At 36.5% G+C, this 121,896-nt stretch overlaps 6 protein-coding genes and 1 pseudogene across 8 annotated transcripts; 5 read left to right on the top strand and 2 right to left on the bottom strand.

The window, feature by feature from the left end:
* Window positions 1-269: 269 nt before the first annotated feature.
* On the bottom strand, window positions 270-37,771 carry LOC109069885 (chondroitin sulfate N-acetylgalactosaminyltransferase 1-like). Its single transcript, XM_042764809.1, has 8 exons — window positions 37,336-37,771; window positions 23,059-24,502; window positions 17,160-17,376; window positions 14,689-14,790; window positions 7,135-7,313; window positions 4,308-4,402; window positions 3,696-3,777; window positions 270-2,377 (listed from the first exon to the last, which is right to left on the bottom strand). Exons 2-8 carry the CDS (start codon window positions 23,834-23,836, stop codon window positions 2,088-2,090), a joined length of 1,743 nt encoding a protein of 580 aa, XP_042620743.1. The 5' UTR covers window positions 23,837-24,502; window positions 37,336-37,771; the 3' UTR covers window positions 270-2,087.
* Window positions 37,772-41,287: 3,516 nt separating this feature from the next.
* On the top strand, window positions 41,288-44,266 carry LOC109078349 (voltage-gated hydrogen channel 1). The gene is made up of 6 exons (XM_042764808.1): window positions 41,288-41,436; window positions 42,467-42,674; window positions 42,758-42,862; window positions 42,993-43,224; window positions 43,537-43,649; window positions 43,734-44,266. Exons 2-6 carry the CDS (start codon window positions 42,495-42,497, stop codon window positions 43,788-43,790), a joined length of 687 nt encoding a protein of 228 aa, XP_042620742.1. The 5' UTR covers window positions 41,288-41,436; window positions 42,467-42,494; the 3' UTR covers window positions 43,791-44,266.
* A 223-nt stretch (window positions 44,267-44,489) lies between these two features.
* LOC109097808 lies at window positions 44,490-47,941 on the bottom strand (annotated as a pseudogene).
* Window positions 47,937-61,238, top strand: LOC109097529 (protein phosphatase PTC7 homolog). Its single transcript, XM_042764807.1, has 6 exons — window positions 47,937-48,444; window positions 52,427-52,606; window positions 54,997-55,195; window positions 57,691-57,814; window positions 58,663-58,792; window positions 58,905-61,238. The coding sequence occupies exons 1-6, from the start codon at window positions 48,243-48,245 to the stop codon at window positions 58,961-58,963; spliced, it is 894 nt and encodes a 297-aa protein (XP_042620741.1). The 5' UTR covers window positions 47,937-48,242; the 3' UTR covers window positions 58,964-61,238.
* Window positions 61,239-66,812: 5,574 nt separating this feature from the next.
* Window positions 66,813-83,591, top strand: LOC109097800 (TBC1 domain family member 10A-like). Of its 3 annotated transcripts, none has more exons than XM_042764805.1 (11): window positions 66,813-66,955; window positions 67,483-67,650; window positions 74,729-74,825; window positions 75,402-75,509; window positions 75,938-75,967; window positions 76,455-76,561; window positions 76,645-76,759; window positions 77,473-77,538; window positions 79,721-79,910; window positions 80,234-80,388; window positions 80,766-83,591. In XM_042764805.1, exons 2-11 carry the CDS (start codon window positions 67,484-67,486, stop codon window positions 81,171-81,173), a joined length of 1,443 nt encoding a protein of 480 aa, XP_042620739.1. In that variant the 5' UTR covers window positions 66,813-66,955; window position 67,483; the 3' UTR covers window positions 81,174-83,591. The 3 variants fall into 3 exon arrangements, with proteins under 3 accessions (XP_042620739.1, XP_042620740.1, XP_018966969.1); XM_042764806.1 differs by having other exon boundaries at window positions 66,824-66,955; window positions 67,373-67,650; XM_019111424.2 differs by lacking the exon at window positions 75,938-75,967 and having other exon boundaries at window positions 66,827-67,650.
* A 12,934-nt stretch (window positions 83,592-96,525) lies between these two features.
* Window positions 96,526-98,630, top strand: LOC109097801 (apelin receptor b). Its single transcript, XM_019111425.2, has one exon. The coding sequence runs from the start codon at window positions 96,603-96,605 to the stop codon at window positions 97,680-97,682; it is 1,080 nt and encodes a 359-aa protein (XP_018966970.1). The 5' UTR covers window positions 96,526-96,602; the 3' UTR covers window positions 97,683-98,630.
* Window positions 98,631-102,412: 3,782 nt separating this feature from the next.
* Window positions 102,413-104,940, top strand: LOC109097806 (natural killer cells antigen CD94-like). Its single transcript, XM_042765731.1, has 4 exons — window positions 102,413-102,689; window positions 103,736-103,945; window positions 104,104-104,249; window positions 104,506-104,940. The coding sequence occupies exons 1-4, from the start codon at window positions 102,512-102,514 to the stop codon at window positions 104,605-104,607; spliced, it is 636 nt and encodes a 211-aa protein (XP_042621665.1). The 5' UTR covers window positions 102,413-102,511; the 3' UTR covers window positions 104,608-104,940.
* Window positions 104,941-121,896: the final 16,956 nt, after the last annotated feature.

The following is a 121,896-nucleotide window of genomic DNA, read 5'->3' as shown; positions in this document are numbered from 1 at the left end:
TTTCAAATTTTCAAAAATCACAATACACATCATCACATGGCAAGCCAAATAGATACAAAATAGTAGAGTTCATGACGGTTTAAATTAATTATGCAATACTGCCATCTAGAGCTAATATCTGGACATAGTTTTCAATGGTGTTATTAGTAAATAATGACGTGTGTGAATCAGAGTCAGAGTTTTTTTTTTTTTTTTTTTTTTGATTTTTGTTCTAAAAATATATATGTGTTTTTTTTTTTAATATATATGAGAGAGTTTTTGTGAAAATTTTTTTTTTTTAAAGAACATATAACCATACACGCTTCGAGGTTTTGGGTTGAAAAAGGTCATACTTAAAAATAATAATAATAATAAATAAATCTTGTCCCCCAGTAAATAATTATTTTAAACTACTGTACACAGCACTAGGGACTTTGCACGCTGAAGTCTTTGATATATTTGACGGGCTTGTATTCTGCCTGAACTTCAATAGAATTCAGCTAAATCTGAAGATTATAAATTGTGCACAAATATAAGTATTTGGAAGTGTCACTTAAATAAACCCTCTAACAAATACTGTTAATCTTCAGTACGCATACTCTTTGATGCTCGTAAAATCTTTGTCATACAAAATATCACTCAGATATTACAATACAATGACAGTGTCTTTGAAATCAAAATTTGATAATTAGAATTTAATTTACTTTTAAAACTAGTACATTTGTTTAGTATATTTGTATATAATTATTGAAGTACCTCTGTAAAACCGTCAGCTGACTGACCATTTTAATAAATGGCACCACAAGGTGGCACCACAACATTAATAAATCAAGAGTAACATGAAATGAATTGCAGTTCTTTGAACCACTCGTCACATGAACTCTACATAACATGCATTAGCCCTCAATCTTCTTCTCACTCATCGGTTCACAATTAAGAATTTATGTACCCACATTATACATTAATAGTATTTTTCTCACTTGCATTCTAAAAAAAAAAGTGTCTCATGTAAATGTCATCTGTAGCAGTTTATCAGTGTAACCCACTGCCTGCATTGTGCTGCATCTCTGTAATACTGTGATCATACTGTATCACTCCAAAGAGACTTGAAGGTCCTTAACTGCGCACCCACACATGACTATCTTGTCTTGAGGGAATGTCTGTCAGCTGCTCTGTTCCTGTGGCATCTCTTGGTTATCTCAGTGTTTGGGTTTGCATATGTGTGTGCGTCAGTTTTGCTCTTCACTGAAGGTAGTACTGTATAATTCCTTCACGTCTCCTCTCATGCATAACTTAAATTAATTCTGTCATCATTTACTCGCCCTGGTGTCATGCTGAACCAAATGATTGTTTCCTCTTTGGAACATAAAAGGAGAACTTCTGAAAAATGTACAGGATGCTCTTTTCCGTGTGATTTACAATCATTCTAATATGATGATTTGGTTTTCCGTTTTTAGCAATTATTATTGGTGCTCAATTATTAATAATGTTTCTTATGATTATTAATGTTGAAAGCAGTTTTTGCTGCTTAATATTTTTTTGTCAGGACTTTTTAATGAATAAAAAGTTCAATGAACAGCATTTATTTGAAATATAAATCTTTTGTAACCTTATAAATGTATTTTACTGTATTTTTATCAAATAAATAGAGCCTTGGTGAGCACAAAAGACTTCTTTTAAAAACATTTTAAAAATCTGAATTAGTTCAAACATTTGGATGGCAGTGTTATTATATTTATACTATGTTTCAAGACTTCTAAAGCAATACAACAGAAACAGGCAGAAGAAGTAAAAACCACAGATTAGTCTGAATCATGAGCGAATCATTCATACTTGTTCTGCGATGTGATTCAATAAAAAGATTCAATTCTTTAAAACTTCTCATGAACACAATTTTGGGCTTCATGTGGACCACTTTTCTAGTGATTTTATGGTGCTTTTTGCATCTTTTTTAAAGCTTCAGTCAATATTCACTGTAAAAACAGCAAAAAGAACAACCAGAGCTCTGCCAGAGAACAAATGTCATGAGGCTTAGTAAATAAGGACAGAATGTTCCATTTTTGGGTGGACAGTCCCTTTAAGAGCATATATACAAGCGATAACGTCCATCAAGATTTTTTAGCTCCGCTTCGCTGTTTCTGTTTGCGGAGGTGCGCCTCAATCTCGTGTCTGAAGAGCAGCATGCCCAGCTGGCCGTGCGAGGCCTCATTCATGGCTTTGGACTGCATGCACATCTTGTACTGGTCTGGAGGCAGTTCGTCAGCACAGTGCTTCTCGTGCCACAGGTGGAAGAGACCGCGTGACGGGGCGCGCACCACCAGCAGGTTACTGTGGAGGTACTTCCTGTACAGGTGGACGTCCTCGCCACCCCAGCCTTTAATGTCCACATCGAAACCACCTGTAAGAGCAGGAGACAGTCAAAATGTGTGTAATGACCATGAGCATTGTGAAATTTCATGGATCCCTCATTCAGTACAGAGGTGGAGCTCAAGCTTTTAAAGCCAGTTTTTCTCAAGATACTGAAATCATTATTAAATTCTATTAAAATAATTTGTTAATCAAAATGTTCAGTATGCACTGTAAAAAAAAAGGTTGTCAGGTTACCTCAAGATGTGATTAATCACTTTTTGTTATATTTATTTCAATGACTTAACCTGTAACATAAAGCTACAGTTCAACCAAAAACGTTTTTCTGACTTTCTTCTGATGAACACAAATGAAGAGAATATATCAACTGTTTTTGCCCATATCTTATTTTTTTTCTTATATCACTTATATTTTGAAGATCATTTTTGTTCCTGTTGACTTCCATTATGCTCTTTGACCATTAAATGGAAGTCAATGGGAACCAAACTGTTTGGTTACTAACATCCTTCAAAATATCTTCTTTTGTTTTCCAGAAAGAAAGTCATAAAGGTTTGGAATAACATGAGGTTGAGTAGATGAGGGCAGATTTCTAATTTTGGAGTGAACTATCCCTAATATCTTGTTAATTCAGCACCATGTCAGGCAAAAACACCTCCTATTTATTTAAGGCAACAACAGCACATTTAAAATTTGACCACTGTATTTCCTTTGCACCTACACTACTGGCCAAAAGTCAGTAATATTTTTATTTATTTATTTATTTTATTTTCTGATCAAATAAATGCAGCCTGCGTGATCATAAGAGACAAAAATCTTACTGATGCCAAGCAGTGTATAACATGATATAGCTTTCTTAATGGAGTTTTGTTTAATTGTCAAAGTGAAGTATTGACTTTTCTTAATGGAGCATATTGAGCATATGGATTTTTGCCATCGGTCTGCTGAAATCTCCATGGTGATGTGTTTCCAGAAACGCATATACTCTACTAAACTAATCTACTCTATTGAAGTATCAGTATCAGGCCTTGTTGTAGTATCACGTGACGTTACACATGTCTAGACAGGTGATCGGTTAAGTCATGGGAACTTCTGGATTCTCACAGGTGGGACTGCACTATCATTTGATGATTCATGCTAGTCAAGTGTTTTACATTCAAAATGACCTTAAGCTGGATATTCAGATATGATTATAGATCCAATTCAGAATACATGAGCAACTTGGTCCTTTATTTCTAAAACAATGCTACCAACAATGCTGCCCACATCTACATCAGTTTGTCAAGCTGTATAAATGAATACTGTATAAATTCATGTCATTTCAGTCAACAGCTGCTAGAGGGGAGGTTTACCTATATTGATGAAATCGGATCTGTACTGGCAGGTCATTCCAAAGCCAAAGTCCCTCCAAAAGCCTGTGTCTTTCTTAATGATCTGTAAAAGAATTAATCCTGATTAATAACACAAAAAAACTATTTTATAGTCTCATTCGTGGTTAAAAATTAACACTTGCCAAGCACCAAATGTGTGTGAAATTGCTTTTGGCGAGTAAATAAACCTGCCAGTTGCCAGTGACTACATAACAAACTGAAAAAAATAATACTGATGTGATAAAAGCATTTAAAATTAGTGTTATTATATTAATGAAAAATAAACATTTTCATTAACTCAAAGGATAAAAACTAACACAACTGGAAAAACTGTTTTTGTAATAAAAATATTGCTTAATATAGAGTCATGACCAGTAATAAATATTTATTCCAATAGATTTTGGCAGGTGTGGCCCCTGGTCTCAAATCAGCTTTCCACTTTATCAGTACATTTAATCAGGCTCTTTATTATCTATGCGTTCAGAATATCAATGCCAAATGACTGAGATGATTTTGTTCCATCACAATTCGGCAGCTAATCACATCAAACTTGATGAAGCATTTTAATTTCCTCATGAAAATGAGTTGCATTACCAGCTGCTGTTCCACAGGGGGGATGTGATCATGACTGCCGTAGATCACAGCTGGGTTGTACTGGCTGAAGAGAACGGGGTAAAACACTTTCTTTCCTAAGACAAGGTGATCACACAGCTGCTTATGATACGAGCACAGCATATATTCCTCATTTAAACACTTCATTAGATGGTCATTCAAAAGCTTGGGGTCGGTAAGATTTTTATGTTTTTGAAATAAGTCTCTTATGTTCATCAAAGCTGCATTTATTTGATCAAAAATACAGTAAAAACAGTAATGTTGTGAAATGTCATTACAGTTTAAAAACAGATTTGTATTTAAATGTTTTAAATAGAGCTGTTGATTTAAGTTAGTGAGATTAATTATGGGAAAAATAACACGTTAAAGTGATTAACGCATTTAATGCCCCCCTGCCCAGACCGGTATGACATATTATTGCATGCAGCTGCTGACGGACAAGAAGAGGGGGATGATGTAGCCTATGAGTGTTATGATCACCAGCTGGAGTGCCCATGAGCTCCTCCAGAGGGCACTCTACCCCAGACTGTTGTCACTCCCTCACTGACTACATTCCCCATAATCCTTTGCCTGGACTCTTGATCACTGATTGCAATCACCTGTGTCTTGTTACCGCCATCATTATCATCCTGTTTAAAGCCTTATTCCTTGTTTTCTGATTGTTTGCTGCCTGCCCTGACCTTCGTCTGTTTATTGGATTACTCTTTTGTCTCGCCCTGGATTGTACCTGTTTGCTGTTATGACCCTGCCTGTTTGACCACTCTTTGAATAAAGCCTGCACTTGGATCCACTACTGCATTGTCACGCCTCCCAACGTTACACAGAGAATGGGTTTACATGCCCTAAAATACAAGATTTGAGGGCAAAAAATGTCCCTGAATTGATATCATATGATATAGCAATGTCACATTTGCAAGAGTGCGGGTTTGCCCTGAAAAGCATGAATGCAAATGTTATGCTTATAAATATAATATTTTATAAATACGAATTTAATATTGTGTGACGTTTTAGACACAATATTGTTTATTTTTGCTCAATTTTGCCAAACAAAGCCTCAGCAGAACTGTTGAGTTTCTCCAAACCATACACATTACTGAATGAATCCATAATTTTGAACAAATCAAGCAAATCAATGAATTAGTGAGCAATCCATAAAGACACCCTGCGTCTCAATGTTCATACTATCAATCCTAAATAGTATTGAGATTAGAATAAGTGTGTCCCAAAGCATAGTATGTTGAAAAGTGTATGCCAAAAGTCCCCGGATGGTCTACTATTTCAGGTCGATTTTTGAAGTGTGGATCTTACTAATAATCTAAGACTAATAATCAACATTTAACCTGATAAAAAATATTTATTTATTGTTATCCATGTTATATTTAATCTGCAACAGCAATGTGAACTTTTATAAACATCCATTTGGTCGTTAACTTTTAAATGCATCATTATACAGAAAATATGAACTCGAGTTCTCCGCATGAAAGACCTGCGACTGGCAGATCAACAAGCTACTTCTTTTCTCTCCAGTACAGTAGGAAGTTAAATTAAATGAAATGTGGAGGATGTTAACTGTGACGAGATGATTGACAGGCCAGTGTACAGTGACAGAGTGCGTGTAACGGTGCGACAGAGCCGTCCTTTAAAGACGTAATTGTATGACGTGATAGTATGTCCCAAAGCTTGCCTATACTCTTCTACTACGCACTCAAAAGTGTGTACTTTTACTTCACTAAAAGAGCACATACTTTAAGGGCGTAGTATAAGTAGACACATTGAGATGCAGCAATAGTCTCTTGCTGAATTTCTGAATGAATGAGTTGAATGAATGACTCTCTCATTAAGACGCTGACTTGCCTTCAACTAGTGGCGGTTTTAGTTTTTTTACTGAAAACACTGTAGCCTTAATTTTTTAAGTTTATGTTTAATAAATTCAATGTTCAATCAACATTTTTTAAAGCTATTTTTATAATGTCTATTCAATGCTTTTCTCATTTAGCACAACAATGACTTTAAAGTATCTTTTTCTCAGCCAAAATTGATGTGTGATTAGTATGCGAATAATTTGATTAATTATTCAGAGATCATGTAATAGATTAGATTAAACACTGTAATAACTTGACAGCCCTAGTTTTAAAATGTAATTTATTTTACGATGCAAAGCTAAATTTCCAACATCTTTTTTCAGTGTCACATGATCCTTCAGAAACCATTCTAATTATAAATGAAAGAAATGTTTTTAATATCGCATTTGATCAATTTAATGTGCCCTTGGTGAATAAAAGAATTCATTACTTTAAAAGATTCTTACAGACCACAAACTTTTGAATGGCAGCACATACGAACAAAAAGTAATTGGACATTTAAGGCACACTTAATGTATTATATAGCACAATATCAGAGCAAGTGTCAATTATTTTAAATAATGGTAGCACAAGTGCACTATTCAAGCAAAAATTTCACAATGAGAAGGTTTTTAATCATAGAACAGAGTATTTGAACACCTAAACAACATGCTTGTCAGTTGTTGCTGATGATGTTGATAGTTGGTTCTCTACAAACTGTGGTTAGTCTATTAGGCCACACTTGGAGAAGTAACTTCATACATCTACTGTACAAAAACCAGTTTAAAAGTCAGTGTAGAAGTGGTTACGAAAAAGGAAGTTCTTTCTGAGAAACGCTCTAGCTGCGTATGAGTCAGATGCCAATTGGTTCAATATTTTGTTTCTAATGCAAAGCCATTGTGCAAATGGGCAAATTGGCTCAGCTGTGTATGGATACATACAGTATAGCGACTCCTCTCTTCTCTCACCTGGCTGGGCATTCAGACGGCATGTGTTCAGGAAGTCGGCTGTGAAGAAGATGTCCACGTCACAGAAGAAGAGCAGCACATTGCCTCCCTTCCAAGCACGAGCGCCCACATCCAGCCCTCGACCCCGAGAAAACTCCTCATTCAGCTGAATCAGAGTGAAGTTATGGAAATTCAGCTCCCTGAAACCAGACACATGAAAAATCACAGGACGTTATGTCATCGAAAACAACTAAGAATGGAACAAACAATAATACATTACTCTTCAAACACATCTATGTGATATAACTGCTGTTATGATAATGCAGAAAAAATTGTTAAATAGCTTGGCACAGTTGTTTATTATTATTAATTTGAAAAATGGTTATGAAATTACTGCATAATGCGATGTGTAATAAAAAAAAACAGATAAAACACCTGTAAAAAATCAATATGGAAAAATCCTTCATATGAACAGAACACCGGCAGATATGGGCATAAATACATAAAATGTTATTAAAATAAAATACAAAATACTGTGTGGAAAAATGTATTTAAATACAAATACAGTATTTTGTATTTTGAAAATACACAAAATACATGAAAAAAAAAATGGCCAAACATGTTGGCATCCCTATAGGCTGGAAATCCATCTGAACCTATTCTGAATGAAAATAATAATAAATAATAATAATAATAATAAACATTTAGATCTGACATCTGCTTAGAAACTTGTTTCCATTTTACATACCTCATCCCATCCCCAGGAAATACAAAACTACAGAACAAAAAAAAAAAAAAAAACCTTTTTTTTACTATCTACTGTTTTATGGAAAAATGATTCAATTGTGACAGCAGAGTAAGATGTGCTGTGACTGATGGCGGGTGCAGATTTTACAGCATGACCCATATCAGTTCTCATGGATAGAGAAGATAACAGGCATCCTCAGAAAGAGCTGAGTGTATGTGACTATCAATACAATCAGCCACACACACACACACACACACACACACACACACACACACACACACACACACACACACACACACACACACACACACACACACACACACACACACACACAGAAAGATGATTACAATGTAATGTGCTGGTCTGGAGCCAAGATGATATATAAAAGCACAATGCAACCACACAAAGTGCAGATAATACCTGCTATTAAAGAGCTACTTCCTTTAAATTAGTGAATCACTAACAGAGCACCACCACACTCAAACACTCCAGTCTGCAATAGAGAGATGATCCATACATCAAGGTTGTTGGTATTTATATATAGGTATATATATATATATATATATATATATATATATATAAACCGACTTAATTAAGATATTACACAAAAATGATAGTAACATGAAATAATTGGAGCCACAAGCATTCTGTCACTGCTCTTATTGGCCCAATACAAAATATAGGCCAGCATGTATGACAAAAAATAAAAAAGCATCTACTTTCTCTGACCGAGATTCATAGACCACAAAAACATCGCTGCAACCCATGGGAGTTTTATCACACTGAATAAATACATTCAAAAGCAGACATTGTTAACATACCCAGCCCAAAAATGTTCAAGAGCCACTAGTCGATGCAGATTTAGAGCAGTTACAAATAGTAGGCAAACAAGATTTGATTTAAGACACATTAGCGGAACGGATTTGGAACTGAGCCTGAGGTGTTTCATCATGCATGCATGTGATATTCAGTTTGCCATCGGCCAGAAAAACATTCTAAATATTTCTTTCTGTGAAACAGACTTGTTTTCAAAGGCTGGAAAATGTCTAGGATACTTTTCATTCCATCAGTCGAGTCATTGCAGTTTTCTATTTTACTTCAGCATTTCATATTGGGCTAATTATAATCAGACTATAGATGTAACCCCACTTTTGCAAATCTAGAATGAATATAATGATATATATGTATATATGTGTGTGTGTGTGTGTGTGTGTTCTATATATACTTTGCATGCCCCCAAAACACTACATTTATTAATATTATAATAATATAAATTCTGGAGATAAATTTGTCCCCAAGCTATATCTACATTAATCCACACACAGTTACTGGCATGTCTGATCAGATCAGTGTGATGTTTAATGGTGGTTATATCATAAGGAGTACTTAGACTGCTAAATTTATGCATGGTGTCATCATCAATATTCATGTCAACCAGGTTTGTATAATGCAGTGTTACTTACACTCTCTTCTCTTCCCCTTCTCAAATGAACACAAATTATTAATGTGCATCGATTCACTTTCCCCAGCAGATATGAATATCACATCTACCTACTTTGCTCTGTGAGGACTGACGCTGATGGTCTTGCAGTAAAGCATCTAAGGATTCTTGAAGAAGTAGTTCACACAAAACTGAAATTCTGCTGAAAACTCTCATGACAACCATTATGTAGATGAGTTTATTTCTTCATGTGAAAAGATTTGGAGAAATTATGCAATGTAACTTGTAATGGAGTAATTTTCACTATATAGGGTATCTGTACTTTTACTCAAGTATGTTTTTCAGGAACTTTTCAAACCTGTTTCATGGCTCTGTGCATAATATCAGTTCATAAGCTGATCAATCAGTGTCATCATGCAGGATCTTGCTTTGGACGATGTGCATTTAATGCCCTGGGTAATATGTTCATGTCTAAAATTACATATTGTACATACAGTCCATCAAGAGGACTTTTTATTTTATTTTATTTTTTAGTGTAATCCGACAAGAATGTCCAGTTGTGTCAGTGTGTACCAAGATATGTAAAGTTTGGACTTTGTGTTGGGTAGATATCCGTCAATAACTCATGATTACTTATACTCCCGAAAGATGTAGCATATTATGTCTTTGAAACAATTTGACAAATCTGTATCTGACTATTAGGAGGCCTTCAAAAATGGTCATTGGTTAAAATGTCTACTGTAATATAATGAGATTATTAACTTTTAATTTGTTGAAAATGTTATCACCCTCAGGCCATCCAAGATGTAGATGAGTTATATCAGCTGTTTGGACTCTCATTCTGACGGCACCCATTGATGAGCAAGTGATGTAATGCTACATTTCTCCAAATTTGTTCCCATGAAGAAACAAACTCATCTGCATCTTGGATGGCCTGAGGGTGACTGAATCATTGAAATCAATGAAACAAATGCTTAAGTAGAAATAACTCAACACACAGCACTTTTTAATTGTTTGCAGTGATTAAGAGACACTCACACTGACAGTGATTTGCAGTGACAACTCAACCTGTTGTTGGTGCTGGTGATTTGAAGCTACAAAAGCAAAACTGACTTTTGGACCCTTGATTGTTCAGCTATGTGACAAACTCAAGCTCAACTTTATGCAAATGAACAGTCGGCCAAATCAGCATTAAGTTTCAGCAGCTGTCAGATTCAGCAGAGGAGTGTGTGCAAAATGATGTTAATATCAACTGTGAGCAATTTTCCTCTTCTCATTAATTTTTCTCTGCCTACATACAGGGACATAAATCACAAAAATTATGTGTGGAAAATTGTGTCAAAACTTGTGGGCATTCCAAGTGGGTTTGATTCATGGTAATTCAACAAGATAATTCGTCTTGTTGTTTATGACATGATGCATAATCTACTGCAGCAATACATTTACAAATGCTTTTCCCATTTAGAATGCTATTTTCTTCTGCAAGAAACTTATTAGTTGACAAAACAAAATTTAATTATTAACCAGCAAACTGAATTTGCTGATCAGATGTTTGATGGCTTTTACTAGTTGTGCATGCATATATATATATATATATATATATATATATATATATATATATATATATATATATATATATATATATATATACTATATATGTTATATATCACTAAAACTGACAAAATGGCTAAACCTTTAACTAAAATGAAAATGAAAACAGAAAATATAAAATCAAAAACTGATTCAAAATATGAATAAAAATAATATATAGTACAATAGTATATAGTATAGTATAATATATCAATGATACAAAAAATACTCTGTTCACTGCCAGATTCTATTATTATTATTATTGTTATTATTATTATTATTATTATTATTATTATTATTAAATCGTGGTTACAGTGCCATACAATGGAAGGCAATGAAATGTAAAGCTTTTATTTTTGTTAAAGCACTTCAAATTTAAAACAAATATATATAAATAAAAATAAATATTAATGATTATATTTTATGGTAATTATGGAATAATATAAAAATAACTTAACTTGTATGAATTCCTTTAAGAAATGAAGATATAATGTTTTATTAACAAGGTTCAGGAGGAGCGCATCAGATACTTAGCCAAATTAGCACAGGTGGAGCGCACTCAAGTTAATCAACACCATGGTATAATTACAACTGACTTACCTCTCTTAGGGCCCGTTCACACCAAGGACGATAACTATAAAGATAACGATAAAGATATAGTTCTAAAAATCGTTTTCAGTATTAAAGAACAGCAGCGTCCACACCACAACTATAACGATAAAGACAAAGAAAAACGATATCGTTGGAATCACTTTCAAAACGATTTTTTCCAGCTGATGAACGATAAAAAATTGACAGCCCATCAGAATCCATCCTGTTGTAACGCGCTCGAGAATTTAAAGCGCCAGACGAGCGTGCGCTTAGAATAAACAGAAGATATTGTCGTTTGGTGTTGTGGATGATATTGTTGTTTTTTTTGTTGTTTTTTTTGTTGTTGTTCTTGGTGTGAATGGGCCTTTATTCATTGACTGTTTATCAGCATCCCTCCTCCGCCCCATCTCCTCACTTCAAGTTCATATTACACTTATACAGGCGGTACTCTAGGTTCAGGCTATACCCGAGCCCGGAGCCCTTCCCCAGACAGCACGCCAAATATGTATTACCATACTTCTGCTAAATATGGAGAGCTGGAATGAATAATCAGGAAATTGTGGAGATTCCACTTAGTGAAGTACAGAAAGAATTAAGCTCCCTTGATTTCTGGTCCACAGAGAAGCTAAAGAATTCCCAAAGAACAAACAAGAGCTGTGCTGATTATTTGCCCTCCACAGTCCTGGAAGCTACAGGGTCATGATTGCAACAAATCCTCTCCAAAAGTGTCCCTCTATGTGTGGGAACAACCTGGTCAGGCAAGATAGATCTGAAAACCAGTGAGTCCAGTCACATCTGAATGTCTCTGTGTAAGGGAAAAGCCATTTTCTCCTTGTGAATTGAGAGATATTTTATCTGCTGAAATGCAGAAAGGGTTTCCAGCATGACCCTGGCTGGATTCCACACAATCTACTGCTCCATTGATTTCATCTGCCTCTGAGCCACATCTGAAGAGGCCTGTTATTTTCACACTGGCTGGAGGTCAGAGTCACTGCAGTCTAACAGTGCAGATTCACTGACCTCCAATCAGTAATCATGAGAGCGCAGCTGAGCTTACTGTGTGCCAGTGAGACTGATGAGGACCAACAGTCACACAGTATTTGTCTGGGTATAGATTTTAAATATGTCTAATATATATATATATATATATAATTTTTATATATTTTTTCTATTGAATTATTATTAGTCAATTATTAGATATAACAAGTACTATTTCATATAATTTTAAATCTAAAATTAAACTGTAAATATTAATATAATATAACATGAGTTATTAACTACTTGTTTTATTATCATTATATAATATTTCATCTTTATATTATTTATTATTATTTATTAAAGAGTTGTACTATTATACTGTTGTATACACACACACACACACACACACACACACATATATATACATACGTACACAGATACAAACATTTTTATACTTTCTATATACATTTTTCTATTACTAATTTATTATGATTAGTACATCACTAGTTATTATAAGTAATATTTCATATTATTTTTATATATTATAATATACTAACATTTAGTTTAACACAACAGTTAACTTCTTGTTTATTAAATTCAGGAAATTATGGGACTGTATAAAAGCTATAGCAGACTTGCTATTAATTACTTATTAATTTAATATATTTATTTGACATCTCTTTATTTATCTATTTATTACAATATATTATATATTACATATATTTAACACCACTAACAAATTTATGCATGTATCTCATTTATGCATGTAACTCATTAGAAATTCAAGTTGCCTCTGTGCATTTGATTATTACTCAGTATATCATCATCATCTTTTATTAATAAAACTCGTTCAGCATTTTAATATATTCATGAAGATATGCATTTTAAGTTTGGTTGATCTGTAAATTAAAGGAATTATTTATGATGGTTTAAACTGATTTCTGTCTATGTAGAGTTTCTGATAGCATGTGTATTTGGTCAGTTTGAAGACCCACAGTTTGGACAAAACCCATAATTCAGCTCACATTTATTTTAAATATGCTGACGACACAGCATTGGTTGGTATTTTAAAGTCGGACATATCTTCTGTGAGTGGTTTTCAGAGGGAATTGCAGGGTTTCACTCAGTGGTGTTCTGAAAATTGTCTGCAAATAAATGTGAAGAAAACAAAAGAGATGGTTATAAATTTTAGCAAAAATAGAATGATAGTTCCCCCCTCTAATATAAATGGTGAATTAGTGGAGAGGGTCTCAACGTATAAATACTTGGGAGTTGAAATTGATTCTAAATTAACTTTTAATGAATGTGCACTGAACAAAATTAAGAAAATGCACCAGCGGATGTACTTCCTTGGGAAATTATATAATTTTAGATTAGAAAAAAACACATTCTTGTAATGTTTTATAAAAGCCTACTTCAGAGTGTTTTGTCCTTTGGCCTCATCTGTGTGTTTGGTAACATGCATGTTAAGGACAAAAAAAAATTGCAGCGCATGATCAAGATGGCCAGCAGGATCATCAGAATTGACCAGGTGTCGGTAGCTCAGCTGTACAATGAGCTTATTTCAAAAAAGACTGACCAAATCCTTAATGACCCTACTCACCCTCTATATCATAAATTTATGAGAAGTAATAGGTCAACTGGTAGAATTTTACAACAGAGAATTAGAACAGAAAGGTATAATAAATCATTTGTCCCCATAGCGATCAGATTGTATAATGATCATGCACATCGCAAGCTATCATAGTTTTAGTTATCTGATAATATTATACATTTTTAACGTTAAATGTTGGATTGTAATTTTCATTCTTGTAGTACTGTTATTTTTTGTATATATTGTGTTTTATGTGTTGTGTTTGTTTTTTGAAGAATATGTTGTGATAAAGGCGTGTAATGAATGAATGACCATATGAATTTCCCCTTGTGGGACAATAAAGTTCACCTTGACCTTGACCTTGATATTTGAATTTGAAATTGTTGGATGGAGGAACTTAAGACACCCCTTTGGTTCCTTTTTGTTTAACTGTGAATTTCTCAGTCTTAACCTTGGCCTTATCTGTTCCTTTGTGTGGGTACACACACTTCCGTGAGTACACACACACACACACACACACACACACACACACACACACACACACACACACACACACACACACGCACACAGACACACACACACACACACACACACACACACACACACACACACACATATATTAACTTGCCATACCTCGATGTGTTCTCCAAGGTTCCTTTGACTTCATTCATCTGGTCCTTTCCAAAGTATACCACGGTAAGGTGCACCCGGCCATCCTGCTTCACACACACCTCTCTGTAGACAAGTAGAGTGACAGAAACACACACACACACACACACACAAACACACACACACACACACACACTGAGGTCAGCACTCTCCAGCTGCAGCACTTGTGAAACATTTGTGAACTAACTGAGAAACAAACAAATATAGTAGAAAATAGATATATTTTCCCTCTAAATATCCATTGCACATTCTCATTGTCTCACCGTAACATTATTACTGTGATGCCAAATCAAAATAGTTTACATTACTGCAACTAAAGCTGCAAAGCATTGTGGGTAAAGTGGGCATCATAAAACTACAGGGTAGCATGATTATGACAATTATAAATCTCAGAATGCATTGCAGTGAGCTCAGTGGAGAGAAAAAAAATAAAGCAAGATGTAACAGAGCTATTGTACGACGGTGTATTGGTGCCACGTTACAAAAATTAACAAATCTGAGATTATGAGATTAAAGTCGTAATATTTCGAGAATAAAGTTGAAATTACGAGAATAAAGTCGAAATATTACGAGAATAAAGCTGAAATGTTTCGAGAATAAAGTCGAAATTACGAGAATAAAGTTGAAATACTTCAAGAATAAAGTCGAAATGTTTCGAGAATAAAGTCGAAATATTACAAGAGTAAAGTTGATATGTTTCGAGAAAAAAGTCGAAATATTACGAGAATAAAGTTGAAATGTTTCGAGAATAGTCAAAATTTTTTGCGAATAAAGTCGAAATATTACCAGAATAAAGTTCAAATGTTTCAAGAATAAAGTCAAAATGTTTCAAGAATAAAGTCGAAATATTACGAGAATAAATTTGACATTTTTTGAGAATAAAGTCAAAATATTACAAGAATAAAGTCTAAATGTTTTGAGAATAAAGTCGCAATGTTTCGAGAATAAAGATTTAAGTTCAAATATTTTGAGAGTATACTCGGATTGGGAGCACCAGGAGATATTCCAAAGTCTCAGCTTTCAAAATCTGACAGTTTTATAGCGAAATACAAACAATATAGGCTATTACAATAATGTGTGTTTTTCACACTCTTTAATGTGGCATGAAAGATCGAGCATGTGAGTCTTTCCGATTACAATAATGAGACATTATTTTCATTATAAATTAAGCTATAGGCTCATGCCTTCTGATGTTCCTTCACTTTTATATCTTGCTATAAACTTGAAATACATTTATAATTTGTATTTCATGATAAAACTGACAGAATTAGAAAGCTGAGCTGTGTTAAATTAAAGCAACAAAGCACAAAATGATTGCGATATAATAGTATTACGACTTTATTCTCATAATATTTTGACTTTATTCTCATAATATTTCAACTTTATTCTCATAAGTTCGACTTTATTCTCATAATTTTGACTTTATTCACAAAATATTATGACTTTAATCTCATAATTTTAGATTTTTAAAAGAAAAAAATTAATGTGGCACTAAAACGCCGTCGTACTATTGAGTCCTGGCCTTGAGAGAAGAATGTACTGATAAAGACACTGTGGCAGATTTTGACAGGACAAGATCACCCTACTACAGGTCACTGCGAGCGTAACACAAAGACTGCAGCTCGGGTGTGAAATTCCTGATCTGAAGCAGCCGCATTCTGATAGAAATGTTTGGAGCTGATGCTGAACAAGATGAGTGTCTTTTCATGTCCAACGCACAATAAAGGCACGGCTGGCTAGACTTCAGAGATGCTTCAGTTCTAAAGAGCCTGAGTGACATGGTGAATTTTATTGGTTAGTGGCAGTTTAGCGGTTTAGATTTGGTTTAATCCATGTGAGAATAAAAAACCTGAATGAGAAAGATACATCTTCCTGCCATTTTATTGATAATAAAAGTTTGGAAAGAAGCTTTTCAATGAGGTTTGGGTCTTTTTATTGATAACAGAAGCAAAATGCAAACTCCGTATGAAAATTAACTAAATATAAATTCAACAAATAAAGATGACAATTACATGATTTTAATTGACACTGACGACTGGAGTAATGAAGCTGAAAATTCAGCTTTGCCATCACAGGAATAAATTACATTTTGAAATATATTAACATAGAACACAGTTATTTTAAATTTCACAATATTACTGTTTTTACTGTATTTTTTGATCAAATAAATGCAAGCTTTGAGTTGCAGATACTGAAATATCCAATATACTATAATATCCAATACTGATATTTTCTTAACATATTCCAAAACTTGGCACATAAACGAAAATGATTTATAAACTGAGACATATTTATCATGACTGAGCCACAAAAGCACATGAAAAACTGTCATGGAAGACAGAAAGTTTGAACTGTGGAAAAGAAAAAAATAAGGGTGCAGAGCATGATAAACAACAGATAATAACAAAGAATAAGAAAAATGACAGTGGAGTCACCTGAAGTTGTGCATGAACTGTTTGAATTTGTCGGCTCTCTGGGACAGAGGCAGCACAATGTTAATGGCAACGTTGGCCGACTCCACCAGCTCACTTTTCACTTTCATGAGGGGGCCGAAGGGGCGGAAGAGAAGCAGCCTGCGAAACTCCTGCTTCTGCTCTCCGCGGAAGGTCAGCTCGTACAGCGTGCCCTTGTCCTTCTCAGTGCGCGCTATGCCTGCCGTGATGAGAAGACATTGAGAACAGTGAAGAAAAGAAACAGTTTACCCAAACACCCACATGGAAGCACACAAGCAAAGCAAAATTTCTAAGAAATCTAAAGCTCAAGGACAAACACTACAAAGATAAACACACAAACGTACAAAGACACAAGCATGAAGGAAGACAAACACACATCAAGACTATGAAGGCAGGCATTCAAAAGCCTGTCACAAACGTCTCGATGGAAAAACCCAGAGGAAAAAAACATTTTATTGCTCAGTGGTTAATGAGACGTGGAGTTCTCAGTTAGGTTGACATACAATAAGAGTAAAGTGTGATCAAATTAATGATCAATTAATTTATTAAATTTAAAATAAAATACAATTATTCAAATCTCTGACTTTTGATTATAAACTTTGGTTTCTTGGCAAAGTTGAGAACAGTGTGAGACATACAGTAGTTGGGTCCTGAAGTGAAAAGTGGGTCTCATTCACTAACAATTATGTGGATTATTTCATATTTGTATCCACAGGAGAACTTCTCACAAAAATGTACAATCTAATTCACAGCACATGTGTACTCACATGAATTTGCTGTTCACCTCGTTCTAATGTTAATGAATTTGGAGTTTTCTAAATGAGCGACTGTGTGCTGGAGGTTCGTCATTTGCATAAAACACGCCCAAACCATCTCCTTATAAGTGCTTTCTGAGCAATCTTTTGTCACTCTCAGCAAACACATGATGTTCTCTAAAGTCACGCTTTTCCTGAGAGCACATGCAGCAAATTCCTCAAGCAATAGCAAGTATGTGTGCTCAAACACAATAAACACCTTTTATACAAACCCAGATTACAGACTCATTATCCAGCTGTACTTATGCGTATCTGCATAGTTGTAGAGAGAAACCTCACAGCTCAAGCTACAACACAGCCTAACTTACTCTTTTACTGTATATGATGAAATATATGTATATAAAATTTCATCTTAACATGATTATAAGGCCACGCAGAGTCTGTGATTTTTGCGTATGTGTGGTTTCAGTTACTACATTTTATCATAAACTTAGAACAAATTTTAGTACGGAAGGTATTGGTGAACCGTGATTCATAAAAATGTTCATATTCAGATTTTACACACAAATTTGTGCATACAAATGCTTAGTAAATGAGACCCACTGTGGCCAATTTAATCTTTTCTATAATTACAGTCTATGAAAATTCATCATTTATAACCATCATACAAAATCAAGTGTTGTCATTTAGAGTAAAATAGAACTAAGTAGACTGATATGATATAACATGAAATATGAGATCTTTTTAATATCTTTGTTAGGGCTGCACAATAATGGTTAAATTGACAATCATGATTATTAAAATATATATATATATATATATATATATATATATATATATATATATATATATATATATATATATATATATATATATATATATATATATATAACTGTGACAATTGTTTTCATTTCTTTTCACATTTTATCAGAATTAATGAACTTTCATGTAAGCAAAATCAAGAAAATCAACTGATGTTTTATTTTACCTCAAGTTTCCTTATTTATTATATTTATCATATACATTAACATACTCTCTGAGAACCTTAAGAGGCTTCTCTAAAAAACTAAAGAAGTGAAATTCCTCATATTAGTTCCAATAATAATTCCAAATTATGTTAACCACTGCAAGATAAGGAAATTATCAAAGGAAAAAAAATCAAGATAAATAACCACAAGGCCATGTAACAGATAATAATGCTTAATTAATCTAGAGAAGCAGAAATTGTGATCACAATTAAAATACAATTAATAGCGCAGCCCTAATCTTAGTTGTTTCTCTTAGACAGCATGGATTGAATGGAAAACACAATATTGAACAGTCTCCTGCATCTCAGATTTCTTTTATGAGTAAAAGACAATAGCAAAATCTGCAATGAAAAGTCAGATTTCAGTTTGAACTCAACACATTTCTCATGAAATTCTTTGAAGAGCCTATGATCTGAGCTATGCTGAGACATGGAATTATGATAAGGGATTTCTCAGGAAACATCTGTGCAGATGTTTAGATGCCAGGAGCACCAGGTCATCTGAGGCTTGGGTAACATCCCTGGTTATAACTTAAAAGATACTAAAAGTATCTGGAAGGTGGTCAGGCATGGAGACCATGAAAAACAGGATTTCATTCAGTACTTTCATGCCTCTGGAAAAAAAGATAGAGATCTGTACTGTACAGCATCAAATGTGTATTGTTCAGGTCCCATATCAGTGTTTCGCTGGTGCTACAAAAGGCACAAAGACTAATATCAAACAGGAAGACACTCTCACGCACGGTTTGCATGAAACACTGCCATTTGCTTAAGGGTTGTTCATGTTGAGGAAACAAAAGAAAAACACACTTCACAGCTTCATACTTCATAGTACAGTGTGGAAACACTGCATCATGATCTACACTGGGAAATATGTGCATCTCGTTTCTCATAAATTTATGAGAAAGTTGCTATGGTGTTCTAAGCAGTGTTTACAATGTTTCTGTACAAGTTTGTCCAAATCGCTTACCCTAAGCAGAAACAGCAAACTAGGAAACTAGCAAACTAAAAATTATTCTCATGTCCAGCCCTTTCCATCCCACACATAAAATGCATTCATGGAAATAGCAGGGCCATTAGGGAAGCCATCTGAATCAATACAAGCTACTAACGGCAAAGACATCAAAGCGTAACCCGCAGGCTCGGCTCCACCTCACTGAAAAACTAGCTACGGTAAATTAGACGCAACAGTTCTTCGACACAACAAAATCACGTGAGTTACTGAACACTGGCCACAATAGCTCAGGGTAAAACTGCACTTTTAGTATGAACTGTGATCTTTTTTTCCTCTCTAAATTGGATTGTGTGACCACAAAATTGATCTGGTAAAGAAGCACTATGTACAGTTAGCCAACAGAGATACAGGATAATGAGAGATACATGTATCCCTTGAGGGACGGGGTGGGAGAGTTATTTTGTGGGAAGAAAAGATACACTTTCTGTAAACATTCCTGTTTGCTGAAGCACCGGTGTGTAATGGTCAAGCTTCCTGTGTTGTTTCAGGGTCGAATATTTTTAGAATGTCCAACAATATTATTCAGTGTCTTTTAGTGTTAGCAAGAAGGCTGGGAAAACTGACATTGTGTCTGGACACAGAGTCGTAAGTTATTACAGACATGGCCTTGGCTTTTTTTGAATTCTTCACAAGCTCTCCACTGTTGATGTGAAGTAAAGTAGGCTTTTTCGGTTATACGGTCGAAAAAGAGCTCAAGGGAGGCTTGAAATGAGAAGAAATGGTCTTCTATTTAAAGATGCACCAAATAACAAATAACCCAGGACCATTAGTTATTAGAAAGTGAGAAATACATATTATTTAGCACTCCTCCAAATATATTCCTGCTCAAAAGACCAGGATTACTGTCCAAAGATTTATGTTGTGTTTTGGAAGCTTGCTATGCTAGTAACCACAAGGTTGAATGTGTAGAGAGTTATAAATATCTTGGGACAACTATTGATAATAGATTGTGTTTTGATGTATATAAATAGGTATTATGTAAAAGGGGATGGCAACACCTATATTGCTTAAGAAAATTAAAATCATTCAATATAGGACATTGATGAAATTGCTCTATAAGTCCTTTTCCATTAGCTGCTGGTTTGGAAATCTCAGTGTGGAATTTACAGTTAGTAGGAAGATCATAGGTATAGAACAAAGAAGTTTGTCATTTTTGTACAACAGAAAAGTTTTGAGTCGGACTCGATCTGTGCTCCTGGACAGTGATCATTTCTTGTATCCGGAGTGCTCCTTTCAGGTTCTCACTATAGACTACCAAACATGAAAAGTAACTGATATATATATTTGTTTCTTCCCTGTGCAATTCGGTTGTTAAATGGTCCTAAAGGAAATTATGAGGGAAATGTATTTTATTTATATTTTTATGTATTCATGTTGAATGTATTGTATGTATCTGTTTTGCTGTATCCAAAGTGATCTTAATAAAGCCTGACTAGACAAACCAGCATAAGCTAGCATGAAAAATTCAGCAGTTGTTTGTAACGTTTAGATAAATCTCACTTTTTTTTCAGCTTAGCTAACTGTATTATTGCAGGCACCTAGTCTTGGAAAGTTTGTACATGCAAATTTCACCATTGCAAATTTCTAACATTTCAGTTTCCGGTGCTGGTAACAGTTATTTATGACTAAACAAAGTGCATAGCAACAGGAATAATGTATTTCCTGTAATGCCTCAGTAAACTACTGAGATGTGTCACTTTCTCTCCAGAGGAAATGGTAGAGATGAGACCACTCTGAACATGAAACAGCTGTGTACTGTATGTTTTCTAGTCATCGCAGGATATCCTGACTTTAGCGTGTTAACATACTGCTACAGAATGCTCTATTGTTGGTTCTGAGGATTGTATAACTCTTTCCACGTGGCTCAGAGATTATTTCGAGAGATTTTCTCTAAAAGTGTCAGACAAACTCCACAGTAAAGACTTAGGCTTTATTGATGGCCCAGAGAGGTGCAGAGTTTTCCTGTGGTTCCATAGAGGGGAAGTGTGTCACCTCTGCACTAGCAGCACTAAATGGAATAGCAAAGAATAATGTTTCCAAACAGGCTACCAAAAAACTCCTACCATCCTTTCCAACCCACTCACAACTTAAACCATGTAAGCAGTCACACTACATTCATGTTAACACATAATATTTACACCTTGTGGCTATACAGGGTAGCACTTTATTTTACGGCATCTCTGTTACATGTTGCGTTTAGTTGCTATAGTAATAACAATAAACTACGCATAATTACATTCAACTAACCCTATACCAATCCCTCATCCTAACCCTAACCATATAAGCACATGGATTTAATTATTATTGCTCAGTACATATAATAACACTGTAACAAAGACACCACAAAATGTAATTTCTATTGACAGATTGGCTGTATATAGACCTTAGTCATGTTAGTGGATGAAAACAAGACTGTGAGGGATAGACTTACAGTCTTTACAATGGCATGTATACCTACAATGGCACTTGTATAAAGCTCCTTGATATTGTAATTTTCACAACTCACGACTTTTAAAACTGTTTTATGGAGTTTTTGTCTACTGAAAGTTTTTCAGAAAGACTTTTCTTCAGCTGAACAATCGGTTTGTTGTTAAATAACAGTACAATCAATTGAACACGCTGTACTTCTATATCTCCCAGCCTCTTTTTCATTCCTGCCAAAACTTAAACATAGCGCTACCCTGACTAAGGTCTATTGAGCTTAACTTGAAGTGAACCTGGAATTAACCTATAAGTAGCTTCGGTAACACTTTATTTTTAGGACCAATTTTCAATATTAACTAGCATGCATATTAGTACTTATAAAGCGCATATTAATGCCTTATTCTGCATGACCATACTATAGATCCCTTAATCCTACCCCATACCCCATAAAATTTACAACTACTTTATTAATTATTAATAAAAAGCAAATTAGAGGAGTTTACTGCAGCAAACGTCATAGTTAATAATCAGTAAATAGTGAGAATAGGACCTTAAAATAACATGTGACTGTAGCTTCTGCATGGTTTACACTGGGTAGCACCAATTTTTTGCAGAGTAGATGAAGCAAACACAAGTTAACCGCATAACTGTTAATCTTACCTTCTATAAAGTCTGATGGTGTGTAGACTTTGCTAGGTTTTGTTTTGTCTCCACCTTGATTTGGTGCATTGAGGGCGTGCAGTGCGCTCTCCACCACCTCCCCCAGCTCATCCCTGCGGTCCTTCCTCACCGGCTTCTCCTCAGGGTGATGGGTCAACCCCATTTCCAGCTGGTAGACACGTTGTAAGGTGAAACTCTCAAAGGGCACTACAGCGTACTCGCTCGGAAGTCGAACGCCGGAGTGCACCTCTGCCCGGCTCAGCTGACTGCGTAGGAACTCCTGCAGGTCGCTGTGACTGTGTTCGTCAGCCACGTCACCCACAGTGCCCTCTCCAGCTGTCTTCTCCATAGAGTCCTGCATGCCTTTAAGTTGTTCGCGCCGTTCCTGGAGAGCCTCTTTAAGTTGAGCAATTTGTTTTTTCAAGCTAGTAATATGCTGCCGGTGCTGCTCTTCGCGCTCTTGGAGAAGGGCTTGGAACCCTTCCCGTCTGGCAGGGCCGATGGGGGCCCCTCCAACCCCACCTGGCCTGCTTGGACCTCCTGGCATAGCCATCCCTCCAGCCCTGGGCAGGGGTTGCCCAGCCATGGGCTCATCAGCATGGGGGCTGCAGGTGATGACATAAAGGAGGGAAAAACAACAGCACACCACCACTAACAGAACACCCACACGTGAGAGCCAGACCAGCAGACCCCTGCGCAGCATCACGACTGACAACCTCAACAACAAGTTGGGTAGGATGACGTAGTTCAATAAAGTTTGGGCATCACTGCGTACCATCAAAAACAAGACAAAAAGATCAGCCAAAGGCCGCCCATGCCAGAAACACTTGTTGAGTCTTTGATTAAAAAGAAGAAGAACTGTTTGTGTTTTGTCTGTCAACTAAAGTCTCATATTTCCCAGGTGTAGACCACAAAGCTAGTTTTGTTTAAAACTTTACTGTCGATTCCCATTTCACCCACTCTTTAAACTTCAGCCTGGCTCTTCATGCACATACTTTGTCATGGGTCAAGTTACGGCCACTTCCTCTTCTTCAGGGTCCTATTATTTCTCTGTTCAGACAAATGAACCATTGGACCATTTCAGTAGCAACATATCTCCATCTGGTGAAAATTGCTCATTCTTCTTGAAGTAAGCATGACAGACCCTTGGGAGAATGTCTGGAATGGATCCTCCATTCCTCAGTGCTCCCGGTGACCCAAAAGAGAAAACCATTCATTGAAGGTTTAGCCATTAGACGTCCATGGCTATGGTCCACAAAAACTAGTCTGGAGTCTGGTCATTTGCCATCCGTTTCTTTGAACTTCATTTAACGGTCCAATGTTGTTGAAAAGACCAATATGTTATTTCCCAAAGAGTTTTCAGGCCGTCTGTATGACTTCCTTAATCTATTCAGAGTCCTCTGCATGTTTCATCATGTGTTGCTTCTGATCTTCACAGGTCTATCTAGAAAAAGGAAGAGAAAATAAGATTAAACTGATTATTTTCTGAAGAACCAGATCCGTAGGCAGATGAAGGTCTCCTATATGTTAATAAGTCAGACTTCAAAGTACTTCAGTACTGATAGCTTGGTGTTATCATACCATTAAAAAGACAAAATAGAGCTATTACATGATGATGAGGTGAGGGCATAGGGTTCAAATCAGTCTATCTAGTTTGCAAACACAATGTGTTAATTTTAAAGTGACCTAAAGGTCTAAATTCAGGACCTACGCAGCCAAGCAAAGCATTTTGGGTCGGCTCCAGTGCAGGAGAACAGTGCTGTCACTGATGTGTGAAAATAAGAGATGTGTGGTAAAAGCAGTCTAATGGCCTGCCAACTCACACTGGGGATGAACAGCAGCACTGTAAATTTAAGCAAACACACACGAGAGGCCGGGCATTCATTGGCACACACACATGCAAACACACACACAGTCAAACAAATGTGTATCTGTGACCAAGGGAAAACACAGAAACACTGAATTAGCAAGCTGGAAAGCTGCGGTGGTAAAAGATACTAGGTGGAAAAAAAGAGCGTAAAGAGATGTAGGATTCTCTAAATAAGTGTGTGTGTGTGTGTGTGTGTGTAACTCACCACACAGTTAGGTCTTTATAGGTTAGTGGGAGGCTTGATTTAATGAAAGGATTAGTTATGTTACTGGTGAATACTGGACTGTATCAAGGAGAGTTGGCCACGGACCAGCACTGAGGAGGGGGATGTCTATTTATCTGAGACTGGCACTCAAATATGGACTGACTCAGTTATTCAAACTCTCCAACCATCCATCCATTAGTTTGCTCACTCACCTATTCATCCAATCACTTTTGCATTCATTCACTCACCGAATAACTCATCCATTCATTCACTTTCTCCATCAATCACTCATTCACTTATTCACTGATTCTTTGATTCATTCATTCTTTCACCGATTTACTAAATTAGTTAGGAGATTTTCCATTCCACCCTAAGTGCCCTGCGCAGTGGACTAAAATGGGTATTCCTTCATCTTAAGGGAGATTCTAATCTGAAGGGTGCATACCTGTTCAGTTCGAAGGACGCGACGAACATAATAAGGAATAAGGGAACATCGATACATCACTTTACAGGAAGCGGAGAGGGAAATTTACTCAATCTGCTGCTTCCAGCACTGCAAGAAGTCTGACTAAAATAAACCCAATGAAAAGGAGTGGAGACTTTTTAATGAGTTTAATTAGTCCCCAGGTGTGGGTTGTACATGACTGTTTGTCGGTATAAAATACAGGAGATGCAACAGTTACAAGGCAACTATATAAATCTAATATAAAAAGACACATCTAATAAACCCAAATACATTTATTTTCATATTACATGTCACAGCATTTACCATTCAGTTTAGGGCTTTTAAATTTGACATTTTATATTAATTGAAATTTTATAATTAATGTCCTGCATTAAAACGTTATTCATTCTTTCACTCACTGACTGATTCCTTTAATTACTGATTCATTCATTCTTTCACTCACTGACAGATTCATTTAATTACTGATTCATTCATTCTTTCACTCACTGACAGATTCATTTAATTACTGATTCATTCTTTCTTTCGCTCACTGAATGATTCATTTAATTACTGACACATTCATTCTTTCACTCACTGACTGATTCATTTAATTACTGACACATTCATTCATTCTTTCACTCACTGACTGATTCATTCAATTGCTGATTCATTCATTCTTTCACTCACTGACTGATTCATTTAATTACTGATTTATTCATTCTTTCACTCACTGACAGATTCATTTAATTACTGATTCATTCATTCTTTCACTCACTGACAGATTCATTTAATTACTGATTCATTCGTTCTTTCACTCACTGACTGATTCATTTAATTACTGACACATTCATTCATTTCTTTCACTCACTGACTGATTCATTCAAATATTGATTCATTCATTCTTTCACTCACTGACAGATTCATTTAATTACTGATTCATTCATTCTTTCACCTCACTGACAGATTCATTTAATTACTGATTCATTCATTCTTTCACTCACTGACAGATTCATTTAATTACTGATTCATTCGTTCTTTCACTCACTGACTGATTCATTTAATTACTGACACATTCATTCATTCTTTCACTCACTGACTGATTCATTCAAATATTGATTCATTCATTCTTTCACTCACTGACAGATTCATTTAATTACTGATTCATTCATTCTTTCACTCACTGACAGATTCATTTAATTACTGATTCATTCATTCTTTCACTCACTGACAGATTCATTTAATTACTGATTCATTCATTCTTTCACTCACTGACAGATTCATTTAATAACTTATTCATTCTTTCACTCACTGACTGATTCATTTAATTACTGACACATTCATTCTTTCTTTCATTCACTGACTGATTAATTCAATTCCCCATTCATTCATTTTTCACTCACAGTGATTCATTCAGTCACTTATTCATTCACTCTTTCATTCACACTGACTTAATTCATTCAATTGCTTATTTCACTCACCGATCGATTCACTCCAGCACTCAATCATCCGTCCATCCAATCACAAATTCATTAATTTGTTCATTCATTTCCTGACTTATTTACTCATTCACCCATTCTCTCTTTCGATCACTCACTTATTTACACACCTATTCACTTTCATTTATTCATCCACTTACTTATTCATTCATTTAGTCACATGCTCATTCATTCATTTATTCATTCAAACACTTACTCATCACTTTAAAATTTGTATTAATTTCCTTTGCCAACCTATTAAATATTATACATGACAGCAAGGATCCATCTGTTACTGCATAACAAGAGTAGATGACACTCAGCGACTGAATCTCTCTCAAGGTGGTGATACAAAATGACTAATCTTTTATTTTATTTTCGTCTCATTTAAGAACTCACACATGACTGAGGGAAAAGATGCCTCACACTGTGTTACGCTATTCCAGCTCACTTGTACAGCCGCCAGGATGAGCACAGCACGAGTCTGCCAGCAATTCATTCTCCCTGCTGTGAATATGCCATACAACACCAGAGCCAAGACCACGAACCAAACACACGGCTGAACAACACTGAGGAAAGTTACGGGGAGCTTGACAACCTTAAACAAATGAGAAAGAGAGACTTTAATTTGCTCTTCTGTAACAAAGTGTTGTTGTTTAGCTGTGATTAGCCTTTTTGTGAAGGGCTGTTCTTTAGACGTTGGCCTATTCTGTTTTTATGCCAGTAAAATTTTATCATCACGGATGGAAAATCCAGCTGTGTTTTGAAACATGCTGGCTGGTTTCTAACTGGTCTATGCTGGTCATTAGTTGACTGACCAGCCAACATACTCCAAAAACCAGCCTGAACTCCTTGAGCTAGTATGATAACTTTTTCCAAAACACACTAACCACCTAAACATGGATTTCCTAGCAGAAATAAAGTTTAACACTATTACATAAACAATATTTTGCAACAATGCTGTTAAAGCCTTGATGAAACTTTGGGAACAGGTCACTATAACTTCCTGACAACTCAAAGATCTTAATCAGATTAAATTTTCTTGCTCTTGAGTAATGGCCGGTTTGTGAACCAAATGCATTTACATTAGTTCAATTACTTTCACAAGCCCTGATCTGCAGAGTCAGCTGCAGTTATAATATCTGGCTGTGGTGAGCAGTCAGGAAATGGTGAGTGTGTTTTTCCTCCTTTTGCAATTTTCATTTTCGGAGGCTTTTGCTGACCCTTGTGCCTGGCTGCAGTAAGAGTCTCACACCCAGTGTTTTTCACACATCTAATATATAAATACTTCAGACTTTAACACAGAGACACTTTGCAAGCCTGTGTCTCACATATTCACATAATTATATGATGTTCCTGAATTAATTTTAATACTTTTCATTAAATGAATGAAATAACAAACTATCTTAGTATTTGAGAAACATTTGACTGCAAAATCAAAGTCATATGATGTGTGTTTGTCAAAGTCATTAAGCTTCACAAATATCAGATTTGACCTTTTTATTACAAGACAAAATTAACTCACGTCATGTGGTGTGACTCCCCAAAAATGAATTATATTGATGAAGTAATAATTTACATTATCCACAAAAAATACTTGAAAAATGTATTGAAAAACTTTTTTGAAAATATTGATTAAGATATGTATACATGCATTCAAGGTATAAGGAAAATATGTTACTCTTTTTTACTTGATGGTTACACCACGTGACAATTTTAGAGTCAATAAATTGAAAATGACTCGATACCATTTCATGTAATTTTCTTGAAAATGGCATAAAAGTTTTCAAAGCACATGAAACCAACCTATTAATTTTATATATACACACACACACACACACACACACACATACACACACACACACACACATACACTCACCTAAAGGATTATTAGGAACACCTGTTCAATTTCTCATTAATGCAATTATCTAATCAACCAATCACATGGCAGTTGCTTCAATGCATTTAGGGGTGTGGTCCTGGTCAAGACAATCTCCTGAACTCCAAACTGAATGTCAGAATGGGAAAGAAAGGTGATTTAAGCAATTTGGAGCGTGGCATGTTTGTTGGTGCCAGACGGGCCGGTCTGAGTATTTCACAATCTGCTCAGTTACTGGGATTTTCACGCACAACCATTTCTAGGGTTTACAAAGAATGGTGTGAAAAGGGAAAAACATCCAGTATGCGGCAGTCCTGTGGGCGAAAATGCCTTGTTGATGCTAGAGGTCAGAGGAGAATGGGCCGACTGATTCAAGCTGATAGAAGAGCAACTTTGACTGAAATTAACCACTCGTTACAACCGAGGTATGCAGCAAAGCATTTGTGAAGCCACAACATGCACAACCTTGAGGCGGATGGGCTACAACAGCAGAAGACCCCACCGGGTACCACTCATCTTCACTACAAATAGGAAAAAGAGGCTACAATTTGCACGAGCTCACCAAAATTGGACAGTTGAAGACTGGAAAAATGTTGCCTGGTCTGATGAGTCTCGATTTCTGTTGAGACATTCAGATGGCAGAGTCAGAATTTGGCGTAAACAGAATGAGAACATGGATCCATCATGCCTTGTTACCACTGTGCAGGCTGCTGGTGGTGGTGTAATGGTGTGGGGGATGTTTTCTTGGCACACTTTAGGCCCCTTAGTGCCAATTGGGCATCGTTTAAATGCCACGGCCTACCTGAGCATTGTTTCTGACCATGTCCATCCCTTTATGACCACCATGTACCCATCCTCTGATGGCTACTTCCAGCAGGATAATGCACCATGTCACAAAGCTCGAATCATTTGAAATTGGTTTCTTGAACATGACAATGAGTTCACTGTACTAAAATGGCCCCCACAGTCACCAGATCTCAACCCAATACAGCATCTTTAGGATGTGGTGGAACGGGAGCTTCGTGCCCTGGATGTGCATCCCACAAATCTCCATCAACTGCAAGATGCTATCCTATCAATATGGGCCAACATTTCCAAAGAATGCTTTCAGCACCTTGTTGAATCAATGCCACGTAGAATTAAGGCAGTTCTGAAGGCGAAAGGGGGTCAAACACAGTATTAGTATGGTGTTCCTAATAATCCTTTAGGTGAGTGTATATACATACATACATTACATTTCTAATACACATGGAACTAATTTCTGCCTTTTTTGCTGAAATTGAGTATCGACTATAATGTCTGCACTACTTTCCTGGCATGATGGTATGAAAATAGACTCTACTGTCAGACAAAAAGATGAAAGATAAAAGACAGAGAAGGAAATAAAGAAAACCCTCAACAGCCCTTCTCACAGTTGCCATTCATCACAGCAACTTCTCTCTTAATCAAACCACTTCCTGTCTCCACAGGGCATGGGTGCCTGACATGGGCTTCCTGTGGGTCTCTCATTAAATTAGACAGCACCAGCTGCATGTCCACATCCCTGTGCAAGTACAGCTCCCATCATCAAAGACAAGGCTGACGCAAAAAAAACCCCCAAAAAACAAGGATGAACATAAAAGAGCTTCACATTTTTTCTTCATAAATGAATGATCTAAAATCCTGATCCACCACTTTCCTTTAAACTGTCAGTGCTTATATAAATAATGGATGCTTCGGATTGTGTAACCGAGCAATACTGCAGAATCACAACAACTGGTGTAAAATAATTTATTGCAAGTCTATTCCACACACCAGTGCCTGTTTTTCATGATTCTTGTATCTGCTGTCCTCTTCTTCACCAATGAAAGAAGTCATCAGCAATCCCTGGAGGGTTGCAGAGATGTCTTTGAAGAGGAACTGTCTGAACCGGCTAATTTAACAATGTGGGATATCCAGATCGAGAAAAAGAGAGTCCACAAGCCAAGTCAAGCCCTGCTGTTTCACTGCTGTATTAGAGGGACGACTCCAGAGAAAGCAATTCCAGGTGTTGCTCATGTTCAGTTCACAGAAAACAGAGGGGGAAGAGAGGCTGAGGGGATGGAAGGAGAATAACGTGGAGAAACAGGGAATGTGGGAGAGTTAGAGAGAGGAACAGAGCAGAAGAGAGCGAAAGGCCTCTTTGATGTCCTTCTGGGCCTCAGGTGGTTCTCACTCCCCTTAATTAAGTTGGATATCCTCATGTGGGACCCAAATTGTGCCTACCATATAGCCTGCCTTTAAAATCAACAGGAAACAGTTTTCACAACCCATTTTATGACTGTTTGTGACACATGAGTGAAACAGTATGTTTAATGAGAAAAAAAGTAGTGTGGGGTTTTTTGATCAGGAATTGATTCCTTTGGACAATAGTGATTTAATTGGACAGTATAGCTTGTTCCAGTGGTTAAAAGAGCAAAACGGCTAACACTGTTATTCATGTAGTACCCAAATGCGTTTTTATAGGCTAGTTAAATTGTGTTGTTAGCTTAGCAACATGCTACGGAGCCTCACACATGACATGCGAGAAAAAATAAATAAATCGTGCACATGGCATGCAGGAAAAAATAGCAGGCTAAATTGTGCGCATGATTTAGCAAATCGAGGGAACGAAATAGTAATCATGTGCACAATTTAGCCTGCTATTTTTTCCTGCATCCCATGTGCAGGGCTCCATAACATGCTAATTCTAGACATGAGTCAAATAATTCTATTGCTTTCTAAGATTTTGTCATAATTGTAATTATTGTCAGGCATATTGTCATATAATTTGACTGTTTTACCCAATATTTTCTTGTTATGTTTTTTATAGTTATCGAGTATCTCATTATAAGCTTAGCAACATGCTAACTCCAAACTTAGTCTGAACTGAATTATTCCACCTTCTAACATACCACATTTTGGCTTGTAATGAGTGACTACAATGAGTTTTTGCACGTTTAAGTGTGTTCACATTGCTGACAAGTTTACCTGTTGTTGTTTATCCATGTTGTGTGTATGTATTATATGCTAAAACAGTCAAAATGTGTCATTAGAGAAGCACTAATTAGACATCACTGTTTCAGCCCATGATTATGGCCCTCCAAAACAATTTCATTCAAAAATTTTCAGTTCCCAGAATGCTATGCATCACTTCTTATGACACTTAGGCTACAAGTCATTTGAAACCAAACACAAATTTACATTTATGCATTTAGCAGATGCTTTTATCTAAAGCGACTTATAGTGCATTCAGGCCAACATTTTTTTTTTTTAAACCTAACATGTGTTCCCCTGGGAATCGAACCCACAACCTTTTGCATTGCTAACGCAATGCTCTACCACTGAGCCACAGGAACATGTAAAAATAGTAGACAAATAAAATAGTTCTAATCAAGAATTTGACTACTGGCTATTTTATCCAACATTTGTGTGCTATGTATTTTTATACTTATCAGAGTAGCGCATTATAAGCTTTACATCATGCTGATACAAAATTGTGGGTCAAATGTGATCAAGTGGTCAATTTGGAGATTTAATTTCACTAAGGATGCTGTCTTAAAAGGTGGCTATGTATGCAATAGAAATAAAGGAAGCTTTTTTAAATCATTCACAATAAGAGCAGGAATTTGAGTTAGGAATATAAATTTTGATTTAATTTTGAGTTAAACACAACCCCGTACTTAAACACGCCCCTTCTTACACAATCACCATTCATACTCCTTCTGTAACCAACACACAACAAATCACATCTCAAATTATGTCAGCACTTTAAGAACACACCATGGCCTTTCATTACAACAAAATATCTGCACCTCCTTCAATTTAAGATTTCCGAGATCCAGCTCCAGCTGCCTTTTCATTCAAGCCACTTCATATTTACTGAGTCAACCTCAGACAGAAAAAAATATGAACAATACGCCTTCAAGTCACTTACAGAGGAGGAAAATTAGAGGACACTTGTCTTCATTCCATTCAGTCATTCAGACCTCCTTTCCAAACAAGTGTTTTAATACAGCATATAATAGGTTGCGATAAACATAATAACCAATTTGTTCGCACAACAGATTTGATTTGGTGTATGGAAGAATGCATTGTAAAAAAAAATGTATTTAAATGTCCAGAATTAGTGCTGACAGATTATGGTTTACCATGTAGCCAGTAGCCACACACCATGTTTACCACATCTGAGCCACAATTGGAGGGCACTTATTCATAAAAAAATGTTCTCAACCCTGAAATCTTATAAAAACAAAAACAAATATGCTCTTGAACATATCTGGAATGGCAAATCCTGCCCATTTGTCCAACAAGTGTCCTTGTTTCAACCAGAGGACAGATCTGGCAATGGATCAATCCAGTCTAGCACTAGAGTCTAGATGTTAATAGAATTTACAATATAAACAATAGCTGTGTTCACAATTGCATACTGTCTTTTCATTTCTGCAGAACTTAATATTTATATTGTGCACCATCTGCAAATTTTCAATATGTATTGAATACTTGAATGGCCAAAATGTGTAGTATACAACTATGAGGAATACTCTATCCCATAATGCATTGCTCTTGACTTGACCCCCATTTCCTGCGTGATGAATGAACATAGTATAATTTGTGATTTTGTTATATTTCACTACTTGATAAGAATGCCAAAAGTTAAGACTAACTTGGATTAACATGCCATTTAACCATATTAATTTCCAAGATGACTCATTATGTCATGTGATTAACTTGTAGTAATTTAGAGGGACAGTTCACCCAAAAAAAGAAAAATCTGACATTGAATACCCTGCATATCATTTCAAACCTCTATGACTTTCTTTCTTCTGTGGAAAATAAAAGACGATTTTCTGAGAAATGTTTATTTATCTTTATATTTATTTTATTGATATATTTTTTGCCCATACAGTGAAAGTCAAGTGTGCTCCAAAGTTGTTTGGTTCCCAATATTTTTCAAAATATCTTCTTTTAGAAGAAAGTCAATGTCATACATAAATAATGACAGAATTTTCATTTTTGGGTAGACAGTCCTTTTAAATGTAACAAAATACCATCTGAACTAAAATGCTACATCAAAAAACAATTTCCAAAAGGCTTTCTTTCACATTAATAGACTATGAATGTTAGCTAAAAATAATATTTACGAATAATGCAGGGTAACGTGTCAGCCTGATTTTTTATTTTCTCCTCTGTATAAAAGCTTTGTGGCAAGCCTCAATTGACCCAATGCTTCTTTCAGCCCAAAACAACAGGACAGCTCATTGCCATAGAGATCACATAGTTGAGGACACCTTGTCACCATAGCAGTCCCCTCACCAGGATGGGAGGGCTGTGTTGACAGCTTTTTAACATGAGATGGAAACTAGATTCATCCTCTGGAAGCAAGAGAGCAAAACAACTGATATAAGCAGTGACTGATATAAGAGAACAGCAATTACAGATAAATATAATGGTCATTTTTTACATTTGAGAGCACATAGCACAAAATAAATTACTGTAAAAGGATTTCACCGCAAAATGAAATTTCGGTCATTATTTATTCACTCTCATTTCTCATTATTCACTCAAATATCTTTTTTTTTTTTGGTAGAACAAAAATGAGATATTTTAATGAATATTTTTGTCTATACTAGGTCTGCACAATATATTGAAATAAAAATGATATCAGGATATGGCAGCATTTATTTTTATTTATCGACAACCTGTCAAAATAATAAAAACTTAATGGTTTATGTTTGAAAATTAAGAAATTTTACAGTAAAATTTAAATTATTATTATTTTATTTAATTATTATTATTATAATATTCTCTATATCTCTAACCCCCCCCCCCCCCAGAATATTACAATAATCTCAATATTATAATAGATAATCACAATAAAATCATGAAAATTCTTATTTTATAGTCATACTGAATTGGTCAAAAACAATGGGAATGTGGCCTAGGAAAGAGATTTTTTTACTCTAAATGAGGTTTTAAAATACTGAAAGAGGTTTGAGTCGGTTCTTGTAAAAAGTAAACTCAAGTATGAACACCCAAATTTTCAAGTTGTTCCTAAACATTGCAGCCCTGAATGTATTTCACAATAAAATCTCAAAGAACTCAGAGAAAAAAAATATTTTTATAGCGTGTTATTATTATTATGTTTTTTATTATTTATTTATTTTTTGCAGATGCACTCTCCAAAGAAAGATCACTCCACTAACTCTAGAATTATTCATTCTTTCTAAAGATAGCTATTCAGGTAATCTTGTGAGCATTCCTGTATTATTTCATTTCGCAATATAAATTGTAAAAATAATCTCTGTTTGAACAAGTTACAAATACTCTTCCAATATTTGGAAAAACAGGCCTTTCTTCCCCAAACTCACACTACTGGCTGAGCCAGTCTTGTTATGTATGATTTCTTGGGTGCTAGTGGTGCAAAAATCACACTCTTTCACCTTCAGACTCCATTTAGATTAGAAGATTTATATAAGCCTTTGAATTTGCATGCCAGTATTGTCAGAGAATTAGCACTGATTTGTTTCAGTGCCGCATACTGTATAATAAACACCTACAGACTGCTGCAAGCGCTCCGGATATTCCAAACCCAGGATAGACCAGGAAATTGTTGAACATATTAATAAGCTTGAATGTGTGTGTGAAAGAAAGTGGGCATTAGTGCACAGAAAAAATGAAATAATCAGAGAGCAGACATTACTATTACAATCTCATCATCAGTAAGGCAAAGTGAGCAGAGACTGGAATTAAAAATAAGTTTTGCTTTAAAGCTGCCATTGTACAAGGAGTCTGAGGTCTACATGTAGTTACTTAACTCACCCAGTATCTATTACGAATGAAATGACTACTTTAATGTTACATGCCATGCTTTGAGCAATATCCATTATTCTGTTAGTGTAGAGGAAGCAGATTCAGTTTGGCAGACTTGGTCTTAATTTGCATTTCCTTTTTCAGAACAACTGATATAATCAAATCTTATTTAACCAGCTACTGTACTTTTTAGTGTTTTAAAATCATCTTTGGCAAAAAAGGCACTCAGTAACATAATTTTCCTTGCACGCACACACACACACACACGCACACACACACACACACACACACACTACAGTACAAAAGTTTGAGGTCTGTATGATTTTTTTGAATGAAACTGTTAATTTTATAGAGTGAAGATGCATTAAATTGTTTAAAAGTGTCCTTAAAGATAATAATAATAATAATGTTGTTTCGGTTCTGTTTGAATTTTTTATTCTTCAAAGAATTCTGATACAGGAGTATAACAATTTCCACTAATTATGCTTTTCAGCATTCATAATAATAACAAATGTTTCTTAAGCTGAAAATCAGCATATTAGAATGATTTCTGAAGGATCATGTGACACTGAAGACTGGAGTAATAATGCTGAAAATTCAGCTTTGATCACAGAAAAAATACATTTTAAAATATATTATCAGAAAACAGTTATTTTAAATTGTAATAATATTTCACAATATTGTTGTTGTCATTGTTTTGGTCAAATAAATGAAATATTTGAGAGCATAAAGGACTCCAAAAATATTTAAAAAAAAACACTTAGTGAGACCACACCTTTGAACAGTACTGTATGTACTTCAGGTGAGTTCCTGAGATAACAGAACGACATTCCAAGTCTTTTCAAATTTTCCTCCTTATCGCTCAGTTAACTCACCTGAACAAACTGATACTATACAAGTGCGCATTCAATATTTGAAAGTCAGTTTCTGTTTAGTCATATACACTTGGCTACAAAAAGCTGCACATTTCCACTGTTATTGCCCTGGAAGAAAGATCCAGTTCATTTACCAGACTATTGCTCCTACAGTGGAACATGTGTAGCACTATATGGGGTAAGTCCTCACAAATGGAACCTGCCATTAAACAGCCTTCAGAGACTTTACAGCTAAACTAAAACAGTTATGAAACACAAAACATGAAACAGCAAAAAATTACAAAAATAGATGTGAGACATGTGTGTGTCACTGTTGAACTTTTCTTCATTACAAAGGCTAGCTGACTTCGCTGAACTTAGCCTATGATTTAATTGTGTTGACTTGTTTACAAAATATGAAGATACTGTAATTTTAGTTCGCAGGACAGAATTAGAACAATAAATGCCAATGTAAGATGGTTTACATCAACTATTGAAACTAAAACCTCTACCACAGAAAACAAGCGTTTATTTAAGCAGACTTTGGACTCAAATATCTTAAGATACAATCCTTGTAACAACTTCATGTGTGAGAACTAGCCCCAAGTGTTCTCTCTCATACTGTATATAGAGGCTACCATTCAATAACTGTTCATAACAGTATTCAAGAATGCCTGAAAGGATGATTCTATGCATTTAGTCTGCATCTGATGCCATGCGTGTGAGGAACATGTCTTACCAGCATCATGAGATGAAGAGATGTCACAGCGTGTCTCAGTGTCCAGAGTCTCCAGAACAGCGCGCTCTGTGCTGGAACAGCATGCGGTGGCCAGTGCGCGGAGAAGCGGTGAAGCACGGTGCTTCTCTCCCGGCGAAACCGGATCCTGTGGTCCACCCCACCCCAGAGCTGCCTCCGCCTCCAGCGCGCACATAAAGACTGCGTTGTTACCTGCAGCCGAATGCGACACGCTCCTGACGCCACGCACGCTCCTCCGGGAGGAGAAACTTATTTATCTGAAGGATTTGTTCCGTGGAGCGCGAGTTTCTTCGTATTTGCTGTATCGGTTTATTCATTTCTGCCCTGTACTCTTTTATTGCGTCTGTTTATAAAGTAAACCCGGATAGCCCACGCGCAATTAAGCCAAATCACACGCGCGAGAGCGCTGCTGCACTGAATATAATCGTAATCGCAGCCTTGCTGATATTCAGTGATGTGTTTTTATATGGCAGTTCTATAAAAAGTACACTCTAAACAAAAACTTTTGTCAAATGGTGATATGTAGAACCATAAGAGGAACCCCATTCTCCTCCTCAGATTTTAGATATGTTACTCCACTCTCATACAGTAGCTATGTTTATTGAATGGGAATTTACTACAATTTTATGCTTTTCTGTAGTCAGAAAGTCTCATCTGGGGGGCCATGGAATATTTCCTTATGGGGGGCCTTGGGGGCAGAATGGTTGAGAACCACATTATCTTCGGGAAATACACTCAATCCTTTCCTCAATTAGACTAAGAGAACGTTAGAGAACCTTAAAAGAACTAAACGGGTTCTGTGTATGGCAGTAGTGCTATATAGCGCCTTAATCACCCCAAAGAACCACTGAAGAACCATATTTGTGTGTTTGTGTGTGTGTGTGTGCAAGTAGTAGTGAATGCAATTTCTGACAAGTTTAAAAAGTGTCAAGTTCTCATACACACCTATTGTTTCACCTTAGAAGGGTCGTATGGGTTACTGTTGTGTTCACTTTACATGTTTTTTGAAGCGTTAACTTCGAGGGACCCATCCACTTGCATTATATTGCTCATAATTTTCTTAAAATCTCCATTATATACATCTGGGACAGCATGAGGGTGAGTAAATGATGAGAGAAAGTTCATTTTTGGGTGGAGTGTCCCTTTAAGAAAGCTTCGTAATCACTCCACTCCAGGTTTTATATTCAATTAACTATAGCCTAATGGGACGCGTTATTATTTATTAAATGAATCAAGCAGCCTTATTCTATCAAGTAGCCTACTGAGTAACAGTTTTCTTCACAGTAACAGATTCACTGAGTTCAGGTGTCTGGACTGCTCTGTATGCGCCCTTTTCATGCCAGTTAACGAACAGCTGAAGCTATTCATCCATACTGCTGAGGTCTATTTTGGGTTTTACCCTGTTTGGATCAAGATGGTAGTGCTTTCTTGGACTAATAGATATAGGTCTGTAGATAGACCTATATTTATAAAGCAAATAGTTGGCAGCAAAATTTGTATGACCTTTGTTTTTGTAAATGCTACACTGATGGAAACAGTTCACAATTTTTCTCAAACCAATAGCTAAACAGCGCCTCCTACTGGCCAGCAAATGTGACACTTCCCTAAATACTTTCATCCACAAACTTTTAAGGTGTTTTGAGTTGCATTTAAATAAAAATATTTTTAATAAAAATAACGACATTTTATTTCAAATAACTGATCATTTCAATCACTTCTGGTATAAAATAAAGTAAAATAAAATGAGTGATATATTAAGCTATATTTTACGCTATAAAACAGAAAAAATAGACTATAATCGTGGTCTGTTAAAGGGATTATTTGGGTTGGTTTGAACATTACTTGACTGACATTTTTGGCATGCACCGAGTAATATACCACCAACAAACAACAAAGGCATATTTGCTCACTATGGTGTGCAAATCATGTGCACAATGCTGTTCCCATCCTTGAGATACAGAGGGAACTCAGGCTGTAAAGGGTTTCAAAGGTCAACCACAGAATTGGCTAATTTATGTTACTTGATCTCCAGCCAGTGTGTTTGTAACAGAATGTGAGCTATGGGAGCCGTGGCATTTCAGAGGCGAACACTGGTTGGTTAATCTGGTTAGTGCTGTAACTTGGTAACAAGCATGCTTGAACAGGAAAGCACAGGCCATTTAAGTCTGAATGAAAGTTTTTTTCAAAACATTTTCTTTGTGTTCAGTGGAATAAAACTGCAAACAGGTTTGGAACAAACAAAGACGTGCTCTAAATTAAATGAAGAATGTCTGGGACTATTTTTACGTCATCCCACGAATGTTACTTTGGATTTAAGCCATTTTCTCTCTATATTTGGTGCTTTGGGTCTATCTATCTATCTATCTATCTATCTATCTATCTATCTATCTATCTATCTATCTATCTATCTATCTATCTATCTATCTATCTATCTATCTATCTATCTATCTATCTATCTATCTATCTATCTATCTATCTATCTATCTATCTATCTGTCTGTCGTTCTGTCTTTCTGTCTATCTATCTATCTGTCTGTCTGTGTCTATCTCTCTATCTATCTATCTATCTATCTGTCTGTCTGTCTGTCTGTCTGTCTGTCTGTCTATCTATCTATCTATCTATCTATCTATTTTATTTTTTGTCTGTCTGTTTGTCTGTGTGTCTCTATCTATCTATCTATCTATCTATCTATCTATCTATCTATCTATCTATCTATCTATCTGTCTGTCTGTCTGTCTGTCTGTCTGTCTGTCTGTCTGTCTGTCTATCTATCTATCTATCTGTCTGTCTGTCCGTCTGTCTGTCTGTCTGTCTGTCTGTCTGTCTATCTGTCTCTCTATCTCTCTATCTATCTATCTATCTATCTATCTATCTATCTATCTATCTATCTATCTATCTATCTGTCTGTCTGTGTCTATCTCTCTATCTATCTATCTATATGTCTGTCTGTCTGTCTGTCTGTCTGTCTGTCTGTCTGTCTGTCTATCTGTCTGTCTGTCTGTCTGTCTGTCTGTCTGTCTGTCTGTCTATCTATCTATCTATCTATCTATCTATCTATCTATCTGTCTGTCTTTCTGTCTATCTATCTATCTGTCTGTCTGTGTCTATCTCTCTATCTATCTATCTATCTGTCTGTCTGTCTGTCTGTCTGTCTGTCTGTCTGTCTATCTATCTATCTATCTATCTATCTGTCTGTCTTTCTGTCTATCTATCTATCTGTCTGTCTGTGTCTATCTATCTATCTATCTATCTATCTATCTATCTATCTATCTGTCTGTCTGTCTGTCTGTCTGTCTGTCTGTATGTATGTATGTCTGTCTGTCTGTCTATCTATCTATCTATCTGTCTGTCTTTCTGTCTATCTATCTATCTGTCTGTCTGTGTCTATCTATCTATCTATCTATCTATCTATCTATCTATCTATCTATCTATCTATCTATCTATCTATCTATCTATCTATCTATCTATCTATCTATCTATCTGTCTGTCTGTCTGTCTGTCTGTCTGTATGTATGTCTGTCTGTCTGTCTATCTGCCTGTCTCTCTCTCTCTGACTAACTTGAAACCTTTCCATTTAGCTATCTAGTTTCCATGAAATCATCCTGCATGTTTAAATAATAGGGAAAAAAGGGAATCTTTTGACTACTTCTTCAGTTTATCTGGTCCCGTGCACATTCCTGTATTATGTCCAAGGATTTGGAAAAAATCTTCCATGTCACTTCCTTCAGGCTGCATCCTGTGCAGAGGATCACGTCCTTGACTGTAGAGGCGGAGTTTAGCACTCACTGCAGAACACAAGATCCAGGGGGCGTGGTCGGATCCACATCTAAGGGGTGGAGATTGGTAGGTTTAGGCGTGGAGCTCTGGGAGATGGGTGGGTTTAGGAATCAGAGGGTGGAGACGGGTAGGTTTAGGTGTATGTAAGGTGGGAGGAGTTGGATCTGGTTCCAACCACGCCCCCTAGATCTTCTGCAGTGAGGGCCATAGGGGCAAAGTTTTTCACAGAATTCGGATTGTTGCTCCCAAAAGCTGCGAACAAATGCTGAGTTCGCCTTTAGCAACACTGTTTCAGCAACACAACAGGTAAATATACATTTTGCGTCATTTTAACTTTTCGTACCTTTTAAACTGAGCGTGCATTAAAAAGATTCACTGAATAATGTGAAAAATGTTAATGTCACGGTCGAATTCATGTGAAATTAGAATTAAAATTACCAGATGCATTAGCAGTTTTCCTTAAAGTCAGTCAAATGCCTTACATTTAGTTCGATATTCGGAAAAGTGTGTGTAAAATTGCTGACATTTGAATGTTCAAATGCAGGAAATCACGAGTTAAGCTCAAGTCACGGATGAAGAGTCAGTGTTTTATGTTGCATGACACTGTCGCACGAAAGACAGAACAAAAAACGCTTTATACCTGAGTATTGTGTAGTGATGCTGCGCTTATGTTGTATTCATTGTTTTGCGTTGTTTCTTAAAGTAAGATCTCCGTTGAGGATTTTTTGTAGATGGTGGCACGCGAAACTTTTTCTACAAGGTCAAGATTTAAAGTGGCGATAGTGTCACTATTGTATTGAACTGTCTTTTCATACAACACATTTTAGATTTGATTAACTAACATGTGTTTTGCCTCTTCATTTTTATGAATTCTGTTATATTTATAATTTAAAAATTATAAATTAGAATTTTTTGATTGATCATTTTCATATTTCTGAATATTACCGTTTACATTTTTCATTAACTGATTTATAAAATACTGTTTAATACTGCCTTTTGCTGTTTAAATGCTGAACATGAAGGTGTAACTGGATCTTTAATAGCTGCAGGTTACATGTGACAACAATAGTCTGTGCCCTGCAGTGAACTGTATGTTTCTTGTTATAGTGTTATCGTTAAATAATAAGATCGTTATATATTTTTGGAACAAGGTTGCAGGGCATGTGTCTAAATACATAAATTACTTTTAATAAAACGCCCTGAGAAATATTCACTTGAGTAAGTGACAGCTAGCTGTCTTCATTATTGAAATTTGGCCATAATTTAACACATTCACAAATTCGAATACTTTATGTATGATTCAAATACAAATTAAAAATCTTTAATTTTCTGTTAGTGTTCAACTCATGTGAACCCCGAGAAAAATGTCCCGTTTTCTGAAGCATTTCACAGCGGTGGGTGACGAGCGAAACACCGCCGCACAGTGGCAGGACGCGGAACTGCACGATGCCAGTGAAGACTTGGAGAACGCCACAGGACAGCACCTGGGACAGGTCAGCTTCAGGGACTCCCTACGCCGCCTCTACAGTACAGAGAGGTTCCAGGTAAATGTTTAAACTCTTTATATGTATATATAATGTTGTTTACATGATTTAAAGTAATAATGGACTGTTATTTTCTTGATTAGATTCTTGTTGTTTGCTTGGTTGTCTTGGATGCCATTTTTGTTCTGTGTGAGTTGCTTATTGACTTGTCTATCATACAAGCAGATCATCACGGAATCGCTCCGCAGGTGAGTCGGCTTCAGATGCCTAGTCGGCAAAAAAACATGGATGTCATATTTCTGTTGACAGATGACACATTATATGTCAGCGATTATTCTGAAGTTATCCTCTATCCAAATGTTCCTGCAATTATTCCAGGTATTCCATTATCTCAGCCTCGCCCTTCTCACATTCTTCATGGTGGAGCTGTCTGGAAAAATCTATGCGTATCGTCTAGAACTCCTCCACCATAAGTTTGAAGTGTTTGATGGGATTGTGGTGGTGGTATCCTTCATCCTGGACATTGTATATATCTCAAAGGAAGATGCATTTGATGCCATGGGGCTTCTGATCTTGCTCAGGTTGTGGAGAGTGGCCAGGATCATAAATGGTATGGGAATTATTTTGACCCAGCAATACCCAGCAACTAAGTATTAGAAAAATTTTCCAGGATGTTTAACTCACCAAACTGCTGGTGTTAGGAATTATTGTTTCCATGACACTCACAATCTAACCGTGGGGGTTCACCAAGGTTCTGTACTTGGTCTATTTGACTTAAGTAATTACATGTTTATGTACATTATCACTAAATATCTCTATGGAAAATTCATGCAAGTTTTACTTCTGGAACCTGGCTGTTACATTATTCTCTAATGTCTAGTCTAATCATTTTATTTTCCTTTCTTACTTTGCTCTCTTATAGGTATCATAATGTCTGTGAAAAATCGTGCCCATCACAAAGTTCAGAAAATAAAAGAGATCAATGAAAACCTTGTTCATCAAATCAATGAACTTCAAGAGCGAAACACAAAAATGGTGAGTAGCTCTTCTTAAAAATCAGTCATGATTAATTAAATTAATTATTAAACTGATAGTGGTTTTAATTTAATCTTTCAACAGGACCAAGAAAACGCCAAGCTTCGTGTGCTCTTAAAACAGCATGGCATTGAGTTTTGATGCTCCAAGGTTATTCATTAAACACATCACAACATGAGACTGAGTTTAAGACTAATCATGTCTATTCATTCCATATGGAATGTAAAGAAGGTCAGATTACAGTGTGATGTGTTTATTGTCATTCAAAGCCAAGCTGATCTCGATCTCTGTCCCCTGGCAGATATTTAACAGCACACATAAAGGGAGATGGTTTTTAAAGCCAGTGACTCATGTAGGTCAAACTATAAAATAGGGAAATCTATAAAGTAAACAAGTTAAATATACTGGAATTTTAAACTTGCCTAAGTAGATTATAAGATGATTGATTTTTATTCTAAATCACTATTTTCCAAAATCATTATCAGTATTGTTGTTTTATCTAAGAACTGTACATTTAATGTTTTCTCATTATAAAAGTGAATGTTTATGAGCAACTGAAAGCTATGGAATAAATACTATTTTGTAAATGAGATATGAAATATAAACAGACGAACATATCTGCCTGGCTGATTAATTTGTTTATTAACAGTAGTGGCATTTCGCTCATGTAACAGATCCAAAATTAACAACAGATTTTACAACGGATAGTGCACGCTTTCTGTTCTTAAGTGTTTTAGTGAGTTTTGAGTAAATATTATTAAAAACAGTGTTCATTCCACAATTTGTGCATGTCTTTGTACTGAAATTGAATTCAGTATATTGTTTCATATACAACTATTGTTCCACATTAGCCCACTAGTAAGAAAATATTCTTTATTTTTAAAAATGTTAATCAGAGCATTTATATATATAGATAGATAGATAGATAGATAGATATAAAAGACAATAAGTATACACTATATACAACTTTAAGTGAGACACAACTTTCAAAGAAACATGGTTCCTGAAACAGTGGTACTCCTTTCATGTTGCTGCCGAAAAAGATACTGAAATATATAAATATAATATATAAATGGAAAGAAAAAGTCAGAGCATCAATTGTAGGAGGAACTTTGAATCCTGGACTGGCAAATGCAGACACATCAACAAATCTCACTGAGCTAGCTTGTGACAGACAAAAGACCATCTGCACTGGTAAGGAGGACCTAAACAAAGAAAGGTTCCAGTGTTAACTTCTGATCTAATTTCACATGAAATATGTAATGATTTGTGTTTACTAAATACAACTATTAAGTTATCGCTGTAAGTCAAAAACAATGTTCTGGTATTTTTAACTTCCCAACTTCTGGTGTTAGTAATGATTGTTTCCATGACGCTCACAACCTGAGCCTTGGGGTTCAGCAAGGTTCCGTACTTGGTCCATTTTCCTTCAAGATGGTAAGACAGTGGTATGTACAAGCCTGTGTGCCCTTGGTAAACCATAAAAAGATTGAAGCAAGACATTCGTTGTAAGAATAAACTGTGCTTTACAAATCAGCTTTGCAACATCATGGTGACCACCAGCCAAGTTTACATGTCAACATTTCCTCTAACTTAAACATTTCTCTTTCACTTCACTTCAGCATCAGATCTCCACTCCACACATAGAGAAAATGATAATAAGTAGGCTGTTTACCGATGCTATGGTTTGGTTCTGTATTGGCATCCAGTCCAGGGGTTTCTGAGGCAACGAAATCCCAAATGAGGCTACATGGTCAGGGAAGCTCTGGCCTTATATCGCCCACAAAATGACTTCAGATACCAGAGAACAATTAATTCCATTGGACAACCTACAGGACATTAATGCACATAAAATAGTAATGGTGATGAATATTACACACAAATCATTATAACAACAGCCTCTTACTTGAGAGTGCAGCCTGATACCATGCCAATCCCAAACAGGACAGGGGAGCTCCGAGATGAGCCAAGCAAGCGATCCTGATCCCCAGAGTTTTGGAGGATAGTAATGAATAAGTGATAAGTGATAAGTGATCCTTTTGGGTCAGCGGACTGAACTATCCCAGTAAAACAGAGGTCAAGGACATAAATCCTATCATGATATTGAAAACACCAGCAATTGCTTTGGTGTTTGTGTTAATTGTTTTAGTTATCCTGAACTTAGTTTAGAGAAATGTCTAAACAGATGAGGAAAAACTGTGTTGTACATATCAGGGAATAAATAACTGATGTGCAGTGCTAATGTATGATGCAATTGGTTATGTTTCATAACAAAGCAGACATCTAATTTATAATAAAGGATATTCTGCTGTTCTTGTCCCAGCCACTAGGGGCCGTCCCACCACATAGCCAGGATTGCCACTAAATAACAACACTGGTGTGCTAGAGATCTCCTGTCAATGGATTTACAAAAAACTATTATTTCCTTTTTGTAAAATAAAATTAATAATTTTTTACATAATCTTTAAAAAAAATAATACATTTCAAATAATTAAAATTATTTCAAGGAAATATGTAAAGGGTAGAATTAAATACCTGCAGGAATGTAATCTGAAACTCTTGCTGAATGGGCACCATGACGCTTTTAATGGCTTAATTTTTTATTTCAAAACTGATGCAGTCACATTCAGGATTTCCCTAGCTTCACTGTATCTGAAAGTGTACTTCACCTGACAGAAAAGTTATGGTTTTATTAAACAGCTTATGATTCCTTATACTTTTCAGATTTCTGATTAGTAACATATAGATTATGTTGCACACCTGCTGTACAACGTCATTACAGACGTCACCAGACTCCAGAAGCACAGGAAAATAGGACACAAGGTCAGCTGGGTCCACCGGTGTCTGTGTGCCCTCTAAAGACGTCAGAGTAATGGCTGCCGCCTTCACACCAATGACCTCCGGTGACAAACAGAAAGCATGTCAAATGAATATGCAGAGGCAATGTCTTTAATGCAAATAGTACATCATATGATATTCTATTGAAAAATTGCTTACTTTGGCTTCCTGGATCTTTCCCTATATAGAGAAAAAAAACAAGGGTTGTTAAATAACCTCTTTCAGACTTTGGTTTGAAGACTGAGATGTGACGAGGAACTCAGAATAGATGTTCAAATTAATATAAGTCTCCAAGCACAGAGCTTCTAGTGTTTCACAATCTCGCGCCAAATCAAAGCTCCTCACACATCTGCTAGTCTGGTCCTTCAGAAAACCTGTAAAACAACAGGGTTATCTATGTTTAGCAACATATTAGAACATCTAGTCAGGTGCAAGAGACTCAACCCCAACAGGAAAACATCACAAAAATGATAAGAACAAACCACTAACTGTACATATCACACTGCTTCAGATATGAATATTGCCTCAAAACACAAAGCTTGTTGTTGCTATTAAAATGGGTGAAAAATGCAGCATTAACATTTTCTTCAGAACAAGTTATCTCAGCCTTATTCACTGTTTGAATGACATCTCCATACTGAGGACAGAACAGAGACAGAAATGTTGCTTAACCTTATGAAGCCTGTATTATATTTTGACCTCTTAATTATGAACTTGATCAAAGGTATAGCTGATTATCCATACATCATTTTTTTTAAATCATGTTCAAATGTGAGTATCAAATACGATCCATTACGAAACTTGAGGAATGTTTATTTGTTTGTCTCTCAATCATCATTGTATTGCATTGCATTATATGTTTCCCCCACAATAAAACTACAGAGCTTTGATTATAAAACTAAGCATTTAAATATTATATACTTTAAGACCTGTTATTGGTTGATATCGATTGATGGATAGCTCCAGCTCATAATTTACTGTGCTGTTATAAAGATCTCATTGATTTACAAGCTATCAGAATTTCATCCCACTTTTGCGCCATATAAACATCAGAAGAATGCAAGAAATTGCATATTTTTGCTCATTTTTAGGCCTCTGAATAAAACTAGTTGTTTTCTCCTTAAGTTTGAGCTCCATTATAAGTCATAAAAGCCTGATGTCATCAAATACGATACTTAAAAAACAAAAAAGAACTTTTTCATGTTTTCAATGTGAGTGTTTCTTATTAAAATGAAGTGTAAAGCAACGTTTCGACTTAAATACTCCACATCAATACAGAATAGCAATGCAATGGAAAAATAAACGAAGATGGTTTCATTGTCGTCTCCACATAAGTCAGAAGAGCGATCAATATTTTAGTTTAAAGCGCTCCAGCACGTGTTCTTCCACTACGTCAAACGTCCTTGGGTTTCCCTATGACTTCCACTAGGTTCTACGTCACCGCAGCCGGTCATGTGACCTCAGGACCCGTATGTGCTTGTCTCCGTAACACTGGAGAACGCGAGATGATGTCGGATGGGACGGAGTGTACTGGAGTAACTTTGTCTGTTAAATCCGCCAAGACATAAAACAGCCACACAGCACACGCTCCCGGCACTCACTGAAGAAAGGAGGCTTGCATCACTCTTAAAGCGGCTCGCTTCGGCTCGTGTGTTTGGTCTGCGGCGCGCGGAGCCGGATGTCGGCGCACAGAGGCGGACCCTAGAGAGACGGAGACGGGCTCGGCAGCTGCGCGCTTACCGCATACCGTCGGGGATGTTATCGGTACTCTCCTATGGCAGGATCGTGGCCAGGGCTGTCCTGGGCGGACTCTCGCAGACGGACGGCAGAGATTACAGCCTGGTCACGGCCAGCTGCGGCTTCGGAAAGGACTTTCGGAAGGGGATCCTGAAGAAGGGCATGTGCTACGGCGACGACGCCTGCTTCATCGCCCGGCACAAGTCCGCGGATGTCCTCGGTGAGCACCTGCGAAATTCAGTTTGTTATATATCACCTGTACATATTGTTATGGCACGAGTATGCACGGTGAGCAGCTTGTCGGGGATTTCTAACTATGAAAACGACCTTCACGGCACGCGCATTTCGTTCATTAGTCCAGCCCTCACCTGAAATAACCCCCTCTTCGTGACTCTCTGGGATATACCTGATCCCGCCTGTAGATGTAACACGCGTTCCTTAAATATGGAGCAACCGCTTATAAATATTATACATCACAAAACGCATATAAAATATACATTTAATGCGAAACGAGTTTGGGTAATCCAGTTTGACCTTTGACCCAGAAAGACGCATAGCGCGACCAGCGGCGGAAACTAGAATGACTTCCCCGTGAAACATTTCCATCATGGAAATAAATGACATGTTGTTAAAGTCAGGTGTTCTTAACATTAATAGATTCTCCGATCGTGTGTGTTGACTCTGTAAATGTAATTTACGCCGCGAATATTTAAGTAATTCGACCTGTTTAAAGAATGCAATGGGCTACATGCATAACGCATGTAACGTAGACTAATTTTATTTATTTATGCTGTAACTCGATTATATTATGTAGGAGTCGTAACTGTTGCAGGGGCTCTTGTAAAGGTCAGAATGGTTGCGCATGGACGCGGCCATGTTTAGTCACCTCCACGGTCCTGCGACACACACCGGAGGCTTCAGATTGACTACAGAAACATTCTCTGACATATTTACAACCTATGATCATAATCCTCAAATGATAGTACCCTATAGTTTTCGCAGCAAGAGCTCAGAATAAAAGAGCTCAGAATAACGTGCAATGCTCCTCAAGTTAACAAGATACAGGGAAACAAAGGATTGCCTGTTACATTCACGTGCTACAAGCAATGTTCGGCTTTTGTTCCAGACTCAGCAGCGCGTGAGTAGCAGAGCAGCTGTTCAGCACGAAAGCTACTGCGGCTCTGCGTAACGTGCGTCAAAATACCAGATACTGCATTTATTGACCACTATTAAACGAGCCTTTTGCATTTTCCCAAGTGGTGCGTGTGCAATACTCGGTCGATATAGACTAGTGCAGTAATCAGGTTCCAGAAGTAAAAAATCCCATTAAAGTTTCTTAACCGGGATTTTATTTTTAAAGCATTAACATACAAGACCTGCTGTGAGTTGCGAGATTGTTAAAACAATGGTAAATGGTTTTGTTAAAGACATAGGCCCATTTATTTTTAACTAATTCATTTTTCAAATAATGGTTTAACCGCTAAAAGACTACATTACCCATGATTCTGCAGCGAAATCTACACCAATCAGACAATCGCAACAAATTGAGTCAGTCTCCCTGCACTTGCAATTTGCTTAAATTTGTATAAATATGCATATTTTGCAATCAATGTAAAATATACCACTTCTGTATGTAAAATCGGCATATTTAAATCAGTAGTTTTATATTTATGTCACTGGAGAGGCTTCATGGGATTGCAGTTCCTTCCCTCATTAAAGCTTTTAAGTATAGACTTTGTCTTTTTGTCCGATACTTTTTTGCTTCAAATCACAGTTTGTTGTGATTCACTTCACAACTGGTTGGTTTGTTCACATCGTCTCCCGTTATAAACTTGACTTAACTGAGTGAATAGTGAATTCCTCTATTTACCGTCACATGTCTTTAAAGGTCCGTAGATGATTTTCACTTTCCGCTCCAATTAGCTTAATGAACTGGTCTTATAAAACAGGAATAAAAAGCTCGGGGGTTTATTTGGTGCCCTTATTAATTCAGTGGTCTGTTTTCTCAGTGGTTCCTGTTGAAGGTTCAGGAGGGTGTGAACCTTTGAAATCACTTTATCTGTTGGATGCGAGTTGTTCAGTGAAACACTTTTCCAGGAGTTCGCAGAGATTTGCTCGGTCATGGCCAGAAACGGACCTAAATGCAACAGTCATTACAGCTGAACATTGGAACCAATCACATATGTAGCTTTTTATTGTCCCAGTTTTTGCAGACATTTGATGTTCCTTTTAACAGCAATAAAAAGTGATCATATACGACTAAAGAGCGGCTTGCTTAGAGGTTTCACTTTTATCATTTGTAGCTGTGCCAACTGGAAGTAATGTTATTTTCACTCACGTTGATGGTATGCCCAAAGTCTATAAATATGCTAACACATTATTTCCATGTCATATTATATGTCATACATTTATGGCCAAATTATGGCCCTACAAAAATGCACTGCAAACCATTTATTTATTTATTTGCATTTTAAAAATCACAATTTTTTATCAGGAAAATCTTAATTAGATTTTTCCTCCAAATCGTGCAGTACATGTTATATGTTTATATATATATATATATATATATATATATATATATATATATATATATATATATATATATATATATATATATATATATATATATATATATATATATATATATATATATATATATAAATAAAAATGGCAATTATACCAATTTTAATTCAGCTAATTAAATACAATGGGTCAAAGACATGTTCCCAATAATAAAGAACATGAAAAACATTTTAAAAAAGTAATTTAAAACAAGTCAAATTCTTAGAAATATTATCTTTCCATTCATGTTCATAATTTTGCAAAACATTTATACCATTTTCAAGAAAAGTTTCAATTGAATGTCTGTGAAATTGTAAAACGTAATAAATATCACATTCATAAATGTCACTGTTTATGGGCGGTCGCACCACATGACATGAGACACTTTTTAAAGCCAGTGTAGAAATCGAATAAACACCCGTCTGTCATTTAACACGGTACGTTAAATACAGATGCACACATATGCTCTGGGTGACACAAAAGTTGCACTTCATACATAAAGTGGACTTGTTCTATGGCAGCACCGGAATCTAACTTCAAATGTGTGCTGGTGTAAACAAATGGATGTTAGTTTCCTTTAGCTCTTCTGCTATGGTAAATACGGTCATCTCAGGTTAATGTTTATGGAATAAAGATTTGAGTCATGGAATCACTTATGTGACGTCTGGATGTTGGACATCTATGTGGCATTATAAAAAACATTTCTTCCTGTAAAGTGTTACGATATAGCATGCATCAGGTTATATAGTCGCATTCTCTCTAAGGTTTTTTTTTTTTTTTTTTTTTTTCGCAGCGTTGTGATGAACAGTTGGTCTTGTTTGCAAAGCTCCATTGAAATGTTAATGGTAGCTTTATTTTGAGCTGCTCTAAAAAGTGTTTAACACTGATAAGCCACCCCTCATTCCTTTTGAGCCTGGGTCTCTCTTTGAGCCCATGCAATCTCTTGATCCTCGACAAGCGTGTGTGGTTACAGTGTGAAGTCAGAGTGAGATGTCACAGTATTGGTGATAGGGAGTGACTAACTAAAAGTAGAGACGCTACTAATGACAATTTGCAGCAGTGTGACAGTAGCTCAGCTGTTTTCAGTAAATCATAGTAATAATGTTAGTAGCAGTGTAATGTATGAAAACGCTGCGTTATAGTATTTATTATTGCTGTGTTATATTGCAGGGTCACATGGAATTGCTCTGTACACTTCAACAGTTGTAATACGATATCACATTTTGTGGCGTCTTTTTTAAAAAACATATTTCAACAAATAATACACCTTAAATGTAAAAATATGAAATCTAGTAGTGTATTGCAAAGTTTGCATTCATTTAATTAAGCTAAGAGGTCACACCCATCTTCTGTTTGTCATGTCGAATTGTCAAGTTCACTATTTTGTGGTCTAAAAGGCTTCAGTAACGTAGCGATATATGAAGCACAACTCGCATTCACTTGAGCGGAATCTTTACTCAAGGTTGTGCGGATTCCTATTAAAATGACTGGATTTGGCCATCGAAAATTAAAAAAAAAAAAATCGGAAACTGCAATCCTTCTTTCCCTTTTGTCCAGTTGTCAGAAGTTTGGTGTTAAAGCTATTAGGGTTGAGGAAATGCAGAGTTTACAGTATCTTTCTCCTTGTGCTTTCCTCTCAGGTGTTGCGGATGGCGTCGGGGGCTGGAGGGATTACGGCGTGGATCCGTCGCAGTTCTCCGCCACCCTGATGAGGACGTGTGAACGTCTCGTGAAGGAGGGCCGCTTCACTCCCAGCAGCCCCGTGGGCATCCTGACCTCCGGCTACTATGAGCTCCTGCAGAACAAAGTACCGCTGCTGGGTAAGATCATATCTACACACACACCAAACCATACAGTGAGCCACACACTCACTGCCGCTTTTACAGGATAAATAAATCAAACAGCTGCAGGATGACTCGCAGTCCTTGTGTCGTGATGTACAGCACTGATTCTTGTCCAAGTTATTTTTTTCCTATTTAATGTCAATAAAATAAAAGATTGACTGTTATGAGTCGCAAATTTCAGATATCTCAGTGCTATTTTAGTTTTATTTATTTTCTATTATAGAATTTATTAATATTTTGAATTAGCTTTTATTTTTACATTTTTTGTAATTGTATTTTTGTTCTATTTATCTTTTATTTTGTTGTAGTTTTAGTATTTGTAGTACTTCAACTTTAATTTTTTTTTTAATTCATCTAATATTTATATAATGTTTTATTTCATTTAACACATTTTTTTAAAATAATTTAGTTAACAATAATTACAAATTAGTGATTGATTTTGAATGCTCTATATAGACCACAACTAAACTTCCAATTAGGGCTGTCACAATTCCTCGATTAAATTTAAGTACTCGATTATAAAAAAAAAATCCTCAGTTGCATTTTTGGTCTTTATTAACCAGCCAAATACAGAAAGTGGTGTATTCCACAGACAAGAATCCATGAAAAACATTATTAGACAGTCTTCCAAGGCTGCACGAAATATTAAAACCATTAAAAATCACGATAAAGCATAGTGCTATTGTGAATTCAATTAAATAAATATATGCACTGCAAAATGCAACCATTTGGTCACAGTCTGGAGCCCTGAAGTTTCTGATGTAACACTAAGAGCAAAGACTGAGAGTAAAGTTAGATTCTCTAACAAGGCATTGGATTACCAAACATGCAACCGATCTTCTTTTTGCTGAAACCTGACATCGCAGGCTGTTAGAAAAGTCACTCTGAGTTGTTTGCCTCTTTAAAAAGTGACCTGCTTTTATTTTGGGAAGGCACGTGGAGCGATAAAGGTCTGTGGGTGACTGTTCTAAGACAAGGTCGCTTGGACTACAAGACAAGACAAGATCGAGGGAAGGAAAGATTGTGACAGACTGGGAGGCCAGCAGCATACAGCCTAATTAAAGATGCCTGTATTTTTAGTGTTCAGCCTAAAACGGGATCAGTGGGAAATGCTACTTAAAAAAAAAAAAAAAAAAAAAAAAATAGGTTAACAAAATGGTTTAAATTTGTTAACATTTATTAACATGTTAGGTGTCATGAACTAACAATGAACAATACCGCATTTCTGATTTTTTAGTTTCTACCTACACTACTGTTCAAAAGTTTGGGTCAGTAATATTTTTTAATGTTTTTGAAAGATGTATCTTTTGTTCATCAAGGCTGCATTCATGCAGCAAGCGCAGTAATATTGTGAAATAATATTACAATTTAAAATAACTGTTTTTTTATTTGAATATATTGTTATATTTTTTTTATTTATTTGATGTTTTGTTGTATTTTATTTCTTTTTTAGTATATTGTTAAGTGTAATTTGTTCCTTCTGAAATCATTCTAATATGCTGATTTGCTGCTTAAGAAACATTTCTGATTCTCAATGTTGAAAACAACAATGTTGAAACCGTGATATGTTTTTTTTCAGGATTGTTTGGGAAGAATATTCAAAAGAACATAATTTTTTTTAAAATAGAAATCTTATGTTACATTATAAATATCTTTACTGTCACATGATAAATTTAAAACGTCTGTGATGAATAAAAGTATTAATTTCCTTAAAAATATCTTACAGACATTTGAACGATAGTGGCATTCTAAGATATTTTAACATTTACAAATTTACTAAATTATTTAATATATCATGAACAAACATTAAGTATAAATAATGGTATGCTTATCAACACAAACCTCGATTGACAAAATTGCAGTAAAAAAGTTTGTTTGCATTAATGTTAACAAACTGAACCTTATTGTAAAGCATTACTGATGTGTTACACGAAAAGTACTCATTACTTTTGCATTACTTTGTGTCACTGTCAGTTATGCTTTGCTTGCAGATGTTTAACACATGGTGGTGTTTTTTTTATTTTTATTTTTTATTTTTATTTTTTTTTTTACAGTGGACATGTGATTGTCACCCTAACATTATTTACATGCAACAATTTCACCCTGCATAGATGTTGCTTGTAGTATAGACAGCTTTTTATATAATAGGATCCACAGTGCATTATGGCACGCGCTTGCTGTCATGCACAGTATGTAGATTACATGACTATGCTATGGGGACAAAAGTAAGTAAATAAAAATTAGCAAAGTGTTAACTGTTACATTTGAATATAAAAAAAATTAATGTATTATAGTGTCAATTATAAAAACTCAGTATATGTTATTTGTAACTTCATTATTTGTTTTTGTCTCTCTGTCTCTTCTAGGGAGTAGCACAGCTTGTATAGTCGTTCTGGATCGTCGGAGTCACAGGATACACACTTGTAATCTGGGAGACTCCGGCTTCTTGGTGGTTCGGGGTGGAGAGGTGGTCCATCGGTCAGACGAGCAGCAACACTACTTCAACACACCCTTCCAGCTGTCCATAGCCCCGCCGGGGGCAGAGGGCCTGCTGTTGAGTGACAGGTGGGTCAGTGACACTCGCTGATAGCGGATACACTCACTCAGTATCACAGATGGTTGTGTGTCACAGATCAGTGTCACAGACATCTGCTTGTGGGGCCGTTTGGCTTTTACATCAATTAATAGTGTAAGAAGCATCTACTGTAGGAGCCAACACATTGATCTGGTGCTTACACAGGCCATGTGAGTTTGATTTATTACATTCACCCCTCTTACTTCCATCATTCCCTGTCCTGTCTTTCTCTACTGGATCTATTCATTTATTAAAGATACATTAAATATGCAATTAATACATACAGTGACTTGAATATACCTCTGCTGTAGCAATTATGTTTTAATTTATATATAAAAAAATATATATCATTTAATATAAAAAATATTTTGTATTTTATTATTTTTGGTTGGTGGGGGGGGGGGTATTGTAGTAAGATTATATCTTTATTGGGTCATTTGGCATAATTATTTTTTTTAGAACTTAATAAGTTTTGGTAAAATATTATAAACAACTGTAAAACATTTGCTAAATCAAAGTCATGTGATGCAACCAATGTGCAGAAACATGCTGAAAGGAAAAGAAAAAACAGGAAATTATGTCATATATATTTGCAGACCCCTTTGACTTTGTCAAGGTCAATAAATCAAGTTAAGTGGAGATTGTAAAATGACACACAACCTCCAAAAACTTTGTTAATAAAAAAAAAAATGAAAAAAAAAATTAAAATAGTTAATAGCCTTCATAAACATATATATTTTTTAAAAACCATTTGAAACATTTCTGAATTCTAGTAATAATATATGCATTCTTTTTCCTTTTTAGTATTAGTTGAGATTCTCCTGAACCATGTAGAAGTGAGAACAGCCAAAGAGTTCTGCCTAAAGCACCCAAATAATGTCAATGCCATGTGATTCTAGTTCCTCACTGTCGCAGTATTGCCAGAGGCACACATCCAAACATGCAAGTGCAAATACCCAGAACCTCCAATCAAAGAGAGAGGGTGGTGAAGCAAACCCATTCCTTTCAGCCAGTCAGCATTGTGCTGAGCACTTGTTTACATTTTTTTTCAAGTCCCAGTAGAGGGCGTGATTATTTTAAGCTCCACATGTCCTGCTAAATTTATTTGGGACCTTTAGTTTATGTCGTCCGGAGTCTGTTATGGCAGACCTCCACACAAAACTCTCATCTAACTTTCTCATGTGCAGCAGGGGATCTGACTTGAGTGTTGGGTTCTGAATGTGCCTCACTTGCACTAAAATATCCTTTTACATGTAGTTTTACATGAATCTATATATTCATTTTGGAGCCTCCTTTGAGTTCCATGTGAACTGTTTTCTACAATGAAAACTGTTAACCTGGAACTCAAAAAAGGAAAATGCTGAGTTTTGGAATCAAGACAGAGTTCAGGTGTTGCAAGTCTTCTGAGATAGAAATGACTGATCATTTTAGTCATTTAGCAGATGCTTTTTATCCAAAGAAAATTCATCTGAGTTTATCATAGAGAGGCAACAATATTCTTAGTACCAAGTTTCTAGAGTTCCTCTGTTGTTGGGGTTAGAGTTAACTGCTAGAGGAAGAGGTGTCTTGAACTTGCGATAGTCTAAGCACATCTTGTAGAAGTTCATTCCATCACAGAGGAACAGAGATAGTGAAGCTTCTAGAAAGTGACTTTGTACTGTGTTGTTTGAACAGTTCTCTAACCTTAAGTTAGTAAGTTCACTAACCCTTTTGAAAAAATTCATACCGTGTGAGTAATTCAAACTGGTTTACCATTTGAACCAGTATATCGTCCAGTAGTACTTGAATCCAGTGCAAAATCTGTGTAGGGAAAATGTTTTGCCTTGTGTGCCTTTTGAGATGACTGTAGTTCATCTGTGCACCTTTAGTAAAAAATGGATATTTCCCCTTTTTGCCTTCTTAAATGTGACCTATAATTGGAGCGCCAATACTTACCCAATGCACTAAGACAGATTAAACTAAAACTCAAAGGATTTGGAGTTTGAAGAGGCCAGTCTGGTTTCTAAGAAAACAACCTGACTGTTGGATTTGGTCCCGAGGTCATGTTGGGTCTGGACGAGTTCTCTTAACCCCAAGTGTCCATTACACTCCGTTTAGGTCAAACTGATCTCAAACTGATCTCTGTTACCCTCTTTGTGCTACTGCTTGAGTTTCAACCCTGATCAAGTGTCTTAGTCTAATTTAGTGGACTAGATCATTGTTTTCCAATTAGCATTTCTACAAAATGACTGGATTGTTGCTCGTAGACATTAATCTGAGAACTGCAGGTCCTTTATGCTTAACATATTGGATTATTTTTTGTTATTTTTCAGTGTAACTCAGAAGGTTATGTTTATTTTTCATAACAATGTTAAAGACTTGGCATCACTCGTGGGTATGTGGGTGGCATAGTAATTAAAATACACTGGTATTGTAGAGTGTTGGCATGTGCCATGTAGGTCTTATATTTGGTTTAACTGTATGTCTTTCCATCTGTCTCTTTCAGTCCTGAGGTGGCAGATAGCGCCTCCTTTGATGTCCAGTTAGGGGACATTATTTTAACCGCTACTGACGGCCTCTTCGACAACATGCCTGACTACATGATCCTGCAAGAACTCAAGAAACTTAAGGTACAGACAATACATGCAATAAATGTGAAGTACTTGGGTGACAGTCAGCTGATTTGGTTTTTGGCTTAAACCAATATTATCGAGATTAGCGTCGGCAGTATATTACCAATTTGTATATGATAGTGTTATGATAGCATAATGATACCTTATGATAGATTACATATGTATATATGATAGTGTTAATAGCAAATAAGACGAAAGTGGAGTCAAGGGGACGAGTGTCAAGAATTACACCCTCCTGCAACATATTTGCTAAATGAAATCCAGTACTTGTTTCTTAATAATTTCGGGATGCTGATTCCAAAAATAGTGCCTGTTTTGCTTAGGTATGTCACAAAGTAGGATGCTTTTCATAGCATTTTTGCTTTTGACATCCATTTGTAAGATGAAGAAATCTTGTATTATTACAAAGACATAATTCATGTCTTCCTCTAGGCCAGGTTACAACCGTCTTTTCAATTCTCAGCCAAATTTCACATGTATAAATGATTGTGAAGTTAAATGATGCATTTGGAGTACTTTTCGTCATTAAAACTGAAGCTTTTGATAACTTAAAATGATAAATTTTGGTGATATTAGGTTTTTTTGCAAACAGCAGATATTTTTTTCAAGAAGCAGGACTGTGTTATCGACTGATACCGATAATCTTAGAATGAAATTGGCCGATATATCAGTCTAACACTATACTTGGTTATTAGTATGATCTCGACCTTTTTCATTTTATGTATCTTCAGGTTAGCTGCTCATGCTGACACACTCACAATTGCCATGTAAATAATCTCCCTGGCCGATATATCGGTATAATATCGGTGGGTACTCTCCACATTTTTCATTTTATTTATCTCCAGAACACCAACTATGATAGTATCCAGAAGACTGCCCGCAGCATCGCTGAACAGGCCCACGAGTTGGCCTATGACCCCAACTACATGTCCCCTTTCGCCCAGTTTGCCTGTGACAATGGGTTGAATGTAAGAGGTGAGTCTTCAAAAAGAGGTTCTTGATTTCCATTACCTTTCTTATCCCAAAACCAGTTTGAATATCCATTATCAGTGGTACTGAACATGTTATTGGTCTGTTTTCATTTTAGGGGGGAAGCCTGACGACATCACAGTGCTTCTGTCCATCGTGGCAGAATACACAGACTGAGCTCGCTCTTCTCTTACACCTGTGTCTTCCACCCCTGCCCTCTTGCACTGCTCCCCATCTCACATCTCACATCTCCCCTTTCCATTCTTCCATCTCTCGAGTAGATCTCCAGTCAACGCAGGGAGGAGGATAGTGTGAACTCGTTGGTGTGGGTGGTGATGCAAGCGGTACAAACTGTCCAAAATTGATGACCTCACTTTTGTCCAAAAGGATTTTGGGAATCTTCAACCTGTGTTGTGAATGAGTCATTTCTAGTTTTCCAAAGGGGAAGGAGAGCCATGCATTACCCACAAAAAGTGGTTTCTTTTTGAAGAAGCTGTTATATTCACTCGTGTAGTTTGTGCAAATGAAAAGTTGTTGTTAAATGCTTGGTTGTCTATGTCTTGAGAGAGAATTTAAGCTTCTCTGAAGTCTATATGAGCTGGAGTGCCTCTGTGTTTGTGTGTGTACGTGTATAACATGTCCTGTTTGGTTGTCGGTCAACTTTGGTTAAGCTGTAACAGAAAGGTAGGTTAAAGTTCAGAAAGAGGCCAGGCTAGATTTAAACCTGTTGGGAAATGCAAGTGCTGGTTAGTTCTGTTCAGACAGAATATCTGCCTCTAGTTAGACAACCTTCCCCTACACTGTCACTTTGTGAGGTCACGGATGATGGATTGCAAGTCCAAAGGTATGAAGGAGATGGGCTATAAATGTACAGCTTGTGTATGGTTCTATAAGATCGAGACTTAACTGCACAGACATCACAGACTTAGTCAGGGTCGTGCCATATTTAAGTTTTCACAGGAATGAAAATGAGGCTGTGAGGGACAGAAGTACAGCGCTTTCAGTGGGTTGTACTGTTGTTTAACTACATGCTGATGAAACATCTTTCCAAAAAACATTCAGTAGATGAAAACTCTATAAAACAGTTTTTAAAGTTGTGATTTGGTGAAAATTACCTAATCTAGGACCTTTATATATTGCATGCCTTTATAAAATCTATCCTTCACATCCTTGTTTTCAATATGGCGTCAAACCTGATGAAGGTCTGTACCAGAGAATGTCACAATCTGCTGATAGACAGATAGACAGCTCACGGGGACAGTGGATGTTGACTGTGAATGCGTGTTGGATGTATATTTACATGACTTCACCTCTCGACCCTCAGAGTTTGAAAGTCTACACGCACAAATGGCTAGCATCTGGCAATGCTTTTCATGAATTGGAAGGTCAGGTATATAAAAAAAAAAGTTTTATTTTTATAAATATTTAGCTTTTAGTAGAAAAGATTTAACAGAATGCAGAATTTAGGGAGCGCTGGTCTTTACGGATCGACTGTAAGGCCCTTCAGCGTTTTCTATGCTCCCTAGCAAGGCTTGGGTTATTTTTTTAACTGAAGGGTATCTAACGCTTTTTGTTTTTTTCCAGTGTCGCTCTAAATTGGTTCTAGAGAACTTTTTCACATTCATGTGCTGCTTTAATTTTGTAAATTATAAATGTGTGAGTGACTACATTATTTATATGAATGTTTTTACCTGTACAATAAAAAATGGGTGACTGATGGGGATTTTATTTCACAAAAGTGACAATTCATGCAGACCGTTGAGTGTGATTGGCTTGCAGTCTTTGGATAAAATGGAACACTGATTCTATGAAAAGCATTAACTATACATAAGTTATATTTTTGTCCAGTTTATTGAGGTTGGAGAAAATTGTAATATTGTTGATATTGTGCATGCCCAGGATGGCAAACCTCAGTCAAGTATGCATTCAATTGGGTAGAAATGACTGATATATGTATAGCCCATGAATAAATGTGCTTTTAAGCTTTATATTTGAAATCCTGTGTAACTAAACATGGAGGTTTGCCATCCTGATATGTCCCACAAAGGCATGGCTCTACAGACAAAGAGGACTATAATCAAGTCCTCAGTTGTGCCTGCAACACAGTTTGACCAGAACTGTGGTCTCTTATTACGTGTGACATCTTGTGGGTTGTGTTCATGTTGAAATTAACATCTCGATCCACATTGTGTAATCGGTAAAGAAAACCAAAGCACGAAAGCCATAAGACCATTATGACCAATGTATTCTCACCCAACGTCTCACTGTCATCTACAAAGACTGCAGATGAATTGTTAAATGTTGAGAGCATCTGCCAGAATCACCAACGTGTCCCATGTCTGCTTTTCTTTATAAATAAATGAAATGGAAATCAACTAAGCCAGTCATGTGTAACGATTATTAAGATCAGTTGAGTACTTGATGATTAAAAATGTGTGATATAGGTCGAAAATGTTTTAGCTGTCTTTTTATTTTTGTCAGTGGTGATGTGTGTGATATCAGCGCCTCTAGAGGCAGCAAATGGAATTGCATTTTTTATTTTTAGAGAATTGGGAATTGGGATTATTTATTAATTATTGATTATTTAATAAGAATTGGGATTATTTATTTTGGATCTGGAAAGTTATAAATAAAATAAATTAGAAAAAAAAATGCATTAGGAACACCCAAACATGTAAATGATAAATAAAATTAAGAATAAACCTGATCTAACAAGTCATTTTTGGATTTGTTTGAATACGTCTCAGTGTGAACGCAACACATGGAACATCATACAAAAGACAAATGCAATGTCATAAAAATTATGTGTTGTTCAATCTGTCCGAATATACACATACACAAACCAATTTGTGTACAGAGTGAACAAAGCCAAAAAAAAACCTGGCTTGAAACCATTATTTTTGCAGTTCTATTTGGCGTCACTGGTGGTGCATAAATGACACGTTTCACCAATAGTGAGTGTCATTGCATGAGATGATGTCGAGACTGAACCTTTTTGTGTCTGGGGTTTTGCCACTTTGTTTGCCACACACACAACACACATTTTTCCGAATGCTCTTGTTATGGCAGATGTGCTTTTATAAATTGTAGTGCAATTTTCCTACATCATCATTTCAAAACAGGAGAGTTGCCTTCCCGAATTGGGCTGATAGTGACTGAACGCCACTCAGATCTGAGAGTGAACCAGGAGTGGCTCCATCATACAAATCAACATGCCATTTGCGCCTTAAATTCTCATACTATCCCATTCAGAGGCCTTTGTGTGGCAAAGCTTGTGTGACTCGTCTGGGTGTTGCTTACAGTAGTGTCCTCGATTCTGGTTGTATCATCTGTCCTCTCCTTTGATGGTTTCTATGGTGCTTCTGCAGTCAAGATGAGTCTCTTAAGCAGACAGTGTGCGAATGAGAACTACACTTTTTGTACAGTGTAACAATGCAAGAAAAGTTCCTGTAAATATGTTTTCCAATTTGTAAAATATTTAAATAAAAATATAGTATTTATACTAAAATATGACTTGGAGTTATTATTGTCACTGTGTTTTTACGCTATATGAATATTCTTTGAAATTAACCTGAATCTTCAATGCATTTATTTTAGTATTAATGATTTTAACTTTTTATTTAATTTGCTTTTAAAGGGACGGTTCACCGTAAATGTAATTTATGATCATTGGTTTATGTTAAGTGCATGAATCACACGTGTGGTAATACTGTCGTCTCATTCGGTTTGTTGTCAGGAGGTGCCAACCACAGGAAACATAACAACAGAGCAGTGATTCATTACAACACTGATAAAAAATGATTCTGTGCCAAAGTAAATACTACGGAAAATCAAATGTAATTTCTGCATTAAATAATTTATTTCAGGCAAGAAAAAAAAAGAAGAAGTAAATTCTATATCAGTACTCAATTCAAGCTTGTAGAAATTAAAGTTATGTTAACAAGGATTCTTTTAGTAAATTTCAAAGTTATGATACTGATGTTCCTGTCATGCATTGGGGCATCAATGATAAATAAGGTTAAATTGTTTTTGAGTTCTATTTACATTGTTTTATGGTTGCTTTTGTTGTTACATTTAATAACTTCCTGTTTTGTGACATCTGGGGTTCATTTTCTATTCAAAATGACCCATTCACACTCAAACAGTATCCACTAATTGTTACCATCAGTGTGTATTGTGTACCAAGTATTGAGGTTTCTGTTAATTTGGGTATTAAGTCTATTGTGTTTACATATTATCTTAGAAAGTGTAACAAGCTATCTACTGTCTTGTTTACTTAAATGTTTCTAAGTGAACCATATGTCTTAATAGTGTGGCTTTTTCAGTGCTACATTGTTAGAGTAAAGTTTACAAACAATGATTGAGTAAAATGTACTAGAGTACTGTGTCACAGCCATCTGCTGGAGTGCCCTTGCCAGTCATCAGAGGGCACTCTTCTGGACTGTTGTTTGTGTTGTTCCAGACTTCAGTTCCCATCACCCCTTGCACTTATTAGTTCTCATTGTTCCCAGCTGTGTGTCATTTAGTCTTATTAGTTGCCCTATATATACCATGTTCTGTTAGCGCTTGTTTGTGTCAGTATAGCTTTCTGTTATGCTGTTTGTGGAGTACCGGTTGCCTTTGTTTTCTGCTTGTTGTTCTGTTTTTGGATCTTTGTTTTTTGTGAATTAATAAACTGTACTTGGATCTTATGTTTTCCACAAGTGATCTGTAACATAATACTGAAGACTACATCAGATCCAGCAGTTGGGCAGAGTTCTCTGTTTCTTTTAGACTATGGGCATTCATCTTCTTCCTCCAGCCACTAGCAAGGAGCAGATTTTTTTTTTTTTCAGGTTTCCAGCGGTGGGGCTGGATTACAATGATGCGGTGCTCAAGGATTCTTTTTTTTTTTTTTTTTTTTTTTTATTGGTTGCCTGGATGAACCTCGGCCCTGTGAGATGGAAGCACTTCAGACTCTGGGTTATTGGGGTTTTGTTAACTATCTGTTACCGTAGTTTGCAGGCCAGTCTGAGCCCATTGCAGTGCACCCGGAGATTCCAGAGTCTGCTGTAACCTCTCCAGAGAACAATGAAGTTTCCCTAGCTCTGGTGGTCCTGGAGGACCCAACTACGGTTGTCCCGAGTCTGGTGGTCCTGAGTCTGGTGGTCCTGGAGGACTGACTCTGGTGGTCCTGAGTCTGGTGGTCCTGGAGGACCCGTCTCTGGTGGTCTGAGGCCACCCCAGAGCCTGCTGCAGTCTGGGAGCCCAAGAGAAAAGAGGTGAACCTCTGAAACCTTCCCTTTTTTTTCTTCAAGTGTCCCCTGCTCGCCTCCCTCATTGACGGCCACAGGCTTCTTATCAAGACAAGGTTTGAGCTCTGCCATGTGGTTGGGTTTTACCTTGTTCACGCTCACACCTCCTCTGTTTGCTTCATCTCCACAAGATATTTGCTGTCCAATAATCAACACCGTAAATCGCTATCAAAAGCTGTTGATATCACAACTCCTACTCACCACGAAGTGATTTATAATAGTCCTGTGTCATGTTATAAGACTCCTGGAATTCCTCTGATAAGGGCTCATACTGAGCTGATTGCAGGAGATTCTCACACGCATTAAAACAATGTGTATTCAAAATGAATTTCAATTCTTATATCGTTTCACCTTCAGTTTTCTTCATTTTAATTATACGGGAAGAATTTATGTAAATATATTGCTATTAAATGTTTGTTTAAAGTTACAAATTTTGTTTTCAGTAAGAAAGCGTGAAGACGGATGTTTCATTTGTGCAGCAGCCCCCAAAATAATATCTAATGTGATCCAGTACATCTTGACTTATTGACTAGCTTGTTAAATAGCAAAAATTGCTATTTCAAAAGATGCTGAAAAATACAAATAATGAACAACCACAACAAAAAGACCTTACAACTGCAACAATGTTTTTAACGGCAAGAATAGTAAATTCCATAGAGGGTTAGTAAGTAAACTTTATTTATACAGCACATTTAAACCTAGCAAAGCTATCCAAAGTGCTAAACAAAGTAAAGGAAAGTTAAAGACAGAATAAAACCAGACAAAACAGACAAAACAAAATTGGAGTTTAAAATGCTAAAGAGTATGTTTTCAACTTCGATTTACAGATGGCAATAGAGGGTGCAAGGCAGCTGTCCAGAGGCAGTTGATTCCATAGATGGTGTGCGGCAACAGAAAGAGCTCCCTTAGTTTCTTAATCTCCCTTAGTTTTTAACGGGAACAAGGGACAGATAAAAAAAAAAAAAAAAAAAAAACCCTGTCAGAAGATCTTAGATATCTGGTAGATGACAGAGGAGTAAGGTCTGTAAGATAGGATGGATCTTGGTCATTAAGAACAAACATCGCAATTATAAACCAAATTCTAAAATGGACTAGAAGCCAATGAAGTAAAGCTAAAATTGGGCTGACATGGTCATATTTCTTTGCCCTTGTCAACAGCCTTGCAGCTACATTTTGTACCATCTGGAGGCATGCAAGCGATGACTGAAGACGACCCAAATACAGTGAATTACAATAATCTAAAAATGAGGTAATAAAAGCATGAAAAACCTTTTTCATGTCTTGAAAAGACAAGAATGTTTTAAGTTTGGAAAGAATCTGCAGTTGATAAAAACTGTTCTTAACATGATTTGTTTGGATAAACATAATTCCGAATTCAGGATAACACGAAGGTTCCTAACCTGGGAGGAAATTGAGGGGAAATGATTGCCCAGCTCTTTAATGAGACCCCTCCTCAATTTTGGGGGAACAAAAACAATAATTTCTTATTTGTCCTCATTAAGTTGGAGAAAGTTATTTAATAACCACTTCTTAATATCTGAAATACATTCCAACAATGGTTGAATGTAATCGCCAGCTTTCAACGAAAGGTACAACTGTGTACCTTCAGCATATAAATTAAATAAAACATTGTGCTTCCTAATGATATCCCCCAGTGGACTCAAATATAAGTTAAAAAGAAGTGGGCCCAGAATGGAGCCCTGGGGTACTCCACTAATAATAGGGGCAGAAGATGAAGAAAACTAATCGAACACTACAGAAAAAGACATATCTTTAAGATATGAGCTGAACCACCATAAGGCAGTACCACTGATCTCTATTAAATGCTCTAAACGCCAAATGAGAACCTTATGATATACAGTGTCAAAGTCAGCTGTAAGATCAAGTTGTATCAATACAGCATTTTTACCGGCATCAACTGTAAACAAAATGTCACTGAACACTTTTAGGAAGGCAGACTCTAGCTGCATATAAAAAACATAAATAAAATACAGCAGTGACCTGTGATGTATTTATGTATTATTTTTTATTTTTTGGAGTTCATATATGATTCCTTTAGATTTTACCTTAGATTTTGACTGTTGTTCCATAATTTGCATTCATATTGCATGGGAATCGGCAAACGCACTATCTTGACTTGCATCTGGCAATTAATGATATTTGAGTCATTCACAAGAGGGCAGCCTTGTTTCAAGGCGATTTTTTTAACTGAATGATAGTCTTCCAGCACTGGAATTTAAAAAAATATCTTTATTTATATATTGCTGATACATTCAAACTGTTTGCGTTTTTATCACACAGTAGACATGACTTTCTTACAACAATCATAAGAACAGCATGTGAGGGATACACTGTATAATTGTTTTGCCATCATGAAAGACGATACATGGTTAAACATTGAGCACTCTGGCAAGTAGCCAAACTGGAAAGACACTGAGGATTTCTTGATCTCTCCAGTTCTGTAAAATAATTTAAATAATCATTATTTTTTTTATGAATTAAATACATATAAATAATAATAATGATTATTGTTGCAATTATTAATATTAATTAATAATTTAAATAAATTAGGTAAATGTAATACGCCATAAAAATATAAAACTATAAATAACACAAAATTGCAAAAACGTTATGCTCTTATTGATAACATATATTCGAGTTTACTGTGATTGCAATATGATGGTGATGTAAATAATGCTGCATTGTAGACAGGCGCTGTACTGCGCATAATCAGCCACGCCTCCTTAAAGCTCGCGCCTGCGACTTTAGCACGAGCCAGTCACTCACATACAAACGCTCGTAAACACCGATTATATCAAATAAGATTCAAACTCTGGCTTCAGAAACATTATACAAATGCTGACTTTACAACACAGTGAGTCCGAGTTTTATATGTTTATACAGAGAGCTGTCAAGCTGTGCTTTTTACGTCGGGTTAGCGTGCTAGTTTATAACGTTAACTCCTCCAGTTGTGGTCAACAATCAGAAGACAAACAATCAGTCGAGTTTCATTTAGTTTGATCTATAATAAATTGCCAAGCAAGCTCTGGAGATTTCTTAAGATATAGGGGTGTTATTATTGTTTGGCTAAGCTAGTTTAATACATTGATTTATAATAATGTGTCTTTATGTACGTTATTTCTGTGAAATCCTCATTTATAAATGTAACGTTAGCTAGTAAACATACACAATGGCCTGTCAGGGTCATATAAACCTCATTTTAACTTCACTTTAATGGCGTTTTGTTAGCATCACTGGAGGCTGTGAGGCTCAAATCTCCGTGTGTTGATAGTTTGAGGAGGTTGACAGAGGAAATCCACTATCTGTGTGTCAAAACACACTTTATTCTTGCTTGGGCCACAACAAGCAAGTGAATTTATCGCGTTTGGGGCTCATATTCAGCATGGCTAAGCTTCAGTCGGGTAACGGAGTGCAGCGGGGCACGGTGGAGAGTCTGGCCGAGCACGAGAGCTCTTCTCTGGGATCGGACTCCGAGCTCAACGGCTTCACGGAGATCCAGACAGACAAGTACGGATTCATAGGAGGAGCTCAACAAAGCACAGGAGAAAAGTAAGTGGCAGTTACATTTATGGGTGTAAAAAAGACTTTAAACCAATTATAACTGTTTATACTATAGAAGCAGATTATATAGATTAGCTGTGAATGTGTTAGTGACTCTTTATAATAACTTCCAGTATAACTGCATTATGTAATGCTCATCATGAACAACAGTTCTAAATAAATGTGAAACTTTTGTATACACATTCATAAGCCCTTGAGCTGCTGATTAAGCATTATGCAATGACTTACTCATGAAAGTTACTGTGAAGCACACTGATTTTGTTTTGCTTTATTGGAGTTTCCCACACCTTAATGAGTGCTTTCATTAAATGGACTCTGAATTGTTTTTGAGGACAGTCTGTCCTGCGTGTCTTCGTCCTTGTCCATGTGAGCACAGATGAGTTGACAGGTCTATAACACCACTGAGGTCCCCAGTGGTTGTTCTTGCTGAGTTCTTCCAATCTGACCAGCTTTAAGAAGTGCTTGGTCAGCTCTCATTCCTCCATCCATGTAAGAACGGATGTTATATAATATTATAAGCTGTGTGTGTGTTTGCTATCATTTGCTTGCCTTTTTCTGGGATTTGTAGAAATGTAGTGAATTCAAATTTGAGTAAATCAGTATAATCATAAGAACTAGATTAGTAAGTTACAGTTAATGTGTGTGTGTGTGTTTAAAGAACATAAATTAAATATGTTTCCATACAAAGATTTGGACTGGAATATATACACATACATTACCATATGTTTTTATTCATGTTTTTGAAAGAAGTCTCTTATGCTCACCAAGGCTGCATTTATTTGATCGAAAATACAGTAAAAATATGAATATTGTGAAATGTTATAATTTAAAGTAATACTTTTCTATGTTAATATATTTTAAGTATTTTATTTCTGTCATGTCAAGCTGAATTTTCAGCATCATTACTCCAGTTTTCAGTGTCACATGATCCTTCAGAAATCATTCAGATATGCTGTTTTGCTGCTCAACAAACATTTCTTATTATTATCAGTGTTGAAAACAGTTGTGCTGCTTCATGTTTTTGTGGAAATTGTAGTACTTTTTTCAGGATTCTTTGATGAATAGAAAGTTTGAAAGTAAATCATTTATTAGAAATAGAAGAAATATCTTTTGTAACATTATGCATGTCTTTACTGTCACCTGATATTTTTAATGCATCCTTGCTGAAGTATTCCTAATTCCTTTAAAAATGTCCTGTTTTTGAATTATAGTGTATTAGTCTCAGGACTGGATATACTGTGCATCTTCATTTTTTCATGCCAAATTATTTTTTTTCCCTCTAGAGGATCAAGTAAACTGCCAGCATCCTCCTCTTCTGCAGCTATAACAAACACTTGTCTGTTTTGCGTCTTTAATGACTCTGGACAGTACAGTCCTGTTTGGCCAAGACACCATTCACTGATCAGATTAATCTGCTGTTGAATTAATAGCAGAAAGGCGCATCTGTCCTCTACAGTTCTCATGAAGAATGACTCTTATTCCCTGTACAACAGAACGTTTCTTTCCAGTCTCATTGAGACTCATGCAGGAGTTTCCCCTCATGCTGTGAACTCCCTTTAGCACTCAGAATTGCTCATTGATTTGTTTTGGCAGAACCTTCCTGCAAGTGTTTTCAGTTTTGAAGTGAAACTACTCCGTGACTTGTTCAGTTCATTCGACAAGCTTTAGTGTGGCAGTCTGGCATCTAAATAGTTTTAATTGCTGATAAAACAAACCGCTCAAGTCATCTGTCAGACATGCAGTCTGTTTTAAACTCTGATGAGTATTAGTGGGCCCACACAGAAACTCCAAAACTTATGCACATCTGCTGATCCTCACATCTTCTGCTGATCCTCGCGTCTACGCTTGTGTAATTTTTTGACAGGTAACACATCATTGTATAATATAATGAGATACTTACAATTTACATATTGCTTGGCAAAAATACACAGCTTCTTATTAAAGGCCCTCAGTTGTTGTTTTATTATTATTATTATTATTCTTTTTTTTAATTATTATTTTTTTTAAGTAATACTATTTAGCAGGGTTGCATAAATTAGTCAAAAGTGACAATAAAGACATTTCTATTCTATTCTATTCCTGTTTTGTCTGTTAATCAAAGAATCCTGAAAAATATAAAGCATGTTGATAATAATCAACATTGATAATATTAATAAATGTTTCTTGAGATGCAAATCAGCATATTAGAATTTTTTTCTGAAGGATCATGTGACACTGAAGACTGAAGTAATGACTGATGAATATTCTACTTTGCATCATTGGAATTAATTACATTTTAAAATATATTGAAATAAAAAAATAGTTATTTTGAAGTGTAATAATATTTCACAATATTGCTGTTTTTATTTTATTTTTGATAAAATAAATGCAGCTTTGTTGAGCATAGGAGACTTCTTTCAAATACTATGAAAAGATCTTACTGACCCTAAACTTAAAGGATTAGTTCACCCAAAAATGAAAATTAGCCTGTGTTTTACTCGCCCTCGAGGCATCCTAGGTGTATATGACTTTCTTCTTTCTGACCAGTCGTATATTATATTAAAATCCAGTCGTATATTATATTAAAAATGGTCCTGGCTATTCCAAGCTCTATCACTGCAGTCAGTGGGTGTTGCAGTTGAACAGTCCACAAGTCGTCAAATAAAGCGCGTGCATCAATAATAAAACGGCTCCGGGGGGGTGAATCAACACCGATGTCTTACATCATCCTCCTGAATGGCTTCCGTGTATGACAGATACCGGAAGTGAGAAAAAAGTGTTTATTACATTTGAAATATAGATATTTTTCTTACAGAAACACATGGATTCACTACAGGAGGCCTTTATTCACCCCCTGAATGCGTGCGCTTTATTTGACTTCAACTGCAACACCCGCTGACTGCAGTGATAGAGCTTGGAATAGCCAGGACAATTTTTAATATAACTCTGACTAGATTCCTCTGAAAGAAGAAAGTCATATACACCTAGGATGCTTCGAGGCGGGTGAGTAAAACACAGGCTCATTTTCATTTTTGGGTGAATATTCTCAACTCCTTTTTTTTTTCATATTAAAATCTGTTCCTCAGAAATCTGCTGATACTCCATTCTTGGCAAGACTATAATAAATGGATTGCATTAGTTCTGGCTTTGTCTTTTGAAAAAGTATTTTTATTGGAAAATTGCATTTTTCTCACACACATCGCTCTCTCTTTCCCATCAAACATTGAATAAAAGAGGTCTTTGAGGATTCTTTGATTACTATGGATCATCATGACAAAAATATCGTTCATACTTAATGACATTAAAGTCTGTTTGAGAAAGAGTCTGTGTTCATGCTACGAGGACAGTCTGTCTGCACAATTGACAATGACAATTGCACTTCTCTATGGAGAGTCATTGACTCACTTATGACATTTCACTGTTTGGCTTTTGTTTCCCTCCATTTGTTTACTACTGCCTTGGAGATGAAACCAAGTGCCAGGCTCCTGGGGAGTGTTTTAGTGCACCAGTTCACTTTTGGCATGCACATAACAGAGCTTTAGTTGTGTTTGTTCTGATGTGCTCTGAGAGGGTTTTTTTCATTCAAACTAACTGGAACCTGTGGCCATAAATCGTTTATTTATTTATTTTTTTGTGATGTTTTCTTGCACAGAATGTGATTCATCCATTCACAATATATTCTGGCCTGAACTATCCATGTAATATATTAACATTAACACTTTCAGTTCTTATTTCGCCAATCAGAGTTTGTCTGTCTGTCTGTCTGCTTGTCGTTTTAGCCCCATGTGTTAGGAAGCACCAGGAAGGGAAAGGACACGTAAAGAGAGCAAAGGGATTTTTTTGGCATGTGCTTCCTGTTTTCTTCCTCTACTAACTGTTCTGAAGAATGTGTCTAGAAGGTGAAAGGAAACACTTTCTGAGTACTTATCTGATACTTGAAGGGTCAGTGGGCACATGCTCAACACTTTCCATGAGACAATTCCTCTTGTACTTCATAAGCTCGTCCTCCAATCTCCATTCAACATTCCATTCAACTGTCTCTGTGTTTTCAGCGTAACATAAGTAGCTCAACCCGTGTACACGGGAAAAGTAAACAGACAAACGGCGGGCCCTAATTCTTTTCCATAGATCTAAACAATCATCTGTAATCTGATCGCTGATGATAATCCAATTTGGACTGCGTAATATGTGTACACACTGCACGTGTGTGAGTATATTTGCTTTCCATTTCAAGACCAAGCGTCTGGGTGAGCCATCAGGGTTTATGCAGCCGGTCCAGTCGCTGACCTTTTGCCAGGGGATTATTGGATCCTTTGGTATCTCGGGGATGGACTTTCATAACATGCTTTTCATCCATCATCATCATAACATGCATTTTCTCCATCATAAGCGACAAATAAGTGTCCACAATAAAGAAAAGGAAAACATTTTTGAAAATCTGTGCCACATTTGTATGAATGTACTTTTTTTTTTTTTTTTTTTTTCATTTGGTTTTGAAAAACTTTTGTACCATTTTTAAGAAAGGTTAAAATTTTATGACTTTAAAAGTGTAATTTGGTATAACCATCAAATAAAAAGAAACACATTTCCCTTACACTTTGAATCCTTGTGTACACATTTTAAGCATTATTTTCAAAAACTTTTCAAATATATTGCAAGGTAAAAAGTAATATTTACAAATATTCTGAATGAATAAGTTTGCACCACATGACATTTTGTAACCGTACTTTGCCGTAAAAAGATCAAATTATCTTAAAAGACAAAATGACAGTCATTATGGTCTGCATGCATCATGATGTTGATGTCATTTTCTCTTTTATGTTTTTCAAATCAACTGTTTTTTCTGTATATTGGTCACACCACATGACTTTGATATGGCCGACAAAAGTGTTTTTTATATCAATAAGCAGTTGTTAATTTTATTTCTAAGAAATAACAAAAAAGAACCAAAATACCTTTCTAATTTCTTTTTGAATAAAATAACAAATCCAGAAAAAATTCTGCATCATGCCATTGAGTAATAATCATGTGATCTGTGTTCATTGTGTGCTCCTCTTGTTCCATTTTTGGAAGAAAGGCACTGTTAAAATATTCTTCAGTGTTTAATATGTTGTAATTCGAGTCAGTCCACCTCCCAATAATTACTGCAGTTATTAAACACAGGAGCAGGACCAGAGCCGTTAGAAGTGCTGTTTTTAATGCTCGTATTGAGGTTAAGGTATTTCAACAAACTGCAACTCTAATTGTAGTGGCAGGTTTTGCTTAGACAAGCACTCATGTTTTCTGAAGAAATGTAACCTCCGTTGTTTTTTTTTGTTTTTTTTTAATGATTACTGTAAGTCTCTGTACTCTTTTCTTATTGTTGTTTTTTTTTTTTTTGGTAATCTGATATAAATGCACTCATGTTAAGGGTGTGTCTGTCAGCTGGATATAATAAAAAGCATTTCAGGCAGAGGTGCTGGGGTCACTAAATCAGAACAGAACACAAGTACAGAAAGATTCCCAGAAACATGGCTTTCCCTAGTGATCTCCCTCGCTCTGACTGCCCAAATTGTTCTTATAAACAGTCATCCCACATTAACATCACTTTTTATGGTTGTGCAACCTAGTAATACATTTGAAGACATTGCTATTAAGTTGCTAAACATGATGGTAATAGGTGAAACCAGGTGTTTTTTTCTTCTGCAGTGGGAAATAGCTTGTGTTTTGGATTTCCCTCAGAAGATCTTCCTGTGAACATTTGATGACGCCTACAGTACTCCGTTTCAATAGAGATAATTTGACACCCACATTATGCTTTTCAAACAGTGCCTTGCTGTTGTTGTGGACAAATCAGGTCAAGAGATATCAAGCTTCTTCATGTATAGGGATGAGTTTGTAATCTCGCTCTCTCTCTCTCTCTATAAGGGTTTTTTGGTAAATAAATAGGTGTGACCTTATAAATTAATAGGGATGAGTATGTAAATAAGTAAGTACTGATTGTAAATAAATAGGAAGGAATTCGTAAATATGAAAGGATGAGTTTGTTACTGAATAGGGATGAGATTGCAAATATAATGGAATGAGTTTGTTAATTACAGGGATGCATTTCTAAGGGTATGGTTACATGACAACGATGTTACTAAAAATGGCAAAGTTTTTTCCTTTGCGTTTTTTAAAAAGTCGACAGCATTGTTAAAATGATCCCCGTTTATACAGATCCGTGAAAATGTCTATTATTCATGCCAGGACAGTAGATGGCGATGTCACTTGTAAAGAAACATTATGCGCCTGCACACATACCTATAGAATGAACACATAAAACGCTTTCGTATGACCTCACCGTTTTCAAAAGTTTGCATTTTCAGGTTCCCAAAATGCCTTATAAATTAATGTAAATTAGCAGCCAAAGCGCTAATGTAACCGTGAACATAAGAGTCTTCATTTTCTCCCAACATCAGAGCCACTGAGGACTCAGTGGATTAGTTTTGTTTTTTGATGGTAATGCGCCACTAAATACACAAAAAAACGGAAGAGAGGGGCGGGGTGAGCAGTAGCTCATTAACATTTAAAGAGACATGCACCGAAACGGGTCGGTGTGAACAGAGCTGTTTTTGACAAGGTAAGAAGGGTGTTGTTTGACACGACCATTGAGGAATTTCAACCAAAGTATGTTGCTGGATTTCATGAAGACACTAAAAAATCCTATTAAGTTGTGGAAAATGGGCATCGAATGTCCCCTCTAAGATATGAATATTTAACTACACATAACACAGTGACAGTTTTCTCGTTTCGTATCAAATGAAAATAACCAAGACCTCTGACCATTTCAGTAAGGGAGTGGGTTGTTAGGCTGATTCAAATCATCATTGTCAGTTCAGTAACAACCATGCTGTTGCTAAATAGTGTTGCAGAAAACTGTCTGAGTGACAAATGCACTATTGCCATTAACAGAACAGAATGTGTTGAACGTCTGTTCTGAACAAGAACCAGTTCTCGGATCCCAACCCTACATCTGCTAACGTGTGATTTTGTAGGCGTGGGTGTGCTTGCAAGCATATTATATCAGATAAATGATCTAATCTCTCTTTGTTCTCTCTCAATGCAGTGATAATATTCCTCCAGACGTGCTCCGGCAGAGAGAAGCCAAATGGCTGGATATGCTCAACAGTTGGGACAAGTGGATGGCCAAAAAACACAAGAAGGTTGGTCTCTGACAAACAGACCTGTGTTTGTCCACAGGTTTTATTTTTGTTCTCGAATAGCTCAGATTTTTTTGAGAATGCTGTAACATTCATAAAATGCTCAACAACATGATGTTATCAGGAATTTGACTGCACATCTCACATTATGTGCTTCCAAACCTTTTAATAGAATCAGATAAAGTTATGATCAGACCCACATGAAATATCCGCCCACAGAACTCCTTATTGTATTATTTATATTGACCGTTGGTCACCCATGTGCTTTAGATATCAGCCATTTAATAAACCATATTTGTCATAAATGTTGTCTATAATAATAATAATAATGTTAAATATAATTTGCTTTTATAATTCTCATTTGTGATTCTCTTGGTTCTGAATTTCTCTCCAATGACTAACCTTCCAGACAAAATAAAGAGTTAGTCGTGGTGGTTTGTGTCACCCACAAAAAAAGTTTAAACTGAGTTTGTGAATGCAAGTGCTCAGTTTCATTTAATATTTGTATTAAGACAAAAGGTCACAGTTCATCCTAATATGCAAGTGTATAAGCTCAGTGTCTCTCTCATCTCTCTGAAGGTAAAGTTGCGCTGTCAGAAGGGCATCCCTCCATCACTCAGAGGTCGTGCGTGGCTTTATCTCTCTGGTGGAAAAGTGAAGAAAGAACAGAATCAGGGCAAATTTCAGGTTTGTCCACTTTAACCTTTGACAGCAGCACGACTCTGTTCCAAAACAGTTGTATTAAAAGACACCATAATTTTAGCCAAATTTTAAGGCAGCCAAAAATGAAGCAGCACAGCTGTTTTCAACACTGAAAATGATAAGAAATGGTTCAAATAAGTATATTAGAAAAATTTCTGAAGGATCATGTGACACTGAAGACTGGAGTAATGATGCTGAAAATGCAGCTTTACATTGCAGGAATAAATTACATTTTACCATGTATTATGATAGAAAACAGTTATTTTAAATTGTAATAATATTTCACAATTTTGTTTTCATCATACATTTGAACAAATAAATGCAGCCTTAGTTAGCATAAAATACTTCTTTCATAAACCTTAAACAAAATCTTAACCTTTCTTAATGATCCTTAACTTTTATATCCTTTGCAGGGATCGAAATCCCATGATGCAAGGTTCAAGGTGGTGGACAAAGCACATAAATGTTTTTTTATGTTTTTGTAATCAATAGAAATTTAATTCAGTATTTCACATTTCAGTGTAACTAAAAATTTACATTTACCCAGTATTTGTGTGCATTGTGTATTTGTATGCCAACTCAGATCTCTAATCAGTTATAATTCTGTTTTGGAGTTTACAAGACTATAACATTCAATAATATTATTCATTTAACTGCACTGACACAATCACATGAGAACAACATTTGAGCTGAATAATGACACTAACTTTGCAATATTAGCGTTGTTATTGAACTGAATAGAATCAACATTGAACTGTCTTGAGCTGAATAATCACTCTATTGCCTTCTAAAGAGCTGCTTCACAGCTAAAATTGAATTAAATTCTTAATTCATTAAGAATTAATTAGGATGTTTCATTAATGTGCTTTACAACAGTCTGTATTGTATAAACTGTTAAATAAATGAGCATGATTTGACTTTATGTGACAGGAGTTGGACAGTCAGCCTGGAGATCCTAAATGGCTGGATGTGATCGAGAGAGACCTCCACAGACAGTTTCCATTCCACGAGATGTTCGTATCTCGAGGAGGCCACGGGTAAGTCTGCCCTCCCTTCACCTGCAGGCCTCTTCATTTGAACCCCATCACTTCTGGTACATCATTCAGTCATGTGTGTGCAGGCAGCAGGATCTGTTCCGGGTGCTGAAGGCGTACACACTGCACAGACCTGAGGAGGGTTACTGTCAGGCTCAAGCTCCTATAGCCGCAGTGCTGCTCATGCACATGCCAGCTGAGGTCAGTCTGCAGTCCATTATTGTGCTTCTCTCTGATCACTCACTGACAGATGGTCCTCAATGTAGTAGTTTTGAATGCATTTCATAAATTATTTATTGATTTATATAGTTATCTATTATGATGTTTTATATGTGATAAATAAAACCCTAGAATTATTGGTAACACTTGTAGCCTTTATGTATAATGCACTATAAATGTACTCATAATGTGTGTTATAATGCAGTATATTTTCGCACATAATTGTAACCCAAGTTAAAATGCATTATAAAATTTGCAGATTTCTTGTGGTGTCTGAAATTGGTTTTTGTCATGTGTTTTAATGCATTATATTTCATCAAGGTGTAGCAATGAGTATAAATGATTTGTAAATGAGATCATATAATGCATTACATGGCATAATTCAAGTAATTGTTCACTGAGAAATTAACATTTCCTGAAAATGTATTCACCCTCAGGCCATCCAAGATGTAAGTGAAACAAACAAACCCACCTACATCTCGGATGACCTGAGGATGAGTAAATTTATTTTTTTTAAACAAATATTCATTTTTGGGTAAACTATTCCTTTAAAGGCTTCAAGTAAAGTGTTACAGAATTTTCGTAATTAATATAATATTTATTAGTTTGAGTGGTTTTAATTATTTGAGTACAGTGGCAAGTTAAACTCATACCCTATTCTGGTCTTTTGCTCTTTTATGGTCATGCTCTGGCAGGATGCATTCTGGGGTCTGGTCCAGATCTGTGAGAAGTATCTGCCTGGATACTACAGCGCAGGCCTGGTAAGTGGAGACTATATACAGTCCTCCATTTAGCACTTGTCTGCATGTTGTCAACCTTCAGATTCACACGAGAGCAATCAGTCACCCTGCCAAAACACTCGATCGATCGCTCAATGACGAGATGCTGATGCTCTCATGTTGTTGTTTGCTGATGTAGAGCTGTTCATCAGAGAGATCAGAGTTCAAGGGTTGCTCCTCTTGTACTTCACATCCTGTCTAATCCAGAACTGATTAACCAGGCTAAACTGCATCTGAAGTGCCCTGTCTCAACAAGTACACAATAATACTGTAACTTAGTAGTAACTTCATTTGGGAATTTATGGCTTCTGTTTGTCAGATGCAAAAAGCAGTTTGAGAGTCAAAATCTGCAAAGTGGTAATTAAATGTAAAAAATGTATCTTTTATTGGACAAAATTTGATCAAACTTTCATAATTGCCTCAGTCTTTTAAACAACTGAGAAGGTAGTGATTAAACTACATTTTATAAAAATCACCTTTTAAGTTCAGTGATATGTATTATATTATGTATATGAGAGTCAGATTGAACTACAGGGACTCAACTCAAGGTCACTCATTTATCAGTTCATCAGTTGTCAAAATTATGACACAATAATCTGTCAATAATAGAAAACTATTGAAAATATTCAAATCAGGAATGTCAGAATTAGAATGTGTGTAAAAAAAATGTCAGTCTAATCTGCACAACTTCCTGTTTCTGTCAGACACCCACACGTTGAACGCTGTTCACTAACCCAGCAAAGTTTATTTTCTCCAGCTTGCAGTGTGAAGTATTTCCCTCAGTTCACTGTTCATTCTGATTCAGTTTCGGCGAGTGAAGAGCAAATTTACTCTTGACTGTGTGTTGTGTGTTATGTACATTGTTGTCATGTTGAAGTCACTAAGGCCATCGTTTTCTCCTTCTTGGAAAGTGATGATGTAGTCAAAACATTCAGTGGTGTGGGTTTTCCAGGAAATGTGTGCACTTGCTGAACCTCTGCTTCTCATAAATACTATTGTGTATTGTGCATGTTATTTTTTGACAGACATCGATGTTATGATATTCAAATGATATGGATTTGAAACAGATGGATTGTAAAGTCATTATTTATTTCTTAGTTGGCAAGTATTCAGTGAAGCGACTGATGCACATGAATCTCCACATTGTGTACAGAATCAAACGAAACTAGTTCACACAGTTGACTCATTAATAAATTTTGATATCAGTTTTTTTTACAGTTAAATTAATGATGCACAATGTATTGGTAGTATCTCGGATTCTTTTTTGTTTATTAGTATCGGTTGCTATTGTCTGTATTGGCCAATAATGAATATTTAATTATGCATGCTTTTTTTGTTTATGATCATCCCTACTTTTTAACTTCTAAATAACCTTTGCAGTTATCTTTAAAAACACTACATATCATTAAATGTAATCTATAATAGATGTAGCAAATATCCAAATGAATATCCATTTTTCATACATGATGTTGTGATGCTTTAATTCACTTGTAGCATTTATAAAAATTAAATGTAAAATAACATCAAAAATTGAATATATTGCAGCATATTGGATAATGTCCAGTCATGTGGAGCAGGATTTATTTTTAGGATTTTTTGTGTGTGCAGTGTTATCTGTCACTGATGATAATTAGGCTCTCAAATGAACCAGTGCAGTCTTAAGTGTTTCTAAACCCGCTGTTGTCCTTTTTATTTTTCTCTCACACATGTATTTTGTGCATAATGTTTTTGCTGGCCTGTTCCATTACCAGGAATCCAGTGCAATCCCAGCTTTATGTGAGGTCTTTTGTGTCTGACCTTCAGGAGCAGAGTGAGCGGCAGATAAGGAGTGAATTAAACCAACATCAGGATCTTGCTGTCTCTCTTTATCGCTCGTTCCTGCTCTCTTCTGCCTGGGGGGTTTCCTCTTACCGTTACTGTTTTAAGCTTGTGAATCGTTGCCGTCACAAAATTTGTTTATCACATCAATGTAAATAACTTGTATTTGCAAGAGCGTCAGATCACAGGAACTTATCAGCAAAATAATTCAGTCACCACGTATAATTTACATTTTGAGAATCTCTTTAAAATGGAAAGTTGTTATAGGGAAATGGATCCACTGCGGTACATGCCAGATTTCCTTTGGTCATCTTTCTTTGTTTCCTCCTCATCTCGGTCTTCACAGGAGGCCATCCAGTTAGACGGCGAGATCTTGTTCGCTCTGCTCAAGCGCGTGGCCCCGGTGGCCCACCGGCATCTGAAGAAATACAAGATTGACCCTATCCTCTACATGACTGAGTGGTTCATGTGTGCCTTCTCCAGGACGCTGCCCTGGGCGTCTGTCCTGCGCATGTGGGACATGTTCTTCTGTGAGGGTGAGACTCACTCTTAAAGCCTTATGCACTTTGTCCTTTCTTGATACCACACCCTCCACCGATGAAAAAACTGTTTACAGCTCACTGGATACACACCTTGCTACTTGTGGCATTTACTTGCAGACTGCAATAACTTTATGCCAAAGTGTAAATGTTTAACATGCTTTCTTTTGGACATCATTTTGGACATATATTTTTTTTTTAAATAAAAAGTAGGATGCACATGTTTTGCGGTATTGCCTATATATAAGAAGTGCAAATGTTTCTGTCTTAGATGCACTGTTACTTTGTTTAATGGACATGCATGTCTGTGTGCGTTACAGGAGTGAAGATCGTCTTCCGTGTGGGTCTGGTGCTGCTGAAGTGCATGCTGGGATCTCAGGAGAAACTGAAAGCATGTCAGGGCCAATATGAGACCATGGAGCTGCTCAGATCTATAGAGCCACGATACATGCAGGAGGCTTTCCTGGTGCAAGAGGTCTCGCCAACACACATACACCTATGTGCTGTACTTCAACTTAAAAATTACTTCTAATTTAAAACATTTTTTAACTAAAATGTAAAATATCCATATTTATTTTCCTGAGAGATGCTACACACTGAATAACAGTGTAGCACGACTACCAAAGGAATTGTTTATGATTGTGTATTACATTACTTGTTAATAGAAATAGTAGGCAGTACACATTATTTCCTGTGCTATAGGCTGTGTCTCCCCCTGCTGGTAGCTTTTGGCACATGCATGCATTAAACAGTCCTCTGAAAAATTCTCACTTAAATGAATGAAATATACTTACTTTGTACAGGTTTATTATTGTTATTGACTTTTAAAAAACATAATCCCCACCATTTCAGGTCATTGAGTTGCCCGTGTCTGAGCGAGACATAGAGAAGGAACATCTCTTTCAGCTCCGGCGCTGGAAGGAGACCAACGGAGAGCTACACTGTAAATCCCCTCCCAGAATGCACGGCGCCAAAGCCATAATAGCCGCTGAGCCGCCCAGTCGCCAGGACCTCAAACAGAACCCCACGATCATCGTCGAAGTACCGCAAACCACCGAGAGCAAGACGGAGAAAGGGAAAAAAGCAAAGAGCAACATGCAGAAGAAAACCGACATGAAAAACACCTCACCACCTCTTAATCCGTATCCGTTACCCAGCGACCCAGCATTAGCGAGCGATACCCTCGCGCCCAGCGAATCACAGCACCTGCAGGGCTCCAATCAGAGTCTCAGTAGCACAGAAAACGACACCTACCTGTGAAGCACTGGAAGAGGGACGCCAGTGTTGACCGCTGAATGTTTACTGTGCAGAAAGATCTGCCTCCCCACTCTCAGGATTTGGCATCGAAGGGGAGATCACATGACACGACTGGACCAAAACATACTTCTGGGAGTCACAATCACATAGGAGAGCATGGATTAAACCATATACATCATGAGGGTTTCAGCTGTGTTTACATGATTATATGTATATCTGTGTGTGCATGTTTGGAAATGAAATGGACAAATAGCAAAAACCAACTCTCAGATCTCCAAATGAAGCATTAATGAGCTGCGCTGGATGAGAAGTTCTTATGATCTTTAAACTAGTTATGATTAGTGTTAGCGAGTGCAGAGAACATACTGTTGTGGGATGTAAGTACATTTCCATCATCTGCCTCAGGAGACTGAATTTGTCTGTTTTTGTATCTTTAAAGGAATAAACCAAAAATATTTAAGCGTAAGTTTAAGATTTATGCTTTTGAACTGCATATAAAATGTCCATCCATTAGGATTACACAGTTTAAACATGAGCAAACTAATGCACCTAATCTGATGCGTTTTTTTCAGTCATGCATAAATGAAATGGGTTCGATTTCTGAACTGAATGTGTTTAAATGCACAGTTTATATATTTATTATAAAGCAATCTAATTTCTTTCAATCTCATACATCCCATACTAATATTTAACAAATTTAGTTTGTTCCACAGCTAGCCAAATTTGAACTATGTTCATTCAGCTAAAGCAATTTAATTGTTTTCACAATGACCAGATTTATGTTGATTGATTGATTGTTAGTTTATGATAAAACCATGTAATCCAAATAGATGGAAATTTCATATGCATTTCAAATACATGCATCTTAGACCTAAATATTTTTTTAAGGAAAAAGAGAAAAAAACCCTACCTTTGTCATGTTCTAAAACCTGTATTTTGTTATTTATTAGTGGAACCAAAAAGCAGCAATTTAGAAGAATCTTTCCATCTGTCAATTTCCAAAAAGCATTAAAATGCTATTCAGGAATTTTATGTGACATCGTATGCTAATATAGACTGCTTTTAACGGCGTTTCCTGAAATTTTAGGTCAGAAGTCCTGCATTAATATTCTTCAGAAAAACCTAAGCGAGTAAATATTTGACTGAACTGTTGCTTTAACTACTTGATTGTGCATTTGACTGGCAGCGAATATTCAATTGCATTTCGCCTTCTTGAGCACTAGAGGGCGCCAAGATGAATGCCAGAGATCTGCATTACATCCGGAGACCAAACATTTCTGTTCTGTCAAATCTTCATTTCAAGCTTCGTGCTCTCTGACAAAACGCTAAATATATAAATCTATTTATCTTAGTACAAAAATGAACATTTATAAAACAGAATCTAGCTCTTTTGCTAAATAGATTTTAATTCTCTGCAAGTGTCAATCGGAATCAGTCCACTGAATGAACTTTTGGGAGTAATATTAGGCCTACAGTATATAAGCCAAATAACAGGTCTCTGCTCAGACCAGGTTTGCTCGTCTGTCATGACAGATTCTCTGTACATTCCATATGTTTTGATTCTCGTCATGATTTCTGTAGCGGTCCAGTGTGATCTTGAGTGTTGTGTATATGTGTGCTGGACAGTGATCTACATGACTTTGACTGTCAAATTCTTGACCAAGAGATTGTTTGCACATTTCTGTCTTGATTTGCTAAAACTGAAGGGGTGCTGTAGGGCACAATCCTCTGACCTTTTGTAGGGTGAAGAAAATTATATTTTTAAAGCTCTATGGATTTATTTTCTCTGATGTAAATCACATATCCAAGACAATTTTAACACTACAAGACTTTATTTATTTTCTTCCTATGGCTTCTTGTAAGTATAGAAGATATGTATATTCATGAGCATTTATAGCCAGATTTGCTATTGTATGCACTCATGTTTTTCTTTGGGAGCTAAAAAAAATTGAGCTCAGGTTATTTCATTGACCTGACTGTTTGCCGAATATTTTACTATGAGGAACCACAAACAGATACTTAGTATGCATGCTTGATATATTTGATTGCTGAATTTTATGCTTTAGTGATCCAGGTAACATATTTATCAAGCTTTTTAGAATTAGGTTCAAATCTCTTTTGGGACATGCGTTGAGGTTGAGGAGATATATTTATGCATAGACTTAAAGTCCCTAAATGCTGTATTACATTTTTAATGTGAGAAGTAAACATTCTTAATGTTATCAATAACATTATATGGTTACTATATGAGTTGTTTCAAAAAAGAACATTGTAGTATAATTTGTGAGAATTCAAGATACTTGAGATTTTATTTTCCTGTGTTCACGCTCAAATTGTTACTTCCTCTGTATGCAAATTACATTTCTGAGCAAAAACCACTGGGAAAAAAATATTCATTATAAAATAAATTTGATATTCTCAGATTGTGGTGTTCCTGAATGATTCTTTGAGCTGTCATTAGCGAGTCAGGCAGGGTCCGGAGGGAAGGCTGAGCTGGAATGAGGGATGAGGAGAGGTGAAAGAGGCTACTGTGGCCTTGTGGACGGGACACCTGCTGTCCTCGCCGCTTCAGCTCTGAGCTCTCTGAGATTTGCATGTCAAAGGTGCTGGCGTGCTCCTCTCTCCTCATCTCCTCGTCGCTCCCCAGCGTTTCCCAGAACCCCTCCTGTCAGCGGATGTACCCATACAAATGCATTAGTTAAACCTCAAATGAAGCCAGTAATGGCCTCTGAAATTCGATCTAAAGAGTGAGTACGACTGTTTGTAACTTAAATGCTCAAGGCTTCTGATGTCATCCATTTCCAGTTATTTTAGCTATACAAAAACCGGTGTTTATTATCATTATAATTTATTATTGTTCTAAAAACAAAGAAATTGCCAGCCACTCACAATTAAATCCAGACTGGAGAAGTTCAAGCAAAAATATATTTTATGTAAACTAAACACGGTGCAAAAGGGTGCATTAAAAACTAGACCAACGCAAGCAAACACCTTCGGTGTTCACATTACAACCACCATTCACACTGTTCCTGGATTACTAATTAGAGATAATCAGCTGGATTCAATTAGCAAGTGGAACTCAAAAATGGCAATTATACAAAACCATAATAAATATACAAGACAAATATGCAAATCATACAATGCAAAAAATAAAAATAAAAAATAAAAAATCATTCCATTTCATACCCTAAGGGAATACGGATTTAGGTTCAAAAATCCAAAAAAACCTCTATAATAATCTCTTGTCTCTATTGCTGTCACTTCAATGAGGTAAAACCCTCTTAATTATTGTTAAAAAAAACTATTTGTTTATAGTTATCTTGTATGGTTGAACTTAATCATCCAAGATCAATAGCAAAAACACTGGTTAATAAATTGAAATTAAATCCATAAAGTGCATTTGTATTATTTAACGTATGATATTAATGTTGGAATAAGGATAGGTGTTTGTATTTCAAGTGCATTTTTATTCATTTTGAGGAAAGCTGAATGTGTTTTGTGTGACTGAGATACAGTAAATAAAGAGCATCTGCTGCAGAAATCAGCATCTGTCTGGAGTCAATTATAGTTAAGCAACACAAACATTTTACTATAAAAGTATAATCCAAATGAGTCAAGCTCAAATATTTACAAATATTTGTTTTTATTTTGAAAGTAAACTGTACAGTAACACATAATACATAATTATTTGCTCTTATTTGAATCTTTTGACATTCCTTGTTCTTTAGTTTCTGTTAAGTGATATATCATTGTTCAGTCCCTTGCTCCCTATGTAGTGCCCTTCGGATTATTATGTGGAATCTTGCTTATGCAGAATGAACCATTGGTTTCAGAGATATGAAATACACAGAGACGTTCCTTTGGAAATCAATCTGGGGACTTGAGCAGCGTAGGGAAAGCTCATAAACTATCCTGAAGGAAACACTGTGATTATTTATGAGCGCATAAGATAAAATTCCCCTCTCCTGCATGAGGTTTAGCGGATGTCCGATCGTACGGAACAACTGTGTGGCTTTCCCATTTCTTCCTCCTTTTGTACTCCTTACTTTTCCATTTTTTGTTCCTCTTTTCTCTTCTGCTCAGTCACTGGCACTCATTTCCTGTCATGCTTACTGTCATTTTACAAGATACCTTCTTGTCAAAAGATTATGTCTCTGAAAATCAAATTTCTGTCATTTGTTTCTGGCATAGAAGACATAAAATCTGACACAGGTGACCCAGACATCAGACAAACATAATTTTTTTTCATATATACTGTAGACGTATTGTGTGAATATAAGATTAATACTTTAAATTAATTTAATACATTAAATTGATCAAAAGTGACAGTAAAGTCATTTATGTTACAAAAGATGTCTAAATTAATTCTAAACAAATAAATACTGTTCTTTTGAACTTTCCATTCATCAATGAATCCAGAAAAATCACAGTTTATTATTGAAATGGATCACAGTTTCCTCAAAAATATGAAGCAGCTCAACTGTTTTCAACATTGATAATAATCAGAAATGTTTTTTTGAGCATCAAATCAGTATAGTAGAATGATTTCTGAAGGATGAAGACTGGAGATGTTACATTTATTTTTTTAAATTAATTTTAAAATAAACTGTAATAATATTTCGCAACATTACTGTTTTTATTTTGATTTAAAAATGCAGCCTTGGTGAGCATTAGAAACTTCTTTTAAACCCCTTTTTAACAGTATATATACTCTGAATACATATTTTTAATCTATATTGTTTTGTTTTTCACAATTATGTTGCAGAAAATCCTAAAGTAGACTATTTAGTAGTATATTCATATTGGGGCATGTTGTCACAAAAGGGCAGAGTGCATGTTTGTTCATTTATTTGTTTCAGGACAGTTTCAGGACATTCAAAAGTAAAGCCTGCTGAATATTCAGAAGAGTCAATGTGTGAGTCAGCCTCTATATATTCCCTTATATACATTTTGATAGACAATCTTTCCATTGAGTTAAACAAAACTATTTTATAAATCATTATTCTCTGCTTATAATGCCATGAAGATGCCATGTGTGTTAGTTGTGTGGAGCAGTGTTTGTTAGTTCAGATGTCGGCCGTTGGCATGAACACATCCAGTAGTCCGTGTGGGTCAGGAAGCTGGTTCTGTCAGGTCAGGGTCAGAGGTCAAACAGATGCTTTTACTGTGCAGAGAGGGCAGGAAGAGGAATTGGGCTGTTTACTCCTGCTACAGGATGACTTAGGGATCAACAACCCGCTCAGTGGACCTCGCTGCTCACTGTTTATTATTTACAGCTTTACAGGCACGTCTTTGGGTGTGTGCGTGCAGACTTTATCATTTAGTTTATCATCAAAATAATGCATTAGTTTAGTCTCTGCAGTAGGTTGTGCCAAATTTGATGTGTGTCAGTGGAGAAACGGTCTAATTTTGGCCTAGTTTGACCTGAGTGATCTTGCTGTCAACAGCTGGAGCTGAAGCTGTGCTGACTGCAGACTTTATTGCATTTTTAACTTCTTAATTCATTGTATTAAGTAAATGTGTTAAATCAATAGCCCTGTTCTCTTACACAATCAAAAAAAATTTCAATCTCCATCTAAATGAGAGGGCATGCGGTGGGACTTTGAGCGTGTTAAAGGAGTGTGTTTAGTGTTTATTTGAGGAATGTTTTTTTTTTTTTGCCTTAATCTCTATTTGATCTGGACGCTCTTCCTGCCATTGTTGCTTCATGTCCCTACTGTCTCATATCTTCCCGTCCCTGAAACCCTCTCTCCTTAGTGAGGAAGCCATGGATTGTGGCAAAACATGGTGTTTAACATGGGGGAAGTCGTGGCCTAGTGGTTAGAGAGTTTGACTCCTAACCCTAAGGTTGTGGGTTCGAGTCTTGGGCCGGCAATACCACGACTGAGGTGCCCTTGAGCAAGGCTATGGTTGTAGGTTTGATTCTCGGGCAGCGCAGCATAAATGGCTGCCCACTGCTCTGGGTGTGTGTTCACAGTGTGTGTGTGTTCACTGCTGTGTGTGCACTTTGGATGGGTTAAATGCAGAGCACGAATTCTGAGTATGGGTCACCATACTTGACTGTATGTCACGTCACTTTCACTTTTTTTTAAGTGGGTTAAAGCTTAGAAACAATCAGACATGCACACACTGAAGATGATAAGAGAAAAGATGATGTGGGAGCAGTGATAAGAGTTTCCTCCGAGCAGCTTGTCTGGACGCTCTGGACGTCTGCATCTTCTCACGATCCCTAGACTTTTGTTTAAAAAGTCCCCCCAGTAAGACATAACTAGATAATTGTAAATGCTTGTAAATGCTTTCATTCAGCATTGATGCATTAAATGAACCAAAAGAAGACTGTCAGATAATAAAATATTTCAGTTTTAAACAAATGCTGAGCTTCTGAACATTCTATTAATCACTGAATTGTGGAAAAAATATCACAGTTTCCACAAAAATATGAAGCAGCACAGTTGTTTTCAACATTGATAATTATAAATGTTTCTTGAGCAGCAAATCAGCGTATTTGAATGATTTCTGAAAGATCATGTGCTTTACATCATGAATAAATGACATCTTAAAATATATTACAATAGAGAATGGTTATTTGAAATTGTAATAATATTTAAGAGAGAAACTCTGTTATTATTTACTCACCCTCATATTGTTTGAAACCCTTTATGTGAGGAGCAGGTTGAAATTCAAATATTATTCTTCCCTCTGCTACAGTTTTCAATCAAACGTGGAATCATTTGTGTGAATAATATTGACGTTTGAATCAAATATTGACATCAGTTGGTCACAAGAACTAATGATATGTGCAATGATGGTTGAAAAAAAGATACTTTCTGATGTTCATTCATGTAGAGCCACCACTGGCTCTGCACCTCTTTACCTGAATTCACTACTTCAGACTTATGTAAGCTCTAGAAGCTTGCATTCTGCAAGCGAACAGCGCATTATAGTGCCATCACTTTCACAGACTTTTACATGAACTGTTCCCTGCTGGAGGAATGACCTGCTCAGCTCAATCCCAGCAGCTGAGTCCTTAGCCATCTTCAAGAAACATCTAAAACAAATCTCTTCCATCGTCATTTGACCCTCTAACTTTAGCACTCTCTAATCTATATATCTTCTTACTACTTGTCTTCTTTAAAAAAAAAAGAGCCTCTGATACTAGCATTCTGTATTCTATTTCTATTCTATCGACTTGTTTTTCTTTTTAATTATTATAAAAAAAAACCTTGCTGTACTGCATTAGGCTAACATATTTACATTAAAATATGGAAAAAAATATTTGTTTATATTTGTGATTTTTTGTTACTTGTTTTACACAATGTTTTTTTTTTTTTTTTTGGGTGAGTTACTCCTTTAAATGTTTCTTGTTATAAATGAAAAAAAAAGCAAAGTCTTTGAAAAGCAAAGACCTTGCACACTCCATGTGCCTCTAGAGTTTGGAAGTGAACAATGGGTCCTAATGAGGCAATGATGTCATACATCTGTGTGTCAGAGATGGCATATGTGTGTGTGTGTGTGTGTCCTGACAGTGAGTAGGATGGATGAGTAGACACTGATGTTGTGCACAACGGGTAGCCACTTAAGAGCACATTTTGGTATAGATTGATTACAAAACCATATGGCAAGCAAGAGTCTGATTTTTGTGGACAATGGTTTTTGTGTTCCAGCTGCTATGAAGCCCACATTCATTATGTGAACTGTTTGAATGCTATATAGCATATGTGTGAAAGGACACATGCTGTACGATTAGCGTTTTCTTCAGCAGAGATCAATTAAGCTGATTTGAACATCCATGAATGGCTACAGGCTGCTCTCATACTGTTGAATTATGCAACTCACAAACTAATAAAAATATTCTGCAGTTGACTAACTGTTCGCAATATACTGAGTAATTCTAATGTACGAGTAATGTATCCTTTGCAGAGAAGCCAATCCCATAATTCACTGCAATGATCTACTTGAAAAAAAAAATCCATTTAAGATTGCAACAAAGCTGTAGAAGTCTCAATTATATATATACCTGACACAATAAACAACATTCTGATGAAATTATAGTTTAGCATCATGCACAAACCAAACTCTACTGAAGTAAATCTTCTTAATTCAACTCTTTTTCCACTAGTTCAGTCCAACCTATTTTCTTCTTCCACATTTACTGGTGCAAGGAAGAGCTTTATCAATAAGCTGAAGACTTGCAGCTTACAAAACAAGACTGTCCTCCAACACAAACGCAGGCCACATCCTGACAGGCCCTTTCCTGACAGCCCATAAGTCACTGTGTCTGTTTTGTGCCGCTGTGATTGCCAGCGTAACCTGCACTGGTCAGACTTATTCTGGTAGTGTCTTGGGAGCCATTGTGATGTGCCGTGTCTAAATGAATATAACTGCTGTGGAAATTTGTGCCCCTGTTTTTGTGTGCCCGAGCATCTTAGTTGTACTGTTTGAACAAACAAGCTATTTCAGGGGTCATTTGCAGGAAACAGTGGTATTTGTGTGCTATGTGTGTCCATATACGAGAAACAGGATTAATCAGATGAAACATTTATTCTAATTTTGAACATTTGCTTTTCATTGGAATATCATGATTTGCATGTACCAGACAAAACTCACAACAAACAAATGATAGTAATTTATTAATTCATGTTTTTGAAAGAATAATCCTTTGCACACCAAGACTGCACGTAAAGAATCAAAAAGTAAAACAGCAATATTGTGAAATATTATTGTAATTTTAAAAAATGAATGTATTTGAATATATTTTAAAATGTAATTTATTTCTGTGATGCAAAGCTGAATTTTCAGCATCATTTACTCGTGCCTTCAGTGTCATATGATCCTTTAGAAATCATTGTATTATGCTGATTTACTGCTCAAAAACCATATCTTGTTATGATCAATATTGAAAACTTCATATTTTTGTGGAAGCTATGATACATTTTTTCCCCCAGGATTCTTTGATGAATAGTCAAAGAGTTCAGTAGTTTTATATAAAGAGTTTAATGCATCCTTACTAAATAAAAAAATTAATTCTTAAAAAAAAAAAAAAAAAAAAAAAATATATATATATATATATTAATGCATAAAAAATAATAATAAAATATAATAAAAATAAATCTTACTGACCCCAGACGTTTGAACTTTACTGTGTAAATATATGAAATCCAAATATACTGTGATGTGGCTGAAAAATAAATCACTTAAAAGTTTGGGGCTAGTAGTTAGGATTAGTAATGGTAAATAATTACTGGTACTTTGCAGGGCTGTTTGCCGGAATGACCCTCAAATTTAGCGTAGCAACAATAGATGAGGACATCCCTCCTGATATGTGCCAGATATTTACAACAGAAGCAACCTTTCCTCTTCCAAACAATGGCCATCACAAAAGAGCAATAGAAGAATGATTTCTAAGGTCAAATGACCCTATTAGGAGTCACCCACAAACACAGGCCGGACACGTTTGCAGCAGTCAGAGACGCCACATGTACAACTCAATATGGCTTTTCCTGTCAAAGCCTGTGTTCGGCCATTGAGCATTTCACTTGAGCCATTAAGAGGGCAAAAATTGAGACGCCACACGTTTGGACGCACTTCAATGCATATATCTAATTTTAAAACAGGCTGTGATTAAATCAAAGCTCAAGGCTGAGTGCTAACTTCCTACACTTTAATGTGGCGCGCCGCTTATGCACATGGAACGATATAACGGCAAGAGAGGAGGAAACCAAGCCATGGAGATACACCACAGGGACAAAAGACACTCGGCTTTCTTGAGAGATCTGTGACACCGCTGCTCTCTGGGGGCAGGAGATAAGAGAGGGTTAAGTAAACACAGCCAATTGCAAGCCGCGAACTGCTAACAACATCAGCGGCTTCCATACGGATCTCATCTTTCAGCTCATTTAATTGGGCCGGACAATAGTGTGTACTGGCTGCCCTGTAAATCAGCACTGCTGGGGAACATGTGGAAAGAGGTCCAGCCTTCTCGAAAGTCTAGTGCGGAGGCTAAACATGCTGGTGTTACGTCTGCCTGATTAGCATCTGATGTTTTCAACAGGTCGTTAAATACAAACTCGCAGAGCAGCGGGGCAAATGCTTGTCTAGTTTTTTGAGCCCGAGCACGGAAAGGAAGCTCTCATAAAACAACAACAAACAGAGCTCAGGAAAGATAATATTGAACCTCACCGACTCAGACTCATGACTCATGACTCAAGACTTCTGATAACAGGGAGCAAAATTTATGTTGGAGGCCCCCACACCCCCAATAAAAAGCACCTGAAGCAAATATGATTCCTAACCTTTTTATTTATACAACATTTAATTTTAAAATTTTTATATTTTTACTTACACAGTAATGGTCAAAAGTTTGGGCACATCACTGTTTTTAATGTTTTCGAAAGAAGTCGCTTATGATCATCAAGTTTGCATATTTGAAATACAGAAAGAAATATAATATTGTGAAATATTATTACAATTTTTAAAAAATGGTTTTCTATTTTTACCATTTTTCAAATTTCTGTGAGTCAAAGCTTATTTTCTTCTCAGTCAATACTCCAGTCTTTAATGTCACATGATTCTTCAGAAATCATTCTAACATGCTTCTATATTATCAGTGTTAGAAACAGTTGTGCTGTTTAATATTTATTTTATAACCTGTGATACAGGATTTTTTGATGATAAAAGAAGTTAAAAAAGAACAATATTTATTCAAAATATAAATATTTGATAACAATATAAGCCTTTACTATCACTTTTAATCAATTTAACACATCCTTGAATAAAAGTATTAAATTCTTAAAAAAAATATTAATAATAATAAAGAAAAAGATTTACTAGTCTTTTTTTTTTTTACTTTTATATATCACAATATTACTGTTTTTTTCTGTATTTTTGATCAAATAAATGCAGCCTTGATGAGCATAAGAATCTTCTATCAAAAACATACAAATATTTAAATAACCATTTGCAGTGCTTCGTGAGAGTGGGCGGAGCTAATAATCTGTTTTGTTGTGATTTGCTTGTCGCGATTTCTGATTGGTGGAGATATCTCTGCAGAAACATGGATAATATAATTTTTTTTGTTTGTTTGTCGATGTCTTCAACAAAAGCATATACCACTGATTAACAATCTTGCAGTTAACCTAGGTTGTGAATGAAAACTGTTTATAGGTTATTGTTCAAAATCAATTCCCATATAGAGAAAATAAAAGGGATTTTACTTTTGAGACCCTATAGTTGCATTCTGTTGTTTTTGTACTAGATAAACACTGCTCTGATTATATGAATTATATAATTTAATTGTGATTTTAAAAGATAGTGTCCACTTATATAGCAATAGCCTCTTTTCATAAGTAGCTTTAACTGCATTTTAAAATGGGTTTAAACTATTTTAAAGCTAGCTTCCCCCTCATAATGTAAAGTAGCTTCCCACACGCTTTTGATAATTAGAGGATCTTAATGTGTGACATATTAGCGTCCTTGCTGTCTCCAGGAAGAGTATACGGATTTTGTCCACACTCCTGATCCTGCGATCCGGATTGCAAACCATCCCAAGCCTTTGCTAATCGCATTTCCATGTATTATAGGTTCTGACTAGAAACTGTAACTGAAATGTATTTAAAACAAACATCCGCACCTTCAATACACTGCCAAGCAGAAGGAAAGTGTGCTCAAGGGGTGAATAGAAGTGGCCATGCGACGGCTCCGAGGTGTGAACTCGTTCATTGCCCCGTCCCTGGTGCTCAGCAACTTGGTGTCAATGAGTCGGAAACTCTTGTTAGAATCAGTCAATGAAGCGTGGGTGGGGTGCCATAAAAGACTGCCACACCTTTCCATGTGAAGAGGAAGCTTATGCATTTACAAATGCCTCTATGTGATATCACTCAACTTTTAAGATTCAGAATCAACAGGCAAATCAATTAAGCTCTTTTCTGAGCTTAATCTTTGTGTGTGATGCCAGAGATGCAGCTGTCACATGACACAGGGGGGCCGTAGATCATCAGACATCAAACAAACAGGAGACCCTCGTCACACTCGGGTTTATCATGCCAGTCATATGGGGAACGAGACAGTGGGAAAAATACAGAAATACATAAATGCAAACTTTTATTATGTTTATCAAACTAAACGCAATAATTACAATTAATAACAATTCATGGCATGTAACATAGGTCAAAAGGTGATCTAAAAGATTTTTTGATTGTGTGTGTGTGTGTGTGGATTTTTTTGTTTGTGTGTTATGATGCCATTTACTTAGTTGTTGGTTAAAAGTTGACATGGTCAACATTGTTGCTGGTGGCACCCATACATTATTTTATGATATTTGTGACATTATATATATATATACACACAGATGCTTTGTACACATTTGTTCTCATTAAGCAGTCCATTTGCAGTGCACATTGAATCAGATAACTTCTGAAAAACACAGACACTTATTATCCATGGCTGAGGTTGGGCACAGCGGATCAAAGAGGCTGCGCTGAATCCAGCTGCTCGGAGAGCTCTGTCACTCTGCCTATATGAGTGTGTGTGTATGTGTGTGTGTGTGTGTGTGTGTGTGTGTGTGTGTGTGTGTGTTTGTGTGTGTGGTCTAACACTGCGCTTGCCATTCATTTCCATCTATGGTTTGTGCATGCAAATACCACATCAAACTCTGTTATGTGTCAACAGTGAAGCCCACAGATGCTAATAGCAGTTTTAGTCCCATCATTTAACATTTAAACAACGCTGCACCATTTAGAAACAGATATGAGACACTTTATTTTGGACATAGGACACTTGAGACTTAACGGAAATAAATTTAATTGCTGAGGAATAAACAGTTTGGCAGTTGTTAGACCCCCAGTTGCTTTTGTCAGGCATTTGCATATCTATCTATACCATTTGTCCCATTATCATATCTATCCTGTTAAAATCAAGGGGAGATAAGTCCAGTGCCACCTGTGATGTCTGTATTTGGAGGGGGAGTGCGTGATCTGATTTATCAGTGCTCTTTTCAATAAAGAATATATAAAAATTAACTACGCTCCTAAAAGTAAAGGTTCATTATTGGAATCAAAGGTTCCATGAAGAATCTTTTACGTCCATGGAATCTTTACATTACACAAAAGGTTCTTTACAGTGGAAAAAGGTTCTTTAGATTATTCAAAGGTTCTTCACTTTTAAGAAACTTCACTCAAAAATGGTTCATCTGTGTGAAAGCACAGTACAGTGTTTCTGTAACTGGAGGCATATTTAAATCTAAATTTAATTCTTGCTCAAAACTACCAAAAAGAGCTTGAGTCTATGTGCACTATGTTTAGAGGGAGTTATAGAAATTTTGCCAGCCAGCAACCACGAATTTCCAGCACACATTGAGTCATTTTAATGATGTCACAACTCTTGAACTTACAAACACTGCAGCCTCCCGTCCCATGCCTGACCGGTGCACGTGTGTGTATGTGTGTGTGTGTAGGATCGGGTCAGGGAGGGATAGTTGTGTCTGAGCGGGTCAGGTCCTCGGCGCCACTGACGCCTCATGGCTGAGAGACGAGGAAGGGTGCCGAGTGAAACCTCCCGTCTGCTTCTTCACTCTTAGACAGTAATACTGCTGAGCCAAATGCTCCGGCTGATACGTGCCGTTTACAGTGGGATTTCCTCTGTGAAAGAAAACCTCACCTCTTTGCTGTTGTCTTTGTCTAGCTAATATCCTAGCTGATCTCTTTCTCTTGTTGATCTCTGATTATAAATTTAAATAATTTTTTTCCCTGCAGTATTTAAAAAAAAAACAAAAAAAACCCCACTAATTTTCATGCAATACTTACGAAGTTTTTAGATATGATGCAATCATAAGACAAGTTATATTTTGGACTGCATCTTGCATAAGGACATGAAGTGGGTGGGATTCTATTTTAGATTGTGTAGCAATTATCTGACTGATTTTCTGGAGCTGGGTACTTTTACAGCATGTTGATGTTATATGTAATGTCCTAATAAAAGTTTTGTGTGTGTGTGTGTTTACTAAACCAAATAATGTCTACTGAAAAAATAAAGTGACTTATTATTCATTTACAAATAATATGCATTGTGATTTAAATAAAAGTAATTGATAAAAATTAAATTAAATAAAATTGCACCATGTTAAAATGCAGTCTTTGCTGCAGACAAATACTTTCCCAGTACTTATTTAGCCTATTTATTCATTTATTTATTTATAATAGATAGATAGCCTAGATAGATAAATAGACTGATCATTGTTAGCAATTTATTTATGTATTGTTTAAAAGATAAATTGTATTACTTTTGAATCTTTACAATATCTAATGAATTTTAAGTATAGTTAAAGACTTGATTTAGATGTTTTTTAATTCTATAAAATGGTATCAAATAATTATTTATTTACTTGCTTTTTTGTGTTATATTATAATAAACCTTTTGTTCAGCACAAAATATGAGTTATGAACAGTTACTTTCAGCATGCTATTCTTATTTGACACTTTGGCTATTTATTTCTACTGTAAAATAATTCGAGGTAAAACGCGGAGGATGAGCATTTTGTTCAAATTACAGTGTAGTTATAATAAGTTATGGTCTACGGCGCGTAATTTTCAGTCTGAGAACTGCAGTAAGAACTCGTAAGAAACGTTTATGACATGCATTGTTGATGCTCCACTTTCATTTTTCGGATTAATAAGGAAATATGTGATCTTGCTCGGGCAAGTCCGTGAGTGCAGCATGTCAAACGCATTGGAATGGAAATTAGAGCCCTCGAATCGTCCAACTAATAGACCGTTGTTCACACATTAACAACCGATCATTAAAATATCAATTTATCCATAAAGGGCAAAAACACAGGTCCTGACATGTCAGAGACGTGTCATGTTTAATTTAATAAAATAAAAGTAGTAAAACTCCCGAGAAACTATATAAACCTATATCCTTGTGTATGCTATACAGTAGTGTGTGTATATATATATATATATATATATATATATATATATATATATATATATATATATATATATATATATATATATAGTTTATTCGCGATAAATGGCCTACATAAAAAAAGAAAACAGCTGTATCATCCTCTATCCTCTCTTTGCAGCATTATTATGATTTATGACTGTGATGTCCGTTTTGTGAATGTACCTGCTGTTTTTCAGCAATTCTGCTTGAAAATATTTGTGTTTACTTGTTATTTTTAGATTTCGTTCTCTAATCCATGGTTTTTCCTGGGAGGCTGCAGTGTAGATCAATCAATCGCGGGTGAGGGGAGGGGTCGCTGTGGGAGAGGGGCGGGGTCAAGGGTGAGGGGTGGGGAGGGTGAGATCCTGAGGGTTTAAAAGCCACAGTTTTTCCAGCTGAAAGCACATTCTGACCTGAACACATCACAAGCTAATTCTCTGTGATCATTTAGATCGCTGAGACTTTAAACACTGAAAGATCTTTGGAGGAATGAATGCCATGGACAACATGACTGCTGACTACAGCCAAGACGACTACGATGAGGCAGCAAACAACTCAATGTGTGACTTTGACGAGTGGGAACCGTCATATTCGCTGATTCCTATACTCTACATGCTCATCTTCATCCTGGGCCTCACTGGAAATGGTGTGGTCATCTTTACTGTATGGAGGTCCCAGTCCAAACGGAGAGCTGCGGACATCTACATTGGAAACCTGGCTCTTGCTGACCTGACTTTTGTGGTGACCCTGCCACTGTGGGCTGTCTACACTGCACTGGGATACCACTGGCCCTTTGGTGTGGCCCTCTGCAAGATCAGCAGCTATGTGGTGTTGCTCAACATGTACGCCAGTGTCTTCTGCCTCACCTGCCTGAGCCTGGACCGCTACATGGCCATCGTTCACTCCCTCACCAGCACTCAGCTGCGGACCAGAGGACACATGCAGGCCTCGCTGGCCACCATCTGGATTCTCTCAGGTGTGCTGGCTGCACCTACCCTGCTGTTTCGCACCACGGTGTACGACTCTGAGACCAACCGCACCTCCTGCGCCATGGACTTCAGCCTGGTGGTGAGCAAACCAGGCCAGGAGACCTTTTGGATTGCCGGCCTCAGCATCTCCTCCACCGCTCTTGGCTTTCTGATCCCCCTTCTGGCCATGATGGTGTGCTACGGATTCATCGGCTGCACTGTCACACGTCACTTCAACAGCTTGCGCAAGGAGGACCAGCGCAAGCGTCGCCTGCTCAAGATCATTACCACATTGGTGGTGGTGTTTGCTGCATGCTGGATGCCCTTCCACGTTGTGAAAACCATGGACGCCCTTTCATACCTGAACCTGGCTCCTGACTCCTGCACCTTCCTGAACCTCCTTCTGCTGGCCCATCCCTACGCAACCTGCCTGGCGTACGTCAACAGCTGCCTCAACCCTCTCCTCTATGCCTTCTTTGACCTCCGCTTCCGCTCCCAATGCCTCTGCCTCCTCAACCTGAAGAAAGCCCTTTACGCCAGTCCTGCCAGCTCCCTTTCTTCACAGAAGACCGAGGGCCAGTCGCTGGCTACTAAGGTGTGAGGAGGTGGGTGGAAGGGTGACGCAGAATTGGGGTAACAAGTCAGCAACTATCCTTGAACTGTTACATCCTTCACAAGAACTCAAAAGTAAGTGTTTTTGGGGACAAGCAGACTTTCCTTCTGTAACTGACTATGGGAACTTGAGGAACCAGTTTCCCCTGTCCCAGGACTATACATAGGTGCTCTGTGAACTGCAAAGGGGAATGTTCTGATTCTGAAGAACTTGATGCAGTCTGTTTGTCCTGGAGATCATAAGCAGACCGGAGCCACCTCCGGAGAGCAGACTACCTCCGACAGCTGCGCTCCAGACGTGCGGGACAGAGTTGAATGTATGTTGGGGAGAACGAGCGAGAGATTTTCTGTTGCCCTCCGCCTCTACATCTCTTGTGGCTCCAGATTTGCCTCTGGAGCTTCATAGACTTACATGGAGCTGCAGGGTGGTGGGTGGTCCACGGAGATGTTTGAGAGTAATTTATGGACTCTTTAAACTCTTTGAAACTGTATTAGTGCATTTAACCATGCTCCTTACTGTCTTGTTTTTCTCGGTTGCTTTATTTTTTGTCATTTAAGCACTTGTTCATATAGGGCAGAGATAAGAACCTTGATGGCCAATCTGTCTTATGTAAACCTTCAAGATGGGGAGGGAGGGATGGGTGTCTTACTTGAGAAGAAGTGTTGCAGCTTGATTAAAGACTTTCAGGGGGGAGGTGGGTGTTTTGGGGGAGACGAAAACATGGAGGGGGGTGAACTCAGACAGACAGATGGCTGTTGACAAATGTTGTCGGGGAAAAGGGACATCCAATTAATAGGTGGCAGCTTCGACAGATGAGATACCGTGTGTGCGAATGTGAGCTATAATGAAATGTGTGCCAGATGAATTTTTATTTTGAAATAAACTTCTGTATGATGCTTTTATGCAATACTCTATGAATAAAATGTGTATAATGAATTTCAAGTTTGTGCCTCTCATTGAATCGTCCGTTAAAGCTCATGGATTTGACTGGAATGTTTGTAACATTCCGTCATGTGTTCTGTTTTCCTGTTAACGCGGGATTGAGGCTAGTTGTTTTGTCCCTTATTGTCCTCAGCCAGTTCAAAATCAAAGTAAGTGAAGCAGGTAAGCAGGAAATACATGTTTAAAGCTGATTTCCTTGCGTTTCTTGTTTTGTACTTGGCTAACTCAAAGTACGTCTGTGTTGTGTTTTCATACTCAACACTAAGGAGCAATTTATTGAGAGTATGCATGTATAAAAAAGATCATGTCCTAAAATATTCAGACCCTTAGATGTCAAATAATAAGCCTTTCAGTAGATATCTTCACATATTTGCTATTTTTTAAAAACCATTTGAATGAATCATTTATATAAGTGTTCCATTTTGGTTGTATTTTTTTAATGCATATAATTACTTGAATATATGAGTCATCTTTTTGGTATTTTGCCAAAACATTTTTGCATATGGAGGGTCATCAGCACTTAAACCGACCTCTAATGATTAAGCTCCCTAATAAGCTTTGGTCAGGACATAATCATTGTCGGAGAGACTGTGCTAATCCGAGCTAATTAGTGGCACTGATGTCTTCAGCGTTGACTAATTTTTGTCTTTCATAATAAAGGGTTTGGTTATTAGCAATAACATAAAAAAACGACATAACTACAGTATGTTGCATCAAGATAAAAATAAATATATATTTTTTTAAAAATGACGAAACCACAAAAGTTTAACACTTTATAAAAACTCTATTTGCTTATATATTAACACAACATGGGAATATATAATTGCTAAAAACACAAAAAGCATAAAAAACATTACTTAATATATAAAAATTATTTGTGAAGACATTTTCACTGTTTGTGTAGCATTCCTTACTATGTATAAAAGTATTAGCTGAATTAATAAATGTACACGTGAGTAAACACTAACAGGCAGTTGATGAATAAGTGAATTATATCTAATCTGAAGATTAGCGCATAATAGATATTAAATAGTGGACAAACTAAACATTCTACAGTACAGAGATTATGAGGTGGGCGAAACACGTCTGTTGAGTGGAAACAAAAGCAGAAGCAAGAGAGAGGAACTTTAAGATAGTAGAGGACAACTAGAAGAATAGAGGGTGTTTCTTTTATATAAATAGCCCATAGAGACAGCACAAGTGTGTTTTGTCCTGTATGTGGCTGTGTGTGTGGTTGCTAGTGTGTGTGTGGCCTATAGTGACCACCTTTGTGTTTATTTTGGTTTGTTTATTTGTTTTCTGTCAGGGGTGTGAAGTGAAACATACACAGTAGAAGACAGGAAACAGATTTTTAGATGATCAATTTTATGTCCTATTTTAATACAGTGGAATGTGAGCTTGTATTTACGAATGAATAATTCAATAATGAATGTATAAATGGAAGAACAACACAAGAACAGGGTCATGTGAAGCTGCTGCATGTTTCTGGTGTCTGCTGCAAACATGTTCTATGTTTCTCTGTTAACAGCTGCAGTATGTGGGCACAGATCAAATGTTGGTCTTAGTATTGCCCGCAGGTGTCAAATTATACCTTGGGTTTTCAAAGAAAATCTGGACAATATTTCTAGTGACATTTTCAAAGATGTCGTAAAGATTTAGAACAGTAATTTAATCTCCCTGATAAATGTGAATTTCATGGTGTGAAGTTGCATGTGTTAAATGAGTTGCTTCCTGTGCTTTAAAGCCATTTATATGGCGGAAGAGGGAAACCTGACAGTGTAAAGTCAAAGAAAGCCAGTGAAGCATGAAATCAAACATCAAAAACCTTTTGTAACTCACTCCATTTAAAAAAGTTTATCTCTACACTTCACATTTTTTTGATGTCAAAGTTTCATTCTTAATTCTCTATATTTACATTGTGCTGTTTTTAAGGTCTTATGCTGATTGAATTAGAGTTGATGTGGGTAATTTTTTTGGATATTAAAATATTTTTCTGCTATCCATGAAAGTAAACCACATGTTTCCAGTCCATCAATTAATGTCTTGTGAAGCGAAAAGCTGTGTGCTTGTAATAAACAAATCCATCAAGATCTTCTGACGGCACCCATTCACTGCAGAGGATCCTTTGGTGAGAAAGAGATATAATGCTGAATTTTTTCCAAATCGTTTTAGGTGAAGAAACAAAATCATCTCCATATTGGTTGGCCTGAGTTTGAGTAAATTTTCAGTACATTTTATTTTTGTGTGAATTATTCCTTTAATACGCTCTATTAGAGAATAAGGAAGCCATTTGTGGAGTGCACAAAAATTGTAAATACTGTGGAACAAATCATTATTCTGTTTATTTGAACATCCTGGCCATTAACAGCAACACTGGGTGTGTCCAAAATTGCTTACTGTCTGAATAGGTACTACATTTGAATTTGAATTGATTTCACAAGCATTAAAAAAGTATGTTCTGTATAGTATGAATATGGGTGGTATGAATGAAATTCGGATGAACTACATCCGCCATGTTGTCACTGTCACATGACCTACCAGGGTCAGTTGCATAGCTTTACTTCGATTGATAAATCCTCTCCAGTGGCCTCATGGGATAGTAAAGTGTCCATCAAATGCACACTTCGAGAATCCGGGTGGGAGAAGTAGGTCATCTGGTACTTTTCACTTACTGTTTTTCGAATATTATGAATTCGGACATACTACGTTTTTTGGCTACTTTATAGTAGGGAAGTATGCGATTTCAGACACAGCGTTTGTCTCAACCTATAACATGAGTTACAGTCTGTTTGCCAGCCAGCGGAAGACAGGGCCGATTGTTTAAAGAAACACATTAAAAACAATTATTTTTTGGCAAATTCATCTGGAGACACTAATGGTTCAGAAATCACACATTTCAGCTTCACAGAAAAGACTGCAAATTATAGAATGATTACCTGACCTCTCGGGCCATTTGTTCAAAAGTAATCTGATCAGATTTCGGCTATCGAATTGGATGAAATCTTGAAAATGGGATGTTCAAAAGAAAAACAAGGATTCTGAAATCGGATCAGATCACAAAAAAATGTATCTGGGTTTTGATCTGGATCAAGTCGTCAGTTTGTGTTATTTAAAACTTTTTAGTAAGATTGGGATACCTTTGATCCAAAAAAATCAGAAGTATACAGCAGAAGGGTGGATTTCAGGAACAAAAATATAACTTTAAAACTGGTCCAAAGATACAACATTTGTTACATTCAATATATCCCCAAATCCCCAAACAGCTGTCAATATCAAACAAAAATATTATATTTAATAAAAAAAAATTTTTTTTTAATCATTTGTAAACTACACTGGCACAATCATAAGAGACGAACCAGTCAGAAGTAGTTATTTGTGTAAATGCAATGCAAAACTTCTTTCCAAGAGAATGGAAAAGCATTGGCATATTATTTTTTCCATCTCATTTTTTTTTCATCACCATGTCCCTTTAGGGGCCCCGTAGAGCTCTAGTAATCCAGATTTGGTCATCTGAAAAGTGTGTATCCGGATCATGATCCAATCCAATATTTCTTTGAAAAACCAGCCGAAAAGAAAAACCTGATACTGGATAGCAAAACATGTGATATCCAAATCCAGACCATTCTGATCCAGATTAAGCTTGGCCCCTCATGATTACAGTATATCTATCTTTAGACACTTGTTTTAAATTGTCACTTCTCACTCCTTCCTGTCCTGGCACCTCGAATGTCACGTGATTCACACATTGATCACTAACTGTTTCATTTTGAGTTCAGTTCTAGCTTCAGTTTTAAAGACTGGCTGATGAAATCTAAAGCAGTGAAGTCTAAACAAACTGAAACTAGAACAACCTACAGGATTAACACAGAGATACAATGTACAACACTGAGAGATCGGAGATAGCCCATGTTATTTATGATAATGTGATGACATGGACTGAGGAGAGAGAAGAAAGAGTGGAGATGATGATAGATATCTATGAAAGTTTGGATCCTGTCAGTCATCATGATCTCAGGACACACACAGAGAAACACCAGACACTTCAGCATACAGGTAGGGTCACACTTTATTTTAAAGTCCAATTCTCACTATATCAAACCATTAACTATGACTTTGCCTCAATAAACACCTAATTTTCTGCTTATTAATAGTTAGTAAGGTAGATGTTAAGTTAAGGTATTGTGTAGGTTTAGGAGTGTAGAGTATGGTCATGCAGAATAAGTGCTTTATAAGTACTAATAAACATCCAATATGTTAATGAGAAGCATGCTAATAAGCTACTAGTTAACAGTTAGAATTGGTCACTATACTAAAGTGTTACCACAGGTAGTAATTTATCTGATACACATTAGAACTGTCAGAAATAAATATTGTAGTTTTCCTCAGTTGCTTTGTCTTAAAATTTTCTAAATTGTCAGTGCAATTGTCACAACTTTTTTATGGGACATCACAAATCCAGTGCATATCTGCAACTCCCCCCAAACAAATAATTCATGGTTCAAAGGCTATTGATGGCCATTACCATCAAGTCATCGTGTGCACGGAAAAAATATGCACATTTGTATACAATATATTTTTGAAGTAATGTGTAACATGTAAATAGAAAATTAATATCTGCATGTCAATTAATATCTGCATGTCAATTTTTAAAAGTTGCGAGAAAATTACTTTTAAGGCAAGCACATAAATGCTTGGCAGCTTAATTGGTTGATTGGTAATTTGCCAGTTTAGCAGACATGACAAGTGTTCCATACCATATTTTAGAATTTACATGTATGTCAAACTAATTTTGACAACTGAATGGATCACACACTGAGAGAATGTTAAGACGTTCTCTAAGAATCAACTTTTCATCAGTTTTGGTCAGCAATCCATGTGCGTTTAGAAAATCACAAGCGACTGTACTTACTCTTTTGCACACATGCCAAAATGTGCATTTTACTTGAATAAATAAAAAATTTAAATCAAGTGTGAACAAGAAACTAACTATTCATAGATTTGAACTTATTGTTTTGAACCTGCAAGAGTAAAGTTCTTAATATCATAATAATGAAGCAGAAGTGAGAAGACACATTTAACCTCATGTTTGTCATCCACAGGAAGTGTCTCAGTGGAGAACAGAAAGAGTACAGCACCTGTAGTGTGTTTGTGTCTGCTGTGTTTTCTTCTGCTGACTGCTGTATTAGTGCTGTGTGTGTATTTCACAACCGAGAGAAACCAGTTACTTACTCACATCAGTAACCTGACTGAAGAAACTGAGCAGATAAAAAACAAGTTTGACAAACTCCAACATGGCCTTTATGAACAAGGTAATTGTATTTATTCTGCTGAAATCATTATAAAATGATCATCTGTCTATCATTCAAGGCCATACAAATAAGCACTGACTTGAACATCAAGTGAGAATACTGTATAAAGAAATGTCACTATGGACAAAACCAATCCGTCTAAACTAATATCTAAACAGATCAGCGTACTGACAACTTTAAATGGATTTACTACAACTTCAGCTTTTATTATATTTCATCTGACTGGAAGAGCTGGAGTGACAGCAGACAAGACTGTCTTAATAAACGAGCAGATCTGGTGATAATAAACACCAGAGAGGAACAAGTGAGTGACAAAGCAAAGAAATTTTGAGTTTGTTTGTGCACGCTGACAAATACTGCTTGTTCTGTATTATGTGGTGAGAGGATGGTATTTGCTTGCATTGTGAGTATTTGCAGCACACGTGTTTTCAGACTGATGAAGATATTTTTCTTAATTTGCTGGCGTTTTTTTCTATTTGCATGTGTTTTCTTCAGTTGTACCCCACTGAGCTCTCTCGACCACTGTAATTTAATGATATGTTACTGTTTTATCATAACAGGAATTTTTACAGAAGGTTGTTGGGAGTGTTTTTTTTTGGATTGGTCTAAAAAAATCAGGAGTGTGGAAATGGACTGATAATTCAACATTGGCAAATTGGTGAGAAATCACTGAATTTAACATTAGCCTGAAACCTTTTCTACAGTTGGTATCATATCATACTAAGTCTACTGAAAATTAAACAATCTGCTTCATTGTTGTTTCAGGCACTGGAGGTCTCAGTATCCACGTTCATACGGTGATTGTGCTCTGATGTCTTCAACAGGTTGGGTAAAAGAGAGATGTACTGATCTTGATCAATGGATCTGCGAGAGAACAATATGTACATACAGTAAAATAAACCTATCATGTTTTTGAAAAGAGGTATCTCTTTATAATTCAAACTATATTGTTGTTCAGTACAAATCATCTTGAAATTGAAAATCTTTACTATGTGATTCATGTGCTTTTTTAATATGTAGATAAATGGAAATACAAATTATTTTTATTTGACATATCTATTTATGTTATATATCTAAATGTTTTATATGTAACTAATTAAAGAGATCCAACCATTAAAGTCTCTGGATGTTGCTTATGAGAAAGGGTCAGTGGTCTGGTGTCCTGAAGAGGGTCACTTAAGCAGTTTTTCCTCCCTGCTGGTCATATCAGCAGCAATCAAAGCCAGCAGACAGACTGATGGTCCCTTATTCTGCTCTGTGACTGTAATGATAGATGGATCACTGCTGATGTGTATTTGTCTTTCCTCATCAAAGCCTCAGACTCTTAACCACTGCAACTCAATAAAGCTTTTATCTACTTCCTTTCCACAAACTGTGAACTCAACAGCATCAGATACTCAGGTCTCAAATACTTACTTGATGAAAAGGAGTGTCTAATGTGACAGCTATGGTAAATAAAAAATTGTAAACAATAAATAAAACTCGATCTAATGTATTGTTTATTTGTCAGATTATATTATTTGTGAAGCAGATGCTATAGTACAGCTAAAATTACAGAGATCAGCATAATCAAATGCAGATTTCATAAGTACATTTGAGATAAAGGTTTTATACTGTAATTGAATTTAAATCTGTCGAGGGGTGAGAACTAGAAAGGCGTAAGTGACATTTCACCAACTTTACAGGAGGGCCAGAACAAATTTGAATGAATTTTGAACGTTTTTTTAACATTTATTTTGTTAAGAAAAAAGAATTGTTTTTTTTACAATGATTTTTTTATTTTTTTTGTTTTATAAAATGGTGGGATCTTATGATGATATTATGAAAAAATTATTAAATGAGTTTAATAATCTATTATGATAAAATAAAATATCACATAAAAAGTCCTTATATCAAATTAGTTAACTGAGTGTGATTAATTTAACTGAAATAGTAATCCCAGCCACTTAACTATTTGGCTTTACAGATGCCTTCCCTAGTGAAAAATAAATATACAAAAATGTATTTGAAATACATTTATTTCATGCTAAGTATACTACAAATACATTTACGTATTATTTACATATTACTAAACTGGTATATTTAAAGTCTCTTAAATTGGAACAACTAATTTTGTACTTTTTGTACATTTTAATTGTAAGAAAATAGTGCTGAAGTCAAACTGAAGATATACTGAACTTTATTTGATTGTGTTAAAAGTGGAACTAATGCTGGCAAACTTTAGGTACACTTTAAATATCTTGCATTTAAATGTTATTCAAAAATCATACAATCCTCATCAACAGTGACATTAAAACACATTTTAGGCGTAATGTTGAGAAATGTGCATTGTGCACAAGTACTACTCCAAATAAAGTTTAAAAATTTGTTATATTTATGTAAGTAGAGTGATATGTCAGTAAACAGACAATAAATAAAGCAAATAAAATGTTAATGGATTTAAAGTAGTATGAAATAAATATATTTTCAATACAGTATATTACTATTTTACTAGGGTTTATAATAAAAATATATATATATATAATAGTCTTTTGGTTTCTAATGAATAACTCCAAAATTATTATGAATTCACTTGTGTCCTATGTGCACTTGGATGGGTTAAATGCAGAGCACCAATTCTGAGTATGGGCTACCATACTTGGGAAATGTCACGACTTTCACTTATGTGTATATATATATATATATATATATATATATATATATATATATATATATGAAAGTGAAAGTCGTGACATTTCCCAAGTAAGATTGAAATTATTGAAAGATGTACTTATGCATTGCAGTGAGGTTCATCTCATTTGTGCCCCCCTGAAAAAATGAAATGCCCGTCCATGAATTTGTGTCTGGCGCCGGGTCTGACTTGCACATTAATAGATGAAGTATTACTCTACAGAATCAGAGATGGATCAGAACTTCTTTACTAGGGATTCACATGTTCAATACAACATACATTTCCGGCTCACGTATTTACGTACACACACGTACATACGTACACACGTATTACATATCACAACATCCCCCCTGTTTAACATAAGTGTGTAAACACTTCAGATAACTACTACAAACAACAATATTGCTCTTTTTTTCAATATGTTGCACTTTAGAACTATAATGAACTCAAACAATCTGTTTAATTACTACGCGTGAAAAATACACATTTAGTCCGTATTTGGTATTCTTTTTACTGTTTGACTATTATTTCATCTTTACACAAAGTCTTTGTATTGGGCTGGCTTGATAATGACCCGTCCAGACCTTGTGCATGTTGGTCTTGTCTCAGTACCTGTATTGTCTGTTTTTGTATCAAGAGGTTGCGTGATTTTGTTCTCCACTGGATTCTTGTGGCTTTGTTCAACCTCATCTTTTTGGAGTGTTTCAGCAAACTGTATTTTTTTCTGTATTTTCTGTGTGTGTGTTACATACATTTCACGTAGTTGGCTCCTAGTACGTCGGACTGTGTTTCCATTTGGTGTTTGGATCAGGTAACTTCTCGGCTCCTTGCATCTTTCCACAACAGTTCCTGGGTGCCATGTTTTCCTTTCCTTGTCTAACACTCTTACACTCTGTCCACGAAACAACGGTGGTAAGTCCCTACCACTACATTGGTCATGGTGTGTTTTCATCCTTGTAATCCTTTTTTCCAGGTGCTGTCTGTGTTCCAGTTTACCTGGATCTGCATGACTTGGTAGGAGTGTGGTGATTGGTCTGCCGAGGAGTATTTCAATTTCAAAAACAGTCTATTGTCAATAGTGTAGTGATGTATGAAGCACAGGTCACACTAAAGTCACTTTCAGACCACATTTCTGTTGTTTAGCGTGGTAAATTCACATTCAAAATGGGGAACTTTTCACCTTCACGCAAAACTCCTGTTCATGTGAATTTCTAATGAAATGATTTCATCCACAAAATTACATCAAGCAACAATGTGACCGCACCTTTAGAGAAAAAGGGAAAGACCCAGTCAAGACACAATCCATTATAAATCAAGGCAACAGAGTAAGTCAGGCAAAAATAACCCTTGAGGAAACGTGTGTAGCTTTACTAGGCCAGAACAATGGGATGAGAGGGCGGCTCGAGAAACAGCCTCATTCCGGAGGCCAGTGATGGCTACAGTAGAGGGAAACTAGCGATGACCCCCAAGGAGCTTGTGGAAGACTCGAGGCTTCCTGCCCTGGTTCATGCCTTCTGCACCTCCTCCAGTGTGAAGACGGGCTCTAGTGCACAGGATAGGGGTCATAGCGCCAGAGAAGGTGCAGGAGTCTGATGAGGGAAAGGTTCCTGTCCAGGGAAATCCTGTCTTTCAAATGCATCACGTCGTATTTCAGGACCCTCACTGGGTCTTTGGGCCCCTTAGAGACAGTTATCTCAAAACTGCAGCTTTGGAGATTGTCCGAAAAAGCAGACCACACTTCCTCAACACTTTATGAGTGAACCAGAGGTCACAGAGAGCGTACGCCAGGAGCAGAGGAGTTTCTGAATTGCAGAAGCAGGTCAAAGGTCATCAACACCTTCAGCATACACTTTTACAAATAACGGTTTAACAGGTTAAAGCTTTAACATCCATGGAATCTTTCCATTTCACAAAAGGTTCTTTATAGTGGAAAAAGGTTCTTTAGATTATTAAAATGTTCTTCACACTGAGAAAAAAGGTTCTTTTAGGAACTGTTCACTGAAAAGTTATTTGGGGAACCAAAAATGGTTCTTTTAAGGCATTGCTTTTGGAACCTCCAATGGACAAAATGTTCTCCAGATTATTATAATGTTCTTCACACTGAGAAAAAAGGTTCTTTTAGGAACTGTTCACTGAAAGGTGCTTTGAGGAACCCAAAATTGTTATTCTATGACATCTGCGAAACCCCCTTTTGGAACTTTTATGATACCTTTAAGAGTGTAAGCAGCATCTTCAGACACCTGAGGTTCTTCCTGCATGAGAAGTGAGATGAAAGACTGAATTTAGTGGATTGTAGAAGCACGTCGGCGGTGTGCATGATGCGATTGCACCGGATCTATGGGTGTGAGACCATAGAGTCATCCTCCCTGACGTACAAAGCATCCCTTCATGAGCGCCTCTATTCTCTCCATTGTGAGCACTGGTTTTAGGACCGTCTCAAGCTCTCCCTCTCTCAGGCCTGTCACTGGAGCTAAATGACTTCCCTGTCATCAGCTGAACCCACAGCCGGTTCAGCTGCAGGCATTCAGGCGAGCTGAGCTGACACCTCACTCCTGATCACAGAGGCTCACAGTGGCACATCTTAAATGGTATGCAGTAAATTAAATGAGGCTGACCCTTACCAAAAAGTAGTATACTTCAAGTTTATTTTATTAAGTATACTTAAGTAAAGTTAAAGTATATTTAGACTTTTTGTAAGTATAAGTCAAGTATACTTAAATGTCATTTTAAGTATATTTCTGAGGAGTACATAAAGTCCATTTCTGAGAAGTACATAAAAAGTAAACTAAAAGCATACTTTCTTATTTTTTAGTTTAAAAGAAGTATACTAATAGTACACTTGAATAAACTTCTTTTTCGTAAGGGGAGTTACATTATATGGCCTTAATGGGAAAAGATTACCTGTCTGTCAAAACTAGAATGACACTGTCAAAAATAAATATGCACAATGTGATGTAATGATGCTGAAAATTCAGATTGACATCACTGTAATAAATATATATATAATTGCAGTATTTTCAAGTCAGTAAACAATTGTATTATCTAAATGTGCCATTTGGGGGCAGTAGCTAACTGAACGAAACACATGCTTACTTCGCTATATCTAAATGGGGACATTACATAGAATTCTATTGCTTTTATATACAGATAGTTATAGATTTAATAAGCTAATCCTAACCCACACTCTATAAAATACACAAACATGTATCTATTCCGTGTCATAAGACTCCTGACAGATGTGATTTGAGAATTTAATACTGCATCAAATTACTTAATAGCTGAAAAATAGCTAAGAAGGTGAAATGTTGTAAAAAGAAAAATTCAAAAACCATTTTCTTTCAATTTTCATTCTTTCTTCTTTTTTTTTTTTTTTTTTTGGTATCATTTAAAAAGCCACAAAAAGTGGTTTTAAACTTGATCTTGGTGTCAGTACTTTTATATTGTAGATGTAGATATATTTAGATGTCTGAAATCAGAGTTTAACATCCATTTACTGAGCCAGAGTCTGTCCTTGTGCATGGAAAGAAAACATGGTTTGCCGTCAGTTCATCTTCTTTATCCGCTCTCACTGTTTCTGACTAACGTTTCAGTAAACAGACTAATGGTTTTTACACCTCAAATGTAGATATTGATCAAAATATGCCATCATGTGTATATTGCTCACATGTTAAATTCCAATTTGGTCAAGGCTGAAAACAAGAAAGGAACATTTCACTGATGTTGCAAAGTCTGATTCACAGTGCACACGCTCATAGATACATCATGAGAGAGATCAGACATCCACATCAACACAACTCATCTTATTTCAGGTAAATGATTTAATGCATCAATTAACATCTGAGATTATTTTAAATATATAGTCTATATTCATTCATACACACACTTTGATGTCCATCAGTTAAAATATATCACAGTTTTAGTAACCTAGACACATAACGTAGATGTACTCTACATTACAAGCAGAGAAAAGCAACCTTAATTGAGTTACGAACTGCAGAATTGTAATGCTTAATGAAGAACTTTTGAAGAATGTTAGTAACCAAACAGTGGATGGTAGCCATTGTTTTTCCCAACTTTTTGGCTACCAACATTCTTCAAAATATCTTCTTTTGTGTTCAACAGAAGAAAGAAACTCATACAGGTTTGGAACAACATGAGGGTGATTAAATGATGACTGAATTCTTTTTTTTTGGGTGCATTATCCCATTAATTACAGGTTAAAACTCTGCCTAGAATGGAAAGAAGCGAGGTCTTCTCAACTGATGAAGCTACAGTTATCATCCAAGTAAATCCACAGGTGGCACAAGATACTGTTATTCGTGATGACGGACAGTAGGCCAGAGAAGCATATCACAATACGGCTCTTACACAATTTTTCAGAGCACAACCAAAGACACTGGGGGGTAATGCATTAAATAATTAATTATAAATCTATAAGGTTTTGGTAATACTTTCAGTATCACATTTTCTTCTGTGATAAAAAAATAAATAAAAATGTCATTAGTCCTCAAGTGAATAGATGTGTGCTGGTCTGAATGCTTTACGACTGCAGTGCAAAAAAACATTAAACTGTAGTTTCTCTGTGTGTGTCCAAAATTTAATTATATGCCATATATATATATATGTATATATATAAATTTGACCCATATCTGCCCTGTCTAGACTGTCCAGATAATGAATGGAGTGATGATTTTCCTATTTGGCATCGTACACACCAGCAAGTACAGTTATCTTTACCCAGCTATTTCTTCCGGTACTGGCATAACCTACTGGGGATCCATTATTGTAAGTTGGATTTCATGGCTTTGGTTTCTAACTTCTGACTTTAATTTCCAAAATCAACTAGCCTGTGTTTCTTTCTCAGTACATCAGTGCTGGCTCTCTGTCTGTTGCTATGCAGAATAAACTTCATCTGTGTGTGGTGCGTACATACTCTTCTTTTGTTACATTATTAAGAATTCATACATTATTTTTCATATTACTTTTTAAATATTGTACAATTTATACAGTTTTGTTTAGTAAAGTTTTGTCTGATTTTTTTTTTATATTTACTTTCCATTAAGCTGACTCCATCTTTTCCCCCATCTGCGTTACTCTCAGACCCCCCGGTGCATACAGATAACACTAACAGTAGAGCCTAAAAATCTAGATCAAATATAAAATATAAGATAAAAACTATACAATAAGGGAATGTAAAAAAAAGACATAATAGAAAAAAATAAAATAAAAATAAGGTTAAATAAAAGCAGCGCAAGGCACATGGCAGATAGAGTGCAAACCAGTGAACAAACAGTGCAGATAAAAAGATTTCTAGTGCATAAAAAAAAAAAAAAAAAAAAAAATTGCTTATTCTGTCTGATTAAAAGTGATTAAAAGTGACAAAGTGACAAAGGGCTCAAGAGCAGTTATTTTATTAAACTGACTGATGAGGAGGTAGAATGATGTCAGTTCCGTGGTGAATGAGGTAGTGAGCAGACTACTGCTGCACAAAGTGACTGGTGCATGACATCGTATGTTAGAGGGAGGGAGGGTGGAAGGACCTGGGGATGTGGGACCTGGGGGGGGGGGGGGTGGGGGGGGTTCATAGTTCAGTGAAAGTGAAAGTGAGTGAAAGTGACGTGACATTCAGCCAAGTATGGTGACCCATACTCAGAATTCGTGCTCTGCATTTAACCCATCCGAAGTGCACACACACAGAGCAGTGAACACACACACACACACTGTGAACACACACCCGGAGCAGTGGGCAGCCATTTATGCTACGGCGCCCGGGGAGCAGTTGGGGGTTCGATGCCTTGCTCAAGGGCACCTAAGTCAGTGGTGCCTGAGGCAGAAGAGGGACGGGGGGGCAAGTTCGGGAGCGAGTTCAGCTTCCTGACAGCCTGATGGATGAAGCTGTCCTTCAGTCTGCTGGTCCTGGCCTGGAGACTTCGCAGTCTCCTCCCTGATGGCAGCAGACTGAAGAAGCTGTGTGACGGGTGAGTGGGATCACCTGCAATGCAGAGGGCTTTTTGAGTGAGACGGGTTCCATAAATGTCCTGGAGGGGAGGGGAGAGAGACACCAATGATCTTCTCAGCTGCTCTCACTATGCGTTGCAGAGTCTTCCGGCAGGACGCGTTGCAGGCGCCATACCACACAGTGATGCAGCTGGTCAGAATGCTCTCGATGGTGCCTCTGTAGAAGGTGTACATGATGGGGGGTGGGGCTCTGGCTCTCCTCAGTTTTTGCGGAGGAAGTAGAGACGCTGCTGTGATTTCTTGGCCAGTGCTGCAGTGTTGTCGGTCCAGGAGAGGTCCTCTGTGATGTGCACACCCAGGAACTTGGTGCTGCTCACTCTCTCCACAGTCGCACCGTTGATAGTCAGAGGAACATGCTGAGTGTGCGCGCTCCTGAAGTCAACAACAATCTCCTTCGTCTTCTCCACGTTCAGAGAGAGATTGTTGTCACTGCACCACCCGGCCAGGCGGCTCACCTCGCTCCTGTAGTTTGTCTCATCTCTGTTGCTAATGAGACCCACCACAGTCGTGTCATCCGCAAACTTAATGAAGAGGTTGGAGTTGTGTGACGGTGTGAGGGGGCTCAGCACACATCCTTGGGGGGCCCCAGTGTTCAGTGTGATGGTGCTGGATGTGTTGCTGCCGACACGTACTGCCTGAGGTCTTCCAGTCAGAAAGTCCAACAGCCAGTTGCACAGCGAAGTGTTGAGCCCCAGCTCGACCAGTTTGTGAATGAGCTGTTGAGGGATGATTGTGTTGAATGCTGAACTGAAGTCTATGAACAGCATTCTGACGTCATATGAGTCTTTTTTCTCTAGATGTGTGAGTGCTGAGTGGAGGGTAGTTGAGATGGCATCATCGGTCGACCGGTTGGACCGATATGCAAACTAGAATGGGTCCAGGGAGGGAGGGAGGGCAGACTTGATGTGGTGCATGACTAGCCGTTCGAAGCACTTCATGAGGATGGGAGTAAGTGCAACAGGACGGTAGTCATTGAAGCAGGATGGAGATGGCTTCTTCGGGACTGGAATGATGGTGGTAGCTTTGAAGCATGTGGGAACAACAGCCTGACTAAGTGAGATGTTGAAAATGTCTGTGAAGACATCAGTGAGTTCTGCTGCACAGTCTCTCAGTACACGCCCAGGAATGTTGTCAGGACCGGGAGCTTTGCGTGCATTGATCCTGCTGAAGGATCTCCTCACGCTGTCCGGGGTCAGCATCATCACCTGGTCACTGGGAGGAGGTGGATTCTTCTGTACAGTGGAGCTGTTTTGTGCCTCAAAGCGAGCGAAGAAGGTGTTCAGCTCGTTCAGCAGAGAGATGTTGCTGTCACAGGTCCGCTGTGGGGGCTTGTAGTCCGTAATGCTCTGTATCCCCTGCCACAGGCTCCGAGTGTCTCTGCTGTCGCTGAAACGATGGGCTATCCTCCTGGAGTACTGTCTCTTAGCCTCTCTGATGCCGCGGGATAGGTTGGCCCTGGCTGTTCTCAGGCCCCCCCTCGTCTCCAGCTCTGAAGGCAGCGTTCTGCGTCTCCAGGAGTCTGTAGACTTCCCCTGTCATCCACGGCTTCTGGTTGGCCCGGACAGTAATGGTTTTTGTGACTGTTACATCCTCAATACACTTGGTGATGTAGGCAGTGACAGTCTCCGAGTACTCGGAGCACAAAGCAAACACAAAGCGAGTAAAGGCTGCCCTCCAATATTCTTTGATGTACTCCAATAATCTTTTTTTATTTACTTCAAATATTTTTTTACAGTGTGAGTTCAGGCTGTTTTACAAGTGTACTCCATCACTACTGTCACCTTTCATGCATCAGCTCTTCTTCCTGTAGGTGAAAGCTTCTCTTAAAATGAATGTGATCAGTGCTATAACCGCAGCGGCAGCCATTGCTCTGATGAACATAGAGATGAAATTCTTTTCAGAGCGCTATGAAAGTTGCTATGATTATGCTGATGGTTATGACTCCATGTGCTCAAAATTGGAGGTACAATGTGCAACACTATATTACAGTAATGTGATCTGTTTAAAAGTATTTTTAGTTTTTAATTGCTGTTTTATTTAAATAAATAGTTTGTGTCATTTACTAATTGAAGCTCATTTCAATTATAAAGACTGTGCTTGTCATACAATTACAATGAACTAAACATTTTATATTTCAAAATGATGCAAAAGCACCATAAAGCTATAATAAAAGTAGTCCATGTGACTTGTGCACAGTTTCAAGTGTCTGAAAACCATAATGTAATATAACTTTCAGAAACTCACTCAGTGTAACTGATGGGATATTATTTGAGAAACTGCTTTCATATTGGCGCCGAATATTTTTTAGAGACATGATCTGGGGATTGTTGGAATATTGCTGGTGTTCTCCATCCTTCAGTTCATCATCTCCATCTGTATCTCAGGAATTGCCTGCAAAGCCACCAGCAACACAGACTCTACAGTGATAAATGTGGCACTAAACCAGGTAAATGATTTACTGATGATGTTATTACTTCCATTACCAGAGTGGCAGTCAGTTTACTCCCAGTAACCCTCATGTACTTTAATTTTACGTTAAACAAGTCACAATCACAAAGGCAAGGCTATCAGGATAGAAGGAAATATATAAAACTGCTATAATATATACCATTGTCAACTGTATTTAACCTCAGTGGTCTGAAACTAGGACAGCACACTACAATAGTCTAAACTGTTTCATTGTAAATAAATTTCTTGTATTGTTGAAATGTAGTTATGCTTCATCCAGTAGAACATAACTCATTTACTCCTAATTAAAAAACAACATGCTTCATTCTGCTAGACTGCTGAAGTGTGTGACAGTGACAGTTTTGCTTTGGCTATACCTCACATAGAGCCTTATGTTATGGTATGTGGATCTTCTTGCTAGTAAAATTATAACTGATAATGAGTCTAAATCTCTACAGTGTTGCTGCAACAGTCTAGCTTAGGGCTGGCTGAGTGTCACTGGGTTAGAAAGACTGACAAATCCTTTATTAAAGGACCAAGAGAGATGAGCAGTCAAACAGAATCTATCAAATACGATACAAACGGTATTGATTGTTTCAAATGTTCTTTGAAACAAGATCTTAATAGTCGATGACTCTGATCCAGGGCAATGACACACTTCAAAAAGCAATAGCAATCAATATTTTGTTGATGGTCATATGAAACCACCCAGACCCAGAGTGCACTCAGAAAGCTATAAAATGCTCTAAAATGTCCTTTTGCTGCTTTTCAACAGTTGGATACAGTTGGTGTAAAGTATCTCTTGTCTGCAAAAACAAGGAGATGCCACACACAGACAAACACACACAGTCTTTTCCAGACAGGTGTAAGAACCATCATCTGGTGTTAGAAACAACAGCAACATGCATCATTAAATCAGTGCACTCAAGAACAGCTGCTTAATTCAGATGTGAAAGCTTCTCTTCCTTCTACATTTTAACACTTCTGAGCTGACTTGTGTCTCTAATCCAGAGATAGCAAGTACCACCCCTTGTGGTAAATCAGTTTATTATCTGGTAACTGGGCTTTTGGAACACTAAATAGGTCAGCTTCCTGGTCTGATGTTTAGTAGACCAAGATATAGTAGGGTGAGCGGGTGATTTGAGCCTGTGGGGAAGCTGAGCTACCCCTTGTTTTTAGGCAACCTTAAAATGTGACCACAAATATAGAAAGAGTTATTCATTTTACTCTTCCTTTCTTCAAGTCATCCATCCATCCATTATATTATCCAAACCTCTTGAAAGCAGTTTATTCTAGATCCAAAGTGATTATTCCCAGCGATGAACCACATTCTGAAGTTTATGTACATATTTAAGCTAGACCCATCACTGTCATGTGCTCACTTTAAACCAGTGTTGGGAAGGTTACTTTGGAAATGTAATAGATTACAGATGACAACCCCATTTAAAATGTAATAATAAGTAAGCAGTGTAACTATTTCAATTACTTTTCAATTATTAAAGTAATGTAACTGATTACATTTGCTTACTTTCTGATTATTTTTCTAAATTTCTAATGAATGTTTTTAACTGTTAATCATTTTCAAAGATTTAAACCAGGCATGGTAAACTTACAGAAGTAATAAACACTGATTACTGTCAGACGTTCAAAATCCTTCATCACTTCAATTAAGATTAGTTTTAAATAGCTGCCACAAAATCAGACTTTAGCACCTCTTTTTACTTTGAGATTGTTCTGGGGTTAAATAAAGATTCAAAATAATAACAAGATATAGTTTAATAGCTATAGTCACTTAAAGGATTGAGTTTGACTGAGTTTATATGTTGGGAAACAGCGCCACCTGTGGGTTCACCTACAATTTAAAGCCGTGTGGCGTTTATGGCAGTGAAGCAGAAACCAGATTTCTCTGCGCCAAAAAAGTAAATTAAAAAAAAATTTAATTAAAATAAATAAAATAAAATTACATACATTTCAGTGCTTTTAAAGAATACTTAGTTTATTCCAGGAGGTTTGTACAGTGTCCTCCACTAACTTTAGCACCCTTGGTAAATATGGTAACCAATTAATATAATTACTTGGTAAATGTTGGTAACCAACATCCTTTTTCCAAAATAACAGCTCTGAGTTTTCTCCTGTAATGCCTGATAAGTTTGGAGAACACCTAACAAGAGATCAGAGAACATTCCTTTATCCAGAATCTCTGCAGATCCTTCAGATTCACAGCTCCATGTTGGTGCTTCTCCTCTTCAGTTCACCTCACTCATTTTCTATAGGGTTTCAGGTCAGGGGACTGACGGCCACAGCAGAAGCTTCATTTTGTGCTCAGTGACACATTTTTTTGTTGATTGTGATGTTTGTTTTGGATCATTGTCCTGATGGAAGATCCATCCACGGCACATTATAAGATTAAGAGGCAGTCAGGTTAAGATTTTTTTTTATCTGTTGGTATTTAATAGACTCATGATGCCATATATCTGAACAAGATGTCCAGGACCTCCAGCAGTAAAACAGAACCACAACATTAAAGATCCAGCAGTACATTAAACCTGTTTATATGTATACCTGTTTGCAGCAAACCCATCTTTTGGGTTTGCTGCCAAAAAGCTCTTTTTTTAGTTTCATCTGAAAATAGAAGCCAGTCCTGTTTAAAGTTCCAGTCCTGTCTGACAACTGAATATGATGGAGTTTGTTATTGGATGAGCGAGGAGATTTTTTCTTGAAACTCTCCCAAACAACATGTGGTGATGTAGATGCTGTTTGATTTTTTTTTTTTTTTTTTTTTTTTTTTTTTTTTAGGCTTTCTGACCCCAAGACTCAACTAATCTCTATGATTCTCCAGCTGTGATCATTGGAGAGTCTTTGGCTGCTCGAACTCTCCTCCTCAGCGTGCGTTAGGACGATATAGACACTTGTCCTCTTCCAGGCAGATTTGTAACATCTTTAGTTGATTTGTACTTCTTAATTATTGCCCTGATGGTGGAAACGGGGATTTTCAATGCTTTTGCAATTTCCGTACAGCCACTTTCTATTTTGTGAAGCTCATCACATGTGTGATGCACATCAGAACTATATCCTTTGGTTTTTCACATTGTGACGGATGAATAAGGGAAATTGGTCTTTGTGTTCCTCATATTTGTAATCCTGTGGAACAGGAAGTCATAGTTGGATAGTTGCATGCTCTTAGTCACCCTGATGTGCTAAAAGCATGTAAATATGAAGGGGAATGTACTTCTGAGATATTTTACTCATAAGAATTTCCAGGGGTGCCAATTATTGTGGCCAACATGCATTGGAGAAAAACATTTATATCATAATGTGAGTTTCCCCCCACGTTCAATAATTTTACTTCAATGAAAGGTTAGAATTTTGTGAATTTTTTGGATTCAGAATTTTGTTTTCTGAATCCCAGTTTTCTATTAATATAAATTTAAAAATAATCTTGTGTAAATATAGTGATAAAACAAATGTAAAATTGTTTCTTTTTCTTGTCCACAAAATTCACAAGTAAATGAAATGTTTAGTTTAAATCTTTCCAAAACATGCTTAACTGGATAAATCCTATGTAATACTTTGTAAGACTCCTCTTTTAGTGCATAACTTATTTGGTGTTTTCCAAGTTGTCCTAATAGATATGACCAAATAGAGAAGACCAGAAAAAACCTTGTAGGAAGAAAAGAATCAGAACAAAGGGCATTTTGCAAAAGCTTAATGCTACAATGATGTCTTGGTTTCACTGGTATTTTGAATTTTTGAAGAAATTCAGTATACAACAACAAATAACCATTTGAATTAATTAGCTGTCTTACTAAAATAATCCCTTTTTAAACCAAGTATAATAGAATAGTAATTTGTTTTCAAACAGTATGTCTTTGTTATTCCATATTAACTAATTGTGCAGTGAGAAATTGTGCTTATACTCCAGGTTCCTGTCAGGATCACCAGTCACTTGCCTATCACCGCTGCACACTATATCTCCCACAATGCTCCTTGGCTTTCACCTGCACACACTTCATAATCACCACACCTGTCTGCCATCATCCTCATCAACTCTCCATAAAAGCCAGCACCACACACACAAGCCTTGTCTTATCTCATCAATGAATAAGACTGCTAGTTATTACCGACCTGTGTGATATGCTCCTTCCTTCCCGGATTTCTGTTTCCTTTGTGCAATCTGGAAAGACCTGTAAGAGAAGAACAAAGTTAATCGCTAATTCCTTCAGTGATCATAAGGTGTGTGTGTGGTGCTACTTTCATTTCTGGAATGTGTTCACTGTTCATCTGCTCTGGTTGTTGTTTACCATCTGCCATTGTGTCATTCACCTGTTTGTGAATAAACTGTTTCATCAAATCTACTTACCTTTGTCATTCGAGCCTTTGTTCCCTGACAGTTCCAAGCTAGCAGGGCTTGTCTATGGAAATTGGCCAATTTAATAGGAATTGTCAAGAGAAACTACATTTTAACAAAAAAATATATATATGCCTCCAAAAGTATTAAATATATTTAGGAAATACATTTTTTGACCATTTTCTACTCTTTCTGAATAAATTAACATATTTTTTTTTTTTTATTTGTTATGAGTCTGTTTTTTGTCTTTATTCATTCCAAATGACTTAGTCAGTGAATTTGAAACCGCCTATATAGAACAATGATATAGGGACATATATAATCAAAATAATAATAAAATAAAAAACAAAGCCCACCGAAAATAAACATTTATGTCAAAGTCAAGTCTAGGGAAAATTAACAGTAATGGATCCTTTCCCAAAAATCTGCATTTATCAATAAACAATTCCAGTGAACATTGTATAACAGCATCCATTGAAAAGATTATGTTAGAATAGATTTTCTGTTGCAAACAAAGTGATTTGTGAATTTGTCATCAGTAACAAGAGCTTCCTCCATTGAGTAATAATAATTCATCTGTGATTCCCCCCTACCCCCACCAGTGGAGGATTCCCCAACTACACATGACACTGTATGACATAAATACTTGTGCTGACCATTAGTTTTATATCAATCTTGTGTTCAGTTTAATCATATTGTAGTGTTTTAGTAACCTGTAGCTATACTGTAGACAAAAGCATTATATTTAGTTTTAGTTTTATTTAATCAAATTAGAGATAATAAACCCTCTGGCCTAAATTGTATTTTATTCCTATTTTGTTCACTACTATTAATTAGGATAAGTTGTATTGAGTCATAATAGACATATGGGTTTTTATGATTCTCGTTTCTTCCAAATATAGGCTAAATGTCATCTACACATGTGATAACGATATAGATCTCTTTGAAAAACAAAACTGTCACTGTTACATTCCTAATAGAAATGAGCACAATAGTTAGGACTGTTTGTTAGCTTCTTTTTCTTAGAAAAACAACCGATTATTAGATAGTCATGCAAATAACAGTTTACCTCAACCAATCAAGAAACACTTCCTTCTGTCTGTGAATAAAGAGCTGCGTGCTGGAGGCATGTCTGAACAAGTGAAACTAAAAGAGGGTTACAGGAAAAGCAATGTTTTCTTATCATAGAATTTGTATATTTGGTCACCTGGTGATGCTGGAAATTCCTTGTATCACATGATGTTAGGGAATTTAAAAGACAAATTAAACAATAAAAGAAACAGAGTTAGAACTTGTGATACTCCACACCTTTTTTTCTCTTGAACCACAGACATCACACAATCTCATCTCACATTTAATGAATGGCAGTTTTGAAGTCAAATGACCTTTGTGTCGCTGGAAAAGAATGATCTGTGATATAATGCAAAATATCATATAAAGTTTTTGTGTCTGTTTGTTCAGGGGAGATTTGTGGACACATGAATGTTTTTATATTTGTGCTTTAATGAATGTTGTTTTAATTTCGAAGAACAAAGATCTCAATCAAAATACGAACACCCAAAAGCCAAAAGCTTGATGCAGGTGTTCAACAACAAAAAAAGTTCAAACAAGAAATTCTAAGTTGGCACACCACAGCTCCAAATGTAATTTAATCATGTTCTCACCACAGGTGACGTTTCAAGCCTAAAAGCTCTTCATCAGAGTTTCTTCATATTTTTCTACTTTTGGAGCTGTGGTGTGCCAACTTTGATTTTCATTCAGAAGAAAAAAAGATAATTTCAGCAGCAATTCCTTGTAGATGTACAGTTCGGATATCATTTTGTAAAAATTTACCCGAGAGATTTTTTTCATTGACTGAACCCCTTTTTGAATATATATATATATATATATATATATATATATATATATATATATATATATATATATATATATATATATATACATTTTGTGCTATGGCAAATAATTTATTTATATTAATAACGCAACAATAAATGCACCTTGTTCTTAAGGGTGCAGATATTTAAATTAAGAGATACTTTTGCTGTTGTCGTTCTCACAGCTGATACCGATACTTACATAAGAAACCTATTCCTGGATAGGTTTGTTCTCACGAAGAGCAGAACTGTTACACGCCATAGGGCTAAACAAAAATGGATATCAACAAACGTGACGTGGACGGGGATTCTCATATGGTCACGTAGTTTATTACGTCACTCTTAACGCAGTGTATGTAAAGATTAGGAGAAGTGCGTTCGGTGCGCAGTCAGACGGAGACATCCACACTGCTGAAACCCCGGAACATTACACTCCGTCAACTCTCTACGATCTGAAATGGCGAAGAAAGGTAAAACAAACGAACCAATCTGTTTAAATGAGTTTTATAAAATAATACAGGTGAAAAAGATGACAATTTACGGGCTAACTTACTGACTTTCGATTCTTCCTCGTACAGAGCAAGCCGCAGTT

This window comes from Cyprinus carpio, chromosome A10, assembly GCF_018340385.1.
Source record: "Cyprinus carpio isolate SPL01 chromosome A10, ASM1834038v1, whole genome shotgun sequence".
Classification (NCBI taxonomy): Eukaryota; Metazoa; Chordata; class Actinopteri; order Cypriniformes; family Cyprinidae; genus Cyprinus; species Cyprinus carpio.
The sequence above is the reverse complement of the archived record's forward strand: the minus strand, read 5'-3'. Positions and strand labels throughout refer to the sequence as shown.

Coding starts and splice junctions, on each gene's coding strand:
- LOC109069885 (XM_042764809.1), bottom strand. CDS start 23,836: ATGGTACGCAGTGATGCCCAAACTTTATTGAACTACGTCATCCTACCC. Junction 7,314..14,688: donor ACCTTGGAGAACACATCGAG/GTATGGCAAGTT, acceptor GTCTGGTTTCAG/GGAGCTGAATTTCCATAACT. Junction 4,403..7,134: donor CCGTCTGAATGCCCAGCCAG/GTGAGAGAAGAG, acceptor ACCTTGTCTTAG/GAAAGAAAGTGTTTTACCCC.
- LOC109078349 (XM_042764808.1), top strand. CDS start 42,495: ATGTCCCGTTTTCTGAAGCATTTCACAGCGGTGGGTGACGAGCGAAAC. Junction 43,225..43,536: donor AGTGGCCAGGATCATAAATG/GTATGGGAATTA, acceptor GCTCTCTTATAG/GTATCATAATGTCTGTGAAA. Junction 43,650..43,733: donor AAGAGCGAAACACAAAAATG/GTGAGTAGCTCT, acceptor ATCTTTCAACAG/GACCAAGAAAACGCCAAGCT.
- LOC109097529 (XM_042764807.1), top strand. CDS start 48,243: ATGTTATCGGTACTCTCCTATGGCAGGATCGTGGCCAGGGCTGTCCTG. Junction 48,445..52,426: donor CAAGTCCGCGGATGTCCTCG/GTGAGCACCTGC, acceptor CTTTCCTCTCAG/GTGTTGCGGATGGCGTCGGG. Junction 52,607..54,996: donor GAACAAAGTACCGCTGCTGG/GTAAGATCATAT, acceptor TGTCTCTTCTAG/GGAGTAGCACAGCTTGTATA.
- LOC109097800 (XM_042764805.1), top strand. CDS start 67,484: ATGGCTAAGCTTCAGTCGGGTAACGGAGTGCAGCGGGGCACGGTGGAG. Junction 77,539..79,720: donor GATACTACAGCGCAGGCCTG/GTAAGTGGAGAC, acceptor CGGTCTTCACAG/GAGGCCATCCAGTTAGACGG. Junction 80,389..80,765: donor AGGCTTTCCTGGTGCAAGAG/GTCTCGCCAACA, acceptor CCACCATTTCAG/GTCATTGAGTTGCCCGTGTC.
- LOC109097801 (XM_019111425.2), top strand. CDS start 96,603: ATGAATGCCATGGACAACATGACTGCTGACTACAGCCAAGACGACTAC.
- LOC109097806 (XM_042765731.1), top strand. CDS start 102,512: ATGTACAACACTGAGAGATCGGAGATAGCCCATGTTATTTATGATAAT. Junction 102,690..103,735: donor CCAGACACTTCAGCATACAG/GTAGGGTCACAC, acceptor TGTCATCCACAG/GAAGTGTCTCAGTGGAGAAC. Junction 104,250..104,505: donor TAAACACCAGAGAGGAACAA/GTGAGTGACAAA, acceptor TTATCATAACAG/GAATTTTTACAGAAGGTTGT.